This window comes from Macrosteles quadrilineatus, unplaced genomic scaffold (genome assembly GCF_028750875.1).
Source record: "Macrosteles quadrilineatus isolate MER2022 unplaced genomic scaffold, UCM_ALF_1.0 Scaffold_7__1_contigs__length_78375512, whole genome shotgun sequence".
NCBI classification, from domain to species: domain Eukaryota; kingdom Metazoa; phylum Arthropoda; class Insecta; order Hemiptera; family Cicadellidae; genus Macrosteles; species Macrosteles quadrilineatus.
Window position 1 is genome coordinate 14,696,229 of NW_026542600.1, and position 144,179 is coordinate 14,840,407.

Sequence of the window (144,179 nt, forward strand, 5' to 3'; positions counted from 1 at the left end):
CGGCTTGTATAGCTCCAATATGAAAGCAAATGGAAACCTAATTTCAACTGGAACCCCCTATTTTGACCCCAAGGAATTCAGCTAAATTATTTTCAACCCCAAAAAAGTACCCCAAAGGGCAGATTTTGGGGGGTGGGGGTGGTTTTTGGGAAATTTTCAAATGTAAAGGGGGGTCGTGTTATACCTCTTTTTAAAGGTCCTTTAGTCCTGAGTATTTTAGTGGAAAAAGATTTAAATTATCTTCATCCCTATTTACAGGGTGTTCAAAAACGTACAAAAAATATACCTTTGAACTACTTTTCACTGTAAAGAGGTGGAATTTTGTGGGGGGTTCAAAATTTGATAACACTTTAATTGATAAATGAGCTTTCAAAAGACTCTGGTTTCAACCCTTTTGCTATCTTTTTACTTATGTTACGCATTTTCAAACTTTTTGAAGTTTCAAAAGCTGTTATCTCAAAAATTTCAAATAGCAACATGGGTTTCATTACAAACCACATTGTAGCCCTTGAAATTTGCTATAATTTTTGTATTTAATGTTTTTTGGTGTCTTCATTGGTTAAAGAGATATAGCAAAATTAGTGTATTTTAATGTTTTATTAAATGGTATTCAAAGTGTTTGCTGTTGTAAATGTACACGTCTAGGTCTCAATTAAAACTAATTATGTTACAACATTTAAATACTACCCAGATTGTTGGATTAATAAAGGAAAAAACACAACTGCAAATATTCTTAGTTATTTTACAATTTACAAAATTCTAATAGTGCTTTGAATGAATACTGTCTATAAATGCTACTGGTAAATAAAAAAAAATCATCATGAAATCAATGAGCGTGTGCGTGAAACTGGTCACGTTTGATCAGATAAAACAAATTATAAGGAACTTACCGGATCTGTACGAGAGGTGAATGCACCTTTGGTGGTAAAATAGCAATACAGTACCATAATAGTGGAGAAGAAGTACTACGTGCATAAACAGAGTTGGGGTTTGCATGGAGCAAAATGGAAGGCAATTTAAGCATTTGTAAAAGTCCATCGGTATTTAGGCTATTAATGCTGATTCAAACAAATTATTCATTCAAAGCACTATTAGAGCCATGAAATTGTAAAATAACTAAGAATATTTGCAGTTGTGTTCTTACCTTTATCAATCTTCCAAGATCAACAATCTGGATACTATTTTATTTTTTTAGACAAGATTTGTTTTAATTGAGACCTAGAGGTGTACATTTGCAACAGCAAACACTTTAAATAAAAACATTAAAATACACTAATTTCGTTATATCTCTTTAACCAATGAAGATACCAAAAAACATTAAATACAAAAATTATAGCAAAATTTAAGGGCTACAATGTGGTTTGTAATGAAACCCATGTTGCTATTTGAAATTTTTGAGATAACAGCTTTTGAAACTTCAAAAAGTTTGAAAATGCGTAACATAAGTAAAAAGATAGCAAAAGGGTTGAAACCAGAGTCTTTTGAAAGCTCATTTATCAATTAAAGTGTTATCAAATTTTGAACCCCCCACAAAATTCCACCTCTTTACAGTGAAAAGTAGTTCAAAGGTATATTTTTTGTACGTTTTTGAACACCCTGTAAATAGGGATGAAGATAATTTAAATCTTTTTCCACTAAAATACTCAGGACTAAAGGACCTTTAAAAAGAGGTATAACACGACCCCCCTTTACATTTGAAAATTTCCCAAAAACCACCCCCACCCCCCAAAATTTGCCCTTTAGGGTACTTTTTTGGGGTTGAAAATAATTTAACTGAATTCCTTGGGGTCAAAATAGGGGGTTCCAGTTGAAATTAGGTTTCCATTTGCTTTCATATTGGAGCTATACAAGCCGGCCGGGTGGTCTGAGACACCCTGTATAGATAATATAATTAATATAATAAAATGCTGAAACAATAATCAGGACTGAGGCGAGGGCAGAGAGTGGGGTCCGCTGTGGCCCGCGACTGTGGCTGCGCGTAATAATCAGCATATGATAACATGGCCCGCTGGTGGTGCGACAGTCGCGTGGGCTCGCGACTAGTAGCGAGGGTGCGCGACTAGAGTGGCCAGTCGCGGCGACTGTCGCGTGCCTCGCCACCGCAGTCGCGTCGCTTAATAAGCTCCATATGATAACATGGCCCGCTAAAAGTGGCCTTCGAGCAGTCGCGGTCGCGCGCCACTCGAGTGGCCGCGCATAATAAGGCTCTTACTGAAGCTAGGCTCGACCAGTAGACTCAACACTCTCTTATTCTTAATGTTCATTGCCTTAACCTTTCGGTGTTCTGTCCTATACGTTGTTATTTGTAGGATATAAGTTGTCTATACAATTTATTTTTCTTACAGTCGCCCGACGAAGTTGGCTTTCTGCACTGATTATGGTACAGAAAGCTGCTAATTGCTGCATTTACTTACTTTGACGCACCGTTTATACTTTGTCGCACGGTTTATACTTTGGCGCACACCGGTTTTCAAACCAAACAACACAAAAAAGCGTGGTTTTATTACGCACGTAAGGAAAAAGGTTGGCAACACTTAATGATACTACTACTATGATCAGCTGATTGACTATTGATAATTTTTGTGTTACATTCTATTGTCGTTCAACGCTGGGTTTGAACATAACGAAAAGTTTAGTATTTGAACGAATAACTAATTATAAGTGGGCCTAACCTGTTTAAATATAATGAACTCGTTGAAAGTTATTGTGAATATGTATACACCAGAAGAAATTGCAGAAACTGCAAAACACGTTACGCTAAACCTGTTACCAGAAAAATCAATAAAGAAGTATGAACGAGCATACGAACTGTTTTCTTCTTGGTGCTTAAGTAAGAAAGTTACAAAACTGTCAGAAATTGTTTTATTGGCATATTTTGCAGAACAATCAAAAGTGATCAAGTCTATGATCAAGAAAACAATCAAAACAAGTTCATCATGACGTAAACATAAGTACATAAGCAATCACAATGAACTTATATAGGGCCTATTGATTATTACTGTTTATACGTGTACTCTTGAAAATAAGTAACACTTTAGATACGATGACTACAATCAGATGGTGCACCGTTTCCCATTCCATTCAACGCTTGGGTTTAACTTAACCTAAAAACGTGTTTTATAGTGTTTGAAAGACTAATTATTTATATGCTTTATAGTGGCTGTAGGAAAAATATAATGTGTAACACGAGCGCAAATTGTCTTTTGCTGCACTCGAGAAACATTCCGCACTCTCCTGTACATACTTGTAGTTACACAAATAACTATTTTTCTATCGACGTTTAAATCATTTTACAATAAATACATAGATATATGGCATGGGTAACTATCTAATACATCACATAAAGAAAATTGGAGTTCTAATAAACACTAACAAGAGTATATTATCAATTCGAGCTAGCATCTCTTTAGCATCAGTACACCAATACAGAGTTGCTCTAGCGTTCAAATATTTCGCGTTTTCTCCTCCGCTTTCGCAAGCAGTACTCCGGTTCAATTGCGTGCCTTATTCTTCTAATGCAACACATGTACATTTACATAATCATATCCCTAGAGCCTAGATACATTTCACAACCTCACCACTTTGTTATTCGCACAGTTAATATTATAACCTATACTGGCGCCAGACGACTTATTGTAAACGTAGATGTCTACACGTCCAGACATCCACACTTCCTATTTTTGACCTTGGTATTTTGGCGGTGTTTCACAGAGGGGGTAGGGCCATAAATTTGTCACCGACCACCGAACATCAGCAATGGCGGACAAAGAAACTCCTGCCGGGACTTCCCCAAGGCGTGCCCTCCCAAACAAAGAGCTGTGGGGCTGTCGATGATACCTGCATTATACTGTACTGCCACTGTACAGTAATATATTACGTTACTAGCCCGGTAAGTGGTGTTTTACCTTGCGGGTACGTTTAAGCTTACCGGGCGAGTAACGTACGATACTTTACATCATAATACACAGAATAATTAGTACATTAGAAGCGCATTGCTCAATTTATTTAGGACATAATATCCTTATATATAATACGTGAAGGCGATTTCAACGAAACACTACTCCTCCGTTAATAATTGACGGATTTTTCCAAACGAGGTGTCAAAATTAAGTATTTTTTGTGTAGACGCCCCCTTTCACAAATTCCTGTAATGTTATAAGCGCATAGCTCAATTTATTTAGGACATAATATCCTTATATATAATACGTGAAGGCGATTTCAACGAAACACTACTCCTCCGTTAATAATTGACGGATTTTTCCAAACGAGGTGTCAAAATTAAGTATTTTTTGTGTAGACGCCCCCTTTCACAAATTCCTGTAATGTAATAAAATTCTTCGGGCTTTGCCCCACAGGCCATCAAAATCCCAACGTATTTCTTATGAAGAAAATATTTTGTTTAGTTAAACAGACGAATAATTTGTATTAATTACAGCTGTTCATAGTAAACACATGATACAGATACACACAAGTGTGTTCGTTTTCAGAGTGAGTTCGTTTCCAGTTTCGATAACTGGAGTATTATCTTTGAGTTGACTCTTTTAAGTCCACGGAAATTGTGACTCTTATTCATAAAAAACACCTTTAATATTCTGCAATTGCTCCATCAAAATCCCAACGTATTTCTTATGAAGAAAATATTTTGTTTAGTTAAACAGACGAATAATTTGTATTAATTACAGCTGTTCATAGTAAACACATGATACAGATACACACACGTGTGTTCGTTTTCAGAGTGAGTTCGTTTCCAGTTTCGATAACTGGAGTAGAATGATTGAATACATTATCTTTGAGTTGACTCTTTTAAGTCCACGGAAATTGTGACTCTTATTCATAAAAAAACACCTTTAATATTCTGCAATTGCTCGAATTCAAGCAACAGGTGCACTAGTAAATTATATAATATTTTTACATTACAGGAAATAAAATAGGCCGTTGCAGTTTGCTGTTTAGTTCATCAGCTGACTATTAAAAAATAGGAAGGAAAAAAGTTTTTACTGTGCAGTGCACTATAACAGTACATAACGTTACTTTTCTGTGTTTGGACACGGTAAATGACAACTTTCCAGCCTATCAATACGGATGGAAAAGTACCTGTGTCTGTGTAGTATGATGTAAAAACCATATCAATCTTCAATATGCTACACGACTACAGTTTATGTAAAATTTAACTCATGAGCATATTACTGTATATAGCCTACTATCGAGTTAAGCTATTACCGTGATTATAGTGGTTTTGCGATAATAGTTATTACCGTAATGTGGTGAATTATCTATTAATTATTAAAAGTGGCACGCTAAGGCTAGACCCGGGACCGATTTACTTTTTCATTTTGATATCTCCAGAGGCCAAAAACACTTTTCATTCAATTGTCTGTTTCAAATTTGTATCCATAAAACATAAAAATGCACAGTTTTCATAACTACACAGTGCAGAGCTTGAAAAATTAGTATTTTAAAGCGTATTTGTTCAAATATAGGTTACGGATGAAAAACGTTGCATGTCTTTTTTATGGAGATATTCTATTATAAACTATGATTAAAAGTTACAAAGAATGGGAACACAATTTTTAGAAGTTAAATATTTTGGGGTTTCCAAAATTGTTATCCCTAAAATACAAAAATATCTAATATTCATTGAAACCATCGTGTAGAGAATATAAACCAATTACGTATATCGAAGCGTTGTTGTATGATTTGAAGATACGGAAAAAAATTATACCATATGGTATATTTATACCATATTTATATTTTATTTTATTTACCATCCAATGGTCAAGAACCAATTTACAATATGTTGTATAGATGACTTAATCTAACTTAAACATATACATACAAAAATAATTTTTGACAAAGACATGCAGTAAGTAAATACAATTTGAGCAGTATCAAAATAGACGTAAACAAAGCAGAACTTTAAATAACAACCAATGAACAAGAACAACAAACAAGAATAGTAAGTGAAAATATAAATGAACGACAAACAATATTATATTTATATTTACAATTTATATTTACCAGCTATGCTTATCAACGCTAACACAAAATGCAATAGTTTTGCACCCAATTAGAAACCCAATTAGAAAACCCCTCTATACAGTATTACACATTTCTGTAGTTATATTATAACCATTTAATCATCAACTACGCCTTTAAAAGTTATGTTAAGCCGAAAATAATCTAGTTAGCCAAATAAACATAACTTTGTATAGCCGTGTCTTTAGAAAGGACTCATGATTAAATGTACATTTAAAAAACCATGCTGGTCAGGTTTAAAATCCAACCTGAAAGCTCAAGTTAGGATACAAAATATTAATCAGTATGCCTGATATGTTTCGTGAAACATTTATTGTGTGCCCAATTAAAAAACCATACTGGTCAGGTTTAAAATCCAACCTGAAAGCTCAAGTTAGGATACAAAATATTAATCAGTATGCCTGATATGTTTCGTGAAACATTTATTGTGTGCCCAAAATGAAAAAAAACTTGTTTCATTGCAAGATTTTGAGAAAAAAAATCACTAGAGATAAATTTAGTTTTCACAGGTTATAGTTCAATTTTACAACTATACTTTGATCAGATTTGGCATATCAACTTGTTTTTTACAAGTACAAGTACTTATTAAAATTGTAAAGTTGTAAAAAACTTTACAAGTACTGTCAACTTGTTTTTTACAAGTACAAGTACTTATTAAAATTGTAAAGTTGTAAACAACTTTACAAGTACTGTACATATTTACTTGTATATACTATCAATTTATCTGTTACATACTACACTATCATCATTTAATCAAAAACCAAGTTTTCCTTCTCTTTTTGGTGTTGAAATATATATATTTAAAAAGTTAAAGTACTTGTTTAGATGTTTATAACCTGGACAATCATATCTTTAAGAGCCTCGCCTTTGATTTAAGAATTATTGTCACATATGTTAAATTTGTGTATACCGGTACTTATGTGTTTTACCACGTTGTTTTAAGCTAGCAAAGGTAATTTCATTGTTAAAAAGGATAAAGAACAACAATGCTAATTATCGTCCTGTTTCGATTTTACCATCTGTGGCTAAGTTTCGTTAGAAACTCACAAGAAATTAATATTATTGAGAGTAATTTATTGTTTACAGACGATCAATTTCTTTCTTTTTTAAAGCAAAACGAGGTACTTGCTGTGCAATTGGTAATTTTATGAAACATTTAACTATTGTATTATGTAGTTATTATTGTTTAACTGAAAAGGTTTTAGGTAGTTTAATACGTGCCAAAGCATTTGACACTTTGGAACATTATCTTCTACTTTCAAAGTTTGAGATTTATGGATTTTACAGCCACTCAGTTCAATTCATCCATTTATAAGATTTTGGCCTGTTTCTAAATAATAGCGTTGACTGTAAATAGTTTTCTAATTATATGCAATTCCACATAAATGTTCTACAAGGGTTAATGTTTACCATTAATGTTTATTGTTTACGTATTTGATTTACCGTCATCTCTCACAAATGTATGTCTGTCATCATACAAGTATGCAGATGACTTAGCAATTCCGATTGATTGTCATAATGATAGACTATTTGATCATCTTTTGGATCAACAAAATGAAATATTTGAAGCTTGATCTGCAGCATATTTCTTGTGCTTAAACAAAATAAAATGTAAGTTTTAAAATTTTGTTTAAAATATTATAAGGCTTTCGAAAATGTTAAATTTCTTGGCTTGTTGTTACAACCTAATATTAAATGATACAGTTAATGTCTTGGTGTGTTAGTGTTGTTGCGACCTTATATTGAATGGTACAGTCACTCTTAAATCATCAGGTCGTATCTGTTAAAAAATTGCATTTTCAAATTTATCTTTTTAATTATATTTAATTTTTTTCTGTAAAATTAACTGACAGATATTAACAAAATAATATTCATTTTTTTCTCTTAAATTAACTGACAGATATTAACAATTTCACTTAAATTAACTGACAGATATTAACAAAATATACTTAAGGGATCCCATAATACCAATGCACTTTGCACTAATTAATAATCAAGTTAAATTATGTTTATCACTCTCCTAACATTACGTACAGAGCCTTAAATAAATTATAAAAGATTATTGATCACATGAGTCAAAATGTACACCTGAAGGATAAAATTTTTGGTAATCAGCAAATAGTTAAAAGGTTTTGTATGTTAATCATGCTAACATTAAAACAAATAATTTACCTGAAAAATACAAAAAAATATACGTCTAATAACACTTGAAAAAATATATTTACACTTATACTGTTGACTTACAAGACGGTTATAAGTTGGTAAGTGTTGATCGATTTCGATTGGACACTCCAATCATCATCAGACCCAATAGGCGAATGTCAAGAAGTTATCCAAAAAGGGAATTCTTAGCAATTACTTGGTCAACCCCAAACTTTTTCATATTTTACTACGGTCATAAGGATGTTCTCAGAAAACAAGAAACATATAATTCAAGCCCCGCAAGGCCAACGTACAGGTTGTCGAGCGATAACAAGGTTCAAAGTCCACGCAATAACAGTGGCGGGAAACCTAACCTAACATAACCTAACACTACTGTCACAACTGGCCTTCCGCGCGTCTCCCGCAAGCCACTGTTATCGCGTAGACTTTGAACCTTCTTATCGCTCGGCAACCTATACGTTGGCCTTGCGGGGCTTGAATTATATGTTTCTTGTTTTCTGAGAACATCCTTACTAGGTGGCGTTCGCAGAGGCATCCACAAAATTGAGCGGAGTCATCAAGGGTTTATATTATATTGTTTTGGTCATACTGCAGTAATACTAGTCATTTTTAATGCATGCGTTGCGGGTCTAAAGTAGCAATTTTACTCTTTAGGAAGTAAAAAAGTTTTTATCCTCTATGGAGTAAAATTGTTTTTATCCTTAATAGAGTAAAAATCAGCTGTTGTCAATTCAGTTGTAAATTTCTATTATAAACTATTGCATGTATCGAAATATGTATCGGTTCGTGCTTCGAAATTATTTTAACCTACAGTCTACAGTCTCTTCCTAAAGCGTTTTAGCTTTGCAGAGACATTCCATTCCCACACTCAACACGCTCACCTTTACTACTTCCTTCACCACCCCCTACGTCGTGGACCTATTTCACTCTCTTCCCATAACATTTTAGGATTGCAGATATATTATTGTAATTGCTAAAGACAGTTCCCACACTCTGCACTGCAAGCCTTACCACTTCCTTCACCATTTCCTACGTCATAGACTTGTTTCCTTCCCTTCTCATAGCATTTTTGGATTAAAGATACATCAATCTAACTGCCACAGGCGGTTTTCACACTATGCTCATACTTTACTACTTTCTAAGCCTTTTTCTACATCATGGACCTGTTTTCATCACTTTCCATAGCAATTTAGTATTTTAGATACGTTAATCTAATTGCCACAAATATTCCCCACACTCCGCACTGCTAGCCTTTACTACTTCTGCCACCATTTTCTAAGTCGTGGGGATGCTTCCATCCCTTCTCATAGCATTTCAGCATTGCAGATACATTAATTTAACTGCTAAAAACGGTTTCCACTTCCCACACTCCACACTGCTCACCTTACTAATTCCTTCACCACTTCATACGTCTCGGACCTTTCCTCTCCCTTCCCATAGCATTTTATGATTGCAGATACCTTAATCTAATTATTGTTATAAACAATCCCTATACTCCGGACAGCTTGCCTTGACTACTTCCTTCATCACTTCCTACGTCGCGGACCCGTTATCCTCCCTTCCCATAGCATTTTATGATTGCAGATATCTTCATCTAATCGTCATAAACAGTCCCCACACTCCGAACTGCTAGCCTTTACTACTTCCTTCACCACTTCCTACGTGATGGTCCTGTTTTCCTCCCTTCCCATAGCATCATAGGATTGCAGATACCTTAGTCTAATCGTCATAAACAGTTCCCACACTCCGGACAGCTTGCCTTGACTACTTCCTTCATCACTTCCTACGTCGCCGAACCGTTTTTCTCCCTACATCGTGGACATGTTTCCCTGTCTTCTCATAGCATCATAGGATTGTAAATACCTTAATATAATGGTCATAAGCAGTTCCCACACTCCGGACAGCTTGCCTTGACTACTTCCTTCATCACTTCCTACGTCGTGGACCCGTTTTGCTCCCTTCCCATAGCATTTTATGATTGCAGATACCTTAATCTAATCGTCATAAACAGTTCCCACACTCCACACTGCTCACCTTACTAATTCCTTCACCACTTCATACGTCTCGGACCTTTCCTCTCCCTTCCCATAGCATTTTATGATTGCAGATACCTTAATCTAATTATTGTTATAAACAATCCCTATACTCCGGACAGCTTGCCTTGACTACTTCCTTCATCACTTCCTACGTCGCGGACCCGTTATCCTCCCTTCCCATAGCATTTTATGATTGCAGATATCTTCATCTAATCGTCATAAACAGTCCCCACACTCCGAACTGCTAGCCTTTACTACTTCCTTCACCACTTCCTACGTGATGGTCCTGTTTTCCTCCCTTCCCATAGCATCATAGGATTGCAGATACCTTAATCTAATCGTCATAAACAGTTCCCACACTCCGGACAGCTTGCCTTGACTACTTCCTTCATCACTTCCTACGTCGCCGAACCGTTTTTCTCCCTACATCGTGGACATGTTTCCCTGTCTTCTCATAGCATCATAGGATTGTAAATACCTTAATATAATGGTCATAAGCAGTTCCCACACTCCGGACAGCTTGCCTTGACTACTTCCTTCATCACTTCCTACGTCGTGGACCCGTTATCCTCCCTTCCCATAGCATTTTATGATTGCAGATATCTTCATCTAATCGTCATAAACAGTTCCCACACTCTTGCTGCTCGTCTTTACTACTACCTTAGCCACTTCCTATGCCACGGACCTTTTTCCCATCATTTCCATAGCATTTTATGATTGCAGGTACCTTAATATAATCGTCATAAACAGTTCCCACACTCCGGACAGCTCGCCTTGACTACTTCCTTCACCACTTCCTACGTGACGGACATGTTTCCCTCCCTTCCCAAAGCATCATAGGATTGCAAATACCTTAATATAATGGTCATAAGCAATTCCCTCACGCCGGACAGCTTATCTTGCATACTTCCTTTATCACTTCCTACGTCGCGGACCCGTTTTCCTCCTTTCCCATAGCATTTTATGATTGCAGATATCTTCATCTAATCGTCATAAACAGTTCCCACACTCCAGACAGCTTGCCTTGACTACTTCCTTCATCACTTTCTACGTCACGGACCCGTTTTCCTCCCTTCCTAGCATTTTATGAATGAATATACCTTAATCTTATCGTCATAAACAGTTCCAACACTCCGGACTGCTCGCCTTTACTACTTCCTTCGCCACTTCCTACGCCACGGACCTGTTTCTCTCCTTTTCAATAGCATTTTATGATTGCAGATACCTTAATATAATGATCATAAGCAGTTCCCACACTCCGAACAGCTTGCCTTGACTACTTCCTTAATCACTTCCTACGTCGCGGACCCGTTTTGCTCCCTTCCCATAGTATTTTATGATTGCAGATACCTTAATCTAATCGTCATAAACAGTTCCAACACTCCGGACAGCTCGCCTTACTACTTCTTTTGCCACTTCCTACGCCACGGACCTGTTTCTCTCCCTTCCATAGCATTTTCTGATTGCAGATACCTTAATATAATTGTCATAAGCAGTTCCCACACTCCGGACAGCTTGCCTTGACTACTTCCTTCATCACTTCCTACGTCGCGGACCCGTTTTCCTCCCTTCCCTTATAATTTTTGGAATGCTGATACCTAAATCTAATCGTCATAAACAGTTTCCACACTCCAGACTGTTAACCTTTAGTACTTCCTATAACACTTCCTACGTCACGGACCTCAAGCTAGTGTCGTCATTTGATTATTTTATGATCCATACCACCGTTTATGTTCTAATATCTGTGGGAATAATGCTATCAGCTATTTATTTATCTACTGTATTCAAAAGTCAACAGCTGATCATATGTCTTTGTTTATGTGTCAAATACTGCTTCCATAAGGATTACATTGAAACTTTGAGACCCAGTGGGGCGGATTCCTGAGAGTTATTTTTAACGCCATATAGATGTTGGCACTCACCGATATGGTCTTTATCACCATCCAAAATTTGAAAACGATTGATTCAGCCGTCTAGGAGGAGTTTGCGTATTACGAAATGCATAAAAGTCGACGTATAAGAGCTTCGCTCGCTCCGCTCAATGACCGTAGTAAAATATGAAAAAGTTTGGGGTTGACTAGTAGGTAATTGCTCAGAATTACCTATTCAAATAATATAAAGCAAAATCGAAAATCTTTGGGGTTAGACTCAGTCTACAGATTTGACAACTGAATAATATGTATAGTAAAACAATTAATTTACAGTTAGATTTCAGCATTGAATATTTGGTCCACAACGAGTTGAGTGAAAAAGTGGTTATGTGGTTTTCAAAACAAACCAGAAGCACATTTTCATTTATTAATTTAACCTTATTTTGTTTCGTCCATTTATTTAATTCCTGGTATGTATAATTGCATACCTTTGTTTCGATTTTGGTGAAAAAAATTAGCACATACAGTTTGTGCTCTCATTTCCATCTCGTCAACTTCACTTTCACTAACTGACATCTTTAAATCAGTTTAATCTACCTTCCTTTAACTTCCTTTTTTTTCTTTTCAATTCCTGTTGTAACTTATTTTCTATCAACACAATAGACCTAATCCATAGAAAATTTGTATTTGTTTTGACATTGTCTATTGTACTTTTGTTAGTATTTAATGACAATAAAGATATTCTTATTCTTATTCTTATTCTTCTTATTCTTATTCCACCTACTTAGGTTAAAAATACGCAAGTATCAACAGGAACAATTCGGATCAACAATTATATTGTCAACTGATCAGCTGATTAGTTAACGTTCGTAGCACAACAATTTTACTTCTTTTCTCTCAATCCTTGAACCTCATTGTTCCGTTACCCGTGTTATTAGGAAAAAAACTATGCTGTTATGAAATTAAACGATTCTGTTATGAAAGTAAACAGCTGTTAAGTGAAACTTTTCAATTCTAAGAACTGAACTGAAATGGCTGCTTTAAAAACGGTCGTAGGTAAAAGCTATGCTAAAAGTATAATAAGAGAAGTATTGTGCACAATATGGTGTTGAAATTGATTTTCTTTATTATTACGGATTATATAAATATATGAATTTGAACGGATAATGTTTTTGACTTCTAGGGACCCCAAAATGAAAAGGTAAATCGGTCCCGGCTCCATGTCTTACTGAGTACTACAGTAATAGCGTATTCCCTTAGCTAAAATAGCACAATACAGAATTTTTATAACTAGAAGCACCTGCATCCACATGTGCGACTGTACGAATGTAAAGCTGTCGGCGAGTGGCCGCTTATAGACTGAAGGGGCAATAAGTACGGCATCAAGACTTGCAAACTATAGTTACTAACAATTCTTCTTACATTTTAACAATATTCCATGGACGAAAATTATTGCTTACTAACAGACATATTACTTTGTCATTGATTTGTATGTTGCTTTTCAAATTTTTTTTTAGGTAAAATAGGAAAAATTTTACTATTTAACTATTTATTAACTGATCCATTTTATTCGATAATTAATCCTACAGAAGGTATTTATAGCTAATTTAGTCACTTAAACTTGCCAAGTCAATAGGCGAAAAGAATGTTCTTTTATCGCAATTAAATTGTGAAAATACCTCATTTACTATACAATATAACCACATAAGACGAGCATTTCTTCAAAATCAACCTTGAACTTTCCTCAATTATTGTCATTTAAAAGTAGAAATTGCAGACAATTAAACGAAATTGTCGTTTAATTACTTATAAGGGAAGTATTGTGTACAATATATTGTTGAAATTGATTTGTATTATTACGGTACCTCATTTACTATACAATATAACCACATAAGACGAGCATTTCTTCAAAATCAACCTTGAACTTTCCTCAATTATTGTCATTTAAAAGTAGAAATTGCAGACAATTAAACGAAATTGTCGTTTAATTACTTATAAGGGAAGTATTGTGTACAATATATTGTTGAAATTGATTTGTATTATTACGGATTATTTAAAACCAAAATTGTGTATGTAAATTATGGACACATTAAAAAAATATCCCCGCCACAGCAAACCTGCAGACTAAGTGCATTTCCATTTGTCTGGTTGGATTTCCACAGAAATATTTTCTTAAGTCACATTTGTTTACTATATAAATAAAATTAATTTGAATGAGTTCTTAGGTTTGCTGGTACAGGGAAGATAATAAGGTACTTTTTTTCATTGAAATGATGATAGCTTAGTAAGAAATAAACAAATTTGCAAAATTCCATCAAAATATATCCACATAAAGTTACACCTAGTAAAATCACTTGTTTTCCCTCACTTCACTTACTGTAATTCTGTGATCAATGACATGACTGTAAATCTCGCTGATGCTCTCCAACGCACTCAGAACTACTGTTTAAGATTTGTTTATGATCTGAGACGTAATGAGCGCATCACTCCTTTTTATGTTGATTCTAAATTACTAAAACTATGTGACCTAAGATCAATAAAAAATCTTATGATAACCTATTCAATATTAAAAACAAAATTTCCAAAATATTTTTAAACGACTTTAAATTTGTAGCTGAAGAAAGTCTAAGAAACTCACGTTCTGCTTCAGTAACTTTGCGTATGCCTCATCATAGAACGGCAGTTTATGACAGAGCGTTTGTTGTTTCTGCTTGTCGCCTTTGGAATGATCTCCCTCTAGCCATAAAAACCCTTGATAGCCGTCCCCGGTTTTGTAACAGCACTAAAAAATCTGTTTTCTGGACGTATGGCCATGGTTGGTATATCCTAGGCGTAGGCTTAACAGACATCGTTTCTTTAAAATCACCAACAATCAATCGGGCATTTTATAAAACAATTTATTTCAAACGTCTCATATTTAAAACAGCCTGTCAATGGTGTTAGCGCATATACTGGGTACTTTATCGATTTTCTTGAATGAATAATTAGCATATTTAGGTGGTTTGCTTCTTCCCGGTTCACTAATAGTACCAAATACGGAAGACTCATTTACTGGAATGCTGTAAATGTCTATCATTATTGTTTTAACATTTCACAGTATACAACATTTAAAAAAGTAATTTAATGGAAGTGTATTAAATCAGCAATCAGTGAAATTGACAAACAAATCAGAAACACGATCGAGAGTTTAAATAAATCAGTATACATTTTTTTATCCTTATTTGTACGTGTATGTAATGCTTCTCGTAAAGCAAGAGCATTTCATGCATTTCTAAAGTCATTCAGTTGTAGGGAAATGTATAACTAGGTGAAACCCGTCGAAATCGACGGTTGCTTTAAAGGCTTACGACAATTCTTCTAACTGCGACAAAAAGAGTGAAATTATAAAAAAAATTATCATTTAGCATTGTTAAATGAGTAAATAAGTGTAGAAACAATAATGACTATTGCGTTAGTTACAAAATATGGTTGACCATTCAATGAATAACATATTTCTTATACCGTCCATCATAGGAGTTATCGTAACTATGTTAACTGGTTTATCTTCTTTTTGATGAATACAATATAAAGATGCTTTTGGAAGAATCTTTAAATAGTATTAAAATCGTATTGGTGGATCTTTTGGGGTACACGCCCCTGCGATTTCATCAGTGTTATGTAAATTAAATATGTGCTTTAAAAATATATATATCTGTTTGTTGAGAAAGCACGTACTTACTTCAAAGGGAGGTCCACCCTATAAAGCTGTGTAAGTTTTATATTTCCTTCGTCACGTCGGTCATCATACCGTACTTCTGTGCTAATGAATAGCCCTCTAAATTTAGCAAAACTTTTTTTGCATAACTTTGATTCCATGAAATGCGGATGTCAGTTGTCTTAGCCTTATCAATAACATAAAATGTTCAATATAATATAGCTTCGGAGTGTTTTATGGTCTTTTTACAACACAATTAAATAGCCTATACACATTGATTATGGTGTTTATTAATTATTTATTTTGTCCCAGTTGTGTAATAGCAATTTTGTTTGCATTTCAGTTTGCTGGCATTAGGTAACAATAGCAATAGTGTATATGCAAATATTGTAAATCGATTAGTAAGTACTTTTCAAGCATTTTTCAAGGATGGTAGACAATACTTGGTTTTTAACATTAATAATTATTCAAACAACTTAAATTACTGTGTTAGTTTGAAATTCCTTTATATATATATTCGCCAATTTGTAAAAACAGTTTTTAAACCTAGAAACGCCTCCAAAGACATGCATGACTATAGAAATGTAGAGCTGTTGGTAAGTTGCCGGTTCTAGACTGAAGGGGCAATAGGTGTGGAGCGGGACTTGGAAACTAAATAACACATGTCACAACCATCGATGTATATACTCTACATACATTTATACATCGGAGTTACTATACATCGATGATCACAACTCATGAATACTAGGATTTCTATCAAAACAGTAAAGGCCATTTGAGCTGACCCATCACATATAATTAATAAACGGAAACTTCGTCTATAGAAGAGTAATACTATTTTATTATTTTAAATTAAGAGTTTTCGAGGATTACAAGTCTACTTGCACTAACTAAAGTAGAATCAATTGTTTATTTTAGCCCATTTAGGTAAATATTAATTTGACAATTTGTCTATTTTTTAAAATCTGCTAATTTAAATTATTTGTTTTAACTACCATTTACATAAGATCGGTACTACTTTTTCGCCCACAAAAACATTCAGTCGGTTTTGTAGTAGGTGCAATCACCCGTTGCCACATGAAATACGCATCAAAACAGGGATAATATTTTCCAATAGGTTGAGAAGGCTACTTGCTTTGTACAAGACAATAATAAAACCACGTGTTTAAATTGGTCTATTTAGGGAAAAGTACAAGGGGGCCGAGCATTACTCAGTGGTGATTAATTTGTTTCGCAATTAAATAAAAAAATGTAAATATTTATGACCTCCTTATAGACTTTTGCCTTCTTCATGATCAACAATATTACCAAATACCCTCTAAAAAAATAATAAAACGTTTTATGTCAAACATTTAATTACATTCAAAGTATTGATGGTAAGTATATTATATGCACAATGGTATTCATCTTAATTACAAGTCCTTTTTCTTTTAATCTGTATGTAGTAATTTGCTATTACGGTATACAGTATATAGTTCAAAACGACCATAATATCTTATGTCTACATTTTTTTGTTAAGATTCATATAACTACCATAGCTACTTAACAACCCTTAAGCCTAACGTTAACAATTAAAAATATAGAGTTCGATATAAATTGTACTAGTATTATCCAATTTGTTTATGTATTACGATTCCCACTATTTGTTGAAATAGCGTTGCTAAGTTTAGCTTAAATGGCTTAAATATGTTCACCGGTTATTGCTTGATGTAAGAAGGTTTGCATTGAATTCGATCCCAAAGAGCTTAATTTTCGCTCGCCCCGCTCAGTTATTCTTACATTTCAAGAATACTCCGTGGACAAAAGTACTCCTTTGGTAATATACATTTTAGTTTTGCCATTTATTTGCATATGTACGGTATGTTATTTTTCTTTATATGGTCTTACCAAACAATTAAGAGACTGTCACACCGTTGTAAACAACTGTGTGGAGGATGATTACTTATTGCATACTATCTTAGATAAAACTGTGCAATTTTAGTTTTTCTTCCCGATAAAGGGAGCCAGAATGCTTGGCACTATGTTGGTATCTACAGGTATTTACAAAGACCTCATCTTGATTGGTATTTTAATAATCGTCACGTTTTTTCCTGAGATGAGTATCCCCTGTATCTAAGATACGTACTTTAAGATTACTAGCGAGTGAAGAGAATAGGATAAAGTAAATTTATATTTAATTCAACAATGTCTTACCTACTGACACATACACAGAAAGTTGACACATACCATAATTTTTAAGAACTGTTTGGATCAAAGGAATGTTGTAAGCGATGATAAAAAAACATATTAAATTTTGAGAAAGGCAGTGACGGAGAATTTTGTAAGTAAAATAATAACCAACAATAAAATTTCTATCATCTATTTTATTTTATTAACCCATTGTACAGTCTAGCAGTGCCAAGGATGACAGAAATCCATGAAATATACACAGGTATGTTGTATGCAAATTAGTCTTATTTTTTGTTGTTTCATAACTAGTAATTTTGTTTATATTCCAGTTTATTGGGATTTAGTAAGAGTATGAAAATATTGTCTTCTTTTAGTATGAGTAATACTTTTTGCCTTGATGTTGCTAGTCAATACAAACGACAAATCAATTAAGAAATTTCGACACAAAACAACTTTAAATAACTGTCGAGTTAAATTCCTTTTTTATGGAATTTCCCCATGTATGGAAGTTGATTACCGTATCTCATGGTAAGACCTAGACCCGGGATGGATTTTCTTTTTCGTTTTGCGGTCCCCAGAGGCCATAAACACCCTCCGTTCAAATTTATATATATATATATGACCGTTAGCGCTATAACTCAAACAAAATTTATCCGATTTTTATTAAATTTGGTACAAACGTGTAAACCTACATTTATTCCAACGAGTTCGCAAGCCAGCATGATCGGACTATGGGAACAGTGGTTTATGGCGTAAAAACTTGGTTTTCCCGTTTTTTTTTACCCTAAAAACACAAAATTTTACAATTTTATTCCAAACCATTTGTAGAGCTAAAAAAAATAAATAATTTTGTATATTGGAGCATTGTTGTATGCCTCACGGTTGCGTGGATAGGCTACAGTTATAAAAAAATATAAATTTAAAATGCTCATGTTATTCTTATGGACAATAAATAAGCTGTTGTAGTTTGCTTGTTTGTGGATATATTTTGATTTAACTTGGCAAATTTATTTATTTTTTACAAAGCTATAAATATTTTACTAAAAAACACACTTTTTTACCCTTCCTGTTGCAGCAAACCTAAGTACTAGTAAAACTAATGCTATTTAAATAGGAAATAAATGTGATATTTTAAAGGAGATTTTTTGGTGTAAATCTAATCGGGCAAATGGAAATTTGCTTAGTCAGCAGGTTTGCTGCGGCAGGAGTATTGTATGTATTCACCAATTTTTGAAACAGACATTTCCAACTAGTAGCACCTGCATCCACATGCATGACTAGACAAATGTAGAGTTGTCGGCGAGTTGCCGGTTATAGACTGAAGGGGCAATAGATACGTGAGCTAGGTTTGCAAAATAAATAACACACGTCACAAGTATGTAAATTAGTCTTATTTTGTCCCCGATGTTTAATAACTTGCATTTTTGTATGCGTTCCAGTTTGCCTGTATTAGGTGACACAAATAAGGTGTATGCAACTATTGTAAATCTATTAGTAAGTGTATTACTTTTTGCCCCGAGGATGATAGTCAATACTGGGTGTTTAAACTAAAATATTTATTTAATAAGACAAGACACAATCTTGACACCAAACAACCTAAATAACTGTGTTAATAGCTTGGAATTCGTTTTTAATTTTAGATGTTCCAGATAAGTCTTGGACAATATCTGAAGATAGCAGACGAATGTCAAGTATTATTAAACAATTACAATACAGGAATGGAATAGGAATATTTATTTTCTCTCAGTACAACAATTATTACAGTAATTAAATTATAAGATAATGCACAATAAAATACATGATACTTGATATAATATATTTTTTAACTAAATGTTCTACATGCCAAACTGACTTAGAGGAAAAAATGCCGGCTTAATCACAATAATGCATGGTTTTATGAGTTATTAAGACTGTATTTAAAATGATAATTTTTATTTAAGATAATATGCAATAAGTAATCTTATTTGTTTTCACCACACTACGATGTTTTAGCTTTTTTACAAATGTTTATTGGCCGAAAGCTTGTACGTATTGCTGTCCATGCTCCTGCTGTCATCGTCAATTGAGGACCGAGCAAATTTTTACATCCCTAGACTTGTTTGATTGTCACCGCTGCCTAGGCAACTATACATTGTTATGTTTGATAATTCTTCAAAATATTTCAGATGACCTTCACGTTGTAGTTGTGTTGGCTGTTAAGTGTGAATTATAATTAATTGTGGTGAATAGTGGTAATAGTGTGGTGAAAAATAGCGTTCGTACCACGGGCCGAAATGGTTTTGCAGCTCTCGATCGTTTCAAGTTCTCGACTTCGTGAGTCCTTGGAGGCTAGCGGCGATCTTGAATGATTTTAAACAGCAATATTTTTTCAAACACCAAAGTGATTATAATGTAAATATCTAGTATACTGTGAGATTAGAAATGTTGTTTTTTGTTTTGACTGTGTTTCCAAAGGGAGTCATAATAGCGCTGAAGAGTTATTTACCACCTCAAAATATTTTTTTCAAATACCAAAGTGATTTTAGTTTAAATATGTAGTATACTGTGTGATTTATTTTTCATTGTTTTGTGAGTTAGAACGTCTAGGCTCCAAGGACTCTTAAAAATCAAATTCGAGCCGGCAAAACTTAATTTTCGGCCCTAGGTACGAAATATACTATTACAACAGTTTGACAGTCTCTGAATTGTATTGTAAGAAAATATTTAGACAAAAAACAACAAAATACCGAGGTAGTATATTTGTCCACAGTGTATGTTTTATAATGTAAGAACAACACTTGTACCTTGTTTGCAAGTCCCGCTTTCGTACCTATTGTCCCTTCAGTCTAGAACCGGCAACTCGCAGACAGCTCTACATTCGTGTAGTCAAGCATGTGTATGAAGGTGCTTCTATAGGTAATCTATCGGGAATAAATATAATTTATATCCTGGTATAGCTGGATTTCCTCGTCTTTTCCAAAATAAAATATGATTATCGATTATGTGATCACCTTTTAGCTATGGTCATGGCTGGACAGAGATATATTGCCCTCCAACAATTTGGTCAGTGACCAGTTTTCTGTGGAATTATAATATGGGATGACACCTTAATACTGTTTGATAGTTAAATGATTGTTATCATGTTTTACATATTTAATGTTTATATGCATTGTTTTTGTTTGTTTGTTTACTTAGTTTTGATATCTTGGCTAATAAAGTATTTATGATCAACTGTGGTGTTAGTTTTACCTTTCACTTCAGGATGGTGTAAGTTTACAACTTTTAGGCTACCTACTACCAATAAGATTTTCTGTGAACCACATTGAGTGCTTTACATTCAGTGTATTTAACTAAATGCATGTTTAATTAAACCTCTGTATTTTATTCAAGCATGTGTAGACTCCCTCCCCTCTTAGTCCCAGCTCTATTAGGGGAACCGAGCCTCAGGTACAGGGCGGGTCGCAGCTGGCGGATAGCGGACGTTCCACCAGATATGGTGGACAGCTGCGAATAAGGGGTAACCTGAATAAGCAGTCCCGGACCGAGGCGGCAGCACCAGAGGGCGTGGGAGGGTGATCTGTGGCGGGGTCACACTCAACAAGTCCACATGAGCCCGATGACAGTGCTGTGTCATGGCGAGGAAGTGCCGCCATAAAATAAGCACTGCCCGTACTGCCTTGTACGATAGGGTTTGGATACCCAAAGGCTAGGAGAAGGACACTCTGATGTAACACCGAGGTCAGGTTGGGATCTTGGAGCTGTGGTGGAAGCCACCAACCTACGAGAAGGCGACTCGGAAAATAAACCCCTGGTCCTCCAGGTTGGGGGTTGGACGTTGGGCCGACAACCCACTCTGGAAAAAACAACTGTTACGAATCGTAGAACTAAAGCCTCGGAAGCCGGACGGGAACAAATGGAAAAGACTAGGATACGCACAAAGGACTTACGAGTGGGCACATGGAATGTTAGAACATTAGCTGTACCTGGTGGCTGTGATATATTAGATGTAGAATTAAGTCGATATAATCTAGATATAATAGCTTTACAAGAGACCAAATGGCCTTATGCAGGGAAAATTAACACCAAAGAATATGTGATATATTATAGTGGTACAGACAATGGTAGATACTACGGAGGAGTTGGCTTTGCCATAAAAAAATATATTGCTGAGTCTGTGATAGGCTTCACGCCAATAAATGAAAGAGTGTGCAATATTAGAATAAGTGGAAAATTTAAAAATCTATCCATATTAAGTATTTATGCACCAACAGAAGAAGCTGACGATGAGGATAAAGATAGTTTCTATGAAATATTAGAAGAAGAAATAAATAAACTACCATGCTACGATATGAAATTAGTCTTAGGAGATGCTAATGCAAAGGTAGGGAGAGAGGAGATGTGGGCAGAAGTAGCAGGAAAGGAGAGCCTTCATGAAACCACAAATGAGAATGGGCTTAGACTCCTAACGTTGGCTATTTCAACGAGCATGAAAATTAGCAGCACAATATTCCCTAGAAAACAAATACACAAAGCGAGTTGGTCATCTCCAGATGGAAGAACTGCGAATCAAATCGACCATGTGCTAATAGACATCAGACATGCTAGTAGCATTATGAATGTGCGAACAGTACGAGGAGCAGAATTTGGGACCGACCATTATTTAGTACTTGTTAATCTAAGACAAAGAATAGCGTTAAAAAGGAAGAAAACATCAAAAAAGGAAATCTTAGACACAGAGAAATTGAAGTTACCACAAGTACAAAAGGAATTCAGGATTAAGCTAGAAAATAGGTTTGAAGTACTGACCGGTGAAATCGCAGAACCACCTATAACAGAACCAAATGTTGTCCAAAAACAATGGAAGAGAATTCAAGGAGAGGTTAACAATACACTTAAAGAAGTGTGTGGTAAGAAAAAGAAGACTAAGAAAAATCCATGGTTCTCGGACGAGTGCCAAACTTTGGTAAACAGAAGAAGAGAAATCAAGATCAAATGGATTGCAAGCAGGAGAGCTGACAATGAAGAAGAGAAAAGGAAATCAGAGCAGCTTAGAGTAGAATATTGTGAAATTAACAGAAATACAAAACAAATGCTTAGAGCATGTAAAAGAAACTTTCTGAAGCAAAAACTGACCAAAGCAGAAAACGACAGAACCACGAACAACACCAGGGATTTTTATAGAACCATTAGATTTTTCAAAAGTGGTTTCTCTGCAAGAACCTATGGAGTTAAAAATAAAAGTGGAAATGTAGTAGTAGATAAAGAATCAGGCATTAATGTATGGAAAGACTATTTTGAAGAACTTCTAAACTGTGATGGACCGACAATTAGAGACATAGAAGAAAATCTAAGCTACCACAATGTTGAACCAAATGTTTTACCACCCTCAGAACAGGAAGTAGAAGAAGCAATTAGGTTACTCAAATGCAATAAAGCCCCTGGAGAGGACGGAATCACAACGGAAGTAATTAGAAGTGGTGGAAAAGTCCTAATCAAAGAAATTCATAGCCTTATAACAAATGTATGGAATTATGAAATAATACCAGAGGAGTGGGCAGAAGCGATAATAATCCCATTACATAAGAAAGGTGACAAACAGTCTTGCTCAAACTACAGAGGTATCTCACTTCTAAACACAGTATATAAAATATTCTCAAAAATTCTATTAATGAGACTAAATCCGTACACAGAATCAATAATTGAGGATCAACAAGCCGGCTTTATGAAAGGTAGATCGACAGTAGACCAAATATTTTTGCTTAAACAGGGAATCTCAAAATATTATGAATATAATAAGAGTTTTTATGGGATATTTATTGACTTCAAGAAAGCTTACGACAGCATTGATCGAAGGACCTTATATAGGAAAATGGAAAAACATGGCATACCTAAAAAGTTAATAAATTTGACAAGATTATGTGTTGACGAATCAAAAGCGAAAGTAAAGGTAGATGGAGAAATGTCGGAGAGCTTTAGTATAAATACAGGAGTGAGACAAGGGGACGGGATTTCCCCCACTCTTTTCAACATAGCGATTGAAGAAGCTCTACAAAAAGTAAAAAATCTTAAGAGGGGCCTAAAATTGGGTGTAGACTTAAATGTCATGGCCTTTGCAGATGATGTGGTGATATTGGCTGAAAAGTCGGAGGATTTGTGTTTTCTAGCCGACAAGTTTATCCAAGAATGTAAAAAAGTGGGTTTGGAACTAAATGAGGAAAAAACCAAAATAATAAAGTTTGGACGACATCCCATCAATAGAGGCACCAATTTTAATATAGCCAACTATTTAATTGAACCAGTAGAAAGCTTTAAATACTTAGGAGTTACTGTAAATAGCTTTAACATAGAAGATACAGAAATATTAAGTAAATTAGCAAATGTCAATAAATGTTTAGGTGCATGTATGAAGCTTCTGTCATCAAAACTCCTATCATCTGATACAAAAATAAGAATATATAAAACCATTATTCAACCAGTATTATTGTATGGAAGCGAGACCTGGGTCCTATCCAAGAGAAATGAAGGACGCTTGATTGTTTTTGAAAACAAGGTCCTAAGAAAAATATTCGGCCCAGTAAACGAAGAAGGAGAATGGCGGATTAGAAAAAACAGAGAGCTACGAGCGTTATACCAGGACCCTGATATAATAGCTTTGATAAAGGCAAAAAGATTAGGTTGGCTAGGTCATGTATTGCGAAGGGAAGAAGGAACAAGACTGAAGGAAGTATGTTCTGCTGTACCAACTGGAAAGCGTCCACTGGGTAGACCAAAAATGAGATGGTATGACCAAGTTAAGAGAGATGTGAGTCAGTGTGGAGGGACAGTGGAGATGGCAGCGGACAGAGAGGCGTGGAAGAGGCTGATCTATGAGGCGAAGAATCGACTGCGATTTGTAGCGCCCCAGCAGTAAGTAAGTAAGTATGTGTAGACTACTCAACTCCTCCTGTACTCTAGTTGGTGACAAATTCTAATATAGTGGGAGTAAAGCATTTGAGATATATGAAAACTGATGGGAACATTATATGTAAATACTTATAAAAGATCAATCATCAACATATTTGGTAAATAACATAGACTGTATTCAACATTGGACAAGGCAATGGCAGCAAAAACGTTATCAGTGTATTTAAAATTTTTTTTCTTTAGGGAGAGGAAGGAAAATGCTTTTACGCACACAGGTAGCCAGCCTGTAGTGTGAGACTACTAAATTAATCACAGACTACTCACTAAAAACCCCCTCTACTCTGTTGGACACAAACCTGGAATTGTTTGCCACATTACCTACTTCAAGTCAGGCCAACATGTGACCTAAGCCCTCAGGGCTCTCACCGTTTCTGGCATTTAGATTCTTTATGACCTACACCGCATCCCGGTCAAGGTCGAACTTCATGGCGCGGAGAATACCCTGGATGTAATGTGACACAGGTCCAATTGTCCTCACCCTCCGTCATCATCCGTATGACCGTGTCCATAGTCATAGTCAAATTTCTACCGACAGCAGTCCTACTAACTGTTGAGCCTCCAGGCAGGGCCTTTCCTAACACTGGCAGTGAAAAAAGATATGTTCCACACATAGGGAATGCCTGGGCAGTATATGCAATCGAGTCTTCCTGAACAGGTACAACCGGAAAAAGCCGTTACCCGTCAGAAATTGGGTGAGGTAGAAGTCCAGGATGACTCCAGCAGCCACCAGGACGGCGAGTTCAAACACTGTTCGGTAGGCGGATGCTACTCTTAGTGCTGCCAGACGCTGCACTTGGGCAAGCCACATCCTATATATCTCCTTATTAAGATCGTCTGCCCACACCTCCGACCCTTACAAACTCCAGTATTTAACTAGTGTTTGACAATTAAATATCAAAATTAGCCTTGTAATCAAAACACTCTTTCACTCTGTGAGGTTCTCTTTCTTGTTTTTAGCGAATTTCCCTATAGGGAATTAGCTATTACCATAGGTCTCATGGTAAGACCTTGGCCCGGGACCGATTTACGTTTTCATTTTGATGTCCCCAGAGGCTAAAAACACTATTCGTTCAAATTTTTATATATACAGGGTGATCAACTCAAGGAGGCCACCTTTGGGATATTGGAAACGGTAAGAATTAGAGAAAACTTTAAATGGGGGACATTCCTTTATTTTATGTGGCAGTTAAAAATTTGATTTGATTTTTTCGAAAATTAATTTCAACGATTATTGGTAGTGGAAAAAATTTAAAAAATCATAAATTTAATTTACCATGCTATTCTTATGGAGAATAAGTAAACTTTCGTAGTTTGGTGAAAAAGTTTGAGATTTCTTTTTAAATTTGTACTATTAAAACTACAGCTCTATTTGATCATTTTTTTAAATAATGTGTCTTTAGAAGGCATAAACTCTTTTGAGTTGCTTTTTCATTTGATGTTTTATTTATAGCAGTAAGTTTAATAGTATAAAAGTTATAGTGTTAAAACCGCGATATTCATTTATAAACCGATTTATTCATTTATGGGGTAGGCCTACATAAAAGCGTTATTTACACCTGTCTTTATGTGTATGCTATTTTCGTTTCTAAATGTTAGTAACCTACTCAGTCGTATAAGGTCATTTTTAGGAATTGTAAATAAGCATAGCTCAAAATACCTTTCAACACTAACAAATGATTAGTATATATAGTAGAACCTCTTTAATTCATACTAATTGGGACAGGAGGTAGTTCAGACTATTGAATAGTTCGGATTACAGAACATGTATTGTTGTCTTTCCATAACAAAAGCTAAAACGTGGCTAAAATTGATCGTAAGTGTTACAGGAAAAGTTCAAAATGCTTTATAAAGTAAAATACGGTGTTTTTTTTTTTTAACCCAGTAGTAAACATAGTGAATAAACAGTACTGTACATTAAATACAGAATACAATATAGAACTTAAACTGCACTGTGTATAGAGTACAGCACAATTAGGTGTTCGGATTAGTGGACGTTACGTTTACGGGGGTTCGGATTAAAGAGATTCCACTGTAAATGATTAGGTTTTTCTGCTTGCAGTTTTTACAATTAGAATCAATAATTTATCTTTCAAAAAGAGGTACTGGTGTCATTCCTCCCGATTATAAATATCACTAAAGTAGGGTTATTGTTACTGTTATCCGAATCACATTTTTGCCTTGGTATATACGAATTGGTCTAATTTTCAGGATAGTGGTCGTAGTACTCACTCGTGCGGACGTTAATCCACACCAAGGAGTATCACATCCACAGTGCGTGCATATAAATATCCACAATTCGTAACCTCATAGTTTTTTTTTCATTTTTTTCCTAGGATGCTAGACACGAGCCCGGAATTGTTTTTCACATTACTTCAGGCTAGACCTAGGGGTTACGGCAATATCACTAAGATAAAATCCATTGATGATTTGGCAGGGTTTGAACCCGGGACCCCAGGAACCAGAGTCCCGCGCTCTAACCACTAGACCAGCTCGCTCCCCACAAACTCCTCGTGACCTCCTATTAGCTGGAATACAGGATGACGCCACCTGTATGAATACCATTTGCTTCCATTCAATCAACTTGAGTTTTGTTTACAGATGTTGCTACATTTTGATTCATAAGCTTGACTTCTTGGAAGTTGAATACAGAGAAGTAAATTCCTCAGCAGGTTTTTACAAAACTTGAAAGATTCAATATAAAATAGTGATTCTCTCATTCATATTTTATTGTAATATTATAGACTAGAAATAAGTTTTCATTATTATCATGAAATCTTTGTTTTAGTCATTTCTCAGTTTAAACTTTTCACATTACTATTTTAACTTTTTTCTAAATATTTTTACCTATTGTAAATTATAAACCTTTTAAATGAGAAAATTAACCTTTTAAATGAGAAAATTTAAATCAAATGTTTTAATAGTTTTCATCACTAGAGGCTAAAGTGACTGTTTTCAAAGGTAGATAAAGTTGTTTAACAACAATATTGGATAGTGAGCAAGGGTTGAAAAACACCTTTTGGCCATGATGTACCATATCTTTCTTCATACTGCATCATGATTTAGGCTCTATAAGATATTACAAAATACAAACTTTTTTTTTTTGAAATTCCTTCCATCTTGTTTTGTTTTCTAAGGTTTATATTTGTTTATTGTTTTATAACATGTAGAATGCCAAAAGATAAAGCCAAATAATGCTGCATATTATCCTAACATTGATTCCGAATGGTAGTAGGTTAACTCTTCTTTCTGTATTGTGACAAACATTTCTTTCAAAGGAAGTTTTAATTATTAATTTATAATTTCCATAAAATTAGTGTCAAAGCCTGTTTGCCGCTACATCAACAGCCAACTTCATACTGACAACTTTGAAAGGTATAAAAAAAGATGACAAAATTTGTCAAACAATTTTTTATTTCTCTCTTATAAAGCTGTATAAAAATTAACATTATATTCTTCTTTCTTTTCTTAGTTCAAACTATGTACAGATTATTAATTCTCAAAACCTATTAAAAAAAAAAAAACTCAAAAATATGTATGATTTCCAAATTAAATGATTATTAGTTTAAAAAAAATTAAAATTCTTTCCAAAATATATTTCTATTTTAAATTTTAAATTTAGGCGTAAATTTGTCAATCTAAAATAATTAATCTTGATACATACTGTGTAATGTTTGTATACCTGCAAATGAACTATGAAAACGTATAATTTAACTCGGAAATGAGAATTTCTTGGATCTAAAAACCCTTCTGTGGCTAAGGTAGCTTATTTCAAGCTACATTCCCTTTTTTAATAAAACAAAACAAAAATAAAAGTAGCAACAATTTTTAAACAGAATAAGTAATTTTGCAGATGAAACAAACACTTTACTTTATCCCTCCAAACTTAAATTTAAAACTTTACCGCATTCCACAAAATCCTCAATTTTTTGTTTTAAAATATTCCAGCTAACTATAGCTGAAACCCTTGATGGTCATTTAATTTGGAAATCATACATATTTTTGAGTTTTGTTTTTGTTTTTAAAAATAGGTTTTGAGATTTAATAAATGGAAACTAAGTCTTAAAGCTCATAAATAAGTCTTAAATAGGTTCATGAGTTAATGGTCCTGAGGCTACAGTGGTACAATCCCGGAAGACCCAATTACCTGGTTTGTGGCCAGGTTTCTGTTGAAATTGAACAGCCAATGTTTAACTTGCATGTCCACATGCGGTAACGACGTGAAAGTTTCGTCCCGTAGCTCTTTTGGCGCACAGAGTCGTAGAGCCTCTCTACCTCTGAAAAAGTAATTGGTAACACTTATTACTTTTGACAAAAGTTGTATATTTATATAATGAATACAAAATTTTTTCTACAAATCTTTATGCAACTAGAAATAGTGTTAATTCAACTTTCAAGGGTCCTCACACCTAGATGAGCACAGTACATCTTCTTTGTTTATTACTGAGCATAATCCGAGCCCATGGATTGCTGTCAATCATATCTCAAGTACATAATTTAACTTTATGTAAAATAAGAGAGTGCATGAAACATGCTATCCTAAAACACATAGATTTTGTATGACTTTGAATTCATATTCAGCATAAAATACACAATGTAATGGTGTGTGGGTTTTTTTTGGGGAGAAGGTAAACATGCATTTAGCACACTGAGATGCTCAATGGCCTCTCAGTACAGCGGACTCCCACAGGCTCAATGTCCCCGGACTACCGGCTAAAAACCCCCCTCGTCTCCTAGTACACTAGCCTGGAACTGTTTAGCACATTACTTCGGGCTAGGTCTTTCCTTCTATTTTTTTCTGCCAAAGACTAAGGCCGATCAAGATCGACCTTCTTAATCCTGTGTTCTGTGTATGGCCTGGGTGAACTGCTTGACACAGTTCCAGGCGCAGACTCGGACACCATGCGGTAGGCAGAAGCAACTCATCATTATTATACATTAGAAAACTGTCACCAAAAACAAACTCAACCTACCGAGCAGTTTCTGAGAGTCGCAGGTAACAACGAACAACATATTTCAATAGACGAGGAGATGGGTTCTGGGCCAGATAGTGCACCAATTGTTTCTGTAAGATAAAAAGTTAAAGTATTGATATGCCATTGAGTTTTAATAATTCAAGTGTACATTAATAAGTGATAATAGTTGAAGTCTACGGTGTGGGAAAAGACGGTACAGGATTGATCATTAAACCACACATGGTACAGTATGATTTTTTTTTATTGAATTCTGTTTCATAAAGTTCACAAGGTAGATGAATAAAGGAATAAAGAGTCAGATTAGTTACAAACTATTTAAAGAATAATGCACAAAATTGGATTTAGAGAGGGGAGTGCAACAACCAGTACAATTTAAATTATTTTCCATACTTATTATTTTTATATATTTGCGTTTTACCGCGGTATTCTCCTGATTGACGAAAACCACTTGAATATGTTCACACATAAAAAAGTGAATACTTTCGGGAACTATACTCAATTCACAAAATTTCAGCGGTTTGGAGGGAAGTTCTCCACCAATTTTATTTTTTTGCTTAATGTATGCTGCAGTGAACGTTTTGGAAAACCTCAGAAATTGAGTTATTGCTTTAAAGGTAGGACTGGATTCAATTGGAGGGGATTGATTACTTCACCTAAAACCTCCAAAATTTGTTGAACCAAGTGTAATAAATGATTCCTTACCAAAGCAAGAACAACCTCAGAAAAGCGTTCGTATTTGCCACAGATGAAATTGAGCCCAGTGTCATCGAGGAGTATCATCGTAAGAATATAGGTTGCGAGAGTCTTGGGCAATTCAGATCCTGACTCCATGATGCGGAGACAAAGGGGAGTTATTTCTGTGGCTAACAGGAAATGGATCACTTCTTCTTTACCAGTCTGTAATCATAATCATTTAATCAGTACAAAAGTACACCAAAAATACAAAAATTAAAAAGTAGCAGGTTGATTACAATTTTTAGATTTGATAGCCAATTTAAAACTCAGATAAGATAAATACTTTTTAAAAATTAACTTTATTGGGCAATCATCGTTTCTGACAACAAAAACACAAGCAAATATTTGTAGCTACATACCTATCAAATGAAATTAATAAACTATTTATTAAAAACCACAAACACAAAATTTTTCATCATAGTAGATGATGAAGATGTCTCCTCAACTGGGGATAATCATAAATTAAGCTAGGCCTACTTCAATTGAAAATCTTAGCTTGCATGTACAATACTTCTTGATTATTCTTTATAATACTTCTGATTATTCTTGAGCTTGATCTAGTTATTATAACATTGTTGTTGTGATATTTGTTATCAAAATCCTCATTTACTTTGTTTTATATGGTGTTGATTTAACGTGTTAAGAAGGAGTTGCATTTGAATTTGCTTGTTAAAATTTTTGGTTGCTGATTTAATTTTTCTTTAATACAAAATCTCCTTTCATCACCCAAAAATTACTTTACATAATGACATAAAAAAGGGGTTGTTAATCGATCCGTATAGATAGACTAACATCGATACTAATATTCAGTAAAATGGTATTGGCATAGAGAGTTGAAAATTATTCCCAACTTGTTCACGTTTGTATTTATGAAACAATAATTTATGCAAAACAGATCCAACTATCATCCATCTCAACAGAACAATTAGTATATAACACCAGATTAAAAATTAACCTACCTCGACATAATCTCGAATTTTACACTAAAAAGACATCTTACATAGGGCTAAAATTTCTCCAGTCTATACTAGCTCACATCCGAAAAGAAACAACATTTAATAAATTCAAGCAGCTCTTAAAAGAATATTTTTTAAGAACTCCCTGCTACTCAGTAACAGAATTCTTTAGTATTAGTAAAAAACAGTTAGGCCTACCTTAATTTTAATTCCAAATACTGTAATCCTTAAAGTCATGGTTTTGTTAAAATTAAAAGTAAAGTAATTTTAGTACTCTTTTTATGTATTTAATTAGCAGTAAGCAATTTTGAATTTAGCTTATGACTCTATTCAAGTTCATGTAATGTGAAACTATAATGAATAAAGAATGTTTTGACTTTGACTTTGAATTGATTTCTCAGTTATCAGTATTAGTATTGGTAGTGAAAATCAATAATTTTTGGTATGGACACATCTCTAGTATAAATGTGTATAGAACTAGACCTAAACCACTAATTACCAAGGCCTATTGTAACTCACAACCCTGGGACAAAATCAAGATCACTATACTTACAATTTGTAAACAATTGTAGACAGTGTAAACATTACTACTTTGTCAGGGTCTGCAGACCATAAGTCAGGTAAAATACGATAACCTTTGGGTCTTGGGCCAAAATCGGGTTGATTTTATTGATTTGTTAACACATATATTATCACATTAACAAACACATATTGTTAACACATTTATACTACGATCAATATATCCCGAGGTCGCAGCAAAATCTTGAACCTTACTTTAAATTATGGTAAAATTTAACATGATCGAAAGTAAGGTTCATGATTTTTGTAAACAACGTCCTTGGTCACAGCAAAATTGTTACAAATCTCACAAAATCAGCCATATTGTCAATTACTATTCGTGCAATTTCCACAAATGCTTTCTGTGATTATAATTTAGTGGCTCCCGCACCTCCAATATGAATTACCCAGCCGGAGCTTGGCCCGAAAATTAATTAGTCTGAATGGATTCCACAGCCCAATTGCACAACCCTGGGGCAATCACCGAAAAATTTTAACATCACTACATTTACAAATCACGGTGCACATAGCAAGACTGTGACAATAAAAGGAAAAAAAACAAGGAATCCAACAATTTGCTTACCTTGGCCATAGCGCCAATGACCCCCAGGCTTGTCAAGCGTAGATTTTCAAATGGCCCAGACATTGTTTCTGTTTTGAGGAAAGGATAAAGGAACAGAGAAATCCGTGATTTAAAGAAGGCATCACGAGTGTCCGGATGACACGCCACACATTGCAGCAAGGCAAGGGCACAGCACACTCGGTTTGACTGTCCACTAGATAGATAAGCCATGTTGACAGCTGGATAAATTTTCATGATCTCATCTACCAATGCAGCTATTGTCCCAAACGCATTCCACACCCAGATCGCCATTTCCGGCACCAAATCACGTCTACGACTGTAAAACATAGTTAAGATTAAAGATTTTTTTCAGATTACTAACCTTATTATGATAAATTAAAGAATTGTAAAAATATAAATTAAACTGGATGGGTTCCAATGTAGGGGCAAAATACCAAAATTCATGATCCAAAACTGGTTGGGAAAATTATCATACTTTATAATTTTTAATCAATAAACCATAAAAGGGTAACAATTGGCTGTAGGCCTATATATCATCTTAGATCTAGTAACCATAATGTTTTAAGGGCTAAAAAATAAAATTAATTAATAGGCCTTATTTTTCTTGAATTCTAGACTAAATTTTAGTATTCTGTACAACTTAATGTGGAATGACTAGAGAGGTAACAAGCCAAGTAACTAAGTAAAATGCTCACAATTCTGCTTTTGACTGAAGTACTCTACAAGTCTGTGGTGAACTACAGTCAACCACAGTGATGCTCACTCATAGTGCCAGACTCGCAAAACTGTTACAACTCAATTTGGTTCGTACTTGGTAATGGAGAATTAAGAGAGATAAATTCTGATGCGTAGGTTAAGCTTGGACTCGTATTTTACTAGGGGTTTTTTTTAAACTAGCCTATACCAGAGTAATAAAAACACATTTAACACATTCGCTGCTGCACGTCAAATGGCGGGCGTATCCCCAGTGCGGCGCAGCCCTCAGCTTCGAACAAGCCCGATTGCCGTGTGTAATTGGCTTTCCAATTTTGGTCTGACGAATTGCAAATAACGTGTGGTGATGTCCTGCTTTACAACGAGAGTCGACATAGTTCACTAAACACCCACAGATAGCAGCACTGCTTGGAACGTAGCCGGTCCCATTGGAATTGTATTGCCAAATGGAGGGAAAAAGACGGGACAAAAAGTAGGTTTTTGAGATTGCCAGACGGGGATTTTACGGGGATATTTACTACCAACCTAAGAAACAATTTACAAATTTACAAAGTTTAGTCTAAGAAACAAATATTTAAATACATAAAAAAGTCCAAACACGACTAAAAACACAAGCGCAAACTAACATAAAAGCAAGCGCGAACTTAAAAATCTGCAAAAAATCGGAGCGCGCCCAAACTAAGGAGCGGCGGCAAAAACAGATTTCTATTGTATTTACAGACCACGCTCAGCAAGTAGTAACGTTCATCGTCAAACACTAGACTCATAATGGCTGCTTTTGTTGGATGGAACAAGGTTGGATGGCTCGGACCCGGGTCATGCGCATGCACAGTACGCTACGCGTGTCCCGAATCCGAGCCCCCCGCAGCGAATGTGTTAAACTAAACTTGCAACTAATATCAAAGTCAATGGTCACATCACCAGGACTCGCCCATACCAGAGTTCCAACATAGCCTCTTCTCTCTTCGCAGGAATTAAAAGTTGGTCAATCCATTGATAGATTTTCACCTGTTCCACTACGTCAAGTTCTTTTGGGAGCTGTTGGGAACTCATGTCTAAAAGTAAACAAAAATAGTTTAGTTAATAGGTTTAGTAGGTAGTTTGTAATATAACTAATGAAACAATAATTTTATGTGTAGGCATTTTATTAAAGGCATTAAATAGATGATTAGGCATTTAATGCCTACGTAATTCAGCCTGGGCCTCCCCCCTGAATTATAGATAGGTTAAAGAATTTATTAAGGATATGATTCAAATTATTACAGAATTGACCTCATAGAGGTTTCAGTTTTTTTCAGCAAATTGCAATGATTTAGACTTACAGAACAGGCAATGAATATCAATATGTAAGATCCTTTAACTACTCATTCTTGTTAGCCGGTTAAGACTAGGCTTTCCGACAAATTATGAGAAAACAGATTTCAACAAAGACAAATAGGTTAGGGCAGCAGTTCCCAAACCATGGAAGATACCATAGTTAAAACTGTGTTTTTTTTATAAGGACACCGGACCACAGGAACGGTCTCCTGTGCACCAGAGATGTACTAAGCAGGTAAGAAGGACCGGGCTGTACATACAGTGTACATTAACTTGTTCGCTATTGCAATAGAATAAATTTTTTCATTTGTTTGGACCAGCGACGCACATATGAGACGGCCGGATTCTACCCATAAACTACTAGTCACATAAAAATAGACTGCCGTCGCATATTTGCGTTGGGGTTCTAATGTTATTAAAATGTGTATATCTTTGCAACGGTCTATTTGAAGGCCCTGAATTAACTGCAGTGATCTACAGAGATGTCTGTCTCATATCTGCGTCGCTTGTTCTGTGGATATGATGATTAGTGACATCATAAGACAGTTGGGAAAACTGTGTTTAGTTTGATTGCATTGCTGTCCACTTGTTGTGCGTTTGACCTCAAAGAACGTGAGCGTGCTTTTGTTAAGTGAGTCTCTGTGATGTTTACTTAGTGACTTTTGGTTGTCCAAGTGAGTTTCTTCGATAACAAACAAACATGAACTGTCGCATATATGCGGCGTTTGGGCTATTTCAAGAAAATTATACAAATTTTAACTATTGTCATCACTACAGACCGCGCGTCGCAAATATGCAACATTGCAAAATAAGAAAATAAAAAAACAAGAGTAAGCTATTTACAAACACGATTGCAGCGTATTACAATGTAAAAGATCACTGTTTTACAGGTTTTCCCAAATGGTCTGTGTGTACTATTAACCAAGTGACAGCCGGTCTATGTGTAAGATTCAAATGTATACCTCGGTCTGTGGCAATGACCGCGGTGTCGCATATATGTGACACTCAGTAGCAGACGTGTTAAATATTTTCAGAATATCCACTGTTTAATTTGATTGACATTTTTAGCTCTAAATAAGGAATTTAAAATTCTAATTGTTCCAAAAATTTTATTCTCGATTTATATGTGTGGATTTGATAAGTTTTTGTTGTGAAAAACACTCTAATATTGCCATAAAAAATTTCTTCAATGTTTTCGCAACAAAGATTTTACAATATTGCCACAATATGTAAAGGACCAATCTAGTCCATTTGTTAGTCCATTTGTTTTTGTTTGATTCTTTACGATGCGACGTGTGGATTAGCTTGATGTTACTACGAATGCAGACGAAGGTCGAAGATTACAATGTCACCGTAATCAATAGACATAATCGCGTTAGTGCCGTGATTACAGAAAATAGTTAATATGGATTTGTGGTAGATACACAATACACAACATTTACTAAACAGCTTGTTATCTTATCAAACATACTTTCATAATCATAACTTTTCTCAACTTGAGTTTATACAGTTGAATCGACAGGAAAGGCTTGGTTTAATTATTTACAATTAACCTTATGTTAAACATTCATGACAGTGTTTAATTTATATGGGGTTCATGCCATTACAATAATTTAAGGATTTGTTTGTGTTATAGAATTGTTCATGAAGAAAGTGTTAACGACATATTCTTCAATAATCTTTAGGTTAGCCTATATTTTGTAAATTGTACTAACTTATATATCAGATATTGTTTATTTTGTGCCTAACCCAAAGTAGGCTACATTTATACTAGTAGCCTTCGTAACGAGCCTTTTTCCTAGGGGGGTAAATATATGCTAGACCTATTTGGCCGCGCACCGATTGTTGAGGTAAGCATGCGGCGGCGGCGAAGTTAGCGAGTGCCCTTTGACCCGGCTTATCAGTACCGATAAGCCTGGGATATCCTAGTTTTTCAGGATAGCCTAGGACGGATATTCTAGTTGTGGATCCCAAGTAGAGAGCTGATTGGTGATTTGGTCGAGTGAGACGTGGAATGTTTTGGTGACATCAGTGTCGTAGTGTTTGGTTTAGCCATACAGTGAGTATTGGAGTCTGAGTTGGGTATTGACCCGCTAGTGGTCAGTGGACGAAGTTTCATTATATTTTGGTTTAAGAGTTGATAGTTAATATTAAATATTTTGATAACATTCATCTCTGATTTTAGCGAATTTCCCTATAGGGAAGTAGCTATTACCGTAGGTCTCATGGTAAGACTTAGGCCCGGGACCGATTTACTTTTTCATTTTGATGTCCCCAGAGGCCAAAAACACCACTCGTTCAAATTTTTATATATATGTATATACAGGGTGAGTTTTAAATGAGTTCCCCCCCTACTTTTTTCTACATTTCTTAAGATATCAACTCCGGACCACGTCAGATCATTGTAAAGTAGTAAGTACGAGACGTAGGAATTGGCTAACTCAGGAACTCGCTAACTCGGTCGTGTGTCGGAACTGGCTAACTCTGGAACTGGCTAACCGTCTCAGTCAGGAATTGGCTAACTCCGGAACCCGCTAACTCGATTTTGTCTCGCGGCGGAATTCGCTAACTCTGGAAGTCGCTAACCCGGCCGCACCCACTGCACGGAGCGTTGCCAACCTTGTACGACAAAATAATCGTACACTGCCGTATTTCAAAATGTCAGTGTCAATAAAGATACAGTAAATGTTATTGTTTTTTGTTATGAATTCCACTTTTAACAGATAACTAGCCCAAAGTAATTCAAAGACAATTAAAAAATCATGAAAAAGTGTTTTTTTTTATTAAACTGTACAATGGTCAGTTAAATGTTTATGATTTCGATCTTAAATATAAATGCCATCAGTATAAAAGAAAATAATAGAATATGAAAATTATTGAAATTTCAGTTTAATTGGTACTAAATAATTAAACCTCTACGAAACTAAGCTAAAATACACGCAAGTTCTTAAACACGGAAAACAGATTTATGTTACATGTTATAAAACCGTTTTTAGATTGTACACCTAAACACCACTAGTAAAAAATAGTAGAAGATATAATATTCATATAATAAAACGTGACACGGTAATTTTAATTCACGATTCTTAATAAACGAATTGACGGATTTTCCTGATTTGAGTGTTGGGTTTCCTTTATATTGCTTTCACAATCGATATAAACTATACCAAGCCATTGCTCGGTTCACCGTTCCCCAGTACTGAGCTACACAATAGACAATAGCTTTGTTTTTGGATAAGATTAAGCAATTTTAGCTATGACCACCAATTCATAGAATTGTAACAAACAAGAACGCCTGCATCCATATAGAATCAGCCTAGAGAAAAACTCCAGACTTTTAAAAAGTAGGCCTACTGAAAGACGCAAAATTAATATTAATTCAACAAAATTAAGAGGATGACCCCGGGTCTACACTAATAGCCTACGATAAAAGAAATTTACAAGTTGTATTTATGCATAGACTAACTTTTAATGCAATCCATGAATACATTAGGCCTACCACTTTATAATGTATTGATAAATATTTTCAATAGCTCTATTTAAAAATACATTACCACTACAATGTAATTCTTTAATTACGTTTAACGTGTAAATTTTATTATGATTTATGATTCAAGGTTACAAGCCCAGTATATAAAATACGAACTCAATAATTTTATTTGCAGAAATTTACAAAATGGTATTTATTCGAATAAAAGAAACAAATGGCGGACTACGAAAATAGATATTTCATAACATGTAATAGATCCAAATTAAATGTGCATTTTTATCTTTTTGCATACCAATAAGCTACTATCATAGATAAAACATACTCCCTTATATAAGTAGATTTCTCATCCTAATGGATCAGCTGAAGACAGTTTTATTGTTAGTTCTGTCCGGTGCACTGTCTTTAGAGGTCGTGTTTTTTTTTTACAATTGTTTCTTGTTTTCAGTAATTTAAAACCTCGTTTAACCAAACAAAACGTTCTAATCACAACTAATAACACGTCCCCTAGTTATATAACCAAACAGTAAAGAACAAATCATGAAGTTAACTATAAAATAATAGAAACACACTTTTGTCGACACTAGCGATCAGTGTCACCGGACATGAACTAGACATTAAAAACGAGCTTCAAAGTTTACAATGGGATGTAAAGTTTACTTGTGTTGGTTAGTCTATGGTAAGACTATAATGCATTTTTCACAATAATAATCATAGGAATAATGTTAAACATACTTCTAAATATATTTATTTTATCGACTACGTTGCTCTTACTCCTAATTAATCGTAATTAATACGACATTATGGTACCGATACGATATAGGTACTACACTTTCGGCAACACTGGCCAAAAATATTCGTGTTTGGCTCCCATTGGATGGCTCGCGAGGCTTCTGATTGGGAGTTAGCGTGTTCCGCCGAGGGACCGAGTTAGCGACTTCCGTGCGAGGACGGAATTCGCTAACCCGGCTCTAGAGCGGGTTAGCGGGTTCCGGAGCTAGCCAATTCCGAAACCGAACAAGTTAGCGAGTTCCTCTCATCGACCAAATTTGAAGATAGGGCGTTTAACATGGGGTTAGCGAGTTCCAGAGTTAGCCAATTCCGCGGACCCGTAAGTACTTCATTTTGACTGGGTATAAAATTTTGGCCGCCATCTTGGATCTGCCATATTGGATACAAAGTTTTTTTTTTCAAATGCAAAGGTAGGATTGTGACCCATCGTTTCAAACTAGATTTTTACGCTGAATATGATGCTGCAATCCATTTTTAAAAATCTTGATCCATTCTAAAGTTATGAAAACATTTTATAACTTATTTTTAGCCCATTTTAACATTGTGCAGTTACAAACTCAGACTATAATCGTAAAATAGTGCTAGATAATGATAAGTATACACCACCAGTCATTGTCAACTTATTTTCACTTGGTTATGATCACTTGGATACGATTATGGTCTTAGTTTGTAACTGCACAATGTTAAAATTGGCTAAAAATAAAGTTTTAAACAGTACTCATAACTTTAGAACGGATCAAGATTTTTTTAAACGGATTGCAGCATCGTATTCAGCGTAAAAATCTAGTTTGAAACGATGGGTCACAACCCTACCTTTGCATTTGAAAAAAAAACGTTGTATCCAATATGGCGGATCCAAGATGGCGGCCAAAAATTTATACCCAGTCAAAATGAAGTACTTACTACTCTACAATGATCTGATGTGGTCCGGAGTTGATATCTTAAGAAATGTAGAAACAAGTAGGGGGGGAACTCATTTAAAACTCACCCTGTATATATATATGTGTCCGTGAACACGATAACTTGAGTAATTTTTATCCGATTTTGATGAAATTTGGTTTGAAGGTGTAAGGCGGGATAAACTTGAATGAGTTCGCGATTCAGAATGATCGGACCATGGGAACAGGGTTTTATGGGGGGTTTTATGGGGTAAAAATTTGTTTTTCTCACTTTTGACCCTCAAAACACAAAATTTCCCAATTTTTCTCTAAACCTTCTTAAAGAGCTTAAAAAAACAAACAATTCAGTATATCAAAGTGTTTTTGTACGGTTATTGGTTACGGAGAAAACTAAAAAAATGGTAAATTTAAAATTCCCATGTTATTCTTATGGAGAATATTGTAAAATGTTGTAGTTTGCTTGTTTATGGATATCTTTTGATCAAACTTGGCAAATATATTCATTTTATACTAAGCAATAATTATTTTACTTAAAACACACACTTTATTAGTTTCCTTGTAGCAGCAAACCTAGGTACTCGTTAAACCTAATGTTATTTAAATAGATCAATTGAAAATCAATTCAGCCAAATGGAAATTCGCTTAGGCGCCAGGTTTGCTGCGGCGGGGGTATTATTGGTTGAGTTGTAACCGTGCTGGTCAAAGCCTGACGGTAGTTTGGATTTACAGGTGTCAGGAATAACATTAAAGTATATTTCTGTCAGTTTTGGGCAGGCGCTCAAGCGCAAATAATATATTTTATTGTCTGTGGTATATATTATTTTGCGTTGTACCAAGAGTTAGTTATATACCGGTAACTCTGAGGCCCGACAAACCTAGGCTGCACGATTTGGCGTAGGTAGTTTGAAGCACATGGCCAGTAGGCTAGTAGCTAATTTTATTAGCCTATTAACAGAAGCCCAGCTAAGTAATACAATGTTCATATAGTAGCAGTAGGGTTGTTATTGATTAATGATTAATTATTTGGAACGTATTTAATATTTATTTCTCTGCTACGAAGTAGCACAATAATTTAATAGTAGTACAATTGACATGTAGTTTTGCTTGTTTGGCTTGGTATTTATTGAGACCAAACACTAGAGGTTTAGTCACCCTGCCTATAGTATACTTGTATCAAACAATTATTTCAAAATCTGCCATTATATTGTATTATTATTATTGAGTGAATTGTCTGATTGTTAGCTTGGGCATTAGAGTTGTGTATTGGATTGTAGTGGCCGAGTAGACCCCGTCTGGTGATAACTCGCGTTGTAGTTTTTATTGGCAAGTCGTTGTGTAACTCATTTTGTTTTAGGCACTCTGGGCTAACTATTGGATAGTTGGGACGAAGCCCGAGTTGCGTAGTCAGCAACAACCCCCTAGGAGAGTGGAGAATCGGCTTAGGCCTGGTGATGATTATTGCACGTTTGTTTTGGTGACTCGTTTTTGACTTGTTCACAGTGCCCGTGTATGAGCCAGTCCTATACTGGTTAGACCCGGTTTTTGGCCTAGTGGTTTCCCTGACCTTATCGCAGACCCTGGAACTTTACCCAGCCATTGTGGGCTGTTTTATCCTCGGCTATCCCTTTCAGAACTTTAAGTAATCTCTGCAGCGACTTACCTCATTTCAACATAACAAATATTCCAAACAATTTTAACCTGATCTATACATGTTTTTAATAAATTTGACCTGTTTCTCTGACCTTCCCTGACTTTCCATCCGTGGGAACCCTGCAATTTGATACAGTGCGAAAGGTAAAGTAACTTGTTGGGTGCAACCGCCAGAGGGTTGAAAAGTATGTTTACTTAACCTAACCTTACCTAGTGTGGTGAGTAGACTATAACAGAAGATAGCTTAAGCTACAATAAGTGCACTCGATGATGATAAAACACAGTAGGACCTACCTATCCTTAGGCCTAGTGCACACAGGCGATTATTTCAATGCAACTATTTCATTCGCCAATCTGTGCAACATATATGGGAATGCTAACGTCCACACAGGCAATTGAGAACCGCACTGATTTAAAAATCTGTGGCCTATCACTGTTTTTTTAGGTGATAGTCGGGCACCTGACCGCGCAGTCGACTGGATAATCGGCCAGTTACTAGCTTTTGAATAAACGTGGAATATATTGTTTGCTATAATACTGACTTACTTCAGAGTTACTTAACTTACAGTATTTCTTCTGGAGAAATAAGTAATTGCATTGAAGTTCTTTTATAAGTTAACCGTTGGCTAACTATCAATAAATAACAAATGATCAAAACCTGTTTCAGACATTCTGTAGTAATTAGGCCTAAGAGAACTGTTTTCTGTGATCACGTAAACAACTGTACATAGTTTATAAAACCGTCCATTCAAATTAGAAGTATCTGACTTACAATAGCATAGACCCAATACTGCAACAATTACATTAAATGTGCTTGTAACTGTTCACAGCAGGGTACCACACTGTTCACCGCAGAAACTTAAGTCCTTTCGATCCTTTTCCATTTCCTACCAGACACATTTAATTAAGTTAATACACTTAAAGTAGACTCCCTCTTATCCGGACACCTTTTAACCGGACATCGGTTTAACTGGACTACACTCGGCGGAAATGACATCTCTTTAACCGGACAATTTTTATCAGCACATTGGTTGAACCGGACTAGCGGCAGAAAGTGGGCAGTACTGAAACAACTGATCTTGTGGGAGAGATTAGAGACCAGTGATCACGTGTCTAAATACAATGCTCTCATAAATTTAAGTCGAATATCACAGTAAACAGTCCATTTTAATGAGTTTTTGGGGATGTCGGTTTAACCGGAAAACCCGTTATCCGGACTGGGAGTCTACTGTAATGTAATTTACCGCATTGTCTTTATACTATTTACTTTGTTTCCTTTGTTCCTTGCTCGAAGTAACATAGCCCGTAACTTAGTAAGTTGAAGCACGTCAAACACATGTTAATTCGACAAAGTCCATGTATTTTTTACAATTTATCTGAAAACCACAACACAACAGTCGACAAAATCCATTCCTCGACTAAAGTTGCTTAAGTGTGCACCAAGACATAAAAAATAGGTGATTTTCAATTGCGTTCAAAATATCGACTGTGTTTGCTTGGACTTTCAAGATAGCTTAAAGTTAACTTAGCCTAGTTGAAATTTAAGTTAGGCTAGCCTATAATTAGGAAAATAATGATGATTAGAGTGACTTGCATAGACATCTAATCTTTAAACATGATTCAGCTGAGTTCGAGTTGAGCTTCCATAAAATCACTGTTTCCTTCTGAACTGAACTTTTTGATATCACCAACAATACACAATCTGTCAGCACGATCCACAGTTGAAATAGGCTTATCTAAAATCCTATATTTTAGGCTAAATAGTTTCCAAAACATGCATTTAGTACATCACTTACCTGTTTGTCTCAACAACAGTGAAGTGTAAAGCACATTAGTAGAAAATGAATAGGTAATCTAACCGTCCTCTTCTCTCCTTCTCCAGAGTGCGCGCCAATTCAGATTCAGAATCAGATTCAGATTTTCGGCGGCAGGAATGGCACATGCATTTAAATGGAAGTGTCTGTATTGGCCATCGGTTTCCGAGCCGGCGCGAGGCACACGCTTACCGGAATGAATTCTTCATTCTGGTTTCAGATTCAGATTTTGCTCGTACGGATTCTATTTGATTAAATCAATTTTGTTTTTATAGTAAAAGATTTATTTTTTTCATTTTAGCGAATTTCCCATATAGGGAATACCCGGGACCGATTTAATTTTTCGTTTTGAGGTCCCTAGAGGCCATCCGTTAAAATTCATATACATATATTTATATATGTGTCCGTTAGCGCGGGCAAAATTGGTCTGATTTTGATTATTCGAAAGACTTCGCGATCCAGCATATTTGGACCATGGGAACAAGGGTTTAGGGGGGGTTTTATGGGGTAAAATTGTTGTTTTCCCATTTTTGACCCTATAAACCAAAAAATTTGGAATTTCTTTCCAAACAGTTTTGTAGAGTTTAAAAAAAGAAATAATTTAGTATATTGAAGCGCTGTTGTATGCCAAACGGTCACGGAGAAAATTCAAAAATAGTGTAATTTAAAATTCCCATGTTATTCTTATGGAGAAAATGAAAACTGTTGTATTCACTTGTTTATGGATATATATTGATAAAATTTGGCAAATTTATTTATTTCATCCTATACTATTGACGAATGGTCATAAACACTTTTTACCTTCCCCGTAGCAGCAAACCTAAACACTCATTAAATCTACTGTTATTTAAATTGGGAATAAATACGTCTTATTTATGGAAATATTTTAGTAAAAATGAAATCAGACAAGTTGAAATTCGTTTAGTTCGCAGGTTTACTGGGGTGAGGGTATTTAATTTTACAATTACCACTAAACGGTCTCCAGGATTTTTTTGTTTATGTTGGTTACACCAGTTCCGTACAGTATGATGTCCAATTTTAATAATACGTTTCAGAGGTTCCCACTCAACGCAATATAGAAAGAAGCTATATCATTTATAGCTATAGGAAAAGATATATATAATATCATGAACACCATTTTTCACTGGCTGTAACTTCACAACAGTTTCAGACGCTATAATTTTACACGTTAATTTCTCATCAGACAATTCCATTAAAACGACTGACTTGTTTCTTTGCTACCGAGTCAGTACCGGTGGCGTATTTCCTGCTTCCACTGTGACCACCAACAAAATATCTGACTCAGATTAACCAAGCGCCGAAAATCTGAATCTGATTCTGAATCTGAATCGGCGTGCACTCTGGACGTTAGTCCCGCGCGCGCTCCTGCTCCAGCTTCCAGTTCCCAACGGCCCCCAATCTGACGGATAGCGCTGGGTTCACAACTATATGATAGGCATTCTGTTAAATATCGAGCTTGTTTTTTACCGGATGACAGACATCGACTTTTTAGTATCGGCTCTGGCTCACCGCCTGTCTCATGGTGGAAGTAAACTATTGCCTTGGTGCCTTCTAGGGCTTGGACACACAGCTGTCAAGAAGTATATGCTCCTAGCGAGCAGGAGCTTCAGGAGATGTGGCGCTAGTCGCCACAGTCAAACAGACTTGGACTTGGCTGCAGCTGCTCCTAACTCCTATGTCTGTCGTCAAACGTCATAATGTGGCCTTCATTAATTCAAGGCCATAATTTAATTCACAATATTACAGTGAGAGTAAATGCAAATAAATAAGTACAACATAATATCTGAACCTGGCATAAAATTTGCCAATAAAAAAGGTTTATTATCCAATTACAGTAAGGCTGATAACCAGCTTGATGAATATATAAGAACTTAAATTACGGAGGAATTTAAAAATTAATATTCCAGTATAACTTACGCAATTAACGCCCCCTTACTTTTAAAAGCGTTTAGATCTCCTTTGGGTATTTCCTACACAATAATGCACCGTGAAACTGATCAAAAGGAACAAAGTTGGAATAAATTAAATAACATAATTAAATAAAAAAATTCCTCTTTTAGGCTAGTGCTAGTAGTTTTTTTTTGTCTCTGTCTTCTCTCTTCTATCTGCCGGTGTTGGTTGTTTTTTTATATATCATATCGTACCATATATCTGTACCATATCGTTGGTTTTTTTTAACAAAGTTTTATTTACAATCTGTTTTTTATCAAACAATAAGTAAATATGATAACATTTATATAAATAAAATAAAAATTGGTAAACATGAGTTACCAGCTAAACTTGTTTGCTTACGTTTTGGTTGGTTGGTTGGCGCTATGGAAGCCAATCGATTTACGATATTTGATAGTAGTTCTTTTTATACTACTACGATCGATACTTAACCGTATGCCTACCATATCGTTTTGAACCCAGCGCTATCCCAATCTGACAAATGCCTGGCTAGTGATTGGCTACTGGCTAGCGGTGAGTGACTACCGTCCTTTTTCCTTCACCCTCTATTTCGGGCCGGCTTGGCTTTCTCTCAGTGTTAGAGCATTGATTATACATCTCTCCTTGGTGAGCAAACGTCTACAGCCTGACTGATCACTTAACTTATTGCAAACGAAAAAATACTGGCCACTGAAAAAGAAGAACCTTCCCGGTTAGATGACTGCGGCCTGTCGTGTTCTACATCATAGCATAAAGAAAGATTATGCGAAAAAATTATACGAAATTCCAATAACCTCAAATCTTATGTATGCCTTTAAAGTGGGATAAAGCACGGCCGCCTTTAACTCCAGGCCTGGTAGAATTGGCAATGTCGAAAGTAGGGTTTTTTAGTATTAGACGTCCCATAAGATAACATGACAGACAGGTGACATCAGCTCATTAACTCGCACTTAAGTGATTTATGAACTTAAATTTATTAAAATATTGATAATAATCGTACATGAAAACCAAAACAATATAAATTGAAAAATCTATATCAATTAAAGCGTAGTCGCAATATTTTCATAGTCCAGTAACCAAGCTTTCGTAAATACACAAATACCATTGGCTGCATCTAAACAAAATAACTGTTACAACCCTACTTGCGACGTTGCCACTTCGAAAGCCGCGACCTGGAGTTAAAGACGGCAGTGGATAAAGGCCTGTTTTGCCAGAAGCGGCTGGTGCGCCTATCGCTCAGCGATGATCTAGACTAAGTCTAGACTCACATCCAGCCGGTACGCGTGGCTAACCTTCTCAGTAACTTTGTCTGTTTTTTTTTATGGTAAACGTCAGTGTTCAGCGTTAAGTAGGGTCTATTATACAGCAATTCGGAGGCTAACATCCATCAATGACAATATGATTCCATTTTCGTGAAACAGATGTACCATTGACTTTAGATACTGCAATTAGACACCCCATTGGTGCTGAATTCTGCAAGTGAACGTCCTATATATGTGAACCAGGTTTGGCATTGACTTCAGATACTGAAATTAGACATCCAATTCATTTGAATCCAAGCAGCCCATTGGGAACAATCAATCCTTGATTATATTTCCCAACATTTTTGGATTAATATGATTGCCTCACTGAATAATGCAAGAAGACAGCTGCATTGTACACGTAGTCTATTTAGTGTGTAATTATTTTTATTTATTACATAGATTGATTCTGAATTGAAAAATAGAGGGCAAATTAACTGGCCTTCAAGAAAAAAAATACAGAACCCCTTTTTGTGTCAAATCTAATTAACTCTCGTAAATATAACAGTAGTTATATATAACTAATATAACGACGTTAGCCAGTACTTTTGTACTGGCCTGTGATTTTTTGTTGCTTCTTCTGTATGTAAGAGTAAGATTATTGTATTTTTCATGTAAAATTGGTGCAACCGTTAACAAAAAAAAAATAAATAAATAAGCCGTGTTTATAATCAATCATAGTTTCTGTTCTCATTCTCCTGATTTCTTGTTCAAGCTGTTGTGCCTTTTTTCAGCCAACAACACCTTGTTGACTGACAGGTGATAGTTCAATTCAAACTGACTGAATTCAACCTAACCTCAACCTTATCGAACGTCAACCCAAGTTAGGGCAAGTCGGCAAGTCTTATTGATGACAAATTCCAAATTGAAGTACCGACATTTACTGGAGTAACATTTTAAATGAATGGTATCACATGCTTTTACTAGAGGAATTAAATACCATCAACTGGACTTCAGAAGACCAATTCTAACCTCAACATAATCTGTTTACCTTTTGTTGGTGAGTGAAAGAGCATAAGACAGAGTTTTTTTAGGCTCTTAGGCCTATGTTACACATTTTAATAAACCTTGGTTTTTGCATTTTATATTTATCAAATATAAAAAAATAGTCCTTCCTTTTTAAAAGTATATTCTTTAATAACCCCTAACTTACACCTTGTTCAATATTTCTATTTAATTTTGCTGTATCAGTCTCTCTAATTTATTTAAAACAAAATATGAGTACGAGAAGGTCTACTGTTTGCATGTGATAGGCTACGCTATGGGTCCGAGAGATTAGTGTACCCTTCTCCACCAATCTTTAGGCTAATATTTCTAAAATAACTCCTTGCGCTCCCAAAAGCCCTAAAACCTCTTGGGGACCGGGCCCATTTATAAAAGCTTCCCTGACTACGAGGACCGTTTTGTAAGAGCTGTTAGTGGCTATAGCTCTGTAGTTCACTTGCACATCCTTTTACAGTAATTGCACCTTTTTTATGCTCGTCCTATTTACTAGTAGGCTTTGCTGCGTGTCTAACTTAGATTTTTTTTAATTTAAAATTTAAGAGTTATTTTTTCGACCATCGATACAATGGTCTAACAGATTCATCATAAATATACTGTAGTAGTAATTAATTATGGGTAATGTTCCAATAAAGGGATTGTTAAGAATTTCAGTCATGGTTTGATGATGAAGTTAGATCATTATATCAATAATCAGATTTTGTAAATAGTTTTGAAATAAAATAAAATTACCTTATTTTTTTACCCATATCAGAATGTTTTATATCAATTAAGGAGGGTTTGAATTTAATTCATTACACATGTTATCAATTATTTATTCGGTTAGTTTTTATCGATGGTTATAACTCAAAAGTTAGTTAATTAAAAATATTGACGTACTTTTATCACAGGCTAAAGTAGCCTATTGCATTTTTTGTCTTTGTATGGATTTCATGCTTTGACCTTACAAACATATGTCTTTAGTAGCCTATTGATTAATTGTGATATCAATACTAATCTAAGGCTAAGTATAGGCTATATAGCCTGTCAGGAGAGTAGCAATAATTGTATTTTAACTAAATACAATTAATATTAGGGCAAAACTAAAATGTAAAATATTAGAATATTAAAAGTCTCAGTCAACTTTGATGATTCCAGGATCCAGATAACTACTTAATGTTTCAAAATATTTGCAGACAAAAGCAGTGTACAAAAGCACAGGGAAGTAAAGTACGGTGACGAAATTAAGATTGCATAATAATCAATGATCCACGTTATAAAATGTTAAATTTTTTACCTAGTTCTTTATTACTAAATAGGCCTAACAAAATTAAACAATTAGAACATATTATTAATAAAATTAATGGAAATACTTGTTCAATACAGTCATTGAGTGATTGTTAATACTTTTCAATAAGAATGAACTCCAATTGTTCGGGCCCCACTCGTCTCACGGGCCTCTCTGCTCGCCGGTTTCCGCTCACCATTTTGCAGCCCCCCCCCCCCGCATTGCGACCCTTCTTTTACGCCACTGCAAGGAATACTTACGGGAACAGCATCAATAATGTAAGCTACTGTGGTAATCTTTTTATGGGTCTTACAGAACCAAATTTTATGGCAGATAAGAATAAAAGAATAAGAATACAATAAAGAAAGGGATTAATTTATATTCATATAAAAAGGGAATTGCTGCAACAGATTTTTTTGGGCCCCCCTGCAAATGTATTGTTTGGGCCCGCTCTCGTTAGTTATTTTTAGACCTTAGTTGTATCTTACTTAGTATCTAATTAAGGGGGATTATGGTGTATCTAAGTTGCAGGGGGGCCCGAAAAAATCTGTTGCCGCAATTCCCTTTTTATATGAATACAAATTAATCCTTTTTTTTAAATGGTATTCCATAACTTGAGAACGAGTGCACCAAATGGGATGATTCTTTTTTTATTGTGTTCCTTAGTGCCAGGGGATGTTTTCTTTGTTAGGAAGTTTTAAATCCATCTAACCGTTATTTAAAAATTTGATTAAAAAAAAAATATATATAAATCGCCTTTACATTAGCTTAATCAATTCAACTTGGAGGCAAGTGTGCGTAGCAAATGAGCTCAACCTGAAGGCAAACTAGCTACAATCAAAAGGTGAGTGAGCGTAGCGAACTAACTTCAACCAGGACCACAGGATACACCGGTTCACACGAGCGACGTGTCCGCGGACTAGCTGAAAATATCAATATCAAAACAAAAGTCTAAGTCAAAATAAACTTTATTCGTATAAATACATAGCAGTATCAGAATAGTCACATATAACTAAAAATTCAACTCGGATCCATCACTGGTGCACAATGAGAATTGAGAACAAACGGAAGAATGCGAGCTGCAGCACGACTACCCATCAATATGGACAGTTTCAAGCCCTGAGGAACTTTTTTCATGACAAATTTTCTCAGAAAGTTAATGTCTTTGATATAGGCCTATTATAGCATATTTTAATGTTATTCATTGCCAATTTTCTTTCATCAGTTGCATCTACTAATTGACATAGATGCAGTTAGGAAGTGGCCTATTCTTAGTTTAGAAACTCAGTTCTAGGAGTGCAATAAAATACTTTCTGAAGACCATTCTATACCTTCATTGAACTCTCTAAAATGTTTTCAATTAAAAATAAATAGTTTTATTTGGTGTTGAGATTGGAGTTTACAATTCTTCAATTGAGAAAACGTATATATTGTCCTGTTTGATGGGACAAAAAGACAACTAAAACGCTTGACTGATTTTGACTGTAGTCGCACTCTTAAAACTAAAAACATGGAAGACGATAATCAGTGAGAATAATGTTTACATGGTCAGAGAGTTTCAGAAAGTCAACTAGACATCGCCAAATGCTTGCGCACATTCCTCCCGAAATATTTTGCCATATAAGGGTATGAATATTATATATTCAAAATACGATTCTTTTTATTATTGGGTCATCTTAATTTAATATGGATGGAAACACAATTCTAATTTTAGAAGTTTTCCCAAATTATAATCCCAAATTCTAATGCAAAAATCATACCTAACAAAGGAATGTCTTGTTGACTGCTAAACCACAGCTCTGATCTACTTAAGACTGTAAGTTATTCTCATTGAGTTATTCGTCCGGTGTTCGACGACTACTTTCCAACTTTTACCCACATTAGTAATGTGTTTGCCCCAGGAACATCATACAAAATAAAGACGCGCCGAGAAAAGTTTGCTTCACCCTGGACAATTCTTCCCATTTAAGGTACAAATAACCAATTGTAGCCTACTTGTAATACAAAACTTAGGACAAGAGCCATGTCAATTACTTTTGATTCACAGAAACATCAGTCTTGTAATCACAAAACTTAATCCAACCACACAATTTGAATTAAAGCTCCTTTATCTGGCCTATGAAGCCAAGCAATCCACCTAAAGGCAAGTCGTTCACAATACGACTTCCGAGTTTCAGCTCAGTCACATAACTGATCTGGAATTCAATTCAATTCCCAGGGGTTCACATTTAAAAACCCACATCAGTGAGAAATCAATTTACAAGATAAAAAATATCACAGACTATTGTACTGCAGTTTAAAAAGTCAAATTCTTCCATTATCAGAATGAATAATAAAGTCAAACATGCAAATTTTGCTAAAAAGGTGTTTACCAGTATCATTGTAATTACATTAAAAAGTGCATTCATAAGTAGTAAGTACTAACTTCAGGAATTCATTAGGTGGGGTAAATGTTTAGTTTCTATTATTTCTATCCACCAGCAATCCGTGACAAACTGTTGACTATATCTACTAGATGCGAAACATATCGGTCCATTTATGGATTTTCCACAGCCATATCCAATGAAATATTGGAAATTCAAACTATTGACGCTGGATAAGTGGAGATGTTTATAGGTAAATCACAACCTTTTACAGCTAAAATATCCCCCAAACAAATCAACCTTATTTCAGAATTTAACTAGAGGCTAGGTGGGTAAAAGGAGGAGAAAATATGAAAGCATTCTGAAAAAGAAATAGTTTAATAGCAAGTCAGCAGTCTTTTAAATTAAAGTGAGCATTAAAATTACAGATAATATAAGTACAAAGCATTAAGAATAAGAACTGCATTGATAAGGTGCAAGATGTACTTAGTAGAAGATTTCAACTACTACATGAACAAGTGTTTTTTTACACTGGCTATGCAATATTGTCTTGACAGAAAGTGGTTTCAGTTCTCATCTATAAATTACAATAGATTGTAAAATATTAATTGTTTAACCAAGGAACATTGGCTAAAAGGCCAGCACATTTTGTTGCAGTTTGTATTGTAATTTTTTTTAATTAATATTATTTTTGAAAGTTACCACAATACTGTATATAATTTGTTTTAGGAAGAAACATAGAGTACTATTAAGTTATTTTTATAGAGATAAAACTCCACCACCGTCTATGACTTCTTTATTTATATAGGTTGTACAAACAATTCCATATTAAAAATATTTTTAGGTGTCATATACAACATGTACAATAAATAATATCCAAATTGCATTATATACATTTAATGGAAATCTTATCTCAATTTTGGAAAAAATGTTTTTGTTGTAAAATTTTCCATCTAAATTTAATATTTTTTGGTTTGTTTATCAAATGAGCTGACTACATTTTCAAGGTTAATATCACACAGCACATTTTTAGTACTGAAAGACATTCTAGCATTTCACTCCATCTTAACTGACCTGAAAACCAATTAAGTCCTGACTCCATGGATCTCAAAATATAAAAGTGGTATTTAAAAATAATACCCTACAAAACGTGTTACATTTATTTTGTACAGAACACGACTTCATTATTCAAGTTAATTGAAATAATACAGTTAACACTAGCATTAAAGGAATTGGGAGAAATCTTACCATTCGTGGTTTTGGAAATGTGATGTATGTATTTTCCCATCTAAAAATCTTGAAAACATAGGCAAGGAGTTTCATGAAAAAATTCATCACTAATAAATAATTTACAATTTTTGACAAGTCAGTAAATTCCATTATTAATATGTCCTAAAATAATAGGAGTAGGAATCGCAAGAATCAATAGAATTTGAATTGGTATTGGTGTATCAATTCCAAATTCTTGGAATTGTGAATGACCCCGTTCAATTACAAATAACGTAAATATATATATATGTGTTACTTCAAATCTTTAAGACTTAGGAAGTTCAAATTTAAATACATACATTAAGTATGGTTAAACAAGTATTTTAAACACGATTTGCACTTTACAGCTTTATAAATTCATAAGATTGAGTATTTAACAATACAGATCTCTGTAAAATTAATTTGATTTAGAGCCTTTATTAATAGCCAACTATCTAAATTAACAATTTTGAAAGATTGTGTGATGTTTGTTTTCAATACACTATAAGTTTTACTATTAATGTTGATGTGATTAAAAACCTTAAACTCAGCTTAAAGAATTTATTAAAAGAGAGTATTACTATCTGATTATCAGTAATTAATGTAAACCTCTACAATGCTGATACAATAGACTTTTTTTTGCTAACTAAACAAAATTAGTTTGTATTGTTTAACTACCGGGTAAGCAAGGAATTAAGCATTTTTTTTTGTAAAAAAAAATGAGAGAAATGAGATTCCTTTGGTAAATCATAACAAAAGTTATGAAACAGAAATTAAGAAGCTGTAAATAATACATCTTCACAATGACAATGAGTCATCCTTCTAATAATTTGATATTTGTTTCATTTTAAAATATAGTATATTATATATTCGTGTGAGTGGTTCATTGCTCATAAACTTTACTTTAATTGTTCTGAAGGATTTGAAACTAACTCAGAATGACTAACTCAATGTAATGTTATTAATGGAATTCACAACAGTTTATATACAACTATACATATATTTTAATATTCCAAAACCCTACAAAATTATGTGAAAATACATATTCAATGAACCAGACAAAAATACATTGGTTAGAACTTAACATTTCCTACTTCTGCATAACAATGCCAAAGGATAACAGACATAAACAATAAACATATAACCATTTACACAACCTAAAAATAATAACAATGCAGTATCTGTTAGTGGCTAGCAACCAAATTAAAACTTCTTTTATGTCAGGAATAGATAAAAAAAATCAATTAACTATACAAAAGTGTCCTGACATTTGCCGATTACTCATAAATTATTAACTATGTTTACTGTTATGGAAATAGAGGAAAATTTAAAGCCCCATGTGTAGATATGTACATATCACAAAGAAAAAAATTACAGAAGCACATTATCATGGAAACAAATTTCCTACCGTACTAACGGCAATCTACAAGAAACGAATCTATTCAACAACTAATCACAGACAATATATATATACAAAATATTACTTAAATACTTTATCGATATATAGGCCGACATGGCCTTCATAATCTTATTTTATTATGAAGCTCAGCTGATTTGGAGCTAGAACTATCCCTAGTGACAGCATTGCTGTTGATGAATCGACAGGCTTCGTCAAACGTGGATACAAATACACTGTCGTTGTTCAATGCTGTCAGCTCACTAATTTGCTGTACTTCTTATGTACTTCCAAGATAGGTTCTCACAAGATAGTGCTCACACACAGAAGTATTAACTTAACATAGAAACAAATCTCCTACTAACAAAAATCTTCAAGTACTGAATCTATTCAACAACTTATCACAGACAAATATACAAAATATTACTTAAATATTTTATCGATATATACTTGGTAGCGCATACTCTTACTTTATTATGCTAGATAACGATAGGTGTCTTTCTGGTCATCAGTTGTTTCTATATACTCTTTCTCGATCAGTATGTCGATGCATTTCTAAAACAAACATTTACCAATTAACAATGCATTCTTCAACAAGAAAAAAATACTAATAAAGAACAACATTATTACTATCCATGCAATGATTGTTGGCTATATTAAACCGCTGGTCATTTGTATTGATCTTGTATTGTAGACCGGTGCAGTCAATAAGCATGCTTGGTCAGTTTTTCTTTATTGTAATATTAGAGTCTTATTTTTATAGATCAAAAAGTATAGATTTATGTTATTAATATTTTATTATATCTATTCCAATAAACCACATTTCAATGTCTGTACTATCAAGAAGGCCTAGGAAAAAGAACTATGACTTAGCCAAGAGGATTGTCACTCGACATAATGCAACAGATTAGCGAACCGCTACAGCTTTCTATTCCTTGCTTAATCTGCAATAACAGCCATTAGGCACAGAGAAGTAAAGATATAGAGGAAACATTCAATGGTACACTTAAGTCATGTCTAGTACCACTCGCTGGGTCCAGTGCAAATTCTATTGATTGTCCCCTTTTGCTTTCCTCTCTACTCTCACCATCACGCACTACAGGGCTCATGCTGTGGGAAGATCCTGTGTGATACAACTGTTGTTGTAAACAATAGCTGTTTGGGTTCTTCCTGGCTCTGTACTAGCGTATTTCCACCTCACCATTCCAGACTTAAAAGCGCCCGGTTTTTTCATAAGCATGTTTCCTCTATAGCTTTACTTCTCTGTAGATGAGGCCAACAATGAACTTGAGTTGATAAAATCACTCACATTTATATGTTTGATTTCTTTATGTTTGTGCAGGGTAAAAAGTTTTCTTTTAGTTTTCAGAGTACGGTATTATTTATTTATTTATGCTATGTTTTATATGTGTATTGAAGGAAATTGTACAGTTTTTAGAAGAAAACAAAGCCCTTACCTGTAAGTTTGTTGTGTCCTGCTTATATTGACAAATTTTAAAGTTTTACCTCTAAAAAGTGAATTTGAACTTGAGAATAACCTTGGAAATACTGGCATATGTTTACAAAAGATACTTTGGAAGCTTATGTGTGGAAAATATTGAAGCAATATTGATATTGGAAGGTTACGCATGTAGGCCTCCTAGGTGTGTCTGCTATCAATACCTTGGTCATTTACCGATTTTGAATCTTCCTATTTTGGAATTTTTTATCTATCTGGTGGAACTACCTATTTGTGTAGCTTATCATCAATGATGGTTGATAAACGGGTTATTGGTGTAATATATGAGCATTACAAGAACCTTATGCCAAGAAACATAACAAGAACCATAACTTGGAACCCTTTGCAAGTTATACTGTGCGTCTTGAATTTTTCTTGAATTCTAATTAGGCTACATGAATGACAACGCAAAAATCCCTTTATTTATGTCTATTATGGGACTTGAACTACATTCTGTGTTAAAGAACTTGCTGCTACCGAATAAACCGGCAGATAAATCATAGGAATGACAACATTTTTTAAGTGGTGAGTAATCATTTCCATCTTAAGGAAAATGTAACCTTCAAAAGGTTCATGTTTAATAAACAATTTCAGACTTAACAGAAGGGTCTGTTTCTGAATTTGCATTACAGCCAAAAGACCAAGCTTCTAGATGTGAATTTCAAACATTGTTTGTGGAGCTATGATAGAGGCACTGGTATGACAGGTATTGGTGTGGTGTGGGCAATCGGTGTTGATGTGGGTTAAGGTGTTTGTACAAAGTGTTAGACAAGAGAGAGTAAACCGGCCCCCTGGAATAAATAGTGAACTAGCCTAATTCTAGTGACGTACATGGTTTAAGTGGCTGGGTGAATCACCTATGCCTAAACCTATGTTAAGCAGAAGGTGATGAAGAACCTGTTTAATGTTTCATTTTGAAGGTTATGCCAATTTTATACCAGTATGTCTTTCAACACTTTATGTCTATATTTAACAAAAAAAAAAAAAAATAAAACAGAATATTTTGTGCTACTCCCCTATACTTTTATAGAACGAAGCAAAACAGGTGTTGTGTATGCAATCGATAAACATACTTATGAGGTAAAGTTCCACAAAAGGTGGACACCGTTAATTTAACGTGGGCCATCCGATGGGCTGATTACTGTTCGTTTCGTTTAGTTTTGTGCCGATAGAGCCGAAGCCCCTCGACTTCAACCCGGTACCTATAATTAAAAATACCCGAGCCCCATGGTGTAGGCCGGAGCATACGCACCAACCTTAGGCACACCATGGGCGGATGATTTAAGGTCATCAGGCTCACGGCTGCCGAAGCAACCCTTCGGAAAGAGGGTTGCCCCTCAATCCTAACCAGGGATACCAATTACTTGGTTTTACGTCCCTCCAACTGGGTTCCCCCAGGGCCGAAACCCCAACAACCCCTCCCCCCAGGTCACACAGTGATCAAGGCCCGGCTGATCACTGTACGAGAACTCGCACATGTAGAACGACCACAGAGCCCGACTCATCAGTGCAACATGTTAATCAATACAGCCACTTAGTCACAGTCGGCCAGACGGAACCAGTGCCACTAAAGCCTGAATGCGACGCTAGCCATTACTCAATGGCCTGTTTAGAGATGTAGGCTACTATTTATGTCAAATTATGTTAAAGGGTTGGATATAGATGGAGGTGGGGGGAAAATGGAAGAAGAAAGTCAAGTGATGATCACAAGGATTATATGAAAGTTTACTGATTGTTTAGCATAAAGTGTTAGTCCTACCTTGATCATGTTTACTTGTGGCTTGAACCTGGAGCTGAGCTGTTTAACCACCTCATCCACTAGTTCCTGATGCTTCAGCATTTTCCTCATCTTCATGATCCTCACAATGGCTGCCTGAATCAGTAGTTTGCGATCCTGCTCAACGAGTTTGTGAGTCTCGTCCTGCTCCAGCTTAGTCTCAGCCTTCTTCGGAATGTTTATTTTCACTTGCCGTTTCTTACTGCAAAAGTGTACGTATTCAAATATCAGAAAAAGACATACAAAACCAAAACAATTTATAATTATATATTACTGGGACAGTAAAATTATTAAATGCACCAGTTCTTATTCTTCACACTATGACAACAGTAGCTTATTATAACAGGGGGAGGTAAAGAATTTCATTTTTCTTTTCTTGGGGCTATTCATGACAAGTCGTCCAAGACCAACTCCAAGTCGTCAAGACTTATGAGAGATAGTTATGCTGTTAAGAATACTGAATACTTTTTGTCTATTGACTATGACTATGGTCGTGCCCTCTGTATCAACTGTCCTTGCATGTTGCCTATGTAACTTTCTGTTTTTTTATATTTATTTTAGTTTTTTTTTTTAGATTGGTACAGTAGTTTGATTTAATGAATTCAATTCTGGCTTGTAGTGTAGTAAAAAACAATATATTAGAAAAAAGGGGGAGAAAACACATAACACCAAGGAGCGTATCATGGGTCTTGATGTTTTTTAGCATGGCGTAGGACTAAAGACTGCCATTAGAAATAAAGATCCTTTTTGAAAATTATTATTCATGAAACATTAAGAGGTTCATTGACTATAATGAGAAATCATCTATGTGGCAAACATCAAAATTAATCAGTCTTATAGCTGTATAATCCTTCAATATTTTATGTGTAAAATTTTTTCTGTGTCATTGGCAACCTTATTTTTTAAGGCAGATGTATTTATTTTTATAAATAAATTCTTTTCTCTTTGGTTTGCGAAGCCATCCAGTACCCTGATCTTTATCATATTTTATATCATTCCCGTACAAAAACCTTCAAAAACAAACCAAAGGTTCATTGGTTTGATGAAATTGTACAATGAAGCTTCTATCTTAACAAGTAAGCATGTTCAGCCGAGTTTCTAATAATTTCTAAAATTTAACCAATTCACACTAACTTACTTCTTATATTTGAAGAAGAGGGACACAGTTGACCCCAAGAGAAGGTCATTTTCATTGTCATCACAGACCAAAAGCTTGGCCCTCAACAAGAGCTGGATTTCCCGCATTAAGAAGTCTTGCTTGATTCCAGTGGAGTATAAGAGTTGTGCCACAGTCCAGCTTTCACTTACGTTGTACTGAAGAAGAATTGCCATCTGGAATGTAGTGGCAAGCAATGTGTAACTGAAACATTCATGACCAAATGATGGTTACTGTTATAAACATACAGGTACCTGGATAGGAATCAGTGGTAGTTGCTGAATAGCTTGATTACTATTCTAAAATGTTGTCACGTAAGGAAGTTAGGACGTGTCCGCACGTGTTTCCTTACGTGACGACCTTCACGTAAGGAAAATGTTTTAACTTTTTGTGACCTTCACCTGATGATGTGCTCCACGAGCACGAAACTGCAGTAGTGACAAACTACGCAAGGACCATATTGACAGAGGTAAATTAAACCATTATTATTATAGCAACCTTGAGTAAGGCGGGTAGGCCTAAACCAAAGAAAAGCGTAGGACCTCGCATATCCGATTGGTACACTCCAACTCTTGGTAGACTCAAGTTCATGCTGATGCTACGTGCCAGGGGAGACGAGGTATCTGCTTGCTAAGAAGCTGTATAACAAAAGGGTTGAAGAGGCGAAAAGAGCAGGTAATGTCAAATTCATTGAAAATTCCAACAACCAATGTAAAGCTACTTGGGATATCATAAACTCAGTCAGCCCGCACCAGGAATGGGCTGCGCTGCAAGTCCCGATGAATTTAACAACTTCTTTATTTCATCAGTCTCAGACATAGTTACCAGTATCCCTGATGCTCCCTCTGACCCTTTGGACATTTTGAAAGATCGGATGCCGGAGTTCCAGCCCGATTTTAGTAAGACTGCATTGAGTAAAGTAAATGAAGAAAAGGTCCAGAAGATTATAAGTGGGCTTAAGAGCACTGTGAGCCGTGACTACTATGGGTGGGCCTTGTTAAATTGGTAATAATTAGATACCAAGCTCCTTAAGGAAGTAGCGGATGTCATCATTGCACCTCTCACCCTAGCTATCAATGACAGCCTGCAGCAGGGTTTTTTTCCCGCACTCATGAATATCGGGAATGAATATGACAGTGCCTATATACAAAAAGGGAGACCCCAACATTCTGGCTAGCTATAGGCCTATCTCTTTGGTACCTGTCCTCGGCAAGGTTCTCGAGATAGTAATAAAGGAACAAACCTGCAATTATTTTGAGTCAAACAACCTTTTTAGTGACTCGCAGCACGGTTTTCGGAGGGGCAGGTCTACTACTGGAGCAGTTTCAGTCATTGCTGATGAAATTGCAAATGCTTTTGAAGACAGCGAGTCAGTATCTCTTACACTGTGTGATCTGAGTCGAGGGTTCGACTGTGTTCCTCATGGAATCCTTGTTGATAAGCTTTTTGCTTTTGGTGTCAGAGGTAAAGCTCTCTCCATGCTTAGTAGCTACTTAAGTGACAGAAGATAAGTGGTTGACTTAAAGGATGCAAAATCCGCAGAAGGGGAGGTTCTGCACGTAGTCCCTCTGGGCTCAGTTCTCGGACCACTTCTCTTCCTGATTGCCATTAACGACCTAGGGTGGTATGGAAATCTATGGAAATCTTTTGCTCTTTGCTGACAATACTACCTTGTATACCAGAGGGAAAACACCGCTCCTTGCAGAGGAACTGGCGAAAAATTATCTGAAAGATGTGGAGCTGTGGTTCAGGGCAAACAAACTGCAACTAAATGAGACCAAGACAAACTGGATGACTTGCACTCTGTCACGCACCCCAAACAACATCGGTGGTAGTGTTAAACTATTGGGGTTTCTACCTTGACTCAACACTGGACTGGAGCGATCATGTAAGCTGGCTCGTGTCATATTTCTACTGAGGAGATTGAAGAAGTGTGTTACAGGTTCCTGCCTGGTTATGGTGTACTATGCTATGTTTCATTGTCATATCTCTTATGGCATACATCTCTTGGGACACGCTGCTGGAGCAGCCAGAGTTTTGAAGCTCCAGAAGAAATCTGTGCACATTATAACAAGCAGCCATCGCCATGAGCATAGCAAACCCATCTTCAAAAACCTGGGCATCTTGACCATCTACAGCCACTACATATGGGCATGCATGCAGGAAATCAAGAACAATGAACTGGGCCTGGTGGCCAGGGCTGACATTCACAACTACAATACAAGAGGCCGAAATCAACTACCTCGCACTCGCCTCAGTAGAAATCGGGACTCATTCCCTGGAAGAGCCATCCGTTTCTTCAACAAACTCCCAGCTGCCACTAAGACCCTCGCCAGCAAAAAGTTTAAAACCACCACAGGAAATTTCTTCCGTAAAAATCCCTACTTCTCAATAAAGGAATTCCTGGAAGGTAGTTTGGATGAGCTGAATTTGTAACATAGCGACCGCCATGAGTACTAAATTATGTTTTTTTACATATTTTAAAACTTGTGAGTCATATACTATACATATGTGCGAAAATAAAATAAGTAGTTTTTACGCAGACACAGCCTATTCCCATCATACGGTGGGTCAACGGCCAAGAAGATGGTAATAAGGTAATTGTGTTGTGCAAGTGTTTAAAGTGAAGCGCTGCCCGCTGGGGGAGTGACGTGGGGCCAGGTCGTTTCACAGTCAACCCATTGGGGCACAGCCTTGGTATTGGTATCAACACTCGAGTCCATAGCACTTTGTAGCTAATTTGACACCAGAATGTTAGTTATAAGCCCCCAAAACCCGTCAACCTTTTCAACCATTTTTACATCAAGATAAAAACACTAACTCAAGAATTGTTTATGTTTAGACTGCTAGCAAGCGACTGAGGGCATGTGAACCAGCCTTTTACGATGACATATTCTGTCACACTCTCCCTTTTCCTATTGGCTACAACCACTAGTCCCGTTAGACTGGGGGAGGCGCTTACTCCAAACACTCACCAAATGCAGTATATCACCAAAAACCCTACTGACCCAAAATGTGTTTTTGAATATACAGTGTGTAAATGAAGTCTTGAAACAAATCTTTATTTTTTAAACTGAAATAGATAAGAATATTCTGTTTGTGGCGTTTACTGTTGACAAAGGTTCCGTAATTTTTTACATCAAAAATATTTTTTAACCCCTCTTACAGGGTAGGGGGTATGGGGTGACTTATTTTTTTTCAAATGGCAACCCCTATTGAGTGAAAACTCATATTGAAAGATTTGTCAAAAGCATTACCCCTAGCCAAAATGGCAGGTATTCCAAAATTTGATTTATGTGAAAAAGCATCCATTTTGGAATACCCCCATTTTGGCTAGGGGTGAGATATTCACCTCAGATTTGCATCATTGTGTTTTTTTTACAAGCCCCTCCAAATGAGGGGTTGCTATTTAAAAAAAATAAGCCAACCCCTACCCCCTACCCTGTTAGGGGGGTTATAAAAATGTTTTGGTGAAAAAAATAGCATAACCTTTGTTAAGAATCAATGCTACAAACAGAATGTTTCTTTCTATTTCGGTTTAAAAATACAGATTTGTTTCAAGACTTGATTTACACACTGTATACATTTGATAATGTTTTAGCTTCAATATGATTTCCTACCTGTTCTGAAAGCAGTTGGTGACCAGTTCTCCCTTGGACAAGTTGTACAGCCAGTTGAGTTTCCTACCAGAATGTCGGCTGCTGTAGAAAGTAGTGAAGCAGTGCACACTGCGTTCGAGCTGTTAACACATGTTAAGATAATTTTAAATCAAAATTCAATTGTAATTATGTTTCATTCTGATTCTCGATATTGTGTGACTTTGGAATCCATACCAATTCTAGAATATTATCTAAAAAGGCTACATATTTCAGTAATTATTTTCATATATTTCATCAATCACAAATCCCAACCATCAGGTCTAGAGTATCCCTACTTTTAATTAATCAGTTAAATAGAGATGTGAAGATACATCAGTTGATGGATTAACTTTGTCAGATTGAGGTAAATGATTTTTACTATTACTATCTATTTAAAAAAAGGATCTTCTAACTCTAATAGTTGATAGCCTAAGGCTGATCAAATTTTTCATTTTAAACAGGAGTTTAGAGTGATTCTGGAAAAGTTATTTGCAAAGCAATCATTAGGTATGAAATTTATATCACATAAAATATATAATACTAATCATAGAGTACAATAGGTATACTACCATCATATATAATCTATTGATTGTCTGCGGCTCACCCAGATTTTCGGGTCCTTTTGGGTCCTTTATGGGGGTTTTATTTTATTTTATTTCCATTCCAACAGCCAAAGACCATTACAAAAATTATAGGTAATGATAATTACAATCTTATACTACTAAATAAATATGCAGTTATGTAATTCAATAAATAGATATTCAACAGAAAAAAATGTATGATAAATAACAGATAAATATACAAATAAACATTTTAAGAGTTTAACAAGACAATAAAACAAGAAACACTACACAGTTTACATGCACATTGATTTATAAATATTCTAACCCATCTAATACATAACAAATATAACAACCTATGGTAAATTTTGTTGCTGGTTCAGTTGGCCTGATTGGATTGATTCTGGCTGGGAATAATTTTGGGGTCAAACGCCTAGCAGTTTTAATGTTAATGTTAACCGAGCCAATGTTAATGTTTTTTATTGTATTTTAGCAACCACAGAAAGTGTATGCGAAGATGCAATACCCAAAAATTGTAGATTATACAGCATATACTTCTTTTGGTTTCGGTTTTACAACCATTGTTGGAGGCTATGATGATTTTGTCGCACGACCATGGTCTTCGTGGATGTTCCTGATTTCAGAAGATGTTACTGATTTTGGTGCGATATAGGGGGGAGATCAAGTGTACAAAACTAAATATAAACCTACTGTAGTATTGCAACTAATACTTTTGTTACATCCATGCATTCTAAGGAACCCAATTTCAACCTATGATATGAGGGCCAAAATTTATTAACCAACTCGAAATAAAAAGTCTAGCCTGCAGACCCCTAATGCTTTACCTTAACATATTCAAAAAGAGTTTCCTGCCTTGTAAGAATATCTTTTAAAACAATACTTGTGTTGTAAGAGTACCATTTTGAAAAAATACTAGAATATATGAATAGTGCTAATTCTAGGAAGGGACATTGAATGACATACCTCGGAAGGCAGTGCAAATGTAGTGTTGAATGATTGTTGGAATGGCCATGACCCTGAGGAAAGCACTTGAATGCTGAAGTCTATATCTAGCGACACACCAGAGTTGCTAAGATGTTGTCTGTATTCTTCATTGATACCCTTAGACACTCCAATATCCTTAAAACGGAAACAGGAATTACCATTTTTCAAAACTATCAACTTATAGCATTTAAAATAGTGTCTTGAGAGCATGAAACAATAAATAGACATTTTAAAAAGTAAAGAAAATGGTCATGTTCAACCTGATTTCTGGTTTTTAAAAAACCCCAAATACTTGCAATTTAAAACAGAAATGCAAAACTAGTAAAAAATATATTCCTAAACAATCAGCCATTGTGTTGTAAGCCTTATCCATTGTTAGAAGACCTACAACAGTTTGAAGTTAGGTAGGTCAGTTTTATACATTTTTTGCAATTTTTAAGCCTGATATATATAAATTAAAATACTTTTGGGAAAAACAAAACTGAGGTGAATAATTATAAAATCATACTATAATGTTATTGATTAGAGAATATCAGACTATCAAGAGACCATCTGTAATGTCAAACTTATAGAATGGAAGAGTAATATAGAATTTTAAATTATTGAAACTATTAATCTTTACCTGAAACATGCGCTGGAGCCTAGAAGTGTAGTCAAAACCACAAGCTTGTTTTAGTTTGGAGATCATAGAAGCTTCTGCATCATCGCTTGCCGACATGTTATGAACCAACCGCTTGGCCAACATTCTGGTGTAGAACTTTTCAAATACATCCTTATCCTGTATATATTTGAAAACCACCATCTGGAAAAAGAGAGATATTATAAGATACACTGTTTTTTCTTGTCTACGTCAATGGCATTTTTCATAGGGGTTAATTGTTGAGTACACAAACGCTTTTAGGGAATGTGGTTTTGTGGATGTGTCGGGAATCCAACCTGTTCCTCCTGCACCGAAGTCAGAGATGCCTACCAACACATCCCTGATTACAAGTATTGAGTGATTAAATTTTCTGGTTTTTGTTACAGTTCAACTCTTAAAATGTCAACTATCTACGCTAGCAGAGCTGATTCATAAAACAAAGTCTGATAGTAAGAAGTGTGCTCAAATCCTATTTTATCGTGAAAAAAATTAAACATTCAGATGGTTTAAGGAAGCAATGAAATAAATAAGACCCAGAAGCGCTGTGTTACAAAAGCCACAACAGTTAAGCTTGTTTCTGGCCTTTTAAGAAAACCCTTTAAATATACAACATTGTATACATGATTTATTGAACCAAGGTGTGTGTACATCATTTAGTTTCGACACACATTTTTATATAAAGACTTCTCCAGTTGAAACTTACTTCTGGAAATGAATGTAATCTTACTCTACAATATCAACATTTTTAATACTACTACTACTACTACTATTACTACTACTACTACTACTATTACTACTACTACTACTACTACTATTACTACTACTATTACTACTACTACTACTATTACTACTACTACTACTATTACTACTACTACTACTATTACTACTATTACTACTACTACTGCCAGCGCTGGGAAAGGCCCCGCCTGGAGGCTCAACAGTTAGTAGGACTGCTGTCGGTGGACACGGTCATACCGATTATGACCCGGTGAGGACAATTGGACCTGTGTGTCACATTATATCCAGGGTATTCTCCGCGCCAAGAAGATCGACCTTGACCGGGATGCGGTGTAGGTCATTAAGAATCTAAATGCCAGAAACGGTGCGAGCCCTGAGGGCTTAGGTTACATGTTGGCCTGACTTGAAGTAATGTGACAAACAATTCCAGGTCTGTGTACAATACAGGCTGGCTACCTGTGTGCGTAAAAGCATTTTCCCTCCTCTCCCTAAAAAAAAAAAAAAAAAATTACTACTACTACTACTACTGCTACTACTACTGGCTTGTATAGTAATCGGCATAATGTCAAAAGCAGGGTGCTCCTGTGTAATGTAAGGGGGGTAAAAACGTACTGCGATTAAATAAACACTATAACTTACCCGATTTTTATCCACAACAACCTACTCCTAGGCCTATGTGTTGGCCATAGCTTGGGCTATGGGCCAAAGAACGTAGGCCTATTTTTAATCACAGTGAAGTACATATCCACACTCACATTATATATATATCAGTAATAGCCCTCCATTTCACCAAATAAAGTTAAAACGACCGATTTTACAGGTATTTAACACCAACGACGACATAACCCCCAAACTGGTGTTTGTTTGTTGACGAAAATTAGACCAGCTCAACAAGTGAATTTGCAATCAGCTGTTGTCTAGTAGTACTTGAGTTCGCCCCTTGAGCGCGTAAGCCTCGACCGGACTGGAATGAGGGATTTTACTGGAAGACAGAATTATTCGTTCACACGCTTTTGACCAGTTAACAACGCCGTTACGTTACACTCTACGTTCATCGTATTCCATACGCCGATCGCCGATATTACGAAGGTTAGCTATTCTAACAGTTAGGCCATTTCCATGTTTTAATTTATTTTCGTTCAATTTGGTTTCAGAATTTGATGAGACAGATCTAAATTTAATAACTTAGATTTTACCGACTTGAGTTGAGACCCAACAGTTCCTGCCTGAACAGGGACTAGCGGTGGATATCGTTCAGTTTTATTTTAACTAATTAGCTTCAAAATTACGATTAATCCTTTCGCTTAACGAATAATTATTAAGTACGTTTATTTTAGTTAATTCGTCATTTAATTCCCCGAGACTTTTCGTCTGAGTTCTAAACCCCGTCTTTGGGGGGTGAAAGAATCAAGTCTGTGAGTAGGCTGATTTGACAATCAGCTACGAATATTAATATTAAATTTATTTTAAATCATATCACGCTAAATTATCCGTTTAGTATACTAATTAGGCCCCGGCGACTCTGTAGGAATTGTTTTTACCTTTTATTCGATATTATATCAATTTTCAATGTCCTTAACCATTTGTTTTGAAGTAGAATACGAGTAGTTACATCACATTGGCCAAGATAGAATACTCGTCGGTGCTACAGAGTCAGTTTAAAGTTAGGAAAAATTGACCAAAACACCTTAGCGAAGGTGAGGATGAAATAGCTCCTACTGAGCGTCTGCAGGATTTCCTGAGCGCCTCTAGAGCTCTGAGCCTTCAATTAAATTTAAATAAATTGATCAGTCAAAGCCGTGACAGCTTCGTATCGACCCCTGGATTTTTCTTGGCTCCTTCTGAGCACTCCGGGGAAGAAATTTGAGTGTGGCTGGTTCTAGGGGTAGGCCTAGCCTGACCTAGGTGAATACATGTTTATTCCCCCCCCCTAGAATTTTGTGTCACACCTGGATAGCAAGAGACAAACATTTACACATAGAACCTTATATCAATATAAAAACTCCCAATATGGATTGGAACTTTTGACAAGTAAAATACCAATAAAATTACATCTTTTAACTAAAATTATAACTTACTACTTGATTGAGAGTATCTTCCAGCTCAGCTTCCTCAAGATTTTTACTGCACTTCAAAAGTAGGTCACAGAACATGGAAAGAAGCTCAGCTGATTTAGAGCCAGAACAATCCCTAGTGACAGCATTGCTGTTGATGAATCGATGACAGGCTTTGTCCACCTCGGATGCAAATGCACTGTCGTTTTTGAATGCTGTTACCACTAGTTCGTTGTACTTCTTATGTACTTCCAGGATAGAGCTCACATACACCTTTGGATCCTGCAAAAGAGGCACTTTTTTACCAACACTTTGGATTATCGTATGGAAATCTGTCGTAAGTACAACAGACTCCAACATGATGTGGACATTGGATGATGAAATGAGTATCACTTAAGCAATTACACTCTGCTTTGTTCATGGCTATGTATGGTAGATAATGTATGGTTTTGAAGTGTATTATTTATTTTATTTTTTTGTTAACTTCTGAGAATTCAGACCTAGCTGTAGAAAGAAAAGCAGAAGTCAATGCTATTATGTTTTGGTATCCATAAATTTGGTGTAGTGCACATTCATCATCTCTTAATAAATAGAATCTATGATCGTGAGAAAATTATACACATCCTGCGTAAAGGCGATGACATCATTGTCTCCAGGGATCTAACAAAATCTTGAATATGTACTGTGATTATGTGGACACCATCGTTATATTCGGCGATTGCAGCAAAACCATGAATACCTGCCGTATTTTGGTTTAAAAAGTGTAGTGCATGTAAATTCATAATCTCAACTGATGATTTAATTTTGTTCACAAGAACCCCCATGCTTAAGCCAGCAGATATGTCAAACTACTTTCTCTAGAGAATAATTATTCTACTTTTTGTTTCTTGTACAAATCAGTTTAAACATAGAATAGATTTCATGTTTTCCTGATCTCATTGTTAGTGAAACTCCTTTAAACTAGTTATATAAATAATCTTTACTCACATTAGCAGCTAATTCTCCCCATTTCTCAATGGCAGAGAGGCCTTCACTTCCTACTTGAATGCCTAACAGAAGCTGCAGCGCTCCTAGGCCATCAGTGGTGCGAGCAAGCAATGTGTACATTCGCTTTAAATCATCTATTTTGTTGTTCGACAACAAATCCGTGAAATTGAGGAGAAACACGTCAAAGTGTTTCTCAATCAAAACTTGATTACATATTGTGGCAAGCTTTTTGGAAGTTGTCTGGTTTAGATACATCTCAACTCGCTTTTCTTCCTCCAACAGCCATTGCTCAGTCTAGATTGTAACAAAGGAAATTACAATCCTTGTAAGAGTTAACAACAATATAACAATTTTTGGTAAAAAAAAACACATGGGGTTTGTGTTCTTCTTATATTTTTTTTAAATCCTAAACAGGGGTGTCCAGAGGGGGGGGGGCATGGCGTGCTTGCGCCACGGGAATTTTTGGGGGGGGGGAAGATTTTTTGGGTGAGATATTTTCCTGCTAGCTGTCGTAACGTAGTCTAAAATTTTGTATAACCAACCTGAACAAGTGTTCGGAACTACTGTAGTTTTAATATGAACACTAACAACACTTCAACAACATTTTCCTATTTGTAATCAAGATTACTTTGTCACAAAAACATTCCGTGCTGGTGGTCATTAAAGTTCTGTGGGTTTTTTCCCATCAATTTTCCTAGAAGGCAGCCTGGGAGTAGCGAAGCAACCCCTCCTAGTTTGCCCTATTGTCTTCCTTTACTTTGCCCATCCCACTTCAAACTTAGTTGTTACAATGTTTTGTGTTCCTAGCCCTCTGGCTAGGACAAAGCTATATTTGATTCTTTGAGTTATTAGTGATTCTTTTTGTTTAGTTGATTGCACTGTGTTTGACTTCGTTTCACGGTAGTTTCGTTTTGTTTTCTGCATTATTAGTGATCATATTGTGGATCATGATGATGATAAGTGTTTTGTAAATACTTTTATTTAATTGGAAAATAATGCCGAAACTACAGAAGCAACTTTATAAATATAAGTGTTTAGAAATATTATGTAATACGGTTCAACACAGGATAAGTGGTTGGACCATTGGAAGAAGAAACATTCCTCCAAATTCAATCATAACATTCATATTAACTTTAAAATAGTTTAAGTGAAAACAAAAGACGGCTCGTGGGTGAAATATGTGGATCCCGACGGCAACCCCAACCCTAACCGTCCATCAACAAGTTCAACGTAATTCATATTTATCATAAGTCATGTTATCATTTTAAATTATCTGTAAATGTTGTACAATAGCTGTTTTTGTTTTAACTTTAAGATTTCTTTTCCCGTTATGATTTCGTGAATATAAGCTCAGTATATCATGGATTCAAATTTATCAACTGTTATAAATTATATTTCTTGTTATGAGAAGGCAATTTGTAATTTGTGTTAAATTTTCCATAAGACACGTCATCCCTGTAAAATATGTTCATTCTGTGCGATAGTTATTTTGTTTTAATTTTAAGCTTTTATGTCCCCTCATACGTTCGTGGATAAGCAAGCTTATGAATTACAGTATGATATAATACATTCAATTTATTATCTTTTAGAAATTAGGTTTCTTGTTATGACAAGTCAATTTGTAGATCATGTTGCTTTAGCTTAAGGCGTGTTATCCCTGGAAATTATCTGTTCATTTTGTGCATTAGCTCATGCTGTTTTAACTTCATGCTTTAATTTCCCTCATAATTTCATGACTCTGTTTTCAATATTGACTTGTTGCATAATTAAATATAATTTCTTTCAGATAATAAATTTCATCCTATGATATCCTGAAATTCATGAGCTTATATTCATATCTGTGATTTTTTCACACAAGCCTGGACGGTCAAAGTATAAGAAACTACAGGGCATAGTAAACAATACAACAATTGCCAATTTTAAAGTCACCAACGTTGTTGCCGTTGTTAACATAATTTGCCAAAGTAGTATTCATGCCCTAAAAGTTGTTTGAACATGTTGGACAATATAGATTCTGAGTTGTAAATTTCAAATAGTTTGAATTTATTAGTTAGACGTAATTTTGTATTGTTCATGACTTTTGCACCTATTAAACATTTAATTTTGATTGTCAGCAAGTTTATTTTTCTTCACCTAACACCACTAAATACTTGAAGTTTTTGTTTTTGCGTTAAGGGGGAATTGCCAAGTAAATTGGCAGGAGGTGTTTTAAGTAGAAGGCAGCATAAAATGGAGGGAACTGCTCCTCTGGCTTGGGAGGAATTGCGCCTCTGGCTTTGGGGGGGGATGGGCACCTCTGACCTTAAACCACTTGAAACTAGCACAATCCATGCAGTGACACACCATTATATTTATTTTAAATGCTGTCCTTTTAATAACAGGTTATAATTTGTTTTAAGGGCATTTAAAAAATTGTGACAAAATTCGCCAAAAACTAAAAGCAGAATATGAAACTACTGAACATACCTTATAAAACATTTGGATATATGTAAGTACCGGTATCGTCTGATTCAATCAATTACGAGGCAAAATTTTGAACTGTATGGTACTTGCATCAATATATATAATGGTTATGATGTAGTAGCACACGTGAAAGCAAGGAGAATAAGGTGGGCAGGACACGCACTATGGAGAGAACGGGGTTCACTATTAAAAGAAGCAAGCATAGGAAAGCCAGAAGGGATACAGCCATTAGAAAGGCCCAAGATGAGATGGTGGGATAGTGTCTCCAAGGACGTCAGAGAAGTGGGGGCAGCAGTGGGAGAGGCAGAAGATAGAGAGAGATGGAGAGCAGTGGTTGGTGCGGCCAAATCCCGCCTTGGGCATAAATGGCCCTGGGAGTGAGTGTATGGTAGCCTACTTACATAATGCTTGTAAATATCGGTTTTATGGTTAGCTGAATACTATGCAATGATGTTTAGTATCAACTTTACGACTAACAGGCCTAAGTTTTGTGTAGTATCACTGTACAATAAGAAATGTTCAAAAAGTTGAGTTGGGAATTTAGATTTTCACTCCGAACTAAAAAGAAACTTTCTATGTTTTGAAAAAATTCTCCAAACATTATGTAAATAATTTACAAAACACATTATTTTATAATTATTAAAAAAAATATGGGTGTCTACATCCATTTTAATTTAGTGGAATAGAAATCATTACAAATTTTTAAAACATATTCAAACAAATAATTGGTTCCAAATTAGTCAATGTGAAATGTCAATCCAAGTTCTAACTTATTAAACCCAAAAGACAGAAAAGTATTTGACGAGTGTTTAACCTACCTTTTTCATGTACTCAGTGAAGGGATTTTGGGATAAGAACTCTGTACTTTCTCTGATGTAAAATAGTTCTGTATCCTTCAGGAACAGTGTTTCAAAGGAATTTTCATAAGCATACAGGTTGGGACCTGTTGCATCGGGCCTATCTTCATTCAAACCTTAAAATATGGAATAGACTTGGGTTAATAAAGGAGGGTTAAGGTATGTAAATATTTCATTCAACAGCAAAGTCAGAATAATCATTCCAGGTGATTTAATCGTAATGAATTAGAAAAATATACAATACTTAAGGCTGTGGTACACCCCTGCCACTCCGTGGAAATGCAGAGCTTTCGTTTTACACTGATTGCATACGCTGTATATAAGTTAAGAACAAACTTAAGGTCTCGTTTGAAAGCTTAACAGTTTATCTACCTTTCCTTGTTTTTAGAATTTCTTAAAATTACTAAGGGAAGTATAAAAGACGTATCAAATTGCATGGAAATTGGTACTTTTCAAAGTAGAATTAGAGGTGCAAAAAAAATTTTTGTTTAATTTTTAAAACTGGAGAAAGGTAGATTCAAGTGTGCCCTGCAATAATAAGTTTAGTTAATTTTAATAACCCAATAAAAAAAAGCATTACGAGTGTAAAACCAACCGTCTGCAACCCAAAATTTTGCTGCCGTTTGGTGGTGCTCGTAGCGGCCAGACAGCGTAACTCTTGCGGCGCGCCCCACCCCTGCCTTTCCGTTTCCCCTCCACTGGTGAGGACACACGTGGTTGAATTTTAAGCTTTGACATTTCGATACAGCTGTGTTTGCGAATTGTTGGAAATCATGTTTATGTTATAACTAGCAACAGAGCCCGTTGTGGTTACAACGGTCTCTAGTAAAATAATGGTTGTGAAATCCATACACCACTTTACTCACTAATATTAATGGTACAGATTAAGCACATAACATTAGAATCGCATACTTAACAAAAGGAACTCACTTTAAACACAAATGCAAATTGTTAACACCATTTAATCAAAGAAAAATCAATTGAATAATAATATAACAATAAGCTGTTAAATTATTAACACATGTTTTTTTCCGAGTCGGGTTAAAGGTCTTATACCCGACCGATTTTCATGATTTTGGCTTTAAACTAAAGTTATGGACGCACCACAGATTTAGTCCTACCTAAAGCAAACTGCTGAATCATGAATCAACAATATTTATAATCGTTTTAGTACTTATCTGCAATCAATGATACTTAACTCAAATGTTATTTAAGTTATTTAAGTTATTTTATGTGTCTTGGACATAAAATACTTTAAAGGCTTTCACTTGAGATATTAATAGTTTTAATCAGTTAAGTTAAAGATATACTGTATCGCTCAATCAGAAAACATAAATTGAATTATATCTTGGATATGGAATTTAGTTTTAGATATATTTACTCAATTCTAATTACGTTATTCTATTTGTTTTGACCTAAGAACCTTCAGTGAAATACCAGCTTCCATTTGCATTATCGATTATTAAGATCGGATGTACCTAAAGCACACTGCTAAATCACGAACAACCCAAATTGTTTTAAAAATGGAGTTATTTATCATCGATTTATAGTCAAACGGTCTTGCTTGCAACCTCAACAGTAACTGTCATTAGACGGGTTTTACCTAGTACCCTAAATCTTTATAAAATCTAACTTTCATAATTATTTGCAAATCTACACGAATTAGGCTTTCCAATGACCTATTAATTAATAAAATCGGTTTAGTAGAACTGTATATTTAATTGTACAAAGTTGAACAACAAAATCTTTAGTTCAGTATTTTCTCACCATTATAAATTTGGAGGTTGCTTAACATTTTTTCAAATAACTTTGAAATGGTGAGGAAATCGACTAAAGTGGAAGGTGATATTCTGAAAGAGAATAAAATTTCCTTCAAATTGATACTATATACTTCTTGGAAACACTCAAGAAAGGCAGCCAAAAGTCTCACTCAAATAAAAAGTGTGAAAAACGCCGTTTTCAATGTATTTCTTATGTAAAACAAGTTTTTTTTTAAATTTTTCACCATAAATCATAACAAAAACAAACTTTCATAATTATTTGCAAATCTACACGCATTAAGCTTTCCAACGACCCATTAATTAATAAAATCGGTCCAGCAGAACTCTGGAAATTTAGTTGTACAAAGATTTTTAAAACTGAATTATTTAAAGAATAGATTTTATTTTGTAAGTTGTTACGATTCCACCAACATGCAAAAATAAAGGACTCTACCTCTCTTCAAAACGGAAGAAGAATGACGGAAACGAACAATAAACACACAAACTTTCACATTTATAATATTTGTAAGATAATAATCGAGTTAAGAAAGTAGAAAAAGATCAACTATGAGCGTACCACTACACGTATAATGGTTCTAATTCGGTAACGATTCGCTCAAAACTGAAACCAAATTCAAATCAAATCAAAATTTCTTTGATGACTGACTAGTCTTCAAAGTATGACTAACTAGGCCGAGGGTTTGCTACCTATGCACACCACCATCAGCTCCAGGACGATGGCTAGCGACAGCGACGGTAGTCCACTATGGAGCGGTGGAGCTGAATGATCAGCTGTTGCGAGACTGGGGTGAAACACCCCTCGCACCATTGGACGCGCCCGCGAAGGCCGCACGATAGCAGAGCTTTCTGCTGTACTATAGTGGTACTGTAGCAAAACGCGAGTGCCGATAACATCCATAACATATAACATATAACATCCATCACCGGCACACGTGCTGTCGTACTCAGTCTCAGTCTCATTCTGTTATAATATCCTAGATTGATGTTTCACTCGTTTGTATTGTAGGTTCTATTATCTAGAAAATACACGTGCATTTAGGGGTTATTGTACATATAGGGTACATATAGGGGCTATTGACCCTACAAGCCACTAGTGAAGGTAATGTAATGTGTGATTTTTTCTAGCTGTCACCGGATAAGTTTACATTAAATGTTGTTTACAAAAACTGCAACCATTTTCGAACGCGGTTTTGTAAGAAAATCCAAAACCAAGTGGGACTAAAAATTGTGTGCCTCACATAAAGCGGCCTACACACTACATGTGCGTTGCACGCCGTGCGATTTTTTTTTTTTGGCACGCCGTGCTCGGCTCGGCACGTTATTGCCCACACACTTGATCTTCGTAGCCTGAATAAATTGCATCGTCTTTTCGTACAAATTAAATGCAGAACACACTGACACGTGGCATGTTTTAAGGACATAATTAGTTGATAAAAAATAGAAACTAGACAGCACTAAGCCGCCTAAGGTTGGTCCAGACCTTGCACCTCACTGCCGTACAGATATATACCGGCAGGGCACTTGGTTCCCAATACCGTGTTGGGAGATGTATGTTCTATAATATATATTACAGTATATGGAGATCTATGACTGCGTCTAGGGTTTGCTATTTGAGAAAAATGAGTCACCCCCTACCCTGTTAGAGGGGTTACAAAATATTTTTGATGTAAAAAATTGCGAAACCTTTGTTAACAATTATTACCACAAACAAAATATGTCTATCTATTTCTGTTTTAAAAATACAGATTTGTTTCAATACTTAATTTACACACTGTATAATAAATCGATACCGTAGTTATACATATACAGGGTTAGTAAAAAGTGTGGAGACCCCCTGTTATTTTTTTTACGGGCCATACTAGAAAAACGAAACTCGGCACACCTTTATGGCATGATATGAAGAATTTTTTGGGCATAACCGCCACATAGTGTACATCCCCAAAATGGGGGATTTTGAGGGAAACTCAAACATTTTAAATGATAAGCACCATCGAGTGACCCCTTATTTTGAAGGTCCTGGTAAAAGAAAACTAACAACGCAACCTAGAGGTTTCCATCTCAATCCAGTAAAAAATGGAAGCTGATTGAAATCTTTAGAAATCAGAAATAACTTGCAATTTTATATTAAATTGGCTGCCATATTTTACCGTGTTAAGATAGAGACCTCTAGTTTGCGTTGTTAGTTTTCTTTTATTATGACCTTCAAAATGAGGGGTCACTTGACGGGGGCTTATCTTTAAAATGTTTGAGTTTCCCCCAAAATCCTCCATTTTGGGTTAGGGAACCAAGTAGCTATTAGGCTTAAAAAGTACTTCATGACATGCTAAAAGGTGTGTAGAGTTTAGTTTTCCAAGTGTGAGCCGTTACAAAATTTACAGGGGGTCTCCAGACTTGGAAAGCTGTAAGTTAAATTTAACTACTGAGAATTTCAATTGGCTACCATTTTTTACTGGATTGAGATAGAGACCTCTAGTTTGCATTGTTGATTTTCTTTTACCAGGAACTTCAAAATGAGGGGTCACTCGATGGGTCTTTCCATTTTAAATTTTTGAGCTTTCTACAAAATCCCCCATTTTGGGGATGTACACCAAGTGGCGGTTATGCCCAAAAAGTACTTCATAACATGCCATAAAGGTGTGCCGAGTTTAGTTTTTCTAGTATGGGCCGTTAAACAAATAACAGGGGGTCTCCACACTTTTTACTAACCCTGTACATTAAATCTTACTTGTACATAGATATTTATTTATCCATTAACTTTCAAGGGAGGGTAAATAAAATTTGTGGTAAAATCAGCAAGCTTAAAACTTAAATGGAAGATATTAAGCTATAATATTTGAGTTTTCATAGGTGCTGTAAGCACAATTAATTGTCAGTGGTCAGTGTGAGTAGCCAGCGGTTGCAGTGGCAGAGTTGAGCGCAGCGATAAGCGAGCATTTGTTGTTGTGTACCGTGGCTGGCTCGACTCGAACCAGTACCAGTCCAACCCAGACACTAACTAATCCCCTCCATGGAGGCGGTGTCCCTTCCCCTCACGCGCCTGGCCGAGGAGCGCGCCAAGCGGCAGTCGGTCGAACTGTAATGCGATTTTGCTGCTCAGGTAGACCGGACCCTTAAGTTTAAAAACTAAATAACACCTCTGAGATTTTATTAATTCAGTAATAGAAGCTCTTTTTAATCAATTAAATGTTTTGATAATATTTTATAAAAAAATTACTACCACTAATAAAAAAAATACTCTTAACTTACATTACATCAATTAACTCAAAAACTTTGGTTCTAATAAATTACTGTACTATACAATACTTGATATAACTGAGATGGCATCCACCAACGATAAAAGTTTAAGTTACAAAAGTTGTCTTAGCTAAAAACCACAAACATCATTTCTTCAATTGAATAACAATACAATTGATTCAGAACTCTTTGAAATTCACTAGATTTTAAAATTTGGTAGAAGAAAAGTTGATTTATGCTTCTTTCATGATAAAGTTGTAAAAAAATGTAGCCTATTTTCCAAGAAGACATACATTAATTTGACTAATGATTTATTAAGTTTATGTGATGTTAAATCAAATGTATTGTAGAGGAAGAAAATAAAATCTACTATAGCCCCTGAACTGTATTTTACTAATGTAGGTCGTTTACTTGATCTCAACAGATTCAGCATTGTGAATACTCTTGCTAATTACCGTATTTCTTGAGATAAGTTAGAATAGCCAACCTCTATCAACAATAATAACAATCTACACTAAATGTTGAAAATATTATTGATAAAAACCAACAGTAAAAGCATATGATTTTAAAAACTATTAAATTAATAGTAAGCATGGATACGCAAGGCATATTTGCACTTATACATTAACTTACTTGGTCCTAGTTTAATGTAACTGTTGACTACTCCAGAAACCAGCCTAGTGTTGATTGCTTCTCCATTGCGCTCACGCTCAACTAGTTTCCGCAATGCATTGGTCACTTGTTGGGAGAGAGGTCCAGACAGGTTTTCTCGCCATGTTTCTAATGCCAGTCGTTCAACAATTCCTTTGCTCTCCTCTTCACACTTCATGCACTCTATCCATGTCCTGTGGTCCAAGAGGTCCAAATATAATTTGAATATTGGTATGAAAGTTTGTGTCTAATATAAAAATGTCTGAGGAAGGTAAATAGGATAGAAAGTCAATAAAAGGTAAAAGGGTTTTAATTGGGTTTAAAGAGGAAAAGCAAGCTTACTATTGTGTAGGATGGGTTTAATTTCATGTAGTACACACTACCCAGAAATCACTTATAAAGGGTGTAAAAAAGTCCTGGGACTGTTAAATATTTCAAAAAGTAATAAAGATAGAGCTTTAAAACTTGAAACACCGTTACTAAGCATTAATATAATTTTAACACATGATTCAGTGATACACTACCTCTTCAGGGAGAAGGACCACTAGGAGTCAGAAGAAAGATTTAAATGTAAGCCTAGGTTGATATGCAGATCAAATTAAAGGCATTTACTAGTAGAATACAATGCCTCAAACTTGAACTCAAACAAATAATAAGTAAAAGATGGCAGCCATTTAAAAGTTTCTTGAATTTGCCATTTTCAATCTTTGAACGGCTGCCATTTTATACTCAGTTGTTTTGAGCTCAAGTTTGTGGCATTATATTCAACTAATGAAGACCTTTAATTTAAAGTTCATATTGACCTATGAATACGTTAACGATTTTCTTTCAACTTCTAGCGAGCCCCCTGAGGAGCATGCAAATATAATAGCAAAGCAAATTTAATCATTGAATAGCTATCATTTTTGACTCGACTGTCCGTTTGAGTTCATGTTTGCGGCATTGTATTTAACTATCAGACTTTTAATTTGATGTGCATATCAACCTACACTTACATTTAAGATTTTCTCCTGACTCCTAGTCGCTCTGAAGAGGTAGTGCATCTTTGAATAATGTATTAAAATTATCTTAATACCCATTAACTGAGTACCAAGTTCTCAAGCTCTATCTATATTACTTTTTGAAATATTTAACCGTCCCGGGCCTTTTTTCCACCTTGTACCATTTTTCTTCATGGTAAGATTTTAATATGACATATTTCAGCCCAAAATACCAGTTGAACCATATTATGATTCATTACAGAGGCCTACTTAAAACATCATAAATTTTCATCAGATCTTTTACAAATATTAGTATGTAATGGTCACTAAGATTTCCAAAGTTTCTAAATTAATTAGCCAATTGAAAATTAATATTAAAATTGATTTTTTAATGCCTGACCCATCATTTACTTTTGTCCTGAAAATCTGGACAAATTAGGTGGTGAGCTAAATGGTGGAGCAGTTTACCTGTTGAGGAATGAGCAGACACCATTGAGAACTTTGGAGCTAAGCTGGTAATCCTCCCACCGGCTTGTGTAAAAATGCAGCACATTGTCATCCATTAGGTTTGATCCATCCTGATAAAGAAACAAATCTGTATGCCTAAATATACTGAAAAATCACAAATATATTTAACCTTAAAAATCTTACGAGGAAGTTTGTCTGTAATAAAAGGCTCAACCACTCTATGGTCCAATGCTTCATCAATACTATTTTAATGGTAATTTACCATGCATACCGCTAAGCTGCAATATTTACCATGAATATTAAGTCAACATCTTAAAATTCAATGCCATGTCGAATGGATAGAGACATTTCGCTTCTCTATCTCTTTTGATAGCTTGATAATCAAAAGTTTAAACAAAAAAAAAAAATACAGCTCCAACATTTGCCAAACAGTATGTTTACCTTAAATAAACTGGGGCCGTCCTTAATAACACTGTCAGAAACTGAATGTCCAAAATGACATAATCGTGTCATTAAAAAACTCCAACTAACTTGGCAACATTTAAAAAACCATCTCCACATCAAAACATAAAGAACAAATTAATAAAAGCAGTGTATACATAAACTGAACTGTAACGACTCTGTACCTCTTTTAAAATAGACCAAACTGCAAGATCATTAACATCTGATTCAAAGAACATCTCAAGAGATCACAACAGAAACCTTCATCAGCTTATGCTAACCATTTAATTGACAGTAATTGTAATAGGTATTTGAATATCAAAGAAGAGCCAATCGTCTTAATCCAGCAGAGGGCATTCAATTTCAATAAAATTCCAATATTAGAGCTTGATTCAATGAAGGAAAATGGGTCAGATTAATAAGGGGGATAAGGAATATACTAGTGAAAAAAAAAAAACGCTAGTCTAAACTAGCTTGCCGCATATATTACTTTGTAACTTATTGGCCAAATGTTTATGATTATGTTTTTTGTCCGAGTTCGTTTGTGTGTATTTGGGTGTTACTAGTTGACAAAAAACTGAAATGTTCTAAATGAACTAAAAATTGATTGTTGCTTAATGAAGACTCCTCCCTTTGATAGTCAAAACCCGTAGCCAAGACGGACTACAAGAACCAATCTGGCAGTAAAAGGTGTTTCACTACCTACAGCCAACCACTATTAATTAATACAAGTGATTCCGGGGCTAACAACTTGAAATAACTTTATTTTATTCATTTTATTGGGATTTGTGTAGTATCCAATAAACAGTTATCAAGCTTTTTATCTTTATTTAGAGGTGAATTCATTTGTCCAATTTTCACGTTAATTACTTTAAAAAAAATTTACAAAAGTTCTTGTGTTATGTACCTCACAAAAACAGATATGTTTTACAACACATCAGATGACTAAAATGTTCACAACATTGCTATCCAAAATAGTTAATAAGTTTTAAATACTTTTTTCAAACATCATTTTGATTATGAATACAAAATGTTATTAACAGTAGTTTTTCGACAATTTGCCTCAACTATACAGATTCATGCTTTGAAAAACAAATATAATTTTAACAGTATGCCTATATGAGTGCCTTACTAAGTGAATGACTTAGCCTATAAAAAATGTGTAAATATTTTACACAAATAGGCCCATTTTATTATTTTTTTTTTATAGGGTGTTATAAAACTCTTTCCCAAAACTCCATGGGCATGTTTATTAGGTGAAATCAAACAAAAAATTTCGTACAAACATATGGCTTATCTGGCTTCGTTTTCCATGTGCCAATGGGTATGTATTTTTGTCATAACTTCGGAACCACTTGAGGTAACAACTTTGAACTTGGTACGTGTACTAATAAGAACTATATCTTTGCAAAGCACCAAGGTTCTACTTGATCCTTGCAACCCCAGAACACAGTCCAAGATGAGATGGAAAGAGAGACTTGGGTGGGGACAACAAGGGAAGGTTGGGCTCGCGCTAGGGTTGTGATCACCTTTAAGGGTGTAAAATGGGGTCTTATGGCATTTCAACCATTTAAAGCTCCTGGTACCGATGGCATCTATCTTGTGTTCTTGCAGGAGGGTAGGAACCAGTTGATACTTCCCTTGGTGCGTCTTTTCAGGACCAGCTTAGCCAGTGGAGTAATACCAACAACATGGAGGACCTCAAGAGTGGATTCATACCGAATCCTGGAAGGGACACATATGCCGTTCCTAAGGCTTTTAAACCTATCAGCCTTACATCGTTTCTCCTGAAGATCATGGAAAAATTAGTGGATGGGGGAATAAAGGATAGGGTCCTTGTAAGCCGTCATTTGCACCCGAACCAACACGCCTATCAGAAGGGAAACTCATGCGAAACAGCCCTGCATGCGCTGGTTTGCAAGATTGAAAATGCTATCTTAAAAAAGGAAACAGCGGTAGCTGCATTTCTTGATATAGAAGGAGTTTTTGACAATACTAGTACTCGCTCTATTGTATCAAAGCTGGTATCGAGAAATAAGGAAAGCACTGTTGTAAGGTGGTTAGACGTCATGCTCGAAAGTAGGAGAGCACAAGCTTCTCTGTGTGGGACGGTGAGAGAGGTCAAGGCCCAATGAGGGTGTCCACAGGGTGGCGTCTTGTCACCAAACCTGTGGAACCTGGTGGTCAACGATCTCCAGGTTCCACAGGTTTGGTGACAAGACGCCACCCTGTGGACACCCTCATTGGGCCTTGACCTCTCTCACCGTCCCACACAGAGAAGCTTGTGCTCTCCTACTTTCGAGCATGACATCTAACCACCTCACAACAGCGCTTTCCTTATTCCTCGATACCAGCTTTGATACAATAGAGCGAGTACTGTACTAGTATTGTCAAAAACTCCTTTACGATAGTAAATTAAATGTCCAATCATTTATCTACTTGTAAATTTTTAATATTTTTATTTCAATTTTTAAGTTCTGTAGTTTTTGAGTTATTAAGCTTTGAAAAATAAAAATGGCCGCCAATTTGAAATTATACAACGTAGAAACGTCATGCTTTGCAAAATAATAGTTCCTATTAGTTATCATACACTTGAAAAGTTTGAAGTTCGTACCTCTAGGGGTTCCAAAGTTATGGGAATTTATGTAAAAAATACATAGGTACACACTGACAGACCGTTAACAAAGTGATATAGGGCATATGTTTACACAACAGTTTTTTTATTGTTTTGACCCAAGGAAAAGCTCCCAAGCCCACAGAGTTTTGGGAGAGATTTTTGAAACACCCTGTAAGTAAATTAAAGTACAATTTGTATTGTTCCTCATTAATAATGCCTAACACAGAACTGCCTGCTAATAGCGACAAAAACACACACACAACAAAACAATGCTCTTCAACTGTGACTCTAATTTCTTACCGTTATTGTAAATGAAGACGGTTTCAGTTATACAATGGTTATACGCTGTGGAATCACTGTATTCATGAATTAATAACTGAAGAAACCTATCTCAACAATCCTGGGACCTAACACATTGTACATTGAACAGCATCACGTTGAAGCGAGCTTGACTTTTTTTGAAACCATAAGGTATCTCAAATTGATTATTTAAAATTATCTTTCACTTACAACCCTAACATAACCTTTATAACCTTTTTTTGTAACCTTTCTGTAAATCATGCCTTCTATTCTCTATCTTAAGTGGAATATGTAGATATAACTATTGGTATAGTACTATGAACTATACTAAAAGTATATATGAACTTAATAGTAGCCTATAATAGTTGCATGGTAATGACCAAACCTTTAGTAAGATGGTGACATGTTCAGTGAGGAAGACCTTCAATTTTTGTCTAAGTTTCTCCAACCCCACTCCAGGAGTTGGGGATCCTTTTTTTTTGCCTCTATGTACACATTTGTACAATAATTGTATACAGAACTAATTTTACAGTTAAGGAATAATAAAGCAATAGCAGTAAGTTAAATACAGTAGAACCCCGGTTAACCAAAATAAAAGGGGGAGAGCCGTTTCAGATAACCAATATTTTGGTTAACCCGTCATATGCTAATATTAGACTATTTATTACCACGGTGTGTAAGAAAGATTAATTTTAAACAATTTTATTAATCCAAAGTGTTTTATTTCAGCTACAGAAAGGTTTTTAATGGGTTGGATTTAGGTAATATTCTGAACTAAACCACTGAAGTTACTGTTAGTTTTGTATTACATATTACTTATATTTTAGCCCTGTATTATTTTAAGGAACCGTTTCGGTTAACCCGGGTTTCGGTTAACCTGAATTCGGTTAACTGGGGTTGTTTGGGCTATCCTAAAACCATATCCTCCCTGAACTCTAGTGGAAAATTAGCAAACTATTTTGTGTGGTTCAGTGTGTTGATTCCCTTCCCAAAGCCTCAAACATAAAATTAATTGGTAAAATCATTGCTGGCCAGATATTATGTACCATAAACTCAAAATAGTTTATTAAAGCAAGAATAATTATGTAAATGTATCCAAATGTTAAAAGGTAGAGTAAAATAAATGTATTGACCACATATTGATTTTTTTATGTCAAACCCTCAAGTCAATGAATTCCCAATACATTCATGTCATGTCAAGTTTATTTTTTTTTTGGGCGTTGGTCCAAACAGGGGTTCTACTGTAATAATAAAGATCTAATAATGAGACGAATAATTTATGAAATACTAAAAGTATTTAATCAATTAATATCAAAGTTAATACTGGGTGGGGCAATGAAAGCACCCCAATTTATAAGCTGTACAAACAAAATAATATTCACCCTATAGATATAAATAGCAAATAAAAACACAGCATATTTTTTGCCATTTTAACTTAACAAAGTAATTTTTCCATTTCTTGAGAACAAAATCCTGCAAGTGACGTCCTTGTCCTCCTTGACATTCCTTTTAAGGCACTTGAAATCTCCATCAAATACTCCTCCAGCATTTCTTCAGGTTCACTTTAGTTTTTGGACGATTCTTAGCTTCAGTTCAAGCAAATCTGTGGGGCAAATTTGAAAAATCTCGAACTTCAAGTAGCTTATTAGAACAACCCCCCCCCCCTCCCAAAAAAGGAGCCAACGTAAAGCTTTCAACAACAAAAGCTTCCTGGCAAATCCCTTTGGACTTTGAGTTACTGCGACTCACACTCTTTCAACATTTGCTGGTGTACAAAGAGTTTTGCGGCACCCACCGATTAGTTTTAAGGTTTAAGCATTTATTCTCAATAATTTTACCCAATTCACCATAGTTTTCCAATCTGGAAAAGTGCCATGTTGACCAAGGATGGAATGTGGTCCTAACAATCTCTGGGTTTTTTGTACAAGAATCAATATTTTTTAAATAGGTTTCCACATCAAAATCTCAGTGTTAATAGCCTCAGGCATAATATTTACTAAAATGGCATAGTTCTGATTGTTGTTATAAGCACAGCTGATCAAAAATAGGTAATTACCTTCATCTACAGCTCAAACTGTTGTAACTTGAGTTACGGCGGTTTCGGCATTATAATGCAATCGTCAGACGTTGAAAATTCAGCTGAAGTAGCGTGGTCATAGTTAAAACACATAACACGAATATCATTTCGACAATGAGTTGGCATCCAGTTCAGATCGCGGCAATGTCAACCGGTACCGTGTGTGCGACAGGCTTCTTCGTTGTGTTTTTGTTAATTGTAAAATGTTATTTGCGTATGTATTTAACTATGACGACGCTACTTCAGCTGAATGTTCAACGTCTGACGATGGCATTATAATGCCGAAACGGCCGTAACTCTAGTTAAAACAGTTTGAGCTGTAGACGAAGGTATATACTGTACCAATTTTTAATTAATATCACAGCTCAGGGGCTAAAAATGGATTTTAATTAACAGCTGATCATTCGTTGTTGCAACAATTAACACGTGACAGCTAAAACAAATTGTGGCGTTCTCATTGCCTCACTCTGTATAAATAAGATGAAATTAAAAGTATGGTTAGTAATGATATAATATAAAAGATCCAGAGTTATCTTTTTGTTTTGTGATCTGTGTGAGTCTTGTTTATACAATGGATGTAGAAGTGTTTGTGTTTGACATGGAATTGTTTATTAGGCCTAGTGCAGTTGAAAAAGACAATGTCTGTTACATACATGGAGTGTCCAGATTATAAAAATACAGTTTAAAAATAATAATAAGTCATCTTTGACTAAAGATAAGAGATCATAAAATTACCTTATATATATTCATACAGAAGTACCAGTAGTTAAAAAAAAAACATTTTTGGTGTCCCCTCAATAGTGGGTACAGCCACAAATGAACCCATGGTTCATGTATCATCTATCACAGGATGCACCCATCATTTTCTTTGACTTGCCTTGTATCTACGGTATAAGGCTGCGCTCACACGGGCGTTTTTTCATGCACAAACGCAGTGTGAAAAAACGCAAAAAAATGGAGTAGCATTGAAACGTATAGGCACCTACTACCATGGTAAAAAACACTGTGTGTGTCATTCCCATTAGATTTAATGATGCTCATATCGTTCACGTGTTTTCACACTGCGTTTGTGCATGAAAAAATCGCCCACATGGCAGCAGCCTAACAACCTAAGACATGTTAACTCTTCAAACTCCATGGTCGCACTGGAGTATTAGACTGGTTCAAATAACCATGCTGTCATGTTTACGGCTTTACATTTTGCTAGAGCGCGCTCAATGCAGCGTCTAACGTCCTAATTTATACAGAGCCTATTTTTATGTGATGTATGTTGGCTTAAACTCAATTTAAGAATTATTTCAACATTGTTTCTTGCCTCTTAAAATAGAACTATAATTCTACAGGTAAAAACTGTCATATTCAAAACTGCATCAAGAACTACCATACTACCGTGTGTCAACAGTTCTTTAGCATGAATATCAACCACAGCATTGTTCGATACACCAGTTAGCATCTTAAGCTCAAGCTGACATGAAAAATAATGCCAATAAATAATTTTGTTTGAATGAAAATGTATAGTTTCAAATATAGTTTTAGATACAATCAAAAAGTAGCCTTCACCTAATGTTTAAGTTTGAACTAAAAAAATACCTGAGTACTTAAAGTAAACATTATGACTTTCCTAAGGTTTGTGATGTGAATCAATTAATTCTACTTATGCTTCGACAATGTTTCACAGCTATAAATGAAATTTTATAGCTCATAAAATTGTATACACATATAAAATTTTCATAGAGGATACGTGTACAGCTGCATATACCGCTGTTTTTGCATTGGCTGGCAGCTGTAAATATGGCTAAAGCCATTTTGCAGATCTTCCCATAACTCCCCCTCTAAATTGGATTGGCTGTTATGGCTGCTCATTACATTAATTAGTTTTACTTTGATGATCTGAAATCAACATAAAAAATCAAACCTGTAATCAGGGGTTCACACTTGTATGAATCCAATATCAATTAAATAACAGCAATCCGTCAACTTGTGTATATATTCACTGCTGGAGTTTTAATCTATAAAAGGCAAAGCCCTCAATGACTTTATACTTCTTTATATTTTTTTACTTATTTTTAGACTGGCTCACTCAACACCTATTCTCCTATTTAACTAGAAGACTGAAATTTGGTACGGTACACTGATTCTTTAGGTATTAAATAGGAAAACTAAGTAGTTTTTATTCAGGTCTGACTTTTGGGTGTCACCCCAGTGGATCTGGAATTTCTCATGTTAACATTAAGATTTTTTATATTTAAAGGGAATTCATGAATCTTAACAGCGGTTTCAATCAGACAAGTTGGTTCTATCATGTCAAATAGCATTATAAAGTTACAAGGCTTAGCAACAGGGTGCAACACTTATGATAACTGCTAATTTGAACAAAGCAGCAAAAAAAAACTGTGATACATAATGAGAACTGTTAAATGTGAGGTTCCATACGGGACCGAGGTTAGTCCGGCTAACGGGTTTTCCAGTTAAGCCGACGTCCCCAAAAACTTGTTAAAACGGACTTGTTTACTGTGATATTTAACTTAAAATTAGGAGAGCATTGTATTTAGTCACGTGATGACTGGTCTCAAATATTTCCCATGAGAACAGTTGTTTCAGTACCGTCCACTTCCTCCCAATCTAGTCCGGTTAAACTAATGTGCTCATAAAAGATGTCCGGTTAAAGAGATGTCATTTCCGCCGAGTGTAGTCCGGTTAAACAGATGTCCGGTTAAAAGGTGTCCGGATAAGAGGGAGTCTACTGTATTTATCAAGAAAATATTTTGCCTTCCAAAAAATGTGCAAAATTATATTTAGCATTTAGAGATAGGGATAAAAAATATGTATTGTTATACCTTTATGTCAAATGTCAGTTATATAACACAATCTTTGTCGCTTCAGGCGAAAAGATATACAAACCTTTTCGCCAAGCAAGTTTTTTTTTAAATGTATCCTTGGCTAGACAATGGAGGAATTTAAGTCAAATGCATGATATAAACATATAAAGGCCTGGACAAAAGCTGCGCTGGAATGTCGTTATCACCACATTTATAGATCACTTGACTTAAATCTCTTCCATCGGTTATATCTTTCAGATAATGTTGGTATGAATTTACAGCGTTGGATTTTCAAGGTAAGAGCTGAGGCAATACATCTGAATTATAAACCTTGGATTTTAGAACAAAATTTCCATTTGCTCACTTTGTAATATTCAAGAGGACGAAAACATTTTCCATTTTGTAGGTAGATGTCCTGTGTTGTCTCATATATGAAAGAAATATTTTTCTAAACATGTATTGGAGTGGGAAGAGGTTTTGAGTTTTATGAATGGGAGGGATTGGCACGCGTTGGGTGGGTGTTTAAAGGAAGCTTGGCATTCTAGGTGGGGATTGATAATCAAATTCAACGTATAGGCCTAAAAATAATTTGAAATTGCCATACTTGGGTCCAGAATTATATTCAAGGCATACCGGTAATTCACTAACTTTAAGACAATATTATTTTGGGGTGGGTTAAGTATTTGTTTTAAAATATATATAGTCCCTAGGCTATATAACTTTCTAAAACATAAATTGGGTTGTGAGCCAGCTAACTTACTTTATTTTTTTTAGTTTCATTCGGTTTAATTAAACATTTTGATTTCAGAATTTTTACTTTTTTTAGTCAAGAATTGAATTTTATAATAGAAAAAAAATTACTGTAAAAAAAGATGTACTTATGCCAACCACGTAGACGGTTCTACAAACCATTACGGTTTAGTGTAAGACATTGTGGCTTCCTGCGAGGAGCCTAGGTTTGAAAGGATTATTTTTATTGTTTAATAAATCACTGTTTCATTTCATTTCATTCATCTCATTCATTCACATATAAACAATAGCCCCCAAACCTATAACCTAACAAGCGCGTTGGCAGTGCCACAACAACCAACATTTAAGTTAAGGTCGATACTTGAAAATTTCCCAACTTCAAGCAAATAGGTATTCAGTATTCCGGGGAAAGTTCTTATTCCTCCCTGGTAATTATCCATTACCCCAAGTTATTTCTGTAAAATTCCCCTTTTACCCATAAAATTAATTACCGGTACCCTTTAAACCCTTTCCTCCACCAAGTTAATTTCCCTTTAACCCGATGATTAACCATGTTCGATGTTTCTCCCAACCAAACCCCCAAATTCTCACCGGTAACAAACTTTCGTCAAAAGGATATCTTACTTTATAGTTTTTTACCTCCTGAATCCAAATATACCATTATTTTTCACCGCTGATGAATATTTCTCAAGATATTGCCATAAAAACATAACTTACTTAACATTACAATAAACAAGATAGGATGGACAACATTTCAAGTGATTCTGTAGTCAAATAACTTAATGTTTTCTATAATAGGAATTTTGTCACATTATGGAGATATAGATGGACTAGTGGACTAATTACATGTAGGCCCTAGTTCTTATTTTGGCATGTCAGGGTGGTAGGTCGTGCTGTATGTGAATTGGTGACTGCATTAAGTGTTTTGAAGTTAGGTTAGGTTAGGAAGGTAAAATTTAGGTTATAATGTATCTTAGTTTATGTTGCATGCAGACTGTTTTTGTAAAATTAAAATCCTGAGAAAAAAACACTTCAAATTACTTTTTCAAAAATGCTTGCGTTTTTGAACTAGTAACTTAAATTTAAGTGTTTTTTCTTCGTACTGACTTCGTGATTCTTCGTAATTCAACTTCGTACTGAATATACATAGCCTAGATACTAAGATACTTACTAAAGATACAGGATTAGGCTTTGATATGTTGCGTGTTGGGTTATTGAGTTGACTACACTATTAATTACACTGCACTGATCTGTGTAACACGCTCGACAGTCGAGAGCGTTTTTTGTACAGGCTAGTGTTAGCGTTTTAATTTTAAAGTTTTAATTAAATTTGCCCGTTTTTGTCTATTTAGGCTATGGTAACTTCTGAATAATAACTAGCATACAGCTCGACTTTAACTAGAGGATAGAGGTGTGCCAAAAGAAAAGAAAATAACCAGAACTGAAATTGTCTCGTCTTTGAATTGTCCAATTCAATTGATGTAGAAATTAACATGTAGGCCTAAAATTGAAGTCATCAATCCTCATTTCATCTCGATCTCAATCTGAAATCTGATTCTAGTCCTAATCCAATGCAGTGTTACCGAATCGTTGTTATGATTTTACCCTGAAGTTGATTTTAATGTTAGTCCGTCGTGAACGCGGGAGATGATGATGACGTCACCGTGATCTTTGGGGATTGGTCGCTGACAAGGTGCCACCATTGATTATTTCTAAAGGGGTATGGTATTATATAGTCAATGGTACACCCCCGACAACGCTGTACCAAGCGTTTCTGTCAGAGATGTATCATCACAAAGATATAACGAGACGGCTGGTTCGCTGGTCGTCATTCCTCCGTAGTTGAAACTCCGACCTTCTGATGGCGGGTTGTCTTGGTGGCACCTTGATGCGTTCACCGGCTGGTTATGGCTAGTTAATAACTAAGTTTTATTAAAATTTGTGAGATTCAGGAAATGCAGTTTTTTCTAGAAAACACAAAATGATTGATATACCATGTAATGGGCCTAGAATGTTAAAGCACACTTTAACGTTGACTCGTGTAGGGAACGAAACTAATGATGTACATGATCTGGCAGCTGGTGTGGATGGTTGGGGGTTGGGGGAGGTCACTAGACCAACCCTTCTGCCTCCTCACGTCCAACCATTATTAAAAACTCTGTGTTCTGTATATTAATGATGGACTACGCAACGACTGTGTTGTGAAGGCCAGGTATTTAATCCTTTGGAATTACTTTACAAGTTACCAGCTGTTCAAATTTATGCTGAGGTCTTTTTATAGGCATTAAAAACTGCGGTGGTTAAAGGGAAATCTACAACTGCCGCGGTTCATTGGGGTTGACTGAAAGTTGGTGGTTGGTTTCAATCTGCTCTTTAGTCCATTTTAACCGCCTTCATGTGTAGGTACAGTGTAACGGGAAGAGACCAGGGAGGCGATAAGTAGCCTATTTTCTCCATAGATGTATTAGGTAATAGAGTGGCGGTGATTTATTGCTCACGTCGTTGAGGAGATTAACATAGATAATGCAAGCAAAATACTGGCTACAATGGCTTCATCATCCATCGTGACTTTCCATAAAAAATAAGATTTTAAAATTTATAGGCAAAAAGGGCCAGTCAATTTACAAGCATGACTTATGCATTGTATTTTGAGGGAAAAGCCACGGCCTGGTAGAATCGACAACGTTGCAATTAGTGTTGTCTAGCGCCAACTGTTCTTATGATAACGGCAGACTGGCAAACACCAGCTCATTAATTCACGTATTATTCATTAAAATTTTAATTTATAAACATAAACTAATTGAGAGATTGAAAATAAAACATATAGAATTGAAAACCAAAACCATATTTAAATCAAAAATCTAATTTTGTACACTTAAAGTGGAGTTTATATTTTCATATTCTAGTAACCAAGCTTTCGTATTTATAAAAATATACACAAATACCGTTAGCTGCCTTCAAACAAAACAGTTGTTACAACCCTACTTGCGATGTTGCCACTTCTAAGGCCGCGGCCTGTAGTTAAAAGTTAGGGTAAGAAGTTAGGGGTTAGTTAAGATTTAGGGTTGAAAACGAAGGATAACCCGTTACCGTATAGTATTATCCTTCGTTTTCAACCCTAAATGTTTGTTTTTATGTTCGTGTACGTGTGCGTGTTAAATGTATTTATTTATATTATAAATTGACGACCTTCAAATGAAGCAAGAAAACATCTGTACTGGCCCGAAGATGACTCCTTTGTGAGTCGAAACCGTTTGCAATTTAGCAACAAATTGATCACATAAATGAAGGTATTTACACCATTATTTAGTGTTTTGTTTGTAAGCAGCTAATGTTATATATTTATTTACGAGAACTGAGTTACTGGACTAAGAAAATGACTCAGCATGTACAGACATAGATATTCAATTCATATTGTTTTGATTTTCAGTTCTGTATGTTTTATTTTCAACATGTCATTAAATTGTATGTTTGTAAATTTAAATCAATAAAGTGCGAATTAATGAGTTGATGTGACCTGTCTTCCATGTTATCTTATGGGACGTCGGACACTAAAAACCTGGAGTTAGAAGTGGCTGTGGCGTGACAATATAAGAACTGATATTACACTGCAATATTCAATGCTTAGTTGTGTTTTTAGATGCCTTTGATTTTTCGTAACATTTGTATTTTTAATGTCTTTATTGCCGTTGCATTTTTGCATTTTCAATTGCATTATTGTTGTGTTGTAGCGTTGTAGCATCATTCCTATTCTATTCCTAATCGCATATTCCGGCTTCCCTCCCTTCTGCCTTCTCTACAGTTGAAGCTATGGACGCTGATGTAGTGGATGTTTGGAAATTTACAAATATTTTAAAAAAATTAAAAAATTGCAAAGGGTGAGTAAACAAATCTAAGTAATTGCATCCTCAAGTTTTAAGTGCATATGCAAAAACCAGTTTAACAGTGGTCTACGTTTGTAGTAAGTTACAAACAGTATTAGCCTAATTAGGCTTAGAGCTCGACTAGATTTATTCTAGATTTTATAGGCCCTAGAAGTTCTGTTCATAGATGACCAAACTTGTAAGCCTGAGGAATGTGCTCTCTTTTGGTATCTATTCATAGAGACTCTGTTGAAACTTTCCTAAGCTTTTTATTTAAATCCGTTTTGCAGTCTTAGAACTATACTGTACTCTACCCTTCTTGATGACATGGAGTCCAAGGACTAATTTAACCCTAGATGGGCATCGTCTTAAGTTTGACTTAGGGCAAGTTATCTTTAGTGTCACACCCCCAACCCCCTCAACCAAGACTAGTTCCAGCCAGTTGCCTTGGTTGGGTCGTAGTGTGTTTCTTTATGTCCTTGCTGGTTGATTTCTTGGAACGCATACGTCAAACTTACATGTCAATACCCTTTGTGTTGGTATAGTAAATTGTCGGCATTTTGTAAAATTTTTGTATTGAAATCTTATCTTTAGCATTACACTGTAACTTATGACGATATATTAAGTTAACTGTGAGTTATGAAATTCCTATGTAGCCTAAGTCAAATTTATGTATTGATACCTTTAACCTCACCTTTCTAGGTTACTAGTTACAATGAGTTCAAATGGTCATCCAACTCCCTTGCACCTCCCTGCTTGCTGACAAGACTTAGGCCTATATATGAACTAAAGCTAACTTATATGGCTAAAGCTTTGGAACTAAGGGTGCGTTCACAAAGAAAGCTGGTTACAAGCGCTTGTTGGCAAGCGCTTGCAAGCTCGAACCGGCGTGAGAAAAGTCAACATAGTATCAAGCGTGTGCGTTCACAGACAAAGCTTGTGCCGACTAGCAAGCGCTTGTTACAAGCTCTGACAAGCACGCAAGAACGTTTTGTACTTAATTTCCGGCGCTTGTTGACCGAACCAGGCAGAAACAACTAATTTAGTGCAGTATGGATGTTGATGAGTGTTGATAGCTCAAGTATTTAGAGGTTCAAATTTCCAAAAGAAATAGCCTATATTACCCACGTACCTACCTATTGTGGATTTCCCCTAGAATGTTCAATAACGTAACCAATAGGGCAAATATAACATATATGTAGATGATAGACAAACACATTTATTTCAATATTAATTAAGTGTTGGATTTTTTATGGATCAAACCTGTATACTTTTACTTTATTTACCTAGAAAATTAAAACATTTGAATATATCTCACAATATTATTTGAATATTAATTAATCAGCTACAGAGGGTGCTTAAAACTCCCTTCGAGTATGTTTTAAGTTTTATTATCGGCCCTAAATTCGTTCTGGTGCATGGATAGGTTGCTTATGCCAAATCTCCCAAAACTTCACTAAAACACTTTCAATTTTCTTGAGGATGTAATTAAACACGGTTAACTCCATTCTCATATAAGAAAAAAACCCCACTTTGTCCAGTTTCAATTTGGGGAAATACCCAGTTTCAATTTGGTGATGGTGGTATTCCCCGAACCTACCTCTTCCGCGGTTAATTGCATGAACACCTACTTATTTCCTTCTACGAATTTTACGAAATTTACATTTTCAATCAAAAATAACTCTCCATCGCTTCGGGAAGATATTGTCTCGTCCAGAGCTGAGACTACACTGAGCTTGAAATGCAAGCGTTTGTTGTGAACACACAACAGCATTCTCAAGCGCTGAAAGTAAGTTACTTGTAACCAGCTTTCTTTGTGAACGCACCCTAAGTTACCGGTAACTTATATGTTTTTTTTCTATGAGTCCTTAGTTACAGAATGGCAATAAGTCTTAGAACGGCTATATAACTTTAAAACTAAAAAAGATCTCTCAACCAAATTTGGAATATCATTACTGGTAATAGTAAGCTTCTTTTTTGTGTACATGGTGATTGGATGCAACCTATGGGGGACAGCCTATAGGGAGTATGATGAAAACCTTTAAAGGTAAGCATAGGTTGAGATGTACATAAAATTAAAGGACCTGTTAAACTTAAAACAATGCCACAGATCCTACCTCAAAAATGGACAATTGAGCCAATAATTACAGCTGTTCAAAGATTCATTGAGTTTGCAATGGCATTTACTTATACTCTACCTCCTACAGGACGTGCCCTCCAAAAGACGGAAGAAAATCATAAACGTAACTTAAGCATAGGTTGATATGCATATCAAATTAAGGGTCTTTAATTTTAGAATACAATGCCCCAAATTTGAGCTCAAAAGAACAGCTGAGTAAAAATGGCAGCCGTTTAAAGATTCCAAATGGCAGATTCAAGAAATGAGTCAATAAGTCATTTATTGGGCCAAATTGACAATACTTGCATTAGCCAAGTCAGTACAAGGAAAAGAAATTTATCAATGTATAAATTTATTTATTTATAAATCTTTGAATGGCTGCCGTTTTTGACTCAATTATCTATTTGAGGTTTGGTTTCAGGTATTGTTTTTGGTTCAAAAATACCTTTAATTTGATGCATATATCAGCATTTGCTTACCTTTGAGATTTTCAACATACTCCCTATGGGCCGTTCCCTATACATGACATTCGACCACCATATACACAGAAAAGTAGCTTAATATTACCAATAATGACGTGCCAAATTTGGTTGTGTTATCTCTTTTCATTTTAAGTTATTAAGTAGTCCTAAAACTTAATTGTCACACTGTATAAAACTTTTAGAGGAGTGTGACACCTGGTAGTGAACCTGTTAAGTTCATTGAGTACTTACGCTGAAAATAAATACGGTAACAAATATATCATTGTTTCATTTTAAAACTAGGCCTAGAACTGAACAGTATTATATATAGCCCATAAGTCTTCATTTAACTTTTACAAAGAAGCTTTGCAATTCCAAATTAAATACTATTCTATGTTCTGTTGGCTGAAGATTTCAATTTCAGTTGTTGATAGGCTACAAGTTACGTTAAGTTTAATGTTAAATATTTTTTCCAGCAATGGAACCTCCATGATTTCACTGATCTTGTCGCCAAAAGATCAGATTGGGGGAGCCAATAGAATGTTAAACGATGAATTTGGCACAGCTGCTAAAATAAAGTCCACTGTGAATAGGTTGTCAGTCTTAGGTGCTATAACGTCTGTACAGCAAAAATTGAAGTGCTACAAAAACGGTTAGTAACAATGATAATTAGTTGACGTGGTGTGTTAAAAAATCTTTGAAATAAGTTTAAGTTAGTTTGGCTCTGTAAAATTTATTTTTGATCCCAGTACAGGCCAAAGGGTTAAGATTTTTTCTTCAATTCTGTTAATTTTCAATTCAAGCTTCAAATTCTATAATTTTAGCAGACATGTTGACAATGATAATTTTAACAATTGTTGGTCAATCACTTAAAGTGTTGCTGTTTAACTAAATTTCCAGTAATTAATTGTCAAACATCTTTCTTAAAAGTTGGATTTTAATAAACTTTAAGTACCCGGAAATATTTGTTAGATTACCTATTTCATTATGACCTTGCAAACAGTATTTTCTTTTGATCTTTCAAATTTATGATCTTTAACTTCAAAGATATTCTGACTTCAGATAATCATAGCGATGATCCACATATCTTTCACAATAGCAATAGATTGAAAAATTCTATAGCCTAACATCCTAATCCATGATTTTAGTCCATGGTGGAATTTGATAAGGTACCTATCCTAAATCTTTCCAAAGATATTTTATTATAATAATAAGATAGTTATTTTCAATAATTACTTTTCTTGGAATTTTTGTTTGTAAGCGTTAGGCATATAACAACACTTCAATAAACTATTTTTAGGGGTTAAAAATTAATTAATAGAATTTACTAACTTTCATATTTAACAATAGTTATTTCCCACGAGAGCAATGTTCACTCGCCTGCGGCTCAGTGCAGCAAAGGCCTTTTGCACTCGTGTTACACATTATATTTTTCCTATAGTCACTAAAGCATATAAATAATTAGACTTACAAACCCTATATACAACACGTTTTTAGGTTCAGTTGGCAACACAAATAGATGCCCTAGAGAAAGTACCTAGTACCCGGTCTGTCTCACTTCGCTATTTTTCCTCGGGAAGCAATGCGCTCCACGACTTAAGAAAATAGTTCCGTATGTTTTTGTAATTTGAAGTGGTTTCCGCACCTAAAAAAGTGCTTTAATGGTATATTCTTGTTTATTGAGATTGTAGGAATGTTTTAAAAACGTTTAAAAGAAAATCCTTAAGTACCGAAACTATAAACACGAAATGACAGGTTAAATCGGGTCGCCGGAATTTTATCCCCCTGGAATTTTACCCCCTGGGCAAAGCTGACGTCACTATGACGTAGTAGCCTGAGTGGCCAAAAGTTTGTTCGCGGCCGGAATTTTACCCCCGCGGATTTGGAAGTCTAATGAAAATAGCTAGAGCGTGATTAATTAGATTAGCAATAAAAACCGGAATTTTACCCCCTGTCCGTATAACTAGCGTTTTAGACAACTGAAGATGTACGGGCCGGATTTTTACCCCTGGATTTTTACCCCCGGATTTTAACCCCCTGGAATTTTACCCCCTGATTTTTACCCCCGGAATTTTACCCCCCGGAATTTTACCCCCTGGCCTATTATAGAAATTGAATGATTTTTTGATTTTCTTATTTCTGTTTTTAATTAATAATAAACATTTAACTATTTAGTAGCCTATCTTTATTTCTTTATTTTGTAAAGAAATGTTCGACACAATTATCATTCAGTTGATTGTTTATACGACATAATAACTTGCTTCATATTGTTACATATTGTCATGTTGTAACTTGCTTGTCATATTGTTGGCTTCAAAAATCGAATCCTAATACTAGAATCTCAAAATTAAAATTAAATACCCCCGCCGCAGCAAACCTGCAGACTAAGCGAATTTCCATTAACCTTATTGGATTTACACTAAAATGCTTCCATTAAATAGCACATTTATTTCCTATTTTTAAATAGAATTAGTTTAACGAGTACTTATAGGTTTGCTGCAACAGGGAGGGTAAAAAAGATTTTTTTTTTTTTTATGATAATAGTTTAGTAAGAAATAAAAGTATTTTCCAAAATCAATCAAAATATGTTCATAAACAAGCAAACTACAACAGTTGACTTATTCTCCATAAGAATAACATGGGAATTTTAAAATTACAATTTTTTTGAATTTTCTCCGTAACAATTAGGCGCATAATAACGCTTCAATATACTAAATTATTTGTTTTTTTAAGCTCTACAAAATGGTTTAAAAAGAAATTGTGAAATTTTGTGTTTTTAGGGTCAAAAATGGGAAAAACCTATTTTTACCCCATAAAATCCTCCATAAACCCCCGTTCCCATAGTCCGATCATGCTGGTTCGCAAACTCATTCAAGTTTATCCCGCCTTACACTTTCAAACCAAATTTTATCAAAATCGGACAAAAATTACTCAAGTTATCGTGCGGATGGACACATATATATATATATATATATATATCTATATATAGATATATAAAAATTTGAACGAATGGTGTTTTTGGCCTCTGGGGACATCAAAATGAAAAAGTAAATCGGTCCCGGGCTTAGGTCTTACCATGAGACCTACGGTAATAGCTACTTCCCTATAGGGAAATTCGCTAAAACCTGTTCGATTAGTTCATTTTACAAATACATCAATATAGGCTACTTAATAATAAAATATTTACTATTAAATTAAAACAGAACGAAGATAATTAATCATTCTCACTAATTTATATAACTGGCGAGTGGGTAAAATTCCGGGGTTAAAAATCCGGGAGTGTCGCAAAACTCAAAAGTTCGCGGCCGGAATTTTTCCCCTCTGGTTTCTGATGTCACGTTTGCCCAGGGGGTAAAATTCCAGGGGGATAAAAATCCGCTACCCCGTTAAATCGTAGTTATAATAGTTAATCAGCTGAAGTATTATTATCTTTAAGTGTTGCCAACCTATTTCCAAGCGTACACGGATTACATACATAATAGAACCACGCTGTTTTGTGTTGTTTCGTTGGAATCCTGATGTGCGGCAAAGTATAAACCGTACGAAAAAGTATAAATATGCAGCAATTTAGCAGCTTTCTGTATTATAAACAGTACAAGGAAGCCAACTTTGTCGGGTGACTGTAGGAAAAAGTATCTTTATTAACTTAACTAAATCTGTGTACAACTTGTAAATAATTCAAATGTAAACAATAAGAATAATCACATAACAATGACATATTTATGATTATAAACAGATCAAGGAATATTTTTAACCGAACAAAATAGGAAAAACTTATTTTTACCTCATACAGCCCTGTTCTCATAGCTGGTTTGCAAACTCGTTTGAATAAATGTAGGTTTACACGTTTGTACCAAATTTTATCAGAATGGGATCATTTTTACTTGCTAATCAACACTCAAATATATGAATTCAAACAGATGGTGTTTTTGGCCTCTTGGGAAATTCCTATTACTATACAACACATTCTTTTCCAAATTGAGATATCATACTTTACCTTCAGTTATTTTGTTTTATTATTTTTGTGTATTTTAAGTGAGCCCCTACCGCCAAGCTTTGTCTAAGACATTAGATTGACCTCTCTTTATGGAGCTGTTTCCTGGCCACAGCAACGACCAATTTAACATTTACTGATAAAAACCCAACAGCCATATTGGAGCAGCTACAAGCTTGACATTTAGGTTGCATTTAAATTATGCTCGTATGACTAATTGCAAGTGAAGGCTTTTTCACGTTCCTCATGTTTGTTAAAAATTTGACCACGAATTTTAGGCTAAAAGTTTTTGAAAGTGGTATGTTAGTTCTTAGATAAGCTTATGTATTAGGCTTTGCTAGATTTTGAGCTTCAAGTTAACTTGTTGTAATATCTTTCAATCAACGTTTTGCAGTGCCACCAAATGGTCTCGCAGTATTTTGTGGTACGACAATAACTGAAGACGGGAAAGAGCGGAAGGTCAACACTGTTGTTGAGCCTATCAGGCCAATTAATACTTCCCTATACCTTTGTGACAATAAGGTAAGAAGTACCTAGTATCAGACGTTTTTACATCTAACATTGCTAAATAAATTACTTAACGTCAATGTCAGATCTAATCTTTTACAAAAAGTCTTTCAAAAAGACAACTCTCGTTATTTCAAAATATTTATTATTTATAGGCTAAGTTATTTTAATGAATTAATTCAGCTTGCGTTTCTCCAGGGCTGCAAGGGTTTGGTGTAAATGTCAGACATCATCCCACTTTAACTCCTTCTCCTCTGAGATCCAAAGTAATAATCTCTTAATAATTTTTACAAGTTGGTAATGCATGACTCATTTTTTTAGTTTCACACAGAAGCACTGGATAATCTTTTAAAAGACGACCAGACGTTTGGCATCATTGTGATGGATGGACATGGTGCCTTGTTTGGGACATTGCAAGGCAACACAAAAGAGGTCTTAACCTCATACGGTGTTGACCTCCCCAGAAAACACTGTTAGTACACCTACATCTATATTAAAGAAATACTAAAAGTACCCCTTGACGAGTACGCTATTTTAGAGATTCTTAAATGCAAATAACTCTATACAAATTTTAAAAGAAGTATTAGCCTTTCTAATGGTGACCTTATTTCTATTTAAGCTTTGTTTTTAAACCCGTTCACTTATTGGTCTTTGGGTCTAATGGCTCTCAGTAGCATCTTGTATTTAATTATTTTATGGTTTTGTTACCAAAAGTTACTTCAAAGCAAGATTTTAAGTTTTGGTAAGTTAACTCGTTGTTATTATTATTCATATTTTACTCTTAACATCTTTGAGTAATTATTTTACTTAATCAAATGTTTACAACATGTTGTTCTTTTATGAGTAGGCCTAGGCATAAACCACCCTCCTTGGGTAAGAGTAGTTATGAGTTTTAATGGTTTTCTAAAATTAAATCTCAAAAACAGTTTATTACTTTTGTTTTCAGCAAGAGGTGGTCAGTCCGCTATGCGGTTTGCTCGCATAAGATCAGAGAAGAGACACAACTATGTTCGGAAGGTGGCAGAAACAGCCACTAAGTTATTCATCAACAATGAGAAGCCCAATGTATCTGGTCTTATCCTGGCTGGCAATGCAGATTTTAAGACCGAGCTCAGCCAGTCGGATTTGTTTGATCCTGTAAGTTATATTTAAACTAAAATTGCAGATTAAACTAGACTAATAAAAAAATTAAACCTTACCTTTTCTTGGAAATGTTTGTAGAATCCATTTGGTCACAATAATGTCAATGACTATTTTTAGACTAATTCAGTAATCTTGATATTTTTGTTAGCTATGCACTACTGTACTGAAGCACAGATTTTTTTATCGCAGTAAATCTTCAAGCTGTAGATATTTGTTTCAAAAAGATCTAACGTTACTCTTATATGCAGAATATAAGTTCAGAAATGAACCCTCTAACAATAATATTGTTTTAATAATTACATGTAACAGGAGGTAACACCTCTGGATATTGTACATTATGAAAGCTGTTAACTGCTGAAGAGGTTAACTGTAAGAAAGGACCATGAGGTCCTAAGTTCGCCTCAATAAAGGAAGGATTTTCATTTCATTTCATTTCAAAGCTGAAGTTATGATAATAATCTCTTACAAGGGCTTTATTGAAGAGCTTCTCTTCTTATAATGAAATATTTAAGCTCCATTAAGTCCGCAGGTATTTTGTCTATAAATCTAATGTTATTCAATAAACTAAGATAAAATCATTTATTAATGAAATTTTACTCTGATTTTCAGAGACTTCAAGCTAAAATTGTTAAGGTAGTCGACGTGTCATACGGTGGAGAAAATGGTTTCAACCAGGCCATTGAATTAGCTGCTGAGTCACTGCAAAATGTCAAATTCATACAGGAGAAAAAACTAATAGGTATGCTCCTTTCTTTAATTTCTTTAATAACATAATATCTGTAATAACATTTGTTTCAGTATTTTATTGTGTCTTGTAAAGAAATAGAACCAAACCAACCTTTAACTAGCATTTAAATGAACACAAATGAATTTAATGGACACTGATGCAAAATGGGTTTTAATTTGGATGAACCACTCAAAAAAATATAGCTAGGCCTATTTTACAAAACTTATTTTGTAGGCATCAAGTAATTTAGAAAACTTAATATTTTAACCGTTATTAATTCATATATATTTAGTATCATGTTAACTAGTTTTAAGGAAATAGTTTTAAGGACTCCCATGCCACAAGGAGTGATTTTCATGATTTTCAAACTAGAAACAGACCTCAATTTGATATAACCCATGTTAGACTGAGTAAAACAATGAACAGTCATAAAATTCTGGGCCTAAAATGTCCAAATAAGTTGCCAAACAAATTGCTAACACTTCCTTACAAAGTTTTTAAAGCTAAAATTCATATGTGGCTAGTAAAGAACACGTTCTACAAACTAAAGGATTTTTTTGAACTTCCTACACCATTTTATATTGAGTAATGTTTGTACTTTTTCTCTTGTAGTTATCCTCATCTGCATGCATTTTATATTTTATATATAAAATATATTTTATATTCTCTTTGTATCTCGTGTTTTGACCTTGTACTCAAGTACTCTTCCTTGACAAATGTTTAACCAACAACCTTTCATTGACCATTTCACACGCAATTGTATTGTCTATTGGGAAATAAAGCTTTGATTTTATTTGAATGAAAAAATTTAGTCAGAACTTCAACCGTTTATTGATTGGTGACAACCAAATAGTTAACCTAACCCTTAGTCAATGCTGGATGACTAGTTTCGGGAACAAAGTCCCATTATCAAATTCTTATTTAAAACATCAATTGAATATGGTCAAATATCCGACGTAAGTCTTCATCAATGTATACATGCAGGTTGACGACACATAAAATTTACACATTTTACATAAATAAAAGTTACAAACACATTTACGATAGGCCGGCCACATTGAATACGGGACAAACCGACGCAGGTTACACGGCGGACACGACAGAACTCGTTGTAGCAGTTCACCGTGTAACCTGCGTCGGTTATCTGTATTTATCTTATTAGCGAATTTCCCTATAGGGAATAAGCTATTACCGTAGGTCTCATGGTAAGACTTAGGCCCGGGACCGATTTACTTTTTCATTTTGATGTCCCCAGAGGCCAAAAACACCATATTCACCATATAGAGTGTTTGAGGTCGAAACACTCTCTCAACTTTCAATCTCTCCATGACCCTGAAGGGGACAAAGAGCTCAAGCACTTCACTGTGAAAATTGTCAAAATTTACTCCCCGTTTCAAACAGTCTAACAATTTGTCACCAAGAGGTCTCAGGCAGAGTGGAACCAGCAGTTCCAACACTACTGAGTCCTCCATGCCTGGGAACTCCTTCAGGTGCAACACCTTTCCCAAAAACTCTAACAAAGGTTCCACCTCTAAACCATCAACCGGGCGAACCTCTCCGGAAGCAGCGACCAGTAAGAGCCTCCCATCTGGGACCTCATCTGACGACTGGCAATCCGTTTAATTACATGTTACAAGAAATTGGTTAGTATGAAGCACAGTAAAAATGTGACTAGATGTTAACTGATATAAAAGTAACATTACAAACACAAAACTTGACATGAAACGATGACAGTCGCTGTTCTTCTGCCGAAAAAATGTGCTCGGCAGCGGAAAATGTCCCGGGGTCTGCAGGACTGCTGCCAGATCCAACCCGATTGAGTTCCGGCGCAAGGCCAGTACTCGCACTATAAAAAAAAACTGAGGCGTGACATTGGTGGGACGCTTGGTGGGCATGTCACGGCTCAACGCAGAGCGTGGTTCAAATTTTTATATATGTATATATATATAGATATATATATATATATATATATATATAGATTTATATATATATGTGTCCGTGAACACGATAACTTGAGTAATTTTTATCCGATTTTGATGAAATTTGGTTTGAAGGTGTAAGGCGGGATAAACTTGAATGAGTTCGCGATCCAGCATGATCGGACCATAGGAACAGGGTTTTATGGGGGGTTTTATGGGGTAAAAATTGGTTTTTCTCACTTTTGACCCTCAAAACACAAAATTTCCCAATTTTTCTCTAAACCTTCTTAAAGAGCTAAAAAAAACAAACAATTTAGTATATCAAAGTGTTTTTGTATGGTTATTGGTTACGGAGAAAACTAAAAAAATTTTAAATTTAAAATTCCCATGTTATTCTTATGGAGAATATTTTAAAATGTTGTAGTTTGCTTGTTTATGGATCTCTTTTGATCAAACTTGGAAAATATATTCATTTTATACTAAGCAATAATTATTTGACTTAAAACACACACTTTATTAGTTTCCTTGTAGCAGCAAACCTAGGTACTCGTTAAACCTAATGTTATTTAAATAGATCGATTGAAAATCAATTCAGTCACATGGAAATTCGCTTAGACGGCAGGTTTGCTGCGGCGGGGGTATTTATCTGTATCAGCATGTCAACCCTGTAAAAATGGTGTTATAAACAAATAAATAAATAAATAATAAATAAGGATTTGATAATGGGACTTTGTTCCCGAAACTAGTCATCCAGCATTGACTAAGTTAAGACTGAAGACGGAATAAGGTACGCAACCTATTATATTATATTCGATTATCAGTCTTGGTGGCAAAGATGTTTAAATGTAACCTAACCCATAAAATAGGCTAACTTCTTTTTTGTTTATAATTCAGGTCGATACTTTGAAGAAATAAGTAAAGACACAGGCAAGTACTGTTTTGGAGTTGAAGACACTCTGAGAGCCTTGGAACTAGGTTCTGTAGAAAATCTTATTTGCTGGGAGAACTTGGAAATCCAACGCTATGTGATGAAGAATCACACAAACGGTGAGGAGAAGGTCCTCCATCTTACACCTGAGCAAGAGAAGGACAAGACTCACTTCATCGATAAGGAGGCAAGTACAAGTCACTCTTACATACTTAGTCTCACTATCTTATAAAACAAAGTGATAGTGATTGTGTCGCAGAAAAAGAATTTCTCTCCAATGGATCTACAGTAGAGTCCTTGATGATTTCAAATTTTGGGCCAAGTAAATCAATTTGAATGAACGATAGTTTAGAATGATCAAGAGTTCAGTTTATCATAAGGAAGAGAAACAGTTTCAATTACAAAGAGTTAGTTTTGTTTTCATTACTGTTTCATGCAAAGATGTAAGTTACAGAGCGTTACATTTAAACACCGTATTTAAGTTACTTTATAAAAAACAACAGCTTAATTTTTGTTAGTTACAAAAAATCTGTTATTTTTGTTTGCTTTTGCTGTTCATTCTTTTGTCATCAATGACATTATTTAAGACAAACTTTTGTGCTAGTAGGATGTATATTTTCCTGTAATGACAGGAAGTAACCCCTCCCTTCAAATTATAGAGCGTTTTGCCAATAAAACATCAAATTTTAGTGTGTTCCAAATTGGCCTGGCCTCTGCTTGGACTTTAAAATACCAGGTGTTTCAAAATGCATGGTGTAACTTCTAAGTATCAAGAGATTCCTTACTGACTACTCTTTTATTTTGAATTATCAAAAGTTTTGATATCGAATGTTTGAATTACCAAGAGATAATTCCAGAAGCAGTTCTGAGTACAATATCTGTTATGCACTCTCTATACTTGCCTCTTTACTAAATTCTACTTATCTGATATCCTACCCACTGCTGGAATAACATCCCCCCTCAGTGTTCTCTTGTAATGATGTTTGTATGTTGTTACCTCAGAGTAAAGTTGAGCTGAAGACTGAGGATAAGCAACCCTTGCTGGAGTGGCTGGCCAACAACTACAAGAGCTTTGGTACAACCCTGGAGATAATCTCAGACAAGTCACAAGAGGGCTCACAGTTTGTCAAAGGATTTGGTGGAATTGGAGGTGAGTTACTATATAACTCTTACTACCAGGGTCTCAACACTCAGTTTAACTCTATTATTTGATTGTTCTGATGTAATTTCTTCTTTTCATTTACTCTGTCCTGTAAACTGAGTTTAACAATTGAGATACAGTACTAACAAATTATGGTCCAAGTTCATATATTTATACATACATTTTCTTACTATTTGCTGGTATGTTGCTAAATGTTTTGTATTTATAATTATCAATCAGAGAATAACCTGCAGTGATACTACAGTATACGTACAAACCCAACTTCTACCAGGGATAAGCAAATAAAATAATCATACCATAACCACAGACAAAAGTAATTTTGTCATTAAATAGTAGAAAAATAATGTTTGAACAAATAATGTATTTTAAAGAAATATTGTTAGAAAACCCATTATTCTTGGGCAATGCTGGAGTCCAAGTCTGTTCCCAGTTACAAATTTGGAAATAACAGGTTCTGCTGTTGGTACATCGATTTTGCCTGTGACCAACTGTTTGGAAAGACTTTATTAGTTTGGCTCATCAATCATTGTTAGAACCAGTGCTGTTTAAACTACTTCTAAAATACCTTAATCCCAGTGTTTAGTTTACCTTTAATACTATTGTTAAGATATTTTAAAATACTCAGATATCATTTTTTGGATTTTTGTCTTTAGTTCTCTTAAGTCATCGATAAAAAATTTCATTTTATCATGTCATCCAAGTGTAGAGTCAAGCTTAAATAATAGATATTGCGAGACCTTATGTAAGAACAGCTTCAGTTGCAGTGTACAGTGAAGTGTGCTAAGTGGCCCAATGTTATCGTCTGGTTTAATGCAAACAGGAATTCCTCACTACAAAGTGTGGACTTGTAGAGTCTCCAGGCAGATCATGTGAACCTGGTCAAGTGTTGAGAGGTGACTTGGTTGCCTAAACATTCTGTGTTGCATTTTTTTTAGTTGGCATTTCTATCTTCATTACTATTCATTATTTTTATTTACTGCTTTTTTATTTCAAGAAGCAAATAAGTTACTTGCACGGAGCAATCCATACAGTATATTGGTTGCTTATCATGTTATTATACAGAAAATGATGTAAAATGATAATATCCAATATTAATTAATAAGATTTGTCATGTATTACTGACCAATTCCTTGTTGAAACTATTCCTATCTCTCTACTTCTAATTCCTAGCCTCATCTCTCATTGACTGTTCAAAGTAAGTTGTATACCCTTTGTTTTATTTAAGGAAAGGCTATAGGCTAGGATTGTGATTGTAATAAATAAGAGGGATAGTATCTAGCTTCCATATGAAACATGTTCAGGTAGGCTATAGTACACATATAAACCTCAGGACTATCAATGTTGTGTCTACCATGTTCTACCTGGATTTTAGCTAAGGTAAGCTAGCTGCTATCTCTCTTTTATGCTAAACCTTTATTCTTCATAACTTTGTTTGTGTCAGCTACTATGCAGTGATTCCACAGGACCAAAAATATAATCCCGCTCACTGGGTCGAGAAATCCCGCTCAATCCTGCTATTAAAAAATCCCATTTTATCCTGCATGATTTTTTTTTTCTAATCCCACACGTATAGTGATTAAATAGTTGTTCAATCATTGCTATTATATTTTACTACGGTAATTTAATCAATTGGTGTTAGTTATTCACTAACGATAAGTATACAAAATAAAAAGAGGCGTCATAGTTGAAAATCCTGTTTCATCCGAAATCCTGTTTTAATCCCGCTCATGCCCTAAAACTCGTGTTTTCTGTATAATAATCCCGCGTATGGAAACACTGCTACTATGAGTTATTCTCCTTGGAAAATTTCCATTGAATACAAATTACATATAATGATATGGTTAACTGTTATTTACCTGCTCGGGCAGGAGAGGAGTGATTGTAAAATCAAGTATTTGGTTCAGAGGGCGAGAATAGGTTATAAATAAGCTCTTTTATAGTACTTATCCTGTCTTTTGTAAACAAATTGTCACCTTCAGCTGCTGATTTCAGCCTCATTCTGTCTTCTATTGCAAGGCTGATCAGCCTACTTCAAACATAAAGAATGAAAAAAACCCATCATGAGCTAATCTAGAAGTTAAATGCAGTGTTGCCAACGTAATCCTGGGTACCAAGGATTAGGTTGGCAACAAGGTATTTAACCTCTAGAGTCTAGATTAGTAATTGTTAGGTAATCCGGAAGGCGACTCAGAAACAGGGCCGGATTTCCCAATAGGCCCGGTAGGCCCGGGCCTATGGGCGCATGGTCCCAGAGGGCGCACGGCCGAGAGTAATTTTTTTATACCTAGGCTCTCTAAAATAAAAAGTCATAGTAAAAAAAACTCCAAAGCATTGTGATTCTGAATTTAATAAGAAGAAATAATTGTTAGAAAATGTAATCTATTTTCAGAATCACGCATCAATTTCATTACAAAATTGGTAAAGATCAAAGAACATTGGTTTTACGGGAGTAGGCTCTAGGGATGTTGACGATGACGAGCGCCCAAGGGGTATGCAGGCTAGGGCTCGGTACTACTGGTCAGATTGATTGGGGGCGCATGCGTGCTAGAAATCACTCTCACCTCAAAAGTTAAGTCTTTTGATTAGTTTACAACAATCTGCAGGATCAAGTTAAAATATATAATAAGTTGTGTTGAATATCAAAACAACGATGTATTTACCTTTAAAATTAACGAAAAAATATTAATCTCTGTTTGCATTAGATTTTAGAAAAATCCAATACCCTCCAAAACAACAGTAATGCTGTCCTTTTCTCCTCAGACCTAAGTAAGGACGGTACGGTTAGCCGGAATATTGCTCTGTTTTGCCATAGACTAACCAACACAAGGGAGTATGTTTTATCTATGGTTTTGCTTTGGAAACCACTCTGCATATTTAATCTAGATGCAGTACGACCATAGATTAAATATTACTCAAGTCGACTTCTTATAACATGGTTAATTCAAAATTTGTTCATGTCTAGTTCATGTTGGTGTTGGTGACACTGGACGTTAGTTTTGACGTTTTGTTTCTATTATTTTAGGGTAAGTTCTATGATGTGTGTTTCAATTTCTAGTAAAATAAACAGGAGACGACCTATTTTTAATCATTAGATCGTTTTATTTTGGATAAACTAGGTTTAAACATAGATAAAACATACTCCTTAAACAAAATAACAAGAATTGTTTTCAGCTAATCCAAAATGATGACAAATCTACTAAAGGAGCAGGTTTAATCTATGGTATGACGTACTGTATGGAGTTCATGTTTTTTTGGGCCTGGAATTGGAACCAATGGCCATGTTTTTTTTGCAGGAATGCTCGGGTGGTTGAGTTTTTTTGTTTCAGTCCCACCACGGCCACAAACGTGAGCATTTATTAAAAGCATAAAATTGCTAAATAACGTGTTTAAGACGGCATTTTGTTAAGGCTAAACAAGTCAATTCTTAAAAAAAAACTTGCTCTGATTCCAAAGAGGAGTGTTATTCAAGCAGTTAACTTAGGCCTATGGGAATTATATAGTTTTTAATAAAGGTTTGAATAAATGTGACCAGACTAGGGGGCGGAAAATTATTTGGGCCTAGGGGCGCAAAAATGCTAAATCCGGCCCTGCTCAGAAATGAACACCATAAGTTTGAGTACAGTAGAACTCATAATGCAAACTCCAATATAATGTTTACAGATGTTATTATTTATTCAATGTAGTCAGTTCCTCTAACCTTTTACACTGAGTGTACACTTTAAAAGTAAGTTAGAGGAACTGACTACATTGAATAAACAATAACATCTTCAGACAACAAATAAATCAGCTGATTAGTTTGTAAACAATTATGATGGCTTTCACCACAGCTGATATAAAAGGTTTGGGTGTTTTGTGTAAATTTTTAAGACAGTAAAGAGGTGTGCAATTGTTAAGTCATCCTAATGATAGATAATTGATAAAAAATACAGTTTTGGTGTTATGTAATATTTTATTATTGTTTAAAATAATCTAAAATCACTTAAAAATAACTTGCAAAGAGGACGGTGATTGTTGTATTGTTGGGACAGACTTCAGCCGTATGCCTCGGCATTAACTGCAACTAACTTCCAGCGGTCATGTATCACTAAAGCTGCCATATCTCAGTTAATATTTGTCCAATATTAATAAATAAGGTGTATTTTGATTTTTTATTAAATTTCTTAAAAAAATGTATTCTTGTGAAATTTTTGTAAAATTAACGGTTTTTAAGTTGTTTAAGAAACAAAAATTTAAACGGCCGCCATTTTGTTTTATGAATTCTAAATTTTGTCCTAATTTTTCTGTAGCTTTGTCTAGTTGTCATAAATGTTTTTGCAAAGTTTCAATTTCCTACATTTAACCAATATGTAGGAAAAAATTTATAAGTGAAAAAACAAAATGCGGCTGTGTGAGTAACGAAGGACTTCCCGAAAATTTAAATATGATATTAAGATATGATTCTTACCCGGGAACAATGCCCTAAAATATTGGTAGGGAGTTCTGAAACACCCTTTATATAAAATTAGTAAGGCTTTAATTAGATAGATAAAGGTATATCACTGTGACATAGGAGTGAGCTTTGTGCTATCCATTTATTAGTAATTATAAGGGTTTGTAAGGTTTGTAAAAGAGCAGTATTGGAAATCATCCATTGATTTCCTTCTTTAAATTTGTTATTCATGTTTGTTATTGTCTTAGAAATCACTTGCAATTATGTCTTATTTTATGCATGAATCATGTTTCAATCACACGTTTAGTTTTTTGTTTTTGTCATGGATGATGAGGTTAACTTGTGCATTGTCTTTTGGTGTGTTTAGACAAAAATGTTTTGTTCTACTACTATTCCCAGTGTTTAATGATTTAATATTAATATGATAATTACCTGTTGACCTACTAAGTTAATTACCTTAATTAAGTAAATTCAGTGTTACATAGTGTTGCAATAGGTTTATGACTCATTTTACAGAACATTCTTTACTATTTAGTACTTAAGAGCTAATATATATACTTGGTTGCTATAACTGTGTATGAACATTCAAACTCAAAGCCCTACACAAAATATTTGTCTTTGACATAAACTTACTGGGATTTTTTAATTTTTTAATACTCGTAAAAAATGGTTCTTAAATGTAATATATTAATTATGTTATGTCTGTTAGCACAATAACTCATGTCAAAATCATCCATTTTTGAAAAAAAAGTGTAAACCTATATTTATTTAGATCAGTTCGGGGCATGGCATGATCAAGCTATTGGAATGTAGGCTGGATGGAGTAAAAGTTGGTTTTTCCTATTTTGGACCCCCCCCCCCTAAAAAAGTTTGAAATATTTAATAAAACTATTTTGTAGTGATTAAAGAAACAAATGATTTGTATAGAAGCATTGTTGTACGCTTAATGTTTCTGTAGCAAATTCAGGAATAAAGCTCTTAATATTCTCATGTTAATCTTATAGAGAACAAATAATCTGCCGCGGTTTGCTTGTTTAGGGATGTATTTTTATAGGGTGTAGGCACATGACCGAGGCTGTAATCCTCTTAATCACGGTCGGTTGACCTGTCAGTTTTAGGTTAGTGTCGAACGCTTCCGCATCAACCGTGCATAGCCAAACTGTTCGCGGAAAATTGTTAGCTCTATCACCGTCGCTGTCAAAACGTATCGTTTGTAGGTTAAATTTAAATTTAATTTTACTGTCATAACCTAACCAAACTAACCAAACTTGCTGATAATGAAAAATCGAATGAAGGTTTACTAATAAAAAAAATAGTTTTGTTCATAAAGTAAATTTACAAATGCCTAACATTTAATTCTATAATTTTTTTTATTGTAAAATTACTATCATAACCTAACCAAACCAACCAAACTTGCTGATAATAAAAAAATCGAATAAAGGTTAATAATCGAAAAATAGTTTTGGTCATAAAGTTAAAAATTATAACAAAAGATGTACAGTTAAGAAGTAATCGCATTCTAAGCGAAATCTTTGACAAAAAGTTAACGCCTCTGGTGGGATTCAGAATTCTCGATTCCCAACCCCCCCACTGGTGACCACTACCCCTCAGGCCATAAATCAGGGGATTAACCCAAAAAAAGATCTGGGACGCTGTCCTTCTCCCATTTTTATAAAATTAGTTTATTTCCTACCAAGTGATTACCATTTTAATAAAAAGCACAGTTTATTGCCTTCTTTTTACCAGCAAATCTAAATTCAAATAAAAAATTATCTTTTTTAAATAAGTCTAACAGTTTGAGGAGATTATTTTAAGTAAAATCCAAGCAGATAAATGGAAATTGGCCTAGTCTGCAAGTTTAGTGTGGCGGGGGGATTTAATGTACTAGGAGGTATAGATTAGCTAGTTTTGCTTATTTGGATGCAAAAGTTTTGTCCTGGAAAATTTGAATTTTTAACCTGGAATAACATTTGCATTAAAATCAAAAATAAATGTTATAAGCAAATATATATTTTTCAAAGTTTGCATGATACCTGTCCTGAGTTTGTTGCATACATTTTCCATGAGTTATACTACTTCTTTCAAAACTTAAAAGCCTAATTGGGATCATTTGGACCCAAAGGTGGATTAAAAAGGTGTTCATTAACATTTTATAGGTTAACAACTCCATTAAGGTAAATTTTTTATGTTGTTTAGATTTCCTAAAGGATAATGGAGTGTGTTACATCTGTTTTTATTATAGAAACACAAAATATTATAGGAATTTTTTATCCCCACAACTGTTACAATTTAACACTTCTACTTACTTCTTGCTAAGCAATGAATGATGATTCTTAAAGTTTGGCCAGCTGTTAAAGAATGCAGACCCTGGAATATCTTAGATAAATGCAAGAACATTGATTGGTGCCAAATAATTAGAACTAAGAATATTACCTATATAAAGTCTCTGTAAAGCCACTGAATTAGGACTCACTTACAATTTACACAGCGATGGTTTGTAAAAAATAAACCCCTAGTGCATGCTGCTATTAGAAAACAGTTATTTGAGTTTATTTTGATCAAACGTCATGATTGTTTTAGGGCTTCTAAGATACAAAGTGGATTTCCAGAGCATGCAGTGTGACGATTTGGACACCAACGAAGTGTTCAATCTAGATGATTATTGAGACGTGAAGAAAGTGTAAGACATCAAAATGTAAATAGATTTGTAACTTATGTAAATAGTTTGCTTATGATTTATTATTTTAATTGCTTTTTGGCATTGAATGCCCCAAACTTTTTGTCCAAATTCCCTAAAGAAGTGTTGATGAAGTTTAGGACTTAGTACTTTTATATTTTTTAATTTTCTTAAAAGAATTAGCTAAACAAATGTTATAAACTTTTAAACTTTTGACTGGCTCTATGTATTTTTTTATGGATAAAATTTTAATGGAACATTGATTGCTTATTTTATTATTTTAATTGCTTTTTGGCATTGAATGCCCCAAACTTTTGTCCAAATTCCCTAAAGAAGTGTTGATGAAGTTTAGGACTTAGTACTTTTATATTTTTTTATATTTTCTTAAAAGAATTAGCTAAACGAATGTTAAACTTTGACTGGCTCTATGTATTTTGTGATGGATAAAATTTTAATGGACCATTGATTGTGATGTACATTTCATTTAACCCATTGAACAGTCTTAAATGGTTTAACACGTTGGGTGCTGATGACGGGAATTCCCGCCATTGCTTAACATTGAAATAAATGCAATTTTCATGTTCAAACATGTCAACGGCACTTTAAGTGTTAAGAACATGTTTTCCATTATGAGCTCATCGGTTTTCTTATTCGGCCTTAACCTGTTAAGAACTTTTAACCTGTTTAAGAATGTCTTAAACTGTTAATAATGTTTTGATTTATTGACCTTCAAAGTGCCATTCAAACTGAATGTGTCATTCAACATAAACACTTAGGTAGGCTTGTCACATAACTTTTCTACAGTTTGAGCCAGATTAAAAGAGAAATGGAAAGTATCTTTTTTTCTACGCTAGTGGCATTTCACAAGAGTTACGAGAGATTAAATGTAGTGGATGTGCCGGGGATTGAACCCGTCCCTCCCGCACCGAAGTCCGAGACGCTAACCACTAGGCTAGCAACACAACCAAAAAATGGATATTAAAAGAATAATCCTTTTCCAGTAGGGAATTGGGGTCGCATGAAGTCTAACCAGGGCCGGCTAGAGGGTGAAGCAGGAGGGGCCAGAGCCCTGGGGCCCAGGGCTCTTAAGGGGACCCTGCCCAGCCAAGTGTAACACTTTTATTGTACATGTAATCTGCCAAAGTAAAACGTTTTAGGATAGTTTTTCAGTTTCTTAAGTATTTTTTTACTTGCATTTTGTAATTCAAGTCTTGACTTGTTAGTTTTTTGACTTGAATAAAGTTGCAACTGTGAGCACGTGAATTAATCAAACTATCAAGCATTTACGAAATATTGTTATTTGTGTAATAAATTTCACGGAGGTAGCTGGACTTTGTCGGGAAAATAGGGGTCCAAGATCACTCGGCCCAAGGGCCCCTGATGGCTCTCGCCAACCCTGAGTCTAACTAAAAGTGGGGTAATAATTCAGATCTTAAGATTTACAGATCAGTTTTGTAAACATCAAGAGCTAGACAAAATGGCTTGGTTTAGTTAATCTTAAGAAAATACTGTTGATTAGGTCAATTCTGTTGACTTAGTCAAATGCCGAACTGAGACAGGTAAGTTAATTAGATAAGATAAGATAAGTAATTAATAAGATAAGTTTATTAAATGTATTGTCAGTGCTATACTATTGTGTTCCTGCACACGGCAATAGTATCAAATGAAGGACAAGAATAGGCTCCAAAGACTGCAGTGAGATTTTTGTATTATGGTCTGTGGAAGCGGGGCCTGCAGAATAGAAAGGAAAATTTACAATTATTATTTTTATTGATGCTTATTAATTTAAAGTGAATACTTTTAGTCTTAACATCTTGTTTCAACTATAAAATGTTTGATGAAAATATGAAATGTTGTATTCACGAAAAAGATATTCTTCCTTTAAATTGGTAGCTAAAAAATAGGGTATGTTAGTTAAAAACAGGTAAGCAAATAACATAACCGTAAAAAAGCAACCATAACCTAAATGACATTTTATATACATCTAAAAAGTTAATCTCTGTGCTATTATAAGTTAATTATGGTGGCAGGAAAAATCTTGTGTGTATTTCAAGCACAAAGAGTCATTGCTGCTCAAGAACTGTACAGAGCCATCTACAGTTCAAAAACACTTAACAATGCAAAAGAAAGCAATCAAAACAATAACAAGATTAGAAGAACAAACACATCATAAGCCCCTCTTCATTCAACATAACATAATGACAGCCACCTCACTTTATATCTGCGAAACCACAATCCTTATCATCCAATCGAAACCCACCCTAAGACAAGCGCAAGACAAGTACAATACCAGAAATAAAACAAACATTGACATATCACAACACAGACTTAAAAAGAAACAAATAACACACCCACATACTCTTGATCAATGTTCTATAATTAATTACCGTACCGCAATATCTAAAATCAAACACACCCACTTTGAAAAAAATAAAAATTAAATGTAATTGCTAGTCCCTTCCCTACTACACAATAAAAGAATTCATAGAGGAACACACAAACACAAAACATAAAACATAGAAACCCCCAAAAAAGGAAGAAAATTAACGACTCCCTGATCAAACGATCGTGGCGAGTAAGTAAGTTTTTAGTTTGTATGGTAGTTCACTAATACATCTTTGACCAACTATTGTAATTAGGGAATTCTGATATTGAGAAATCCTGTATTTTATACAATCCTGTGACGAGGTTTAGTGCTCTCCCACCTTCCTGCGGAATGTCCATGATAATAGTGGCATCATTAGCAATTGCAGTGGAAGGGCAAAGTCTCTTTGGGACCCCTAAGTGGAACCTTTACCCCAGGGAACCCCTTCTTAAGCTGGCACCTGGATGGTTCACACCTGTTCCTTTTTGAGCCTCAGTGCAGTTGAGCTGTCACAGTATGGTAAAGAAGCTATTACTGAAACATTAACGTTATTATTTATTAATGTTATTTTTGAAATAACATGTCTTAAAGTAGTGTTTTGCAACACTTAACTAATCATGCAATCTGTTACCAACATGAACACATTAAACTACTGGATCACAAGATCGCCAATGATCACATATACCGTATACAGGGTGGCTGAAAAGTAACTTGCACCCCCCCCCCCCTTATCTTTTAAACCATTTGAGATATTTGAAATCGGTTTGCGGCAACTTGTTTGGATATGAGGGGCTACAATAATTATGGTCAATTTTGAAAATTTTGCCCTTAGGGGTAGCGGGGGTAGGGGGACGCTCAAAATTTTCAAGTAGCAAGTATAGTCGAGTTCGGTATCATTTTGTAGGTCTTGACGAAACATAACAATTAACATAAAGAAAATAGAAATCGGAGCATTAATAACAAAATGGCAGCTAAAAATGATTGAGACAATGGTTATTTAAAGTAATTTTGAACTGCCATTTTGTTATTAATGGTCCGATTTCTATTTTCTTTATGTTAATTGTTATGTTTCGTCAAGACCTACAAAATGATACCAAACTCGACTATACTTGCTATTTGAAAATTTTGAGCTACCCCTACCCCCGCTACCCCTAAGGGCAAAATTTTCAAAATTGAACATAATTATTGTAGCCCTTTATATCCAAACAAGTTGCCACAAACCGATTTCAAATATCTCAAATAGTCAAAAGGTTAAAGAGGGTGCAAGTTTATTTTTTTGCCACCTTCATGGTTATTTGGATTCGACACGTTTTAGGGCGCCATTTTGTTATTAGTGAGCCGATTTTGGTTTTCTTTATGTCAATGTTTATGTTTCGTCAAGACCTGTAAAATGATACCAAACTCGACTATACTTGTCATTTGAAAATTTTGAGCTACCCCCTACCCCCGCTACTTTTAAGGGCAAAATTTTCAAAATTGACCATAATTATTGTAGCCCCTCATATCTAAGAAGGTTGTCGCAAACAGATTTCAAATATCTCAAATGGTTGAAAAGCTAAGGGGGGGGGGGGTGCAAGTTACTTTTCAGCCACCCTGTATAATAACATTATACAGGGTTAAAAAGTGTGGAGACCCCCTGTTATTTTTTTAACGGCCCATACTAGAAATACTAAACTCGGCACACCTTTATGGCATGTTATGAAGTACTTTTTGGGCATAACCGCCACTTGGTGTACATCCCCAAAATGGGGGATTTTGGGGGAAACTCAAAAATTTCAATTGAAAAGACCCATTGAGTGACCCCTCATTTTGATGTTCCTGGTAAAAGAAAACCAACAACGCAAACTAGAGGTCTCTATCTCAATCCAGTATAAAATGGCAGCCAATTGAAATTCTCAAAAGTTAAATTTAACTTACAGCTTTCCAAGTCTGGAGACCCCTGTAAATTTTGTAACGGCTCACAATAGGAAAACTGAACTCTACTCACCTTTTTGGCATGTTATGAAGTACATTTTAAGCCTAATAACCACTTGGTCCCCAAACCCAAAATGGGGGATTTTGGGGGAAACTCAAAAGTTTTAAATAATAAGCCCCATCGAGTGACCCCTCATTTTGAAGGTCATAATAAAAGAAAACTAATAACGCAAACTAGAGGTCTCTATCTTAACACAGTAAAATATGGCAGCCAATTAAATATAAAATTGCAAGTTATTTCTGATTTCTAAAGATTTAAATCAGCTTCCATTTTTTACTGGATTGAGATAGAAACCTCTAGTTTGCATTGTTAGTTTTCTTTTATTATGGCCTTCAAAATGAGGGGTCACTCAATGGGTCTTAACGTTTAAAAATTTTGAGTTTCCCCCAAAATCCCCCATTTTAGGTTTGGGAACCAAGTAGCAATTAGGCTCAAAAAGTACTTCATAACATGGCATAAAGTTGTGTAGAGTTTAGTTTTCCTAGTGTGAGTCGTTACACAATTTACAGGGGGTCTCCAGACTTGGTAAGCTGTAAGTGATATTTAACTTCTAAGAATTTCAATTGGCTGCCATTTTATACTGAATTGAGATAGAGACCTCTAGTTTGCGTTGTTGGTTTTCTTTTACCAGGACCATCAAAATGAGGGGTCACTCAATGGGTCTTTCTATTTGAAATTTTTGAGTTTCCCCCAAAATCCCCCATTTTGGGGATGTACACCAAGTGGCGGTTATGCCCAAAAATACTTCATAACATGCCATAAAGGTGTGCCGAATTTAGTTTTTCAAGTATGGGCCGTTAAAAAAATAACAGGGGGTCTCCACACTTTTTACTAACCCTGTATATATGTAACCCTGCCAAATTTGGAACAAATTGAAAACTAACATAAAAATTATACTCGCAAGGTCCAATAAACAAGTATAAATGTATTTTTTTATTTATTCTATCAACGGTAACACCATTTTTACATTGGAAAATACATTATAATGTATTTTATATGTATATTATGTATATTATTATGTATATGTAGTAATGTAAATACATATAATGTATTTTCCAATGTAAAAATGGTGTTACCGTTGATAGAATAAATAAAAAAAATACATTTATACTTGTTTATTGGACCTTGCGAGTATAATTTTTATGTTAGTTTTCAATTTGTTCCAAATTTGGCAGGGTTACATATATACAGGGTTAGTAAAAAGTGTGGAGACCCCCTGTTATTTTTTTAACGGCCCATACTTGAAAAACTAAATTCGGCACACCTTTATGGCATGTTATGAAGTATTTTTGGGCATAACCGCCACTTGGTGTACATCCCCAAAATGGGGGATTTTGGGGGAAACTCAAAAATTTCAAATAGAAAGACCCATTGAGTGACCCCTCATTTTGATGGTCCTGGTAAAAGAAAACCAACAACGCAAACTAGAGGTCTCTATCTCAATTCAGTATAAAATGGCAGCCAATTGAAATTCTTAGAAGTTAAATATCACTTACAGCTTACCAAGTCTGGAGACCCCCTGTAAATTGTGTAACGACTCACACTAGGAAAACTAAACTCTACACAACTTTATGCCATGTTATGAAGTACTTTTTGAGCCTAATTGCTACTTGGTTCCCAAACCTAAAATGGGGGATTTTGGGGGAAACTCAAAATTTTTAAACGTTAAGACCCATTGAGTGACCCCTCATTTTGAAGGCCATAATAAAAGAAAACTAACAATGCAAACTAGAGGTTTCTATCTCAATCCAGTAAAAAATGGAAGCTGATTTAAATCTTTAGAAATCAGAAATAACTTGCAATTTTATATTTAATTGGCTGCCATATTTTACTGTGTTAAGATAGAGACCTCTAGTTTGCGTTATTAGTTTTCTTTTATTATGACCTTCAAAATGAGGGGTCACTCGATGGGGCTTATTATTTAAAACTTTTGAGTTTCCCCCAAAATCCCCCATTTTGGGTTTGGGGACCAAGTGGTTATTAGGCTTAAAATGTACTTCATAACATGCCAAAAAGGTGTGTAGAGTTCAGTTTTCCTATTGTGAGCCGTTACAAAATTTACAGGGGTCTCCAGACTTGGAAAGCTGTAAGTTAAATTTAACTTTTGAGAATTTCAATTGGCTGCCATTTTATACTGGATTGAGATAGAGACCTCTAGTTTGCGTTGTTGGTTTTCTTTTACCAGGAACATCAAAATGAGGGGTCACTCAATGGGTCTTTTCAATTGAAATTTTTGAGTTTCCCCCAAAATCCCCCATTTTGGGGATGTACACCAAGTGGCGGTTATGCCCAAAAAGTACTTCATAACATGCCATAAAGGTGTGCCGAGTTTAGTATTTCTAGTATGGGCCGTTAAAAAAATAACAGGGGGTCTCCACACTTTTTAACCCTGTATAATGTTATTATACAGGGTGGCTGAAAAGTAACTTGCACCCCCCCCCCCCCCCTTAGCTTTTCAACCATTTGAGATATTTGAAATCTGTTTGCGGCAACCTTCTTAGATATGAGGGGCTACAATAATTATGGTCAATTTTGAAAATTTTGCCCTTAAAAGTAGCGGGGGTAGGGGGTAGCTCAAAATTTTCAAATGACAAGTATAGTCGAGTTTGGTATCATTTTACAGGTCTTGACGAAACATAAACATTGACATAAAGAAAACCAAAATCGGCTCACTAATAACAAAATGGCGCCCTAAAACGTGTCGAATCCAAATAACCATGAAGGTGGCAAAAAAATAAACTTGCACCCTCTTTAACCTTTTGACTATTTGAGATATTTGAAATCGGTTTGTGGCAACTTGTTTGGATATAAAGGGCTACAATAATTATGTTCAATTTTGAAAATTTTGCCCTTAGGGGTAGCGGGGGTAGGGGTAGCTCAAAATTTTCAAATAGCAAGTATAGTCGAGTTTGGTATCATTTTGTAGGTCTTGACGAAACATAACAATTAACATAAAGAAAATAGAAATCGGACCATTAATAACAAAATGGCAGTTCAAAATTACTTTAAATAACCATTGTCTCAATCATTTTTAGCTGCCATTTTGTTATTAATGCTCCGATTTCTATTTTCTTTATGTTAATTGTTATGTTTCGTCAAGACCTACAAAATGATACCGAACTCGACTATACTTGCTACTTGAAAATTTTGAGCGTCCCCCTACCCCCGCTACCCCTAAGGGCAAAATTTTCAAAATTGACCATAATTATTGTAGCCCCTCATATCCAAACAAGTTGCCGCAAACCGATTTCAAATATCTCAAATGGTTTAAAAGATAAGGGGGGGGGGGGTGCAAGTTACTTTTCAGCCACCCTGTATACGGTATATGTGATCATTGGCGATCTTGTGATCCAGTAGTTTAATGTGTTCATGTTGGTAACAGATTGCATAGATAAATCAACGCTGTGATCATACGATGCCTCCCAGCCCCAGCCAGTCAGAGCCCTCGCCTAGATCACATGGTCTGTTTTCTTTGTAACATCCTGTAACCCCCGTAACTGGATCCTTTCTCTCTCTCGGCATCTAACCTTCCATTATGCAACATCGTTGGTCACACGTTTTTCTAAATGTAATCGGTGAAGTTATTGAAGTTATTTCCAAACCGCCCCCGCAGGGCCGGACTTGGGACTTCAGAGGCCCCGGGCAAATTTGCCAATGGGGCCCCCGGTATGATTATACGGGAATACAGTATACTGTACACAATATAACGCATATGCACACTAATTTTAATTAGGCAATGTAAAGGTGAATTAATATGTAAGTAAACCTGTTAGAATAGTATGCTGTATTTTACACAAACTAGCTAAAAATAAGCTACAATGTACGGCGTTATGATTTGTTCTTGTTGTAACTGTATTTATAAAAATTTAATATACCTAGGAAGTACCTTACACATTTTTGCAATACATAAATATGTAATATCCTTTACAACAAATAATGAAAAATATAGATAAAATAACACATACTTGTAAAAGGTTTAATTTAAATTTATTTTTTACTGTAATACACATTCTATTTGGTGCTTTGAACGAAAAAGCAAATAAAAAGTTACTAACATTAGTTAATGGAATAAGTTATATTGAAACACGTGCTGCAAGTCAGATATAATTTGAAAACTTGTAAATCTTTAGTTTAGTTTATAACTTACTACTATAATTTTACTAACAGATATTTTACTACGTTTATAAGATACAAGCCAAAACAATTTTAAAATTGACTTTTTATAGATTAATCATTATAAGGCTTAGAACATACTGTAGTTATTTTCCCTATAAATGTCACTTCCCACTCAGATACGTTGGTCTGGCGATTAAAACCCCATTTTCCTACATTTTTTGCTGCACTAAAACTATAAAACTATAAACTGACTTATGTTTATTTTCATAAAGGTTTTGGTATGAAATTCTCGATTGCATAATATGTTAAAGTCCTAGCATGAAAAGTACCATTAAGAACTTTAACAAGTTTGAGTTTTTTCATGATGAATAAAATGTTGCAATAAAAGTGTAATAACCAATCACAAGCTAAGCTAACCATTTATATGAGTAACTGAAAGATGTTTAAATGTATCCAATATCACCGATACAACACAAACATAACATTCAATACAACATTAGTCACTTCAGCTTTGTTCTTTGTAGTGTTTGCAGAATTATTAATATAAAATACAACACAAAAGTAGTAAAGTGATTTAATTGTTTTGGATAGGCGATAAGGCATTGTATATGTATGTGTATGCGCGTGCGTGAGACAGACAGGACTAGACAGGATCCCTTATCAGCTCATTATCATTTGTTGCAGCTGCTTCTGATTATCTCTTGTTTACCATTTCAGTCGATAACGCTCGCCCGCTCCCAATAAATGTAATTTTTGTTAACATCAGACGACCCTAGTTGTTATAAAATGTATATATAGTTTTTTTTTTAATCGTACTGGCACTGTATGATTTTGACTCTTAACGACTAAATTGGAGATCCAAATTTCGCCTTGTAGCTTAATTACTATTTTACAAAACCGTTTAATTGAATGGTTGATATAATACTTCTGCCCCTTAAAATTATGATTGGTATATACTTAGTGGTAAAAGATTAACATTTAATAAAACATAAACAGAGCAGTGTTTTTATTTTAAAAAGTATTGGAACTCCATTGAATCTCCGTTAACTCAGTTAGGACAAGAGTTTTTATATTATTTATTGTATTTTTGCCCCAAGCTAAGGCCCCCCCTCAACTCGATCGCCGCCGCCGTACGTTCGTGTGAACGTCTTCATTGAATATGAAACTGGTCCGTCAAAGCCTAGCAGCCCAATCCTGAGAAAAGTCTCTTAAAGTCAAGAATTTTGTTCCTATAGTAATACCTTAAACTTCACCTAACAATAACCTTAAATATAGGATAACGACGATAAAGCTGTTAAAAAAGAAGGCCATTTGGCAAGTGTCTGACTATTTTTGAAGTTATTAATAAAAACTACTGGGCCCCAGGTGCTCGCCTCGTCCTCCCTTAGGTAAGTTCAGTCTTGCAAACCGGCTATTTCCATTGCTAGATGGTGTATAGTACAACCGACACCAGTGACACCACAAGTACTTTCTGGGGCCTACGGAGTTTCTCAATGAAAGCTTCAGGCCTTCATATAGGCCTGAACCTCTTGAGACAAACAAGTAAACTAAATAAAACAGCATCAATAAATAAAATATTGGGCCAACCTGCAAACTGTTACGTTATGCAGATAGTGAAATCAAATATAGCAAAATCATTTTACCTGGTATGCTAAGCAATGAGCATAGAGCATGCTGTTCCTGTGCATTAGCAAATTAAATTAGCGTTAAACATAAAAAAAAATCTGCTTCAGATGTGGCCCGGGGGCAATCTGTCGCCCTCCCCTCTCAATGGCCCAGCTTTACGGCGTGGGGTTGTCACCACTCACCACTTAAAATATGGCGCCTGGATGTATTGTCCTTTGTTGCTGGACCTCTCTGCAATTGAGCTGCTACATTATTATCTTTGACTACCTATTGGATCGTAGCATCCCATCTTTATAGACCAGCTGTCGCCAGTTTTTCATTTAAAAAATATAACATAGAGGTGTGAGCCAGTCGCAGAGAGCGCTGGTGTCCAAAGTTCCATTTACTAAATTATGTTTTGTTGCTGACCAAGTTTATGGGCCATAACATTTTAGTTATGGGTCTCAATGAATCCATAAGTTTGACTTGGTATAAAGGTTCGTGGTTAGTGTATTCCTCATAAATAAAAATCACTGTAGTAATTTAGAGTTAGACCACTACAATCTATTGGTGGCTCACATCAACTGCCACGATTTTTATTTAAAAAACTAAATGACCATAAACAGCATGAGGATAGAATGTCTATCATTGTCAAAGCTACTAGATCTAGATCTACTAATAGACATAAGATAAAATTATAACTGGAGAGTCAAGCACAAGTGTCAAAGATGCATGCCACCAGACTGCCACGCCGCCACCCTAGTAGCACAGATATATATATAAATAAAATATAAAATATATATTTAATAAAACATGTGATTTAATAAATTTAATAAATTTTAATAAAAAAGAAGTATAATATTAATTTAATTTATATTTATATAAGCGTTGGTAAGCTTGTATTAATATGGATAAAATACATATATTTTTACAATTTAATACATACCTATTAAATGTATATATATAATATAAATAAATATAGTTAATATATAAACTAATTAGCTATTAAATATAATATTAAATGCATTTTTAGTAAACGACAAAAATCAGTATTAAATATAAAGATATGTTTTATTTATCGCTAAAATACCTACCTACACATTTAACGAAACATTTTTAAGAATGATATTTAAGAACCATATTCTTATAACTAAAAAATATAATAATTTATGCACTAATAGAAACATCTTAAAAATAAATTTTGAAAAAAAATTCAAACTACTACATATTTTAATTATTTTTGCGAATTTCCCATACAGGGAAAATGCTATTACCGAAGTACTCATGGTAAGACCTGGACCGGGGACCGATTTACTTTTTTTGTTTTGAGGTCTTTAGAGGCCAAAAACACATTCCGTTCAGATTCATGTGTATAAATATCTTTATTTATATTTATGCCTATATATGTGCCCGTTAGCACGATAACTCGAGCAAAAATTATCCGATTTCTTGATAAATGTTTGTATAAACTTGTAAACATACATTTATTTGAAAGAGTTCGCGAACCAGTATGATCGGACTATGGGAACCCACTTATGGGAGGTTTAGCGGGGTAAAAATGTGTTTTTCCAACTTTTGACCCAAATAACATAAAATTTAGCAATTTCTTTCCAAAATATTTTGTAGGGATAAAAACAAATAATTTAGTAATTGAAGCGTTATTATGCGCCTAATGGTTACGGATAAAATACAAAAAAATGTACAGCGAGATTGGTGGGAAAAGTGGGTGTTACTTTTCTTGGGATAGGATTTAGGAACCTAAAATTACAAAGACCTTACATAAAGGTTATCTCGGTTATGAAAATATTGGAATCCCCTGAATTCCTGAAAAATTTCACCTAGACAAGATCAAATTAAAACTCGTTGATGGTGACAAAATTAATAAACAGAGTTTGGAAAAATAACCTCTGGTTCGCCACCAATCTTAACACTACAAACAAACTTCTGCTATCTACACTTCCCAAACTTTTCCTGTTTTAATGGCAATTAACATGATCGTTCCGATCATTTTTACCGATTTAATACGTTTTTGAAAACTTCAACGTGTACGTTCGGCCAAAACTTCTGTGCGCGTGAACGGGTCACTACTAGCCGAACTACTGTTTTAACATACGGGTACCGGTTATTGGCAGTGTTAATGGGTAGGGGTGAGCGAGTACCAAGACACAAATGCTTTCACAAAAGTACCCCCGCCAACCCCCTCGACAAGACCCAACCAGATCTGGTCGCGCGCACAGAAACTTTGGCCGAACTCTATTTTTTTGTACCACCGGTGGAACAAGCAATGACTCAATGACCCCCATAACTCCGACGTGCACCACGGGTGGACACCGTTACTATGGCGATTGTATGCAAGGGAGTCTTTGTGAGTGTTTTTCTATGTACTCGTGTTTGTAGAAGCCACATAAATTTTGTACACGGGTGGTACATAAACAAAATTCAGGTTACATTAAAAACTAAACACCAAGTTACGAAAATGGGGTTTTATTTATTTCAACCTAAAACACTTTTTAAATATTATAAATTGAACTAAAAGTAATTTTTTTGTCTGTTTTTTAAGTTAATTGAATGTATTCGTTTTCAATATGATGATACGTCGACGTGTACCACGAGTGGTACATGGCTAAATTAGCATAATTATTACCTTATTTTTTTACTGAAACTGTACAGTTGATAAATAATCAATTATAATTAATTCTATAAAGAAACTTATCTTTTTTTAAGTCTATGGTAATTTGTACAAATTTTGACTGAAGTTTCCATTCGTGCGCCACCGGTGGCCACGTCGGAGCGAACGTGTTGCGTTAAAATGGATATAACTAATACGATGGAAACATAAACCTCAACAGGGCAACTTAAATTAACTTAAAGGAAGATTTTGCTAAGATTGCACAACATACAGTACAATCTAGGAGTGTATATTGTTAATTAATTATTACTCAAGGGCAATTGACACTCAACCACTGCCCTGTTTTTACTTGTGGGTTTCGAGAATTTTTCATTCGATATTTCATCTGCCGACACGGTCTAGCTTCTGGTCCCTTGGCTTTTGGCACAGCATATGTCAAAAATGGGCCACTCACAGGTCATTGAACCACTGGTTAATCTGTAAGCAAGCCTATTGTGAATTTATGATGTATTAAAGTCGAATCATGAGAGGAAAATGCCTTCGGGACACGCGCTGCATGAAGCTAGCAGAAACAGGTTGACATACAGCTGTATGCTATACAAAAATCGTCAATATTTTCACATTAATGTTAAATTTGCAATTTAGATGTTTCACGAAATTTGAGTCTTAAATTCGTGTTATGTTGTCATAATTTTTCCATCGATATGTTATTATTTGCATACATTTTGTCAATGTGGTCAGGTATTCATAAAGCCTATATTAGACATTAATGTCATTGAACCTCAAGTCATTATCGTTTGAGATTATGACGTGATCGTTATTGAGGCTACTTACACAAGGTTATAGCAACTACTAAGACTTTTGGCACGTCCTGGTATAGCTATGGAAGTTGCAGAAGCTGTTTGGAATTTTCCTCTTAAATATGAAGAACGAAGACAAAATCTCCTCGTCGCAAGAAGCGATTGGATCTTTACTACAATATATTCTTAACATTTTCAAATTTATCCCCTATTTAAATAACATTTTATTTAACATTGTAATTGTTTGCATTTACAGAGCACAGAAGAAAATGTTTCTGAAAATTTTAATGGTGAATAGTAAATGTTATAGCTTTCTCCCTAGGAAAGCAGTGGCCATCAAATTATAGCGCCTGGTTAGCTCACTCTCTTTTAACTCCTTTTCCCAAATTTAAAGACCTATGAACCCTATTTTCAATTACAACATTTCATCAAACCGGATCAAAATACTCGAATGATAGCGTTCGAGGACGTACCTAGATAAAACTGTTAACGAATTATGTTTTTGGCCTCTGGGGACATCAAAATGAAAATCTAGGAGTTACCGTGCCACCTACTGTAATAGCTAGTCCCTGTAGGGAAATTCGCTACAAAAATACCATAATAAACAACGAAATGTCTCTCAACACAATACAGTCAATTACTTGATCAGTCTTGTAATATTTTGATTTCTGTAAAAAACAATTGTTGGCAGAATATACAATGTGACATATCTCAGCACGTCAACCTCACATAACAGCTAAGGGGTTTGTAAAATGTGTATCTTTGGAAATAAAAAGCGTCAACATCTCACAGAAACAGTTTAAAATCTTATCACTGTCTCATAATGATTTTGTATCTATATTATAATATCACAAAAAATACATTAGCACTTCATTACCTAAAGTTTTGTAAAAATATCACAAGGAATGAACTAAAAAACCTTTCTCGCAGCACATTATTGTCAAACAGTTGACCACAGTAGGGTTTTGACGTGTTTTAGAGAGGAAACGACAATTATCTGGCGAAAATATAATATTACAGAACTTCACCAACAAGTTCAAACCTGCAGTATAGTTAAACAATGTAATTATAAAATAAACAACGTAACACATGAACTAAAAACGTCTACGGGTGTCGTTAACACTATTTACGCGAGTTGCGTACACTACTTTACCTACGACAGTATTTAAATTACTAAAAATCACTACTCATAACTTCTATGTTTCAACCTCTCATTGCCGCTGGCAGTGATGCAACGAAACATTGTACCAAACACTAAACGCATCATTCAACAATTAAATTGGCCTGAACAGCTGATTATTTGAAGTTTTGGTCATTACAATTTTACTTCTCTCTCAATCCTTGATCCCCATTGGTTCGTTACTGATATTGTTAGATAAAACTATGCTGTTATTTGAATCTTTTCAATTCTAAGAACCGAACTGAAATGAAACGGCTACTATACAAAACAGTCGTAGGTAAAACTCATCTTACTTGATCTAGGCCTACACACAAAAATCATAAACTATCATAAAAATTATATTATGAGACATAGTTTAGCATTTTACTATCACGTGGAACTTCCATAAAAATATATGACATTAAATTTAGCTTTTTTCACAATTAAAAACTTACAGCTAAACTTACACTTAACTAAACTTACTTTAACTAAACTTACAGCACTAAATGTAAAAAAATACCGCACATCACTAAAATGTCACAACTTAATCATCACTCTCTTGAGTCTTGGTTTCGCTATATCCACTGCATGGTTAAGGCCTAGTCCAAAGACCAGTCTTCTGTCACTTCACCTCACCAACAAAAATGTTGCACCTTTATTAAGTTGGTTTGATACAGTTGTGGCGATATATCTAGCTCCCTTGTAACCTACTCTAATTTAGTGAAAGTAATTTCTACTACTTTATGAAAATAACCCTTAGTAAAAAATGCAAAATTCCTTGGACAAGAAAGGATTTTTCCAAGTTATGTTGATTTTAATTATTTCGTAAAAAGAGTTATAAAATCCTTTAATAGTTATCCTTTCAGCTGAATGCATGGCAAACTGGAGTATCATGCTGCTGAAGGTAACAAATTTGTGTGAAGAGTTAAAAATACTTGTTATAGTTATCCTTACAGTTAAATGCATGGCAAACTGGAGTATCATGCTGCTGAAGGTAACAAATATTGTGCTTTACGTAAACTGTTTGACAAATAGATAGATTCCTTCAAGTTATGTTAATTTTAAATATTTGTGTAAAAAGAGTTAAAATTACTTGTTATAGTTATCCTTACAGCTAAATGCATGGCAAACTGGAGTATCATGCTGCTAAAGGTAACAAGTATTGTGCTTACGTACAAAGTTTGACTAATAGATTGATTCCTTCAAGTTATGTTGATTTTAAATATTTGTGTAAAGTGTTAAAAAAAATACTTGTTTTAGTTATCCTTACAGCTAAATGCATGGCAAATAGGAGTATCATGCTGCTGAAGGTAACAAGTATTGTGTTTTACGAAAACGTTCAAACAAATAGATAGAAAATTAATATATAAAGTTTCAATAAAAAAAACTGTAAATATAATTTGCACCAGAAGGGCACAACCATTGTGAAAAACACTGAACAAAAAAGTGGAACAATTTATATATCACCCACAAGCCATATCAACCAAATGAATTAAACACAATGAATCTAAGTTAAAACACATATTAAACTTGATTCTTCACTTGTAAAATATTATCACACACTTTCAAAAGTTCACACCAACTTCGATAGATTCAGAGCACTATTGCTTCAAAGTCGTCCATAACTGTTGGGTAATAACATAGATTAAAAGACTCCTTTTATCTATGGTAATAAAGGTCTTCATTGTCATTTATAATTCACATTCAAACACTGTTTCTGTTACACAACGAACGGCATTATAATTGCTTCACATTATATTCAAAAATGTAATAGCTGTTAGGACTCATAATAAATTAAGCATTGCCACTGAAGGGAACACAATCTGATAATATTACATTCAATTAAAATGTATACACCCACTGTTTATCAAATAAAATAAAAAAAATAACACAGAACTTCCCAAACAAGTAGCACACTAGGAACTAGAATATTTTTCGATTTAATCTCAATAATGGGATCCTAATGGTTTTGTAAACGTTATGGTTATGGTATGTTGTAAACGTAAATTAGCTGGTTTCAGCGAATTTCCCTACAGGGAAGAAGTTATTACCGTAGGTTGCACGGAAAGACTAGGCCCGGGACCGACTTACTTTCACATTTTTATGACCAGAGGCCAAAACACTATTTGATCAAACCGTTATATATGTATACAACCGCGAATACAATAATTCGAGTAATTTTGATGAAATTTGAAGTTGAAGGGTTTTAAGCTTGTATGAGTTCGCTAGCCAGCAAAATCGGGTCTCGTGAACGGGGTGCAGCTATAGGTTTTTACAAACGAATATTCGCCTTTAAAACATTGAAATGACCAATTTTCATTGCAGCCATCGTGTACAGCTTAAAATAAATTGTATATTGAATCATTGTCGTGCAATCAAAGGTTCAGGAGAGAATTTAAAAACTGTTAATTTAAAATTCGTATGTGATTGCTGAGGAAAAGAAAACTGTTGCAGTTAACTTGTTTATGGATAATCTCATATGATGATCAAATTTTGCAAATTTATTTATTTCATCATGTAGGCTACTATTAATATTTAGACCAAATACGACTTTTAAACCTCCGCTAGCATCAAACCTAAATACTTGTTAAATCTAATGTTATTTATAAAATAAAGATGTCTTGTTTATGGAAATATTGTAGTAATTATCCAATCAGAAGTCACTGACACCATGTCGCGTCATATATGCAGTGACTGCCGGCGTGTAGATAACCATAGATTAAAAAGTCCTTTAATCTATGATAAAACCATCCAACGGCCGTTCAAGAAGGGGTTACCTCCCGCTATCTCCGCGTCCCGCCACCTCCGTGTCCCGCCACCTCCGTGTCCCGCCACCTCCGAATTTCAGTGTGACCCCTATAATCCTCGGTTAATACCTGCCTTAAGACTTTCCGTCCTAACCTAACCTTACCTAACCCACGGGTTAAATTTTCATTAAATCTCCCATCCACGGGGCTTCGCAGCCGTGGATGCAATGATAGCTACCAACGCAGGCAGTGACGGTATTATAAGGGTCACTCAAAAATTCGGAGGTGGCGGGACAGATTTGGGTTCGGAGGTGGTGGAACGCGGAGATAGCGGGAGCACACGCAAGAAGGAACCTCTCATCAATGCAACACACCGCTACCACGCCTCCATGTGTACTAATCCAAAATTGTATCACCTTTTTACAAATTGTATTTATAGCAAAATTGTTGGTATTTGTTACTGTTATCACTTGTAAACCCTTTATCTTTTAGTTATCGTTAAACTTACTCTCTATAAACATTTCCTTTTGTGACGTAATCGATGCTTATTTATGCAATGGCTATCTAGTATTGTTGTCAAATGGTGTATACGACCGTTGAGTGAAATAAATAAACACGTTCTGAGCGTAGGCATAGAATTTAAAATAGTCAATGGTACTCGTGTTTTAATAAAGCAGAATCAGGGGGAAGTGTATTTCGAAATTCATTTTAAAATCGCAATAAAGATGTTTACACCAATTCTGGGATCTGGGGAATGAAAAATATACCGCGTATTCTCACGGTATGGCTTGTATACCGTGTCTAAAAAACAGAGACTCCACGCATCTGTCATCTCGAACATTTAAGATACTAAAAGCAGTATCTTAGTTATATTGTTGATTATACTGTCTTTTATTGCTACGAAATTAATACATTCAAGTTCAAATTTGCGTTGAGCATTTAACACTAATTACTTAGATAAATGGGCACAAATGTACCATTCTAAGCAAAAATAATCCCAACAAATAATTAATACCAATACAAGGACATTTTAATCAGTCAGAACTATGTTATTTGGCAAAATAAACTGCCTAAAATGAACATTACTAAAATGTACAGTTGTTGTCCTTTACTTTAAGCGCTGACTATTTTACCCTAGGGTAGTTCACTTGGGGTTTATAATAAAATGAGTTCGATAACGATTTTGTACAATAATTTTAAAGCCGCAATTTCCTATTCTATGCCAGTTGTTGAGAAGCATGACCAAAATGTTGTTAATCTCCAAGTACAATTAGTTGTTAGTTTTTTTGTAGAAAATCACTATTCACTATCAAATTTCGTACTAAAAGAAGCATAAACCCTAACAAAATTTGTATATGTGGGAATTTGCTAATTTTTAATCGTTAATTTTGAAATAAAACGAGGTTTATTTGGGGCGGATATTCACGTCCCGTTATCACTTCCTGAGTCGTAAAGATTAGATTACAGTAGTCTTCTAGTAATAATAAGTAATATCATAGATAAAAGGAGCATACTCTATACTGTATATACTCCTTTTATCTATGGTAATATGAATATGCCTTTCCTAGAAGGTTAGGCTCCAATGTCATTGCCCCCGCTTCCCGTATCGACGGACCTTGTCTACAACCCTCGTGTATTTCTGGGGGATTCCTGGATTTATTGGGAAAAAACCGTGAGCTGAGGTCAGGTCCTTGCTTCCTAGAAACCTACCCTCCACAACAAACAATAGAAAGCAGCGCAGGCTAAGGCTATGTGTAAGTTTCCCTTAAATTTCCGCGAACTTTTGAGTTGCACAACACGAGTTGAATAAATGAAAGGTGGAATGAAACGGTTGCAAATTTAATCAGAACAAATCTAGAGTGTACGGACCGAATTTTACCCCCATCATGATCAGCTCAAAGTCTACGGTCAGGAATTTTAATCTCTGGCCAGACATAGAATTTGGTGAGGACCATTATAACTCTGTACATAATAGGTGTCCGGAGGGTCTAACTCCTGCTTCTATTGCTAATATAATTTAATTTATCAAACCCATTTTATTTTCATTCGACTCCAAAAATCAAGGGTGGTTAAATTCCGCCCGCGAACAAACTCGAAAGCGTTCATACGACATAGTGACGTCAGCTCTGCCCTGGGGGTAAAATTCCGGTGACTCAGACGGTTGGTATGTGTGAAATATGACCCATGCAACATGACTAACACTAAACAAACACTTAAGGAATAAGTTGAAATTTTGATGGCCTGCCCCACCCAACTAAACATCTATACCACTCCTAGTGATCGTCAAAGTAAAATAATTAAATAAAATCACTGTTAAAAATGTAGTCAAGACGACAGCAACATTCAACCTGAGGTTGTTGATACCTCTAAACAAATAACTGCACAAATGGTAGGCCTGCTTGGACTTTAAATCGACGCTTTGGTATTAATACTATACATAAACGACGTTTAGCGAAACGGAGATCTACTCTTTCGTAGATAAGATCGTTGTTAATGCAATTATAAATGTCTTCTTATAACGTCGACAGTCTACGAGACGTAGGCTTAGCAGTGTTCGTTATGAAAACAACATTAAATAGTCCTATAATTTAAACCGAGGTAAAATTTATCAACGGGACATACAACTTTTTTAAATCACTTTAATCTACGAGACCTTAATTAAATCTTAATTTTACTTAGGCAACTTAATTAAATACATAAGGTTACAAGTTACAACTTTAATTAATCTAATAAATATTATTTTTCATGACAGTATGCATGTCTGATTTAAAGATTCCAATTCCATAGCTTAATTAAACTCAACTACCCTTGATAGAATATAATTGGATGATACAAAACGAAACGGAATCTGAAATAATGTATAGCCTTAAATTATATTGAAAAAGCTTAGATTAAACCTAATTTTGGATGACAACTTACCCACATGATGAGGAATGGTATCCGTAAGACATGATACTGTAATGTGTCAACGGTGCGACACGGACACGAACTGAACTGATGCGTTCGTAATCACGACCAACTCAAGTCGTCTGAGGGGAGGGGGTGGGGGTTGTACGTTGTACGAAACTACACTAGCGCACACTGGAACCAATGGCAAGATCGGGAGTCTCTACCCTTTTCTTTTCGTGCCTTTTAGCGAATTTCGCCGTAGGGGAAATTACGGTACGTCTCAGTATAAGACCTAGCCCCGGAACCGATTTTTTCGTTTTTATATCCCCAGAGACCAAAAACCACCCGTTCAAATCTATATGTGTACGTCCAACACGATAACTCGACCAACAATAATCCGATTTTGATGACATTTTATAAGATTTAAAACCTACTTTTATTTCAACGAGTTTGTGAACCCGCATGATCGGACAATGGTAATGGAGTTTATGTGGGGTTTTATGGGGTAAAAATTGGTTGTTCCCAATTTTCCCATAAATTATGTTGGGATTGTTTTCTAAACCATTCTGTAGAACCTTAAAAATAATTAAGTGTATGAAGCGTTGTCATATGCCTAATGGTTAAGGGGAAATTTAAATCAAAACTGTAAATTTAAAATTATTATGTTAGTCTTATAAAGGAATGTTAACTGTTGTAGTTTACTCGTTCATGGAAAAATTTTAAATAAAACATTTTGAAATTGTATTTATTTTATATTGTACTAACATTTAACTACTAAAACAATTTATTATCTTCCCTGTAGCAGTAAACTTAAGTACTAATATTATTAAAATAGGGAGTAAATAAGACATTTCTAAGGTGACAATTTAGTGAAAATCAGGCAAATGGGAATTCCCTTCGTTTGCAGGTTTGCTGTGGCGGGGGTATTTTGAATTAGTGCTGTCAAACCACTGTCACAAAAAGTGTATTAAATAGGTACTACAATTATATCAAAATTTATGTTTACCTACGACCGTTTTTTAAAGTAGCCATTTCAGTCCAGTTCTTAGAATTGAAAAGTTTCACTTTACAGCTGTTTACTTTCATATCAGCATAGTTACATTTCATATCAGCATAGTTTTTCTCATATCAACACAGGTAACGGACCAATGAGGTTCAAGTATTGAGAGAAAAGAATTAAAATTGTAATGCTTCGAACGTCAACTAATCAGCTGATCAGTTGACCAATTTAATTGTTGATCTGGCTTGTTCCTGTTGATACTCGCGTATTCTTAACCTAAGTTTGTGGAAGTTTAAGCCGGGTAGGTTAACTTAAGGAAGGTAAACTGATTTAATAATGTCAGTTAGTGAAAGTGAAGTTGACGAGATGGAAATGAGAGAACAAACTGTTTATAATATTCTATAATATTCGATGCTGAGATCTAACTGTAAATTAACTGTTTCACTATAATCATTCAGTTGTCAAAAAGAAAATGCAAAATTTTCCTAATTGTACCTGATGCAGTATTTATGGTAAGAATGATGCTAGCAGAACACATTCCCTGAAAAAGGTAACGTATTTTTTTAACGAAGTTTAACAAACACGTAATTACAGGAAATCAGCTGATTATACAATAAGTCGTTGAATCACTTTCCTTTCATTGGCACTGACAATAAACGAAAACATAACCTCTCTAAGAAGTAATGAGTAGTGATTTTTAGTAATTAAATAGTAATTAAAAAACTGTCGTAGGTAAAGTAGTGTATGCAACTCGCGTTAATAGTCTTTACGACACTCGTAGAAGTTTTAAATTTTAAATTTTCTACTCGTGTCTTAAAGACTCACTTAACGCAATCGTTGCGTAAACTACTATTCAAATATTTCATTTTAGGGATGTTTTACTTGTATTCAATTTCCGGTCATCAAATATTACACATATTCGCTAAACAAAACTTGGCAGTAGCGAAGACATACTACTGTAATCTCAACTCCAGATGGCAGTCAGCTGATCGTTTACATTGTCGTTTCTCCGTCTCTCTCTCTCTCTCTCTCTCTCCCTCTCTCTCTCTCTCTCTCTCTCTCTCTCTCTCTCTCTCTCTCTCTCTCTCTCTCTCTCTCTCTCTCACTCACCCAACGAACAGCTGATTTTCTTGCGACGACACGCGACATTGTTGTAAAAACTCGTTAAAATATTCTGTGCTGTGTTTCAATAATCATGGTTTAAGTTATTAGTTTCTTTTTTGTCTCATATTTTCTTCTTTACCAACAACATCTTTTTACCTCAAATCGATACCACGGATAAAGATTGCATGGCTAATTATTATAAGCACTTATATAAGCAGTAGAATTTATACATCAAGTGCAAACAATAGCCTATTATAAAACAATATTTCCCTACAGTTACTTGACAAAGTAGGCTTTCTTGCACTGATTATAGTACACCAAGCATCTAGTTGAAGCCTTTACTTACTTTTGCCGAATTCCAGTATTTCAACCAAACAACACTAAACAGTGTGCTTATTTTGAGCACGTTAATACGCGTCCGATTGAAAAAAAGTTGGCAACACTAAAGATACTACGACAGCTGGGGCTTTTTAAACCTAAATTTACAATCCTGTAAGATTATGTTCCATAAAAATAATTTTAGCCTAGTAAAATCACCTGTTAAATTTGCCTGTGATATAAGTTCCTGTATTTCTACACACAGCTGTTACTGGTATTTTAAATATAATTCTGGTGCTATGTATGGTTGTCAATAGGAATTTTTATGTTACTGCCTTTGATTCGGTGTGAGTTGTTCTAAAATTCAGAAATGGCTAAATGTACAGAAAAATACTACCGGAACAGCAGACCAGTAGATTATATTTTAATTTTTGAACTAGTTACCTTAAGCCTTTGGTCTTGCAGGATGAAGTTATAAGGTAACTAGTTCAAAAATTAAAATATTCTAGTTCTTGCCACTGGGAAAATACAGTACATAAAATCATCAGTAGATTATAGGAATTTCGATTAGCGTGGTTGGACTTTAACTGAAATATTTCCATAATCAAGTCGTATTTAATCCATATTCAGGTAACATTAGAGTACAAAGAGGACCTAGGTTTGTTGCTGCGTGAAAATGAAATATTTGTATCAATAGTATGGGATGAAATAAATACATTTGCCAAATTTTATCAAAATATAGCATAAACAAGCAATGGGATTTTTAATATACTGTTCTCCATAATTGTAAAACAATGTTTATTATACAAAACCATTTGTATTTTTAAGCTTCCATGATGGTTGCGTTAATTGGGAATTTCCTTGTATTTTGAGTACAACATTGAAACCCCCTTTTATTCGAAACATTTTTAGGTGTCCTGTAAATAACCACCAGTGACATTCGCTACCAGTCCGGCCCGTTCTTGAAAAGAGGGTTCGTGGGTGTTGTGCGAAGGGGGGGGGGCGCGGAAAAGTCTCCCCCGGAAACATCACCCCCTACGTCATATTGACGTCAGTGACCGGGGGGTGATGTTTCCGGCCGCGGACACTCAATTTCAGTTGCAGCATGAAATCGTCGATATGAACAGTTATTTTGAGTTTGCGTATTAATTAGATAATTGTCCCTGTCCCTAAATTAGCCCTCGCTCGACTGCTCTGGATTTTGGCCATGAGTCACCCACTAGGTTCAATGCATAGTTGGAAGAATTTTTGCATATAGCCTAATGTGTTATTTTTAAAAACAAAAAAATATGCAGTAGATCTAATAACTCATGTAATAATATATTTACACTTATACTGTTGACTCACAAGACGGTAAATACATATTAAGGGTGTTAAGTGGTGATCGATTTGGATTGGACACTCGAATCATCAGACCCAATAGGCAAATGACAAGAATCAAATTGGCGTTCTTAATATACATAAGTACAAAATTTACCCGGGAGAAGGAGCATGATTCAATGATGCAAAATATTCAACAGCAAACATCCGAACCGAGCAGGTAGAGACTGGTAGCGATTGTCACAAAATTTGAGATTTCACCAACGCAATTAGAGCTTCAAGTGCATAATAATCACTGAAATGTTTGTACTTTTTAAATTAGTCTAAATATCGAGAAAGAAGCATTTATTGTTGGGAAAAGTATAATTTAGCATGACGCTTTTCTACCACAGTTTAGACGAACGGCCACTGTGATATTCTATTTCAGCAACAATTCGCGCAGTAAAATACGTCTAAAATAATATATATAAATTTGGCGTAAACCATCTGGAGCTGTAGTCCCAAGTAGGTAACAGAATATAATGTCGACGCACACATACTAGTAATGAAAACGGTCATTGACCCTAAGAATGGGTGGCTAGAAGGGTGGTACAAAGTACAAATTCAAGAATTCCGAATTTATTGTTGCATGAGGGGATGATACATTCCACAGCAGTAGGTAACACTTGGGATAATCATACATACAAGGTTATCAAACTGATCTGTTGTCAGTCTAATAACCACTTTATATTCTTATGGATCATTAGCATGAATCTATTTACTCTAATTATTGTCCGGGACGCCCCTAAATTCTTTTTATTTATCCAATCTCATATCCGTATCAATGTTTCTCTTTATTTCTTCATCAACTCGAGAGTACTTATTTCCAAGGGTTCTTGACACAAAACTATAGATATCGAACACAATGCTTTTTAAAGAAAATTCGTTTGTGGCGTTTCAGACATATTTTGCTAAAAACAGTAAATACAGCACAAACGTCCGCTCAAAGCATTATCCAAGCAAAAAAGCATTATCATATCCCAGTAGCTGTCAACAAAATAATACAAGTATGGCAAGATTTTTTTCTACTGAGCCTCCATGAACTCCGGAGCATTTCATAAGTTCCGTCACCAAATTAGAGTTAAGACTTCAGAATTTTTCTTTTTGAATTAGTAATGAATTAAACATAAGAGTGTCATTTAAAAATGGTTTTAATGACATCTTAAATACCTAAATATTCGTGAATAAAGGGTGAACAACTTAACTGTACCACAGCTATCTCAGAGACTACTGTATTAGATTTAGGGAAAACATTAAATAGGGAACTTCAACGATTTTCTAGTGACATACAAAAATAATCTACTTTAACAAAAATCACCATCATTTTCGAATATGGAGGTCAAATTTAATAGTAGTTTACGCAACGATTGCGTTAAGTGAGTCTTTACGACACGAGTAGAAAATTTAAGGCACGAGCCTTGGCGAGTGCCTTAAAAACTTCTACGAGTGTCGTAAAGACTATTGACGCGAGTTGCGTACACTACTTTACCTACGACCGTTTTTTAATTACTATCAATCTGGATTTAATTAATAACAATCACTACCGATAACTTTTTAGAGAGGTTATGTTTTCGTGCGTGTAGTAGCAGTTGCGCCGAGTAGCATTTGCGCCGCGGATTAAATCGTGCTTCCAGCGCCGCGGAGTTAGATTAGTTCAATGATGCAGAAGTGACGAGGGTCATAATTACTTACACATTACTTGACTGAGTTGCTTGTAAATAGTGTCGTTTTCCATACTCCTAATTAACTTGTACTAGTAGTGCACTATTGCACATAACAAATGATTAAACACTTGAATACCACCACATGCAGTATTGAGTTCGTATAGATATTTTTCCTGAACTATAATTATTATAACCAGTAGACATTTCTACTTATCACATTACTAATTTAGGAGAAAGGGGGACTTTTGTTTTCCTATGAAGTTTTTAGAAAATAGTTGCACCAGGATAGTCTGCGGTGCTATGTGGAATGCAAACAGCTCGGCATATTGGTATTAGGGGGATTTGCTAGGGGTATATATCCCCATACCTTTCGTAGTAACCCACTCCCTTATGTTACCTTTGGTCACTCAATGGTGTTGTCATTGTCAGTTTTGAGTAGAATTTAGCAGAATGAACATCGTAGAATCCACAAAGAAGGGCTCGGTTTTCAATCATTTCGTCTACTACAATTGACCTACTGTACATTATATCATCGATATGTCGTACAATTGATAAGAATGCAACAATAAGCTACAATAAAACCTTTCTGAAACCTCTAACCGAATAAATGAATCGATAAATAATTTCGAACCATGCAATTGCTTACAATCGACATTTACAACTGTTCACAACAGTTGACTTGTACTCTCTAGGGACTAAAAAGGCTTTTTACTACTGGTGATTAAAACGTTATATAGTTTAGACCCATATGGTTTCGTCTTTTGTTTGCTATCTAAAGGTTACATCGAAGTGAAGGATCACGGGTCCATACATAAAACCCCATTATAAAAAGGGTTGTCATAATTACAGGTTCTAAAAAGTTAACCATCTATCTATATATTAATAGGCAAGCATGTTTCTTTAAAACCTTTTTTCTCAGCTTGTGTGCATCGTGGGGTAAATCTGCGCATACCGTTAGAAAGCAATTTTCCTGTAGGTGTGCAGAATCCCTTTATAAATTTAAATAGGCTCAAAGATAAGCACAAAAAATGAATTAAAAAATTTGAAAAAATTAACATGGATCTTATGCGTTGCCATGCTGGTGACGAAATAACAACGAAATATAAACAGAAAATCAAAACAAATGGAAGAAACTCCAATCACATGTTTTATTTACAGTGTGGGGTGAAAATAGAGAAGTGAGTACATTACATATTTTTGGTCGAGTTTCGACCACTGGACGACCTCTCGTGTATATAAATCAATAACTTGAGGGGGGTAAGCCATAAACTTGTTGTAGTTCTATGGGGCAAGCCCAAAATGACACATTTAGCTACCATTCGTCCCTCTGCTATATCATAAAATGTACAAGGACACCTACATCGAAAACATTGGTTAATCAAAACGGGTGAAAAGTTATTTCACAAAAAACCTTATGGTATCAGGTACACAGTTTGATTGTGTGTTAACACTTAGCTAAACTAAACAGACAATACCCCCGCCGCAGCAAACGTGCCGACTAAGCGAATTTCCATTTGTCTGAATTGATTTTCAATTGAATGTATATAAATAAAATTAGGTTTAACGAGTACCTAGGTTAGCTGCTACAAGGAAACTATTAAAGTGGAGTTTTAGTAAAACGTGGATAGCTTAGTGTAAATGAAAGAATTAGCTTTTTTAGCTTGATTTCGAATATAGTACATGAGGATTATATGTAAGGATATGTAGGCAAAGATCAGGATTTTTGGAATTAGTGGCAAAAAATGATCCCCATGTTATTTTTATGGGGAAAACGCCTAAAGTGGGGTATCTTTGTGGTATTGCCACTACACGTTTTAGAGAGTTATTTTGTAAACTTAATATATACTTGTATTTCTAGACTTAAGATAAACTTAAATAAGGCCTGTCTCAACTCCCAGGCTTCACGAAGCGCAATGTATTACAGTACTACCAAACCTGGTACAGAAACAAACTATTTTTTTTTTCGTAATTTCCTCTCTTTTGAGTTATTGGTAATTAATTGGTTTTAGGTAGCCCTTATACTGAAACGGCAGAGTGTACTGTGTATTGTTGTCAACCAGTGAACGATATTTGCAGATATCGTTGGTGTCATCAATTTTGCAGTTAGGCCTATTAGATTTAAAATTATGTGTAACCAGCATGGGTCACGAGGTGACTGCATGCAACCACTTTACGGTGAAAGTAAAATGTGGTAGGAACATAAGTCCTCAATAATCCTATTAGTGCAGTTGATTGGTTCCGCCTTTGTTAACCTGTCAAAACTGCTAACCCTCATTTAATTAGCTGGCGCGGCGCTGGTGCTACGCGGCGCAAATACTACTCGGCGCAAATACTACTCAACCGTTTTCGTGTATTGTCATTGCCACTGAAAGTGATGCAACGACTTGTTGTATAATCAGCTGATTTCCTGTAATTACGTGTTTGTTAAACTTCGTTAAATATTACATTGCTAGCAGCATTCTTACCATAAATAATATTGTATCAGGTACAATTTGGCAAATATTTCATTTATTTTTGGACTTCCACCAACTTAATTAAGAATACGCGAGTATCAACATGAACAAGTCGGATCAACAATTAAATTGGTCAACTGATCAGCTGATCAGCTGATTAGTTGACGTTCGAAGCATTTCAATTTTAATTCTTTTCTCTCAATACTTGAACCTCATTGGTCCGTTACCTGTGTGGATATGAGAAAAACTATGCTGATATGAAATGAAACTATGCTGATATGAAAGTAAACAGCTGTAAAGTGAAACTTTTCAATTCTAAGAACTGGACTGAAATAGCTACTTTAAAAAACGGTCGTAGGTAAAATTTATTATTTGACAACTTGTATTTTATGACGATTTTAGAAAAATGCAAGTTTTATGTAGTTGCATTTTTCTATAAAGCTACTTTTTTTAGGAGCTACAGCGTGTTACATTTGGAAAAGAGTGGCTTTTTGTGAGCATTCTGCATGATGTAGCTCATAGAAAAAATACGAACAGGGAGATTCATAAGAAATTTGAACTCTAGTTTCGCGGTTTTTTGTGGCTATTTTATAAATACTTAAAGGAACAATTGCAGTACATTTTATGATCTTTTTAGAATGTAGATGCAATTTTAAGACTAATTCTTTGCATTTCTCACCCAAACTTACTCGAATTATGTCATGCAGAATGTTCCAAAAAGCCAATTTTCCCTAAATGTAACACGCTGTTAATCCTAAACGTATCTTTATGGGAAAAATTCAACTAATGAAAACGTTTTTAAAATTACCGTCTACAATCTTCATAAAATATAAGGTGTCCCATGAAAATTTTTAAGGTAACTGCCATATTTTAAATATCAGCCATTAAAAAAGGAAGTCGTGTTTTTGTATGTCATAAGATAATAAGTTGAAGTTCCCCATAAATGTTTTCTCTAAATAGAATCGTTTCTGTGATGGCAATGGTGGCGCATTTAAGTTCTTCACCCTGTTTATTCGCAGAATACTAAACACTGAAACTGCATTCTTAAGGTAATATTTTAAGTATTTGAATGGGTATTATTTATTGTGATATCTAATCTTAGGAATATTCAAATAGTTTAAAATGCATTAAGATAGATAGACCTTTTAACTTGCGATTATGTGAATTTAGTACTCAAAATCTGCGTCTTTTTTCCGAACAAGATGGTAAAACAAATTTTCACAGTTGTAACTGGAGTTATAACCATTTATTTAATATACACAAAGTTATAAGTACAAATATATGGTTGTGACACATAGGAATGATCAAGGCGGGAATTCAGGGAACTGACCCTAGTGGTGGCAAATAGTAGGCCACCGTTTTGTTTAGGGGTCGAAATTGCCTGAAAATCAAAGGTTGAAAACGCTACGAGGTACCGTTATTGTATTGTTCCTTGGTTTAGGCAGGGTTGTAGAAGGACTAAGAAGAACGCATCATTATTTCCAGCATCCAATTTGACAAAACTTTTGTTAAGCTCTCTACAGTACCAATCACAATCACGCACGGTATGCAGTACCAATATTAAACTGATTTCATAATAACTGCACAACCAATATCTCAACACTTTGAAGTACATGTATCGTAAAATTAAATCTATTTTTTATCAGACTCAATCGATCACTTTTTTTTATATTTTTACTTAATCAAAATCTTTGTGAACGGTTGTGACATATACCGTAGTTCACGAATACTAGAAAAGACCCGGTATGGATCATAAGCATAAAATATGGCGTTTTTAGCCCGAAAGTAAACAAAACCCCTATACTAATAGTATTAATTAACATATAGTTTTGTTTACTTTCGGGCCAAAAACGTCATTTGTTTATATTTATGGTCCATACCGGGTCTTTCTATAGTATTCGTGCCATAGTTTATTACTAGTAGTATTAAAATGCGTGCTCATTGTAGCCAATACAAAACGAAAATAAAAGCATTCTAAAAACATAAAGAAATCAATATCTTATTATTACTACTTTGAATTAACTGTCGTATACTGTACTAGGCTATGATAATTGATTATTTTATAAAAACTATATATGTATATATATATATTTTAAATTACAGATATATTCCGAAAATGTGTAGTCCAACTCATAGGATTTTTTTGTACATTTGGAATTTAATAAATTATTGATTAAATTATTCACCGTTTTATAAATTATTGTCTTTTGGGAATACTACAGACGCTCAAAACCTCAAATCCTCCCCCAGCTCTCAACGAAGTAGCTTGCTCTTTAATATCCATTTTATCAACAACTTAACTGGTTGTGGCAAGATTAATGTTAATTTTTTCTGTCATATAATACTAATCGCTATAATTTAAAATTGCGACAAATATACTGAGAATGCAAAAACGCACGGTTGTTACAAGATTTCCGCAACAACTGTGGCAGCAACCAATGAATACTAACCTAAAGTAATCTACTGTACCTACACTGTGCCAATACAAACCTCATTACCTGTACTGTATTATTTTGACTATCCAAAACAAATTCAATTGTCATCCACTCCAAATTCTACTGGTGTCCATAACACTAGATTTAAAATTGTTTTAACACGGCATCATCTGGAATTATTTAACAATAAAGCTTACTATTCAGGGTTAACATTTTTACAACACCTACCGGCTTCTTTAAAGATAGAAGAAAATATAAATAAATTCAAAACGCACACTAAAAAAGTTTTTAATTCAATATCCTTATTATTCGATGGGAGAATTTTTCAAGCACAAAAGTCAGCACATAATATTACATTTGAATTCTATAACATAACTAAGGGAACTTGTTTATTTATTTACTTTTTTATCTTCACGGTGCTTATAAATACATTATTGTTTTTATTGTGTAAGCCCTCGACTAAATGTTTACTTACTATTGTAATTGACTTGACTCTATTCAACACAGGTACTCTGTGTTTTATTGAATAAAGAATGATTTGATTGTGTTATAGTTCCCCACCTAATATACTGCCTTTAACAACACTACCAGCCTACTCACAAAACATTGCCAAACACTTCCTCTTGACAATATTTGACCCTCATATTACACATCACTCCTCATCTTTTGCCATTTTAACTTGACAGTAATTTTTCCATTTCTTACAATCCAAGCCCCTGTCCTACTTGCAGGGGCACGCCCAGACTTTTGATTTGGGGGGAAGCTTCTTAAGTACGTACTTTGCCGGTGGGATGCTACCCCCCCAGGCAGGGGGGTCCGGGGAAACTTTTGAAAATTATACCTGTAAACTCACGTTTTAGCGAATTTCCCTATAGGGAAGTAGCTATTACCGTAGTACTCATGGTAAGACCTGGACCCGGGACCGATTTAATTTTTAATTTTGAGGCCCCTAGAGTCCAAAAACACCATACGTTCAAATTCATATATATATATGTGAGTGTGTGTGTGTCCGTTAGCGCAATAACTTGAGCAAAAATGATCCGATTGTGATAAGATTGGTACAAACATGTAAATCCTTGTTTATTTGAACGAGTTCGCGATCCAGCATAATTGGACCATGGGAACGGGGGTTTATGGCGTAAAAATGGGGTTTTCCCATTTTTGACCCTAAAAACTAAAAATTTTGCAATTTCTTACCGATTTTTAGAGCTTAAAAAATAAACAGTTTAGTATATTGAAGCGCTGTTGTATGCCTAACGGTCACGGAGAAAATTCAAAAATAGTGTAATTTAAAATTCCCATGTTATTCATATGGAGAAAATGAAAATTGTTGTAGTTTACTTGTTTATGGATATATATTGATAAAATTTGGCAAATTTATTTATTTCATCCTATACTATAGATGTATGGTCAAAAAAACACTTTAACCTTCCCCGTAGCAGCAAACCTAAGCACTCGTTAAATCTAATGTTATTTAAATAGGGAATAAATATGTCTTATTTATGGTAATATTTTAGTAAAAATGTAATCAGACAAGTTGAAATTCGCTTAATCTGCAGGTTTGCTGCTGCGGGGCATATTTAGGCTATTTAGAGACGAATAAAAGAGATCTTTTGACTGTGGAAAACTTTTTTTATTGTAAAAAAATATGTTTTAAGTCGGGGTGTTTAAACCCCTAAACACGAGGCAGACACTTGCTGTCTCTGTCTGTCTGCACAGGCTTAAAAATACTCGTTACAAAACGCATATTCCTTGTTGTATTTAATTTAAATCCAGTTGTAAGAATAGTTTTAAAGTTTAATGATATTTTAAAAATTAGTGAAAAATTACGTATATACAGTTGACTCCTGACCCTTGTAAAGAGTTAAACCTAGATCCTTGCCCTACTTGGCATTCCTTTATAGTTGCTTCAATATTCCATTGCATACTCTTTCCAACATTTCTTCAGAAATCGCTCCAATTTCATGGACAACTCTTAGCACAGTTCAAGAAAATCTCAGTCTAAGCGAATTTCCAATTGTCTGATGGGAGTTTTACCAAAATATTTCTTTAAACTTGACAGATAAATTGCCTATTTAAATAACATTAGATTTAATGAGTAAATGGGTCTGATACTATAGGGAAGGAAAAGTGAGTTTTTAGAAAAAAACTTTTATTGGTCTTATGGTAAGACTTGGACCCGGGACCGATTTACTGTTTTTGTTTTGAGGTCCTCAGAGGCCAAA

At 35.0% G+C, this 144,179-nt stretch overlaps 2 protein-coding genes and 1 pseudogene across 2 annotated transcripts; 1 reads left to right on the forward strand and 2 right to left on the reverse strand.

Moving 5' to 3' along the window:
• Positions 1–29,022: 29,022 nt before the first annotated feature.
• Positions 29,023–34,483, reverse strand: LOC128998809 (CCR4-NOT transcription complex subunit 9-like). The gene is made up of 5 exons (XM_054425165.1): positions 34,368–34,483; positions 32,717–33,032; positions 30,587–30,781; positions 29,882–29,973; positions 29,023–29,185 (listed from the first exon to the last, which is right to left on the reverse strand). Exons 1-5 carry the CDS (start codon positions 34,481–34,483, stop codon positions 29,023–29,025), a joined length of 882 nt encoding a protein of 293 aa, XP_054281140.1.
• Positions 34,484–54,390: 19,907 nt separating this feature from the next.
• LOC128998810 (cullin-1-like) lies at positions 54,391–89,970 on the reverse strand (annotated as a pseudogene).
• Positions 89,971–91,208: 1,238 nt separating this feature from the next.
• LOC128998494 (eukaryotic peptide chain release factor subunit 1-like) lies at positions 91,209–111,325 on the forward strand. The gene is made up of 9 exons (XM_054424649.1): positions 91,209–91,285; positions 94,327–94,502; positions 98,239–98,366; positions 98,673–98,823; positions 99,298–99,488; positions 100,104–100,233; positions 103,035–103,255; positions 104,071–104,218; positions 111,240–111,325. The coding sequence occupies exons 1-9, from the start codon at positions 91,218–91,220 to the stop codon at positions 111,323–111,325; spliced, it is 1,299 nt and encodes a 432-aa protein (XP_054280624.1). The 5' UTR covers positions 91,209–91,217.
• Positions 111,326–144,179: the final 32,854 nt, after the last annotated feature.

Excerpts from the sequence above, each read along its gene's own strand:
- LOC128998494 (XM_054424649.1), top strand. The coding sequence starts at position 91,218 with ATGGACGCTGATGTAGTGGATGTTTGGAAATTTACAAATATTTTAAAA. Across the intron at positions 91,286-94,326 it reads AAATTAAAAAATTGCAAAGG|CAATGGAACCTCCATGATTT; the intron begins GTGAGTAAACAA and ends TATTTTTTCCAG. Across the intron at positions 98,367-98,672 it reads TATACCTTTGTGACAATAAG|TTTCACACAGAAGCACTGGA; the intron begins GTAAGAAGTACC and ends TCATTTTTTTAG.
- LOC128998809 (XM_054425165.1), bottom strand. The coding sequence starts at position 34,483 with ATGAGTTCCCAACAGCTCCCAAAAGAACTTGACGTAGTGGAACAGGTG. Across the intron at positions 33,033-34,367 it reads GAGGCTATGTTGGAACTCTG|TCGTAGACGTGATTTGGTGC; the intron begins GTATGGGCGAGT and ends TATGTTTTACAG. Across the intron at positions 29,186-29,881 it reads CGACTCTCAGAAACTGCTCG|AGGTAGAGAGGCTCTACGAC; the intron begins GTAGGTTGAGTT and ends TTACTTTTTCAG.